The following is a 144,179-nucleotide window of genomic DNA, read 5'->3' as shown; positions in this document are numbered from 1 at the left end:
TGTCGGTTGATGTACGCAACGGTCGCAGTGCTGTCCGTACGGACCAGTACGTGCTTGTCTTTGAGAAGCCCCTTGAGGCGGCACAAAGCCAAGCGTACTGCTTGCAACTCTAGGCAGTTGATATGCCAATGCAGCTGGGGCCCCGTCCACAGACCCGAGACTGCATGCCCTTTGTACGTGGCCCCCCACCCCATGGCAGAGGCATCTGTGAAAACCACAGCATGCCTGGAAACCTGGACTAGGGGCACTCCGGCCCGTAGAAACGCAGGATCCGACCACGGGGAGAAGGTTTGGCGACAGTGCGGGGTTACTTTGACCCGGAACGTGCTGCTCTGCCACGCCCACCTCGGGACTCGATCGTGAAGCCAGTGCTGGAGCGGTCTCATATGTAACAGGCCGAGCATCATTACTGCGGCTGCCATATGCCCCAGGAGCCTCTGAAATTGTTTCAGTGGAACCGCTGTCCTGCCTCGAAAAGACCTGAGGCAGGTGAGCACTGACTGGACGCGCTCCTCCGTGAGGCGCGCAGTCTGGGCGACCGAGTCCAACTCCATACCGAGATAAGAGATCCTCTGCATGAGGCAGAGTTTGCTCTTGTCCCAGTTGACCTGAAGCCCCAACCGGCTGAGGTGCCGTAGCACCATGTCCCTGTGATCGCACAACACATCTCGCGAGAGCCAGAATGAGCCAGTCGTCGAGATAGTTGAGAATGCGAACGCCTTGTTCTCTCATGGGAACAATGGCCGCCTTCGCGACTTTCGTGAAGACACAGGGCGACAGGGCCAGCCCGAAGAGTAGGACCTTGTACTGATACGCTCGAACCTCGAAAGCAAACCGTAAAAACGGTCTGTGACGAGGAAAAATCGGGACGTGAAAGTATGCGTCCTTCAGGTCGATCGCTGCAGACCAATCCTGGGGACGGATGCATTCGAAAATGCGCTTCTGCATGAGCATTTTGAACGGGAGTTTGTGCAGGGCCCGATTCAAAACTCGCAGGTCCAGGATTGGTCGTAACCCACCGCCTTTCTTGGGTACAATGAAGTAGGGGCTGTAAAACCCGGACCTCATCTCGGCAGGAGGGACCGGCTCGATCGCGTCCTTCGCCAGCAGGACATCGATCTCTTTCCGCAGGACAGGGGCATCCACTGACCGCACACGGGTGAAGTGGATGCCCCTGAACCTGGGAGGCCGGCGTGCAAACTGAATTGCATAGCCGAACCGAATGGTGCGGACGAGCCATCGGGACAGACCCGGAAGCGCTAGCCAGGCTTCCAGGTACCGACCCAATAAGCCCACCCGAACCACCGGCGTACCCGCGGAGGGGCAGCGAGGTGGAAGGCCGGGACCTGGCTCCAGTGGCAATGTAGCCACTGGAAGCGGGGTCTGAGCGGTCCACCGTGGGGCAGACGGCAGAGAGAGCTCGTAGGCTTTCTGCTGCGGGCTGCCCTGTGGCGAAGGGAGGGGGAGAGACAAAGAGCGAGGCCCTGACTCCTCGTGTCCTGGTCTCTGCGCCTCCGGGCCCAGCTGCAGACCGGAGCGACGCAGCCGAGGCTGCGTCACTGCTATCTGCAAGCTGGGGAGAGGGGAACGGGAGTGGTGCAGCTCGGGGGCGGCACGCACTGCCATTCTGACCCTCTTTTGGACGGAGGAAACTGGTCTTATTATACTGCCAGTCTCGACCGTGAGGGGAAACGAGGAACGAGGCCCGGGGGCATCGAGTCCTGGTTTCCCCTCACCCAGCGAGAGACGAGAGTGACAAGGCCGCAGCCCTCACTGCCATCTGAGCGCTGGGGCCCGTGAACGACTCAGAGGAAGTGGACTGCTCATGCGTACCGCTGATTACAGGATAACCAGCGGCGGAACAGAAACGAAATTCTCCACCCGGCCCTCCCCCGGGGGAAGGAGTGGTGATGACACGCACTCCCAAAGAGCAGAACATCACATACTCTGGGTCGCTCCTCTCAGGGTTGTTTCCCTTCCCTTTGCTGGGGGAAAACAAACTCCGAGCGGGCTGACTTTGAGGTGCTTCTGGACCACAGTGTGGACATCGTCTAACCGAGGGCCAGCGCTGTGACTAATCACGGTCAATCACTAAGCACAGCTCAACCCCGAGTTAGAACTACGCACGTGCAGTGGTAGTGAAAGAGGAAAAACTTCTGCAGATTTAGGCATGTTTGGCTTGCCATATTGGCACCAAAATGCTTCCATACTGCCAAAATTCTTCACACACATCCAGGCGCTTTAGAACAGCCCAGGAAAGTGTGGCCGTTAAGTCTGAATCTTCAGCATGAGAACACACCATTATGGTAGGAACTCAGCATCATTTTCAGAGTATAACCGCCCTCTCTCCGATGTAGCGATCGACATCTGTCCTCCCTGGGGCCCCGAATGAAATGCCTGGTCCCTCATGAGAAGGACCAGAAACCCATTCGAAAGCCTCGACGGCACACGGCACGCTGAGCTGCTTCAACCTTTACGAGAAAGGGGAGGCGAACAACGTGCCGACGTGGTCATGCACTCCTAAGAGAACATGAACCACCCACGAACGCAGTCTCAACACACTGATTAGGCATGTGAAACCGTGATCGTGGCCGTCAACCAGGCATGCAAGATAGTGAACGTGGCCATCGCTTCGATGACACACGGCACGCTGGACGCTCAAGGCCTCAGGCAGGCGAACAACGTGCCGACGTGGTCATGCTCTCATAAGAAAGCATAAACCACCCACGAACACAATCTCAGCATGTTTGCGATGCGCTAGAGGAGTGAGTGGTTCGTGCTCACTGAAACCCTCAGATCACCAATGTTATTCGCCAAAGCAGCCCTCCTCTGGTGCACCAGAAGAGAAACTGGATCGGGAAATTAGCAAAGGGACTCACCTCATAGAGGCACGCGAGTCTTGATCTTGACCACGCATCTTGAGCGCCGAATGACGCGCGCTGGGTTGCCGTGACAACCCGCGCTGTCAGCCGGCGCTCGACGGCACACGGCACGCTGAGCTGCTCCAACCTTTACGAGAAAGGGGAGGCGAACAACGTGCCGACGTGGTCATGCACTCCTAAGAGAACATGAACCACCCACGAACATAGTCTCACACACTGATTAGGCATGTGAAACAATGAACGTGGCCGTCAAATAAGGACAGGAAACGATCGCATCCAGAAACACACAAGTGAAACGTCATCCTGAAAAGGACGCGATCTTCACTCGTGTTGCTCTTTCAGGAAGAAAGTACTCTCTCTATCGTGCTGAAGCACACAGGGACCCAACGCGGCAACACAGCGGGGAAACTGCAAGCCCCCTGTGCGCACTCAACCGTTTACCAGCTGTGAAAACAGCTTTTTGAATTAACAGCATGTAGACGCAGCCGGCAGACAGGAAACCGCGCGGTCGCTGAAACGCCATCTCACCAACACAGAGAGATCCCCTCCCGAAACAGCAGACTCGTAGTTGTAAGAAAGATACATTTCTTAAAGCTCACTCACTCAGAGAGGACACAATCGGACGGCTCCGAAGCTAAAAGCATTGCGCAATGTTTACTTCCGCCCTTTATACCCACGTTGGTGGGCGGGTCGCGGAATGCAAACCTTGCATGCCAATTTTCATTGGCTCGTTTTAATTCACTCGAAGGCAATTGGTCTCCCTAGCGTGATCCCAATTCGTCAGGGAACTCCCCGACGACACGTTGGAGTTCCCAGGACGAAAGGGAACTTAATTGTATGAACATATGCCATTGTTAGCTTGTACTATTTCATAAATGTTTTTATTTCTTTATTCGTCCATATATCACAGCATCCCTTGTCACTACAACCATTTCTTCAACTACTCCTAAGAGTGAGTATTGTTCATGGACAACACTGTGTAAACTAATAGCTGTATTTTATATTTTTTAAATACTAATGACGTTTCATTATGATAATTGTGTCAAACAACAGAACCTTCATGTAGTCCTGTCAGGATAATTAAATAATTAATGTCTAATTGCGATTAATGATCTAACAACCGTGATTATTGCGACATACATAGTCATGCATAGACCAAAAGAATAGACAAGCACCAGTTAAGCTTTTGTGCACTATATTCAAAGTCATCTAAAGCCATTCCATAGCTTAATGTGAGGGACAGAAGAATATTTACATAATTTAATCAGTTCACGGAAACTTGTCCTTCCTCCGCTGCGGCTGTCAATTATTCTCCGTTCAGCATTCACACAGCGTGTCGCATTCTGTTACGTCTCTCAGCACGGTAAAACTCTCTCCAATATGATATATGGCAGAAATATTTTTTTTTAATAATTATTAAATCAATAGCCTATTTATTTTGATTAGCTCTATAAAATCTACTATGTTCTTATTTTAGATGTACCCTATTGATGGTCATTTGTTTTGTGTGGATGTATTCATACATGCATTACATTCATTAAAATTGTTTTACCATGCTTAATAAGCCGAGGAACAGTAACAGTTGCTTCACTGCCAATTTCAAAGTTCCGTGCGACTGCCGCTAGGAGGCGAAATGCAACAATCGTATGCGAATGTCTTTTGCAGTGGAAAGGCGGCTTAAGCACTTCATTCTGCACCTGCGATGTGCATAATCGGTTTGTGCTGCTCTGTTTTGATCAAGGGGGTAATCCACCAGCCGGAAACGTCTCAGGTTACGTATGTAACCCTGGTTCCCTGATAGGGAACGAGACGCTGCGTTTGAGACGCGGTGGGAATGCTCTGCGTGATTGCGTCATGAAGCACGTGTAAAATCAGTCCAATGGAAGCCCGATACGTCATAGGTGATGTCATAGACCAGGAAACTATAAAGCACCCCTGAAAACAGACCGCGACAGCTTCTGAAAAGCCTGAAGCAAGTCGATCAGGGCATGCAGGAAGTATGGCAGATGAACGCAGCGTCTCGTTCCCTATCAGGGATCCAGGGTTACATACGTAACCTGAGATGTTCCCTTTCAAGGGAACTCGAGCTGCGTTTGAGACGCGGTGGGAACCCCATACCCACTATGCCATAGTGACAAATGCCCATTCTGTGTGAAGTCCTGCACACACTAAGAAGCAAGCAACCTCGTCCCTGGAGTGGAGAGGTCAAGGTCATAAAACCTGACAAATGTATGCGGAGAGGACCATCATGCCGCATTGCAAATATCAAGAAGGGAAACACCCGAAATTAAGGCCTAGAGGCCGCCATACTCCTTGTAGAATGGGCCCGTGCAGCCATAGGTGAAGGCTGACCGGCCGCTTCATAAGCCAATGATATAGCCTCGACTATCCATTTGCTCATCACCTGTTTAGATGCAGGGCACCCTCTCTTGAGTGACCCAAAGCAGACAAATAATTGTTCAGACTTACGCCACAGGGCAGCTCTGTGAACGTAGGCATCTAATGCCCGAACTGGACATAACAGGTTCAGTTGTTCCTGATCTGGGGTATTAAAAGGTGGAGGATAAAAGCCCTGCAGCACTATTGGGCCCCCAACATTAACTGGGACCTTAGGAATATAACCTGGTCTAGGGTAGAGAAACGCCTTCACCATACCAGGTGCAAATTCCAAACATGAAGGAGCAACCGACAGGGCATGCAAATCTCCAATTCTCTTGATAGATGAAATAGCAAGGAGCAACAAAGCTTTCAAGGTGAGGAATTTTTCTGAAACCTCTTCAATAGGCTCGAAGGGAGCCAAAGCCAGACCCTCAAGCACAATGGCCAAATCCCAAGCCGGTGCTCTAGAGTGCAGTGCAGGTCTCAACCTCAATGTACCACGGAGAAAACAAGTAATAAAAGGATCTCTCCCGATAGAAGTACCCCCCAGAGGGGTGTGGTAGGCCGATATAGCTCCCACATAAACTTTTAAGGTGGAAGGAGATAATCCAGCAGAGAAACGGTCTTGCAGGAAATCAAGAACTGAACCAACAGGGCAGTTAACAGGATCTAACTGACGCTCACCACACCAGGTGGAGAATAATTTCCATTTCAGTGTTTTCTCGTGGAAGGAGCTCTGGATTGGAGAATGGTCTCAACGACCTCAGTCGAGAGACCGGATTCTATGAGCCGGGCCCCCTCAGAGTCCAGGCCCACAGTTTCCACAACTCCGGCTGAGGGTGAAATATCGTGCCCCCTGCCTGGGACAGCAGGTCCCTCCTGATTGGAATCTCCATGGGAGAGCCGTTCAGAAGCGACACCAAGTCCGAGAACCAAACTCGGGTCGGCCAGTAAGGGGCTATCAGTAGCAGACGAGCCCCTTCCCGGCGAACCCTCTCCAAAACCCCCGGAAGCATAGATATCGGGGGGAATGCACCATCGCATCCAGTCCAAGAGGAGCTGGGTGCGTGAGGGAGAACCACATGGGACAATGGGTTGTATCTGACGATGCGAAAAGGTCTACTTGAGCTCGACCAAACTTCTCCCACAGGAGCTCCACCACCTCGGGGTGAAGTCTCCACTCCTTTTTGTAAAGGTGCGGGGTGATAAACCTAGGCCAAATGGAAGAACCCGATACTGGTATGCTTCGCCCCCGAAAGCGAACCTCAGGAACTTCCTGTGATGAGGATGGATAGATACATGGAAGTACGCGTCCTTCAAGTCTATTGTGACAAACCAGTCCTCGGACTGAATCTGTGATACAATCTGTTTGAGTGTAAGCATTCTGAACTTAGAATAGGACGCAACCCCCCATCCTTCTTTGGAACAATGAAGTAACAGCTGTAAAACCCTGACTCTCTGCTGGGAGGAGGCACCCCCTCTATAGCTCCTTTTTGAAGAAGTGTCAGTACTTCCTGCTCCATAACCAGAGCCTGCTGTGAGTCCACCACTGTGGGAAGGACCCCTTGAAATCTGGGCGGACGAGAACCGAACTGAATTCTGTAACCCTTTTCTATTATGTGCAGGACCCATATAGAAATATTTGCCAGAAGTTTCCACGCTGCCAGAAATTCCGATAAGGGAACCAGTCTCTCGAGACTGGCCTCTGGATTTGATTGAACAATCATTTCGGCGCCCTGAAGCGGCGAACCGGCAGGGAACAACCGAACTGACCATTCTACAACCCTCCTCAGAGGATTGCACGGGGACTTGGGGTGCACGATATTGACAAAAAGGTGATATTGCGATATCGATAATGAATATTGCGATTTCAATATTAATTTCGATATTTTTAAACGTATGTAAAACTACAAAAGTTATGGGAAAACGCATCAAAAAAGATTAATAAATAAAACAAGTTCTTACAACATAAGGTTTATTTCAACTGACAGTCAAATTGGACAGGTACAACATGAATAAATAAATAATAACCATGTCTACAGAACAGGACATGTTTTACTGGTTGTATGTACACTACAGTGTAAAAAACAATAAATAAAGAGCAAGTCTACAGAACACACCTGGCCACTTTATGCGTTTTCTGTGATCGGATAGCTATCTGATCGTGAAAAGACCAGGTGTAAATGCCATCCGAAACGGATTTGAATCCGATCGCTGAAACCACTTCAGGAGGAGGTCTGAGCCGCATTCCTGACGAAACTGGACAAGTGTAAATGCATCTCGTTGTTGAAACCACATATGTAAAATTTACTCCTCCCAAAAACGCTATAAATGAGAACGTGTTACAGGCTATATGTCATGTTATGGCCAGATATGACGACGCGCGCAACTGCAACACGCATCACCGCAGATGAGCAGCTGAGCATCTCTTCATCAAGCCAACGCGCAAACTATCACAAATCAAAGTGAGAGTAAGTCGCAGACGCTTTACACACAATTATCTTCATTAAAATAACCGAAATGATCTTAACAGGGCTGTTGCCGTTCTCTCTTACTGCGTTATTTGATTTTGACAATTTAGCTGATGATCGTAAAATGCGGATCATAACTGTTGCTTTCGGTGACGTGCACTCCATTAAATCTGCATAGGTTATAGCGCGGGAATTGAAGATCGGATTTATATCCTTTTTGCAAAAACACATTTATGTGACCAGGTGTAAAAGGAATATCGTTTTGATAAATCAGATAGGTATCCGATCAGTGAAAACGCATGAAGTTGCCAGGTGGCCGGCAAGTGTGTGTGTGTGGGGACTGTGTGGTAGTAGAGCAAGGGAGAAGTGAGAGAGTGACGGCGATTAGCTTTGGAGCGAGTAGCGACTCAGTCATATTGAGAAAAACAAAGTGTCTCCCCTGTTCTTTCTGACCACTGTGGGAAATCTGTAGCATGAAAAGTTAACCCTCTTCTTGATTTCATGTTGTTTATGGAGAAGGAGAATCAGGAAATGAGTCGGGGGAAATGCAACGGTGCATGTCGGCCCGGACGCATCATAAACAAAATATCGCATAAATATCGCGAGATTTTCGATATTGATATCGAGCAACGTGATATCGCGATAACGATATTGATTCGATATATCGTCCACCCCTAACGGGGACGCTGACACCTCGGTGCCCTGAAACGGCGAACCGGCAGGGAACAACCGACGTGGCAGCGCTGCGATTCCGGGGACACTGGACCGGCGAGGAAGAAACCTCTTAAACGCAGCCGCTTGTTTTTTGTTTTCTTGAAACCTATCGACAACACAATTTATAGCATCGCCGAACAGACTTGTAGGAGAAAGCGGTGCGTCCAGAAGAACAGACCTATCTTTGTCTTTAATATCTGACAGATTTAACCACAAATGACGTTCCGTGGCCACCATGGCTGCCATAGAACGGCCCACAGATTTGGCCGTCTCCTTGGTGGCCCGGAGAGATAGGTCTGTTGTGCGACGCAATTCTCGAATTGCATCGGCACTAACTTCCTCACAATCGTCCATGTCCCTCAGCAGGTCAGCCTGGTATGCTTGTAAAATGACATGGTATGTAAGCATGCCGCGGCCTGACCTGCTGCTGAATACGCTTTACCCACTAGAAATGATGTATTCTTTAATGGTTTTGTGGGTAACGTCGGGGCTTTCAGTGATGATGATGACTCAGGGGAGAGATAGCTCGCAAGCGTCTCTTCCGCACGAGGCATCGTCAAATAACCATAGTGATCAATCCCTTTAACTTTACTATAGTTACTAGTCTGTGGATTATGTACTCTGAAAGACGCCGGTTTATTCCACGACCTCGACACCTCGGTGTGGAGATCGGGAAAAAACGGGAGTTCCCGACGAGGAGGTCGTGATCTAGATGGTAAATAACATTCCTCTAAAAGACTCTTTCTAGATTCCACATCAATATCATCAGCTGGCCAGTCGATATTTAATTTAGCAACAGCACGAACTAAGACCTCCAAAAGCTCCTCATCAGCAGGGGTATGAGCTGGCGAAGACTCAAATTCCCCCATATCCACGACATCCAGTTCCTCGGAACTGGATAGCCGCAACATTGGTGCCTCAATCTGGGGAGGAGAAACCGCAGCGCTGGCTCCTTCCTGGGCTGAGACACCGGATCCATCAGGCAAGGGCTGAGAAAGGGCGGGGCCCGTCTCAAACCCCGCTACTAAATCCATCTGCGAACCCCAAGATGCACGCCGCCGCTGTGCCTCGGCAGCAGCGGAACCCGCACCTCGGGGAACGCGAACCGAACCGTCCTCCTCAAAGAACGCCCGGCGAGAGCGGAGAGTTCTCATGGACAAACTCATGCAATGCTCGCAATCAGCCCCCACGAGGACTGACTGGGCATGCTCCACTCCCAAACAAGCAACACACATCTGATGTGTGTCCCCACCCGTAATGAAACGAGGGCAGGGAACAACACAACGTTTGTAATCTTGCTTGCTCGCCATAATGAATAAATCAATGAATATAATGCTTTGACAGACAACAATAAATAGACAAGGACAGATTCACAGAGAGCGCTTGCTGAAGGCAACAGAAGCTGTCGCGGTCTGTTTTCAGGGGTGATTTATAGTTTCCTGGTCTATGACGTCACCTATGACGTATCGGGCTTCCATTGGACTGATTTTACACGTGCTTCATGACGCAATCACGCAGAGCGTTCCCACCGCGTCTCAAATGCAGCTCGAGTTCCCTTGAAAGGGAACTGAAGCTACCCTGGGGGCCGCCATTGGCTAGCAAGCCTTAACCTGCTGTTAGCATTCCATTGATTTCCATTCATTTTGGCGTCACTTTGACAGCGAATAACTTTACATCTGAGGCGTTTAAAGACTCCATTTGTCCATTGTTTATTTCTAAAGAAACTCAACCATGTTTAAAAGGCTCCATTACCTTGTATCTTACGTTATGGCCCCGTAGAAGCAGTTTTTGTAAAAATAAGCTAACGATTACGTCATAACACGCGACTCTCTGTCGCAAAGAAGAGAAATTACCGTATTGACAGGAGGAGAAGCTTGCGGGGAATCGGGGGGACGTGGAGGCATAAAGTCAAGGGAATAAAGTAGATCCATGGGAAATCAGGAACTAACAAACTAAGTCATTGAAAAAGTAAACTGTTTTGACAAAATTATTTACTGTTTGTCATGTTCTTTTAGTAATTCTTGTTATACAGAATGTTATTGTATTAATTAAAAATATCCTTGTAAGCATAACAAGTATTGCACATTGAAACTGTATTAATTCTTTCTATATTAAAATATTCCAGCAGCCACTGCCACTACAATCTCTTCTTCAACTACTTCTCTAACATCAGCTCCTACAAGTGAGTATGTTTATTCATGGACATTTGTGTAAACATGATAATAGGAAAATTATACCAGTAGTTTATTCACATGCTCATGTTACACGTAATAGGTACTTCGGTATTTCAAATCACATCCTATTATCAAACATCAGCACCTAAAATAAAAAATGTGTACCGTTTTATGCCTATATTATATATTTGTTTGATAATAATTCTTGAAATGCAGAATTTTATTGTATACAAAAAAAAGGTTTTGTAAACATGTCTACAAATAAAACTTTTTTTTAATAATAATTGTACTTATTTCATGTCACTTCCTGAGTATCAAACATCAGCGCCTACCAGTTAAAATTTTTATAATGTAAAATGGTAAATGGACTGCATTTATATAGCGCTTTCACAGACCCAATGGCCACCAAAGCGCTTTACAATTTGCCTCACATTCACCCATTCACTCACTCATTCATACACCGACGGGCGACGGCAGCCATGCAAGGCGCCATCCAGCTCGTCGGGGTTAGGTGTCTTGCTCATGGACACCTCGATACTTGGTCAGGTGGAACCGAGGATTGAACCACCAACCTTCCGGTTTGTAGACAACCTACATGAACCACTGAGCCACTGCCGCCCGGTCAATAATATAATTTGTAATATAAGTAATATAATATATATAATATACTCTGTAATATAAGTTATTCTTCTAACAATAATACTTAAATTGTAATACAAAAATGAATTGTATGAACAAATGCCATTGTTAGCTTCTAAGCAATATTTTGTATATGTTTGTTTTTATTTCATTATATGTCCATATATCACATCATCCCCTGTCAATAACGACACTAGACTATGAAGTGAACAATACACAAGACTTAAAAAGCACCCAGCTTGACACAGGATAATCAGAAACTAAACAAGACACAGGTGAACACAATCATTAACCAAGGGAACAAACTAACTGAGCTTGGACGTAACATTACCTCCCCCACCCCTGAGGTGGTTGGAAGGGAAGGTATAATCCATTCAGGTGGGAAGGAGGGCCAAGACACCCAGAGTCCATGGAGGGACCGGTGGAGAGAAAATAAACAAGGAGTGGCTGGCGGAGGAAGGAACCACGGAGCAGTAGGAGGAGGAGGCCTCTGCGACACCAGTGAATTCACTTCTCCTGACGATGCTGGATGGCTGAAGGTCCGCAGCGTTACCCTCTGCATTTTTCACCTGGGCGGAGCCATGGGAACTGAAGACCAAAGTGGAGTTAGGTGGGCTTGATACCAAGGTGCAGATGGAGGGATAAAGGACCAAATCGACACCAAGCACAGGGGTCTAAAATGGAACCAGAGGGTCAGAGGAGTGAGGCAGCGATGAAGGCTCAGAAGACAGTGGGAGCGAGTACAAAGGAGTCGTCGGAGGGATGGAGCCAGCTGGAGCCAGAGGAGGGGGTGGAGCCAGATAACCCAATGAAGCCAGCAGAGGAGGCGGAGGCAGAAAACTGAATTGAGGCTGCAGAGGGGGTGGAGCCAGAGAGCTGGGTAGAACAAGCGAAGACGAACGAGCCATAGAGCCATGTAGTACCGGTGGAGACGAAGGAGCCAGGCAGAATCAGCAGAAATGAAGGAGCCAGGGAGCCGGGCGGAACAAGCGGAGACAAAGGAGTTAATGGAGGAGGAAGGGCTTGGAAACAAGTAGGAACCGGCGAGTCCAATATTCCAACTGGACAATACAGTACAGACAATACAGGTCATTGACCTGAACCAATCAGAAGGCTTAAACTTACACAGGATAAAAATAAACTAAACAAGACAGAGGTGAAGACAATCTGTCACCAAGGGATTAAAGTAGACCCATGGGAAATCAGGAACTAACAAACTAAGTCATTGGAAAAGTAAACTGTTTTGACAAAATGATTTACTGTTTGTCATGTTCTTTTAGTAATTCTTGAAATACAGAATGATATTGTATTAATTAAAAATATCCTTGTAAGCATAACAAGTATTGCACATTGAAACTGTATTAATTCTTTCTATATTAAAATATTCCAGCAGCCACTGCCACTACAATCTCTTCTTCAACTACTTCTCTAACATCAGCTCCTACAAGTGAGTATGTTTATTCATGGACATTTGTGTAAACATGATAATAGGAAAATGATACCCGTAGTTTATTCACATGCTCATGTTACACGTAATAGGTACTTCGGTATTTCAAATCACATCCTAGTATCAAACATCAGCACCTAAAATAAAAAATTTGTACCGTTTTATGCCTATATTATATATTTGTGTGATAATAATTCTTGAAATGCAGAATTTCATTGTATACAAAAAAAGGTTTTGTAAACATGTCTACAAATAAAACGTCTCTGGTTACTTGCGTAACCTATGTTCTCTGAATAGGGAACGAGACGCTGCGGAAAGCGCAGTGGGATATTCTCTGAATGTGCCGATTGTCTGAAGCCTTATAGAATCACGGCAATTCATTGGCTGATGGCATCCGCGCGATATGGCTCCGCCCCGACGCTCTTACGTCGCATCATTACATATTCGTGCGCGCCATCTGCTCCTCAGATTTCTCTGCCGAAAAGAAACTGTCAGCAGCGCGAGGAGCTTGGCCGCTAACGCAGCGTCTTGTTCCCTTTTCAGAGAACATAGGTTACGCAAGTAACCAGAGACGTTCTCTTTCATAGGTTCACTCAACGCTGCGGAAAGCGCAGTGGGAACGGACTACCAAACTCGCCAAGCTAGAGCGCTTTTATAACTGGTAGATAAAAGAGACAACGACCGAAATGAGTTCAAACAGAAAGAACCTGGGAACCCGGGGTCGTCAAGATCCAAGCTATAGAACCTCACAAAAGTGTGCGGAGAGGACCAGCCTGCCGCAACACAAATATCCTCCAAAAGTGCTCCTCTGAAAAGAGCTTGAGAAGATGCTACACTTCTGGTGGAATGTGCTTTAATGCTAAGAGGTGAAGGCAAGCCACGCACCCCATAAGCCAACGAGATAGCCTCTGTGACCCAGTGAGAAATCCTCTGCTTTGATGCAGCAAGCCCACGGCGGCTAGCACCGAAGCAAACCAGAAGCTGGTTAGATTTCCTCCAACCGCCTGAGCGGTCTACATATATCTTAAGAGAACGAACTGGGCAGAGCAAGTTAAGCTTCCTATCTTCCTCAGACGAAAATGGAGGAGGGTGGAAAGCGTTAAGGTTAACTACCTGTGAGCGGAAAGTTGAGGAAAGAACCTTGGGGACATACCCTGGTCTCGGCCTCAAGGAAACTTTGACCAGGCCAGGGGCAAAGTCCAAGCAAGACTCGCTAACAGAAAGAGCTTGTAAGTCTCCCACCCGCTTTAATGAGGACAAAGCTAACAAAAGAGAAACCTTGAGAGTCAGAATCCTCTCCGGAGCTGACTCCAAGGGCTCAAAGGGGGCTTTCGTCAAACCTTCTAGGACAACAGAAAGATCCCATGACGTGGCAGCGCTGCGATTCCGGGGACACTGGACCGGCGAGGAAGAAACCTCTTAAACGCAGCCGCTTGTTTTTTGTTTTCTTGAAACCTATCGACAACACAATTTATAGCATCGCCGAACAGACTTGTAGGAGAATGCGGTGCGTCCAGAAGAACAGACCTATCTTTGTCTTTAATATCTGACAGATTTAACCACAAATGACGTTCCGTGGCCACCATGGCTGCCATAGAACGGCCCACAGATTTGGCCGTCTCCTTGGTGGCCCGGAGAGATAGGTCTGTTGTGCGACGCAATTCTCGAATTGCATCGGCACTAACTTCCTCACAATCGTCCATGTCCCTCAGCAGGTCAGCCTGGTATGCTTGTAAAATGACATGCTATGTAAGCATGCCGCGGCCTGACCTGCTGCTGAATACGCTTTACCCACTAGAAATGATGTATTCTTTAATGGTTTTGTGGGTAACGTCGGGGCTTTCAGTGATGATGATGACTCAGGGGAGAGATAGCTCGCAAGCGTCTCTTCCGCACGAGGCATCGTCAAATAACCATAGTGATCAATCCCTTTAACTTTACTATAGTTACTAGTCTGTGGATTATGTACTCTGAAAGACGCCGGTTTATTCCACGACCTCGACACCTCGGTGTGGAGATCGGGAAAAAACGGGAGTTCCCGACGAGGAGGTCGTGATCTAGATGGTAAATAACGTTCCTCTAAAAGACTCTTTCTAGATTCCACATCAATATCATCAGCTGGCCAGTCGATATTTAATTTAGCAACAGCACGAACTAAGACCTCCAAAAGCTCCTCATCAGCAGGGGTATGAGCTGGCGAAGACTCAAATTCCCCCATATCCACGACATCCAGTTCCTCGGAACTGGATAGCCGCAACATTGGTGCCTCAACCTGGGGAGGAGAAACCGCAGCGCTGGCTCCTTCCTGGGCTGAGACACCGGATCCATCAGGCAAGGGCTGAGAAAGGGCGGGGCCCGTCTCAAACCCCGCTACTAAATTCATCTGCGAACCCCAAGATGCACGCCGCCGCTGTGCCTCGGCAGCAGCGGAACCCGCACCTCGGGGAACGCGAACCGAACCGTCCTCCTCAAAGAACGCCCGGCGAGAGCGGAGAGTTCTCATGGACAAACTCATGCAATGCTCGCAATCAGCCCCCACGAGGACTGACTGGGCATGCTCCACTCCCAAACAAGCAACACACATCTGATGTGTGTCCCCACCCGTAATGAAACGAGGGCAGGGAACAACACAACGTTTGTAATCTTGCTTGCTCGCCATAATGAATAAATCAATGAATATAATGCTTTGACAGACAACAATAAATAGACAAGGACAGATTCACAGAGAGCGCTTGCTGAAGGCAACAGAAGCTGTCGCGGTCTGTTTTCAGGGGTGATTTATAGTTTCCTGGTCTATGACGTCACCTATGACGTATCGGGCTTCCATTGGACTGATTTTACACGTGCTTCATGACGCAATCACGCAGAGCGTTCCCACCGCGTCTCAAATGCAGCTCGAGTTCCCTTGAAAGGGAACTGAAGCTACCCTGGGGGCCGCCATTGGCTAGCAAGCCTTAACCTGCTGTTAGCATTCCATTGATTTCCATTCATTTTGGCGTCACTTTGACAGCGAATAACTTTACATCTGAGGCGTTTAAAGACTCCATTTGTCCATTGTTTATTTCTAAAGAAACTCAACCATGTTTAAAAGGCTCCATTACCTTGTATCTTACGTTATGGCCCCGTAGAAGCAGTTTTTGTAAAAATAGGCTAACGATTACGTCATAACACGCGACTCTCTGTCGCAAAGAAGAGAAATTACCGTATTGACAGGAGGAGAAGCTTGCGGGGAATCGGGGGGACGTGGAGGCATAAAGTCAAGGGAATAAAGTAGATCCATGGGAAATCAGGAACTAACAAACTAAGTCATTGGAAAAGTAAACTGTTTTGACAAAATTATTTACTGTTTGTCATGTTCTTTTAGTAATTCTTGTTATACAGAATGTTATTGTATTAATTAAAAATATCCTTGTAAGCATAACAAGTATTGCACATTGAAACTGTATTAATTCTTTCTATTTAAAATATTCCAGCAGCCACTGCCACTACAATCTCTTCTTCAACTACTTCTCTAACATCAGCTCCTACAAGTGAGTATGTTTATTCATGGACATTTGTGTAAACATGATAATAGGAAAATTATACCAGTAGTTTATTCACATGCTCATGTTACACGTAATAGGTACTTCGGTATTTCAAATCACATCCTATTATCAAACATCAGCACCTAAAATAAAAAATGTGTACCGTTTTATGCCTATATTATATATTTGTTTGATAATAATTCTTGAAATGCAGAATTTTATTGTATACAAAAAAAAGGTTTTGTAAACATGTCTACAAATAAAACTTTTTTTTAATAATAATTGTACTTATTTCATGTCACTTCCTGAGTATCAAACATCAGCGCCTACCAGTTAAAATTTTTATAATGTAAAATGGTAAATGGACTGCATTTATATAGCGCTTTCACAGACCCAATGGCCACCAAAGCGCTTTACAATTTGCCTCACATTCACCCATTCACTCACTCATTCATACACCGACGGGCGACGGCAGCCATGCAAGGCGCCATCCAGCTCGTCGGGGTTAGGTGTCTTGCTCATGGACACCTCGACACTTGGTCAGGTGGAACCGAGGATTGAACCACCAACCTTCCGGTTTGTAGACAACCTACATGAACCACTGAGCCACTGCCGCCCGGTCAATAATATAATTTGTAATATAAGTAATATAATATATATAATATACTCTGTAATATAAGTTATTCTTCTAACAATAATACTTAAATTGTAATACAAAAATGAATTGTATGAACAAATGCCATTGTTAGCTTCTAAGCAATATTTTGTATATGTTTGTTTTTATTTCATTATATGTCCATATATCACATCATCCCCTGTCAATAACGACACTAGACTATGAAGTGAACAATACACAAGACTTAAAAAGCACCCAGCTTGACACAGGATAATCAGAAACTAAACAAGACACAGGTGAACACAATCATTAACCAAGGGAACAAACTAACTGAGCTTGGACGTAACATTACCTCCCCCACCCCTGAGGTGGTTGGAAGGGAAGGTATAATCCATTCAGGTGGGAAGGAGGGCCAAGACACCCAGAGTCCATGGAGGGACCGGTGGAGAGAAAATAAACAAGGAGTGGCTGGCGGAGGAAGGAACCACGGAGCAGTAGGAGGAGGAGGCCTCTGCGACACCAGTGAATTCACTTCTCCTGACGATGCTGGATGGCTGAAGGTCCGCAGCGTTACCCTCTGCATTTTTCACCTGGGCGGAGCCATGGGAACTGAAGACCAAAGTGGAGTTAGGTGGGCTTGATACCAAGGTGCAGATGGAGGGATAAAGGACCAAATCGACACCAAGCACAGGGGTCTAAAATGGAACCAGAGGGTCAGAGGAGTGAGGCAGCGATGAAGGCTCAGAAGACAGTGGGAGCGAGTACAAAGGAGTCGTCGGAGGGATGGAGCCAGCTGGAGCCAGAGGAGGGGGTGGAGCCAGAGAACCCAATGAAGCCAGCAGAGGAGGCGGAGGCAGAAAACTGAATTGAGGCTGCAGAGGGGGTGGAGCCAGAGAGCTGGGTAGAACAAGCGAAGACGAACGAGCCATAGAGCCATGTAGTACCGGTGGAGACGAAGGAGCCAGGCAGAATCAGCAGAAATGAAGGAGCCAGGGAGCCGGGCGGAACAAGCGGAGACAAAGGAGTTAATGGAGGAGGAAGGGCTTGGGAACAAGTAGGAACCGGCGAGTCCAATATTCCAACTGGACAATACAGTACAGACAATACAGGTCATTGACCTGAACCAATCAGAAGGCTTAAACTTACACAGGATAAAAATAAACTAAACAAGACAGAGGTGAAGACAATCTGTCACCAAGGGATTAAAGTAGACCCATGGGAAATCAGGAACTAACAAACTAAGTCATTGGAAAAGTAAACTGTTTTGACAAAATGATTTACTGTTTGTCATGTTCTTTTAGTAATTCTTGAAATACAGAATGATATTGTATTAATTAAAAATATCCTTGTAAGCATAACAAGTATTGCACATTGAAACTGTATTAATTCTTTCTATATTAAAATATTCCAGCAGCCACTGCCACTACAATCTCTTCTTCAACTACTTCTCTAACATCAGCTCCTACAAGTGAGTATGTTTATTCATGGACATTTGTGTAAACATGATAATAGGAAAATGATACCAGTAGTTTATTCACATGCTCATGTTACACGTAATAGGTACTTCGGTATTTCAAATCACATCCTAGTATCAAACATCAGCACCTAAAATAAAAAATTTGTACCGTTTTATGCCTATATTATATATTTGTGTGATAATAATTCTTGAAATGCAGAATTTCATTGTATACAAAAAAAGGTTTTGTAAACATGTCTACAAATAAAACGTCTCTGGTTACTTGCGTAACCTATGTTCTCTGAATAGGGAACGAGACGCTGCGGAAAGCGCAGTGGGATATTCTCTGAATGTGCCGATTGTCTGAAGCCTTATAGAATCACGGCAATTCATTGGCTGATGGCATCCGCGCGATATGGCTCCGCCCCGACGCTCTTACGTCGCATCATTACATATTCGTGCGCGCCATCTGCTCCTCAGATTTCTCTGCCGAAAAGAAACTGTCAGCAGCGCGAGGAGCTTGGCCGCTAACGCAGCGTCTTGTTCCCTTTTCAGAGAACATAGGTTACGCAAGTAACCAGAGACGTTCTCTTTCATAGGTTCACTCAACGCTGCGGAAAGCGCAGTGGGAACGGACTACCAAACTCGCCAAGCTAGAGCGCTTTTATAACTGGTAGATAAAAGAGACAACGACCGAAATGAGTTCAAACAGAAAGAACCTGGGAACCCGGGGTCGTCAAGATCCAAGCTATAGAACCTCACAAAAGTGTGCGGAGAGGACCAGCCTGCCGCAACACAAATATCCTCCAAAAGTGCTCCTCTGAAAAGAGCTTGAGAAGATGCTACACTTCTGGTGGAATGTGCTTTAATGCTAAGAGGTGAAGGCAAGCCACGCACCCCATAAGCCAACGAGATAGCCTCTGTGACCCAGTGAGAAATCCTCTGCTTTGATGCAGCAAGCCCACGGCGGCTAGCACCGAAGCAAACCAGAAGCTGGTTAGATTTCCTCCAACCGCCTGAGCGGTCTACATATATCTTAAGAGAACGAACTGGGCGGAGCAAGTTAAGCTTCCTATCTTCCTCAGACGAAAATGGAGGAGGGTGGAAAGCGTTAAGGTTAACTACCTGTGAGCGGAAAGTTGAGGAAAGAACCTTGGGGACATACCCTGGTCTCGGCCTCAAGGAAACTTTGACCAGGCCAGGGGCAAAGTCCAAGCAAGACTCGCTAACAGAAAGAGCTTGTAAGTCTCCCACCCGCTTTAATGAGGACAAAGCTAACAAAAGAGAAACCTTGAGAGTCAGAATCCTCTCCGGAGCTGACTCCAAGGGCTCAAAGGGGGCTTTCGTCAAACCTTCTAGGACAACAGAAAGATCCCATGACGTGGCAGCGCTGCGATTCCGGGGACACTGGACCGGCGAGGAAGAAACCTCTTAAACGCAGCCGCTTGTTTTTTGTTTTCTTGAAACCTATCGACAACACAATTTATAGCATCGCCGAACAGACTTGTAGGAGAATGCGGTGCGTCCAGAAGAACAGACCTATCTTTGTCTTTAATATCTGACAGATTTAACCACAAATGACGTTCCGTGGCCACCATGGCTGCCATAGAACGGCCCACAGATTTGGCCGTCTCCTTGGTGGCCCGGAGAGATAGGTCTGTTGTGCGACGCAATTCTCGAATTGCATCGGCACTAACTTCCTCACAATCGTCCATGTCCCTCAGCAGGTCAGCCTGGTATGCTTGTAAAATGACATGGTATGTAAGCATGCCGCGGCCTGACCTGCTGCTGAATACGCTTTACCCACTAGAAATGATGTATTCTTTAATGGTTTTGTGGGTAACGTCGGGGCTTTCAGTGATGATGATGACTCAGGGGAGAGATGATCCCCAAGATGCACGCCGCCGCTGTGCCTCGGCAGCAGCGGAACCCGCACCTCGGGGAACGCGAACCGAACCGTCCTCCTCAAAGAACGCCCGGCGAGAGCGGAGAGTTCTCATGGACAAACTCATGCAATGCTCGCAATCAGCCCCCACGAGGACTGACTGGGCATGCTCCACTCCCAAACAAGCAACACACATCTGATGTGTGTCCCCACCCGTAATGAAACGAGGGCAGGGAACAACACAACGTTTGTAATCTTGCTTGCTCGCCATAATGAATAAATCAATGAATATAATGCTTTGACAGACAACAATAAATAGACAAGGACAGATTCACAGAGAGCGCTTGCTGAAGGCAACAGAAGCTGTCGCGGTCTGTTTTCAGGGGTGATTTATAGTTTCCTGGTCTATGACGTCACCTATGACGTATCGGGCTTCCATTGGACTGATTTTACACGTGCTTCATGACGCAATCACGCAGAGCGTTCCCACCGCGTCTCAAATGCAGCTCGAGTTCCCTTGAAAGGGAACTGAAGCTACCCTGGGGGCCGCCATTGGCTAGCAAGCCTTAACCTGCTGTTAGCATTCCATTGATTTCCATTCATTTTGGCGTCACTTTGACAGCGAATAACTTTACATCTGAGGCGTTTAAAGACTCCATTTGTCCATTGTTTATTTCTAAAGAAACTCAACCATGTTTAAAAGGCTCCATTACCTTGTATCTTACGTTATGGCCCCGTAGAAGCAGTTTTTGTAAAAATAGGCTAACGATTACGTCATAACACGCGACTCTCTGTCGCAAAGAAGAGAAATTACCGTATTGACAGGAGGAGAAGCTTGCGGGGAATCGGGGGGACGTGGAGGCATAAAGTCAAGGGAATAAAGTAGATCCATGGGAAATCAGGAACTAACAAACTAAGTCATTGGAAAAGTAAACTGTTTTGACAAAATTATTTACTGTTTGTCATGTTCTTTTAGTAATTCTTGTTATACAGAATGTTATTGTATTAATTAAAAATATCCTTGTAAGCATAACAAGTATTGCACATTGAAACTGTATTAATTCTTTCTATTTAAAATATTCCAGCAGCCACTGCCACTACAATCTCTTCTTCAACTACTTCTCTAACATCAGCTCCTACAAGTGAGTATGTTTATTCATGGACATTTGTGTAAACATGATAATAGGAAAATTATACCAGTAGTTTATTCACATGCTCATGTTACAAATAATAGGTACTTCGGTATTTCAAATCACATCCTATTATCAAACATCAGCACCTAAAATAAAAAATGTGTACCGTTTTATGCCTATATTATATATTTGTTTGATAATAATTCTTGAAATGCAGAATTTTATTGTATACAAAAAAAAGGTTTTGTAAACATGTCTACAAATAAAACTTTTTTTTAATAATAATTGTACCTATTTCATGTCACTTCCTGAGTATCAAACATCAGCGCCTACCAGTTAAAATTTGTATAATGTAAAATGGTAAATGGACTGCATTTATATAGCGCTTTCACAGACCCAATGGCCACCAAAGCGCTTTACAATTTGCCTCACATTCACCCATTCACTCACTCATTCATACACCGACGGGCGACGGCAGCCATGCAAGGCGCCATCCAGCTCGTCGGGGTTAGGTGTCTTGCTCATGGACACCTCGACACTTGGTCAGGTGGAACCGAGGATTGAACCACCAACCTTCCGGTTTGTAGACAACCTACATGAACCACTGAGCCACTGCCGCCCGGTCAATAATATAATTTGTAATATAAGTAATATAATATATATAATATACTCTGTAATATAAGTTATTCTTCTAACAATAATACTTAAATTGTAATACAAAAATGAATTGTATGAACAAATGCCATTGTTAGCTTCTAAGCAATATTTTGTATATGTTTGTTTTTATTTCATTATATGTCCATATATCACATCATCCCCTGTCAATAACGACACTAGACTATGAAGTGAACAATACACAAGACTTAAAAAGCACCCAGCTTGACACAGGATAATCAGAAACTAAACAAGACACAGGTGAACACAATCATTAACCAAGGGAACAAACTAACTGAGCTTGGACGTAACATTACCTCCCCCACCCCTGAGGTGGTTGGAAGGGAAGGTATAATCCATTCAGGTGGGAAGGAGGGCCAAGACACCCAGAGTCCATGGAGGGACCGGTGGAGAGAAAATAAACAAGGAGTGGCTGGCGGAGGAAGGAACCACGGAGCAGTAGGAGGAGGAGGCCTCTGCGACACCAGTGAATTCACTTCTCCTGACGATGCTGGATGGCTGAAGGTCCGCAGCGTTACCCTCTGCATTTTTCACCTGGGCGGAGCCATGGGAACTGAAGACCAAAGTGGAGTTAGGTGGGCTTGATACCAAGGTGCAGATGGAGGGATAAAGGACCAAATCGACACCAAGCACAGGGGTCTAAAATGGAACCAGAGGGTCAGAGGAGTGAGGCAGCGATGAAGGCTCAGAAGACAGTGGGAGCGAGTACAAAGGAGTCGTCGGAGGGATGGAGCCAGCTGGAGCCAGAGGAGGGGGTGGAGCCAGAGAACCCAATGAAGCCAGCAGAGGAGGCGGAGGCAGAAAACTGAATTGAGGCTGCAGAGGGGGTGGAGCCAGAGAGCTGGGTAGAACAAGCGAAGACGAACGAGCCATAGAGCCATGTAGTACCGGTGGAGACGAAGGAGCCAGGCAGAATCAGCAGAAATGAAGGAGCCAGGGAGCCGGGTGGAACAAGCGGAGACAAAGGAGTTAATGGAGGAGGAAGGGCTTGGGAACAAGTAGGAACCGGCGAGTCCAATATTCCAACTGGACAATACAGTACAGACAATACAGGTCATTGACCTGAACCAATCAGAAGGCTTAAACTTACACAGGATAAAAATAAACTAAACAAGACAGAGGTGAAGACAATCTGTCACCAAGGGATTAAAGTAGACCCATGGGAAATCAGGAACTAACAAACTAAGTCATTGGAAAAGTAAACTGTTTTGACAAAATGATTTACTGTTTGTCATGTTCTTTTAGTAATTCTTGAAATACAGAATGATATTGTATTAATTAAAAATATCCTTGTAAGCATAACAAGTATTGCACATTGAAACTGTATTAATTCTTTCTATATTAAAATATTCCAGCAGCCACTGCCACTACAATCTCTTCTTCAACTACTTCTCTAACATCAGCTCCTACAAGTGAGTATGTTTATTCATGGACATTTGTGTAAACATGATAATAGGAAAATGATACCAGTAGTTTATTCACATGCTCATGTTACACGTAATAGGTACTTCGGTATTTCAAATCACATCCTAGTATCAAACATCAGCACCTAAAATAAAAAATTTGTACCGTTTTATGCCTATATTATATATTTGTGTGATAATAATTCTTGAAATGCAGAATTTCATTGTATACAAAAAAAGGTTTTGTAAACATGTCTACAAATAAAACGTCTCTGGTTACTTGCGTAACCTATTTTCTCTGAATAGGGAACGAGACGCTGCGGAAAGCGCAGTGGGATATTCTCTGAATGTGCCGATTGTCTGAAGCCTTATAGAATCACGCCAATTCATTGGCTGATGGCATCCGCGCGATATGGCTCCGCCCCGACGCTCTTACGTCGCATCATTACATATTCGTGCGCGCCATCTGCTCCTCAGATTTCTCTGCCGAAAAGAAACTGTCAGCAGCGCGAGGAGCTTGGCCGCTAACGCAGCGTCTTGTTCCCTTTTCAGAGAACATAGGTTACGCAAGTAACCAGAGACGTTCTCTTTCATAGGTTCACTCAACGCTGCGGAAAGCGCAGTGGGAACGGACTACCAAACTCGCCAAGCTAGAGCGCTTTTATAACTGGTAGATAAAAGAGACAACGACCGAAATGAGTTCAAACAGAAAGAACCTGGGAACCCGGGGTCGTCAAGATCCAAGCTATAGAACCTCACAAAAAGTGTGCGGAGAGGACCAGCCTGCCGCAACACAAATATCCTCCAAAAGTGCTCCTCTGAAAAGAGCTTGAGAAGATGCTACACTTCTGGTGGAATGTGCTTTAATGCTTAGAGGTGAAGGCAAGCCACGCACCCCATAAGCCAACGAGATAGCCTCTGTGACCCAGTGAGAAATCCTCTGCTTTGATGCAGCAAGCCCACGGCGGCTAGCACCGAAGCAAACCAGAAGCTGGTTAGATTTCCTCCAACCGCCTGAGCGGTCTACATATATCTTAAGAGAACGAACTGGGCAGAGCAAGTTAAGCTTCCTATCTTCCTCAGACGAAAATGGAGGAGGGTGGAAAGCGTTAAGGTTAACTACCTGTGAGCGGAAAGTTGAGGAAAGAACCTTGGGGACATACCCTGGTCTCGGCCTCAAGGAAACTTTGACCAGGCCAGGGGCAAAGTCCAAGCAAGACTCGCTAACAGAAAGAGCTTGTAAGTCTCCCACCCGCTTTAATGAGGACAAAGCTAACAAAAGAGAAACCTTGAGAGTCAGAATCCTCTCCGGAGGTGACTCCAAGGGCTCAAAGGGGGCTTTCGTCAAACCTTCTAGGACAACAGAAAGATCCCATGACGTGGCAGCGCTGCGATTCCGGGGACACTGGACCGGCGAGGAAGAAACCTCTTAAACGCAGCCGCTTGTTTTTTGTTTTCTTGAAACCTATCGACAACACAATTTATAGCATCGCCGAACAGACTTGTAGGAGAATGCGGTGCGTCCAGAAGAACAGACCTATCTTTGTCTTTAATATCTTACAGATTTAACCACAAATGACGTTCCGTGGCCACCATGGCTGCCATAGAACGGCCCACAGATTTGGCCGTCTCCTTGGTGGCCCGGAGAGATAGGTCTGTTGTGCGACGCAATTCTCGAATTGCATCGGCACTAACTTCCTCACAATCGTCCATGTCCCTCAGCAGGTCAGCCTGGTATGCTTGTAAAATGACATGGTATGTAAGCATGCCGCGGCCTGACCTGCTGCTGAATACGCTTTACCCACTAGAAATGATGTATTCTTTAATGGTTTTGTGGGTAACGTCGGGGCTTTCAGTGATGATGATGACTCAGGGGAGAGATAGCTCGCAAGCGTCTCTTCCGCACGAGGCATCGTCAAATAACCATAGTGATCAATCCCTTTAACTTTACTATAGTTACTAGTCTGTGGATTATGTACTCTGAAAGACGCCGGTTTATTCCACGACCTCGACACCTCGGTGTGGAGATCGGGAAAAAACGGGAGTTCCCGACGAGGAGGTCGTGATCTAGATGGTAAATAACGTTCCTCTAAAACAGCCTTTCTCAAACTTTTTTCAGTCGGGGCACCTTTCAAAAGTGCATAAAATCTCAAGGCACCCCAGTGTAAAATATAAATTACAAACACTGCATAACCCAAATGTAAATGCAAATGTCCTGTTTATTTAGACAGAACAGTAATGAACAGAGCATAATACGAACTGTAAATAACAATAACAATAACAATAATAATAACAACTTTACAGGGCTATCACTTTTGTGAAAAAATCCTGATCGATTTTTGAGACATAAACGTTCATTGAATCGATTGTAAAATCGATTTTCCATGTCTAAAGACGTTTCCATTTTCAGCGCCAAATATAGGCAAATCCACGGACAACTAACAGGCATTAGCACGAGCGTAAAGAGTGCGCTTGAGACGCGCACAAGTCAGCAATATTTCTGATGATTTATTGGCATGAAGTTTCGTGCACAATGACAAACAGGAGTGCAAGATTCTCGAAAAACAATAAGCAGAGTGGACTGCCATAACATCAATGAAAAACATTACTGCAGGCTTTAACATGGCTGTGTTTACGATTAGAAATGTCAAACAAATTTCGCCTACGTAGGCGATTGTAGGCCGGATCTGTATCTGTATGCATGGGACTGTCTGAATACCGGCAGAATTCACATTTTTGTTGTAAAAAGAGACACGTTATGCAGAAGTCTGCAGTTGCTGTGTGACGCGCGGTCGGTGTTGTTGCTATAACGCGGTGCTATGGGTTGCGTCACTTGCGTCAAGTTGTGTGTGTGTCTTGCTTCGGTCTTGTGAGACGGATTTTTATGGTTAATTTTATATATATACATTTATCTAAAATTAATTTACAATTTTATTAATAAGTTCATATGTTTAAAAAGAAGAAGAATGTATTTATGTAAATTCAAATATATATATATATATATTTTTAGCCTACGTAATTTTTTGGCGGCACCCTTGACAAAGTCAGGGGGCACCCCAGTGTGCCGCGGCACCCACTTTGAGAAAGGCTGCTCTAAAAGACTCTTTCTAGATTCCACATCAATATCATCAGCTGGCCAGTCGATATTTAATTTAGCAACAGCACGAACTAAGACCTCCAAAAGCTCCTCATCAGCAGGGGTATGAGCTGGCGAAGACTCAAATTCCCCCATATCCACGACATCCAGTTCCTCGGAACTGGATAGCCGCAACATTGGTGCCTCAACCTGGGGAGGAGAAACCGCAGCGCTGGCTCCTTCCTGGGCTGAGACATCGGATCCATCAGGCAAGGGCTGAGAAAGGGCGGGGCCCGTCTCAAACCCCGCTACTAAATCCATCTGCGAACCCCAAGATGCACGCCGCCGCTGTGCCTCGGCAGCAGCGGAACCCGCACCTCGGGGAACGCGAACCGAACCGTCCTCCTCAAAGAACGCCCGGCGAGAGCGGAGAGTTCTCATGGACAAACTCATGCAATGCTCGCAATCAGCCCCCACGAGGACTGACTGGGCATGCTCCACTCCCAAACAAGCAACACACATCTGATGTGTGTCCCCACCCGTAATGAAACGAGGGCAGGGAACAACACAACGTTTGGAATCTTGCTTGCTCGCCATAATGAATAAATCAATGAATATAATGCTTTGACAGACAACAATAAATAGACAAGGACAGATTCACAGAGAGCGCTTGCTGAAGGCAACAGAAGCTGTCGCGGTCTGTTTTCAGGGGTGATTTATAGTTTCCTGGTCTATGACGTCACCTATGACGTATCGGGCTTCCATTGGACTGATTTTACACGTGCTTCATGACGCAATCACGCAGAGCGTTCCCACCGCGTCTCAAATGCAGCTCGAGTTCCCTTGAAAGGGAACTGAAGCTACCCTGGGGGCCGCCATTGGCTAGCAAGCCTTAACCTGCTGTTAGCATTCCATTGATTTCCATTCATTTTGGCGTCACTTTGACAGCGAATAACTTTACATCTGAGGCGTTTAAAGACTCCATTTGTCCATTGTTTATTTCTAAAGAAACTCAACCATGTTTAAAAGGCTCCATTACCTTGTATATTACGTTATGGCCCCGTAGAAGCAGTTTTTGTAAAAATAGGCTAACGATTACGTCATAACACGCGACTCTCTGTCGCAAAGAAGAGAAATTACCGTATTGACAGGAGGAGAAGCTTGCGGGGAATCGGGGGGACGTGGAGGCATAAAGTCAAGGGAATAAAGTAGATCCATGGGAAATCAGGAACTAACAAACTAAGTCATTGGAAAAGTAAACTGTTTTGACAAAATTATTTACTGTTTGTCATGTTCTTTTAGTAATTCTTGTTATACAGAATGTTATTGTATTAATTAAAAATATCCTTGTAAGCATAACAAGTATTGCACATTGAAACTGTATTAATTCTTTCTATTAAAAATATTCCAGCAGCCACTGCCACTACAATCTCTTCTTCAACTACTTCTCTAACATCAGCTCCTACAAGTGAGTATGTTTATTCATGGACATTTGTGTAAACATGATAATAGGAAAATTATACCAGTAGTTTATTCACATGCTCATGTTACACGTAATAGGTACTTCGGTATTTCAAATCACATCCTATTATCAAACATCAGCACCTAAAATAAAAAATGTGTACCGTTTTATGCCTATATTATATATTTGTTTGATAATAATTCTTGAAATGCAGAATTTTATTGTATACAAAAAAAGGTTTTGTAAACATGTCTACAAATAAAACTTTTTTTAATAATAATTGTACTTATTTCATGTCACTTCCTGAGTATCAAACATCAGCGCCTACCAGTTAAAATTTTTATAATGTAAAATGGACTGCATTTATATAGCGCTTTCACAGACCCAATGGCCACCAAAGCGCTTTACAATTTGCCTCACATTCACCCATTCACTCACTCATTCATACACCGACGGGCGACGGCAGCCATGCAAGGCGCCATCCAGCTCGTCGGGGTTAGGTGTCTTGCTCATGGACACCTCGACACTTGGTCAGGTGGAACCGAGGATTGAACCACCAACCTTCCGGTTTGTAGACAACCTACATCAGTGTTTCTCAACCTCTCCTGCAGGGACCCCCTGACAGGCCATGTTTCTGTTTTAACCCTGAAATGGCACACCTGATTCAAGTCATTAAAGGCTTAATGAGTAGTTGACTAATTGATTAATTGAACTATTCCTACTCTAATTACTCATTAAGCCTTTAATTACTTGAATCAGGTGTGCCATTTCAGAGTTAAAACAAAAACATGGCCTGTCAGGGGGTCCCTGCAGGAGAGGTTGAGAACCACTGACCTACATGAACCACTGAGCCACTGCCGCCCGGTCAATAATATAATTTGTAATATAAGTAATATAATATACATAATATACTCTGTAATATAAGTTATTCTTCTAACAATAATACTTAAATTGTAATACAAAAATGAATTGTATGAACAAATGCCATTGTTAGCTTTTAAGCAATATTTTGTATATGTTTGTTTTTATTTCATTATATGTCCATATATCACATCATCCCCTGTCAATAACGACACTAGACTATGAAGTGAACAATACACAAGACTTAAAAAGCACCCAGCTTGACACAGGATAATCAGAAACTAAACAAGACACAGGTGAACACAATCATTAACCAAGGGAACAAACTAACTGAGCTTGGACGTAACATTACCTCCCCCACCCCTGAGGTGGTTGGAAGGGAAGGTATAATCCATTCAGGTGGGAAGGAGGGCCAAGACACCCAGAGTCCATGGAGGGACCGGTGGAGAGAAAATAAACAAGGAGTGGCTGGCGGAGGAAGGAACCACAGAGCAGTAGGAGGAGGAGGCCTCTGCGACACCAGTGAATTCACTTCTCCTGACGATGCTGGATGGCTGAAGGTCCGCAGCGTTACCCTCTGCATTTTTCACCTGGGCGGAGCCATGGGAACTGAAGACCAAAGTGGAGTTAGGTGGGCTTGATACCAAGGTGCAGATGGAGGGATAAAGGACCAAATCGACACCAAGCACAGGGGTCTAAAATGGAACCAGAGGGTCAGAGGAGTGAGGCAGCGATGAAGGCTCAGAAGACAGTGGGAGCGAGTACAAAGGAGTCGTCGGAGGGATGGAGCCAGCTGGAGCCAGAGGAGGGGGTGGAGCCAGAGAACCCAATGAAGCCAGCAGAGGAGGCGGAGGCAGAAAACTGAATTGAGGCTGCAGAGGGGGTGGAGCCAGAGAGCTGGGTAGAACAAGCGAAGACGAACGAGCCATAGAGCCATGTAGTACCGGTGGAGACGAAGGAGCCAGGCAGAATCAGCAGAAATGAAGGAGCCAGGGAGCCGGGCGGAACAAGCGGAGACAAAGGAGTTAATGGAGGAGGAAGGGCTTGGGAACAAGTAGGAACCGGCGAGTCCAATATTCCAACTGGACAATACAGTACAGACAATACAGGTCATTGACCTGAACCAATCAGAAGGCTTAAACTTACACAGGATAAAAATAAACTAAACAAGACAGAGGTGAAGACAATCTGTCACCAAGGGATTAAAGTAGACCCATGGGAAATCAGGAACTAACAAACTAAGTCATTGGAAAAGTAAACTGTTTTGACAAAATGATTTACTGTTTGTCATGTTCTTTTAGTAATTCTTGAAATACAGAATGATATTGTATTAATTAAAAATATCCTTGTAAGCATAACAAGTATTGCACATTGAAACTGTATTAATTCTTTCTATATTAAAATATTCCAGCAGCCACTGCCACTACAATCTCTTCTTCAACTACTTCTCTAACATCAGCTCCTACAAGTGAGTATGTTTATTCATGGACATTTGTGTAAACATGATAATAGGAAAATGATACCAGTAGTTTATTCACATGCTCATGTTACACGTAATAGGTACTTCGGTATTTCAAATCACATCCTAGTATCAAACATCAGCACCTAAAATAAAAAATTTGTACCGTTTTATGCCTATATTATATATTTGTGTGATAATAATTCTTGAAATGCAGAATTTCATTGTATACAAAAAAAGGTTTTGTAAACATGTCTACAAATAAAACGTCTCTGGTTACTTGCGTAACCTATGTTCTCTGAATAGGGAACGAGACGCTGCGGAAAGCGCAGTGGGATATTCTCTGAATGTGCCGATTGTCTGAAGCCTTATAGAATCACGCCAATTCATTGGCTGATGGCATCCGCGCGATATGGCTCCGCCCCGACGCTCTTACGTCGCATCATTACATATTCGTGCGCGCCATCTGCTCCTCAGATTTCTCTGCCGAAAAGAAACTGTCAGCAGCGCGAGGAGCTTGGCCGCTAACGCAGCGTCTTGTTCCCTTTTCAGAGAACATAGGTTACGCAAGTAACCAGAGGCGTTCTCTTTCATAGGTTCACTCAACGCTGCGGAAAGCGCAGTGGGAACGGACTACCAAACTCGCCAAGCTAGAGCGCTTTTATAACTGGTAGATAAAAGAGACAACGACCGAAATGAGTTCAAACAGAAAGAACCTGGGAACCCCGGGTCGTCAAGATCCAAGCTATAGAACCTCACAAAAGTGTGCGGAGAGGACCAGCCTGCCGCAACACAAATATCCTCCAAAAGTGCTCCTCTGAAAAGAGCTTGAGAAGATGCTACACTTCTGGTGGAATGTGCTTTAATGCTAAGAGGTGAAGGCAAGCCACGCACCCCATAAGCCAACGAGATAGCCTCTGTGACCCAGTGAGAAATCCTCTGCTTTGATGCAGCAAGCCCACGGCGGCTAGCACCGAAGCAAACCAGAAGCTGGTTAGATTTCCTCCAACCGCCTGAGCGGTCTACATATATCTTAAGAGAACGAACTGGGCAGAGCAAGTTAAGCTTCCTATCTTCCTCAGACGAAAATGGAGGAGGGTGGAAAGCGTTAAGGTTAACTACCTGTGAGCGGAAAGTTGAGGAAAGAACCTTGGGGACATACCCTGGTCTCGGCCTCAAGGAAACTTTGACCAGGCCAGGGGCAAAGTCCAAGCAAGACTCGCTAACAGAAAGAGCTTGTAAGTCTCCCACCCGCTTTAATGAGGACAAAGCTAACAAAAGAGAAACCTTGAGAGTCAGAATCCTCTCCGGAGCTGACTCCAAGGGCTCAAAGGGGGCTTTCGTCAAACCTTCTAGGACAACAGAAAGATCCCATGACGTGGCAGCGCTGCGATTCCGGGGACACTGGACCGGCGAGGAAGAAACCTCTTAAACGCAGCCGCTTGTTTTTTGTTTTCTTGAAACCTATCGACAACACAATTTATAGCATCGCCGAACAGACTTGTAGGAGAATGCGGTGCGTCCAGAAGAACAGACCTATCTTTGTCTTTAATATCTTACAGATTTAACCACAAATGACGTTCCGTGGCCACCATGGCTGCCATAGAACGGCCCACAGATTTGGCCGTCTCCTTGGTGGCCCGGAGAGATAGGTCTGTTGTGCGACGCAATTCTCGAATTGCATCGGCACTAACTTCCTCACAATCGTCCATGTCCCTCAGCAGGTCAGCCTGGTATGCTTGTAAAATGACATGGTATGTAAGCATGCCGCGGCCTGACCTGCTGCTGAATACGCTTTACCCACTAGAAATGATGTATTCTTTAATGGTTTTGTGGGTAACGTCGGGGCTTTCAGTGATGATGATGACTCAGGGGAGAGATAGCTCGCAAGCGTCTCTTCCGCACGAGGCATCGTCAAATAACCATAGTGATCAATCCCTTTAACTTTACTATAGTTACTAGTCTGTGGATTATGTACTCTGAAAGACGCCGGTTTATTCCACGACCTCGACACCTCGGTGTGGAGATCGGGAAAAAACGGGAGTTCCCGACGAGGAGGTCGTGATCTAGATGGTAAATAACGTTCCTCTAAAAGACTCTTTCTAGATTCCACATCAATATCATCAGCTGGCCAGTCGATATTTAATTTAGCAACAGCACGAACTAAGACCTCCAAAAGCTCCTCATCAGCAGGGGTATGAGCTGGCGAAGACTCAAATTCCCCCATATCCACGACATCCAGTTCCTCGGAACTGGATAGCCGCAACATTGGTGCCTCAACCTGGGGAGGAGAAACCGCAGCGCTGGCTCCTTCCTGGGCTGAGACACCGGATCCATCAGGCAAGGGCTGAGAAAGGGCGGGGCCCGTCTCAAACCCCGCTACTAAATCCATCTGCGAACCCCAAGATGCACGCCGCCGCTGTGCCTCGGCAGCAGCGGAACCCGCACCTCGGGGAACGCGAACCGAACCGTCCTCCTCAAAGAACGCCCGGCGAGAGCGGAGAGTTCTCATGGACAAACTCATGCAATGCTCGCAATCAGCCCCCACGAGGACTGACTGGGCATGCTCCACTCCCAAACAAGCAACACACATCTGATGTGTGTCCCCACCCGTAATGAAACGAGGGCAGGGAACAACACAACGTTTGTAATCTTGCTTGCTCGCCATAATGAATAAATCAATGAATATAATGCTTTGACAGACAACAATAAATAGACAAGGACAGATTCACAGAGAGCGCTTGCTGAAGGCAACAGAAGCTGTCGCGGTCTGTTTTCAGGGGTGATTTATAGTTTCCTGGTCTATGACGTCACCTATGACGTATCGGGCTTCCATTGGACTGATTTTACACGTGCTTCATGACGCAATCACGCAGAGCGTTCCCACCGCGTCTCAAATGCAGCTCGAGTTCCCTTGAAAGGGAACTGAAGCTACCCTGGGGGCCGCCATTGGCTAGCAAGCCTTAACCTGCTGTTAGCATTCCATTGATTTCCATTCATTTTGGCGTCACTTTGACAGCGAATAACTTTACATCTGAGGCGTTTAAAGACTCCATTTGTCCATTGTTTATTTCTAAAGAAACTCAACCATGTTTAAAAGGCTCCATTACCTTGTATCTTACGTTATGGCCCCGTAGAAGCAGTTTTTGTAAAAATAGGCTAACGATTACGTCATAACACGCGACTCTCTGTCGCAAAGAAGAGAAATTACCGTATTGACAGGAGGAGAAGCTTGCGGGGAATCGGGGGGACGTGGAGGCATAAAGTCAAGGGAATAAAGTAGATACATGGGAAATCAGGAACTAACAAACTAAGTCATTGGAAAAGTAAACTGTTTTGACAAAATTATTTACTGTTTGTCATGTTCTTTTAGTAATTCTTGTTATACAGAATGTTATTGTATTAATTAAAAATATCCTTGTAAGCATAACAAGTATTGCACATTGAAACTGTATTAATTCTTTCTATTTAAAATATTCCAGCAGCCACTGCCACTACAATCTCTTCTTCAACTACTTCTCTAACATCAGCTCCTACAAGTGAGTATGTTTATTCATGGACATTTGTGTAAACATGATAATAGGAAAATTATACCAGTAGTTTATTCACATGCTCATGTTACACGTAATAGGTACTTCGGTATTTCAAATCACATCCTATTATCAAACATCAGCACCTAAAATAAAAAATGTGTACCGTTTTATGCCTATATTATATATTTGTTTGATAATAATTCTTGAAATGCAGAATTTTATTGTATACAAAAAAAGGTTTTGTAAACATGTCTACAAATAAAACTTTTTTTAATAATAATTGTACTTATTTCATGTCACTTCCTGAGTATCAAACATCAGCGCCTACCAGTTAAAATTTTTATAATGTAAAATGGACTGCATTTATATAGCGCTTTCACAGACCCAATGGCCACCAAAGCGCTTTACAATTTGCCTCACATTCACCCATTCTCTCACTCATTCATACACCGACGGGCGACGGCAGCCATGCAAGGCGCCATCCAGCTCGTCGGGGTTAGGTGTCTTGCTCATGGACACCTCGACACTTGGTCAGGTGGAACCGAGGATTGAACCACCAACCTTCCGGTTTGTAGACAACCTACATGAACCACTGAGCCACTGCCGCCCGGTCAATAATATAATTTGTAATATAAGTAATATAATATACATAATATACTCTGTAATATAAGTTATTCTTCTAACAATAATACTTAAATTGTAATACAAAAATGAATTGTATGAACAAATGCCATTGTTAGCTTTTAAGCAATATTTTGTATATGTTTGTTTTTATTTCATTATATGTCCATATATCACATCATCCCCTGTCAATAACGACACTAGACTATGAAGTGAACAATACACAAGACTTAAAAAGCACCCAGCTTGACACAGGATAATCAGAAACTAAACAAGACACAGGTGAACACAATCATTAACCAAGGGAACAAACTAACTGAGCTTGGACGTAACATTACCTCCCCCACCCCTGAGGTGGTTGGAAGGGAAGGTATAATCCATTCAGGTGGGAAGGAGGGCCAAGACACCCAGAGTCCATGGAGGGACCGGTGGAGAGAAAATAAACAAGGAGTGGCTGGCGGAGGAAGGAACCACAGAGCAGTAGGAGGAGGAGGCCTCTGCGACACCAGTGAATTCACTTCTCCTGACGATGCTGGATGGCTGAAGGTCCGCAGCGTTACCCTCTGCATTTTTCACCTGGGCGGAGCCATGGGAACTGAAGACCAAAGTGGAGTTAGGTGGGCTTGATACCAAGGTGCAGATGGAGGGATAAAGGACCAAATCGACACCAAGCACAGGGGTCTAAAATGGAACCAGAGGGTCAGAGGAGTGAGGCAGCGATGAAGGCTCAGAAGACAGTGGGAGCGAGTACAAAGGAGTCGTCGGAGGGATGGAGCCAGCTGGAGCCAGAGGAGGGGGTGGAGCCAGAGAACCCAATGAAGCCAGCAGAGGAGGCGGAGGCAGAAAACTGAATTGAGGCTGCAGAGGGGGTGGAGCCAGAGAGCTGGGTAGAACAAGCGAAGACGAACGAGCCATAGAGCCATGTAGTACCGGTGGAGACGAAGGAGCCAGGCAGAATCAGCAGAAATGAAGGAGCCAGGGAGCCGGGCGGAACAAGCGGAGACAAAGGAGTTAATGGAGGAGGAAGGGCTTGGGAACAAGTAGGAACCGGCGAGTCCAATATTCCAACTGGACAATACAGTACAGACAATACAGGTCATTGACCTGAACCAATCAGAAGGCTTAAACTTACACAGGATAAAAATAAACTAAACAAGACAGAGGTGAAGACAATCTGTCACCAAGGGATTAAAGTAGACCCATGGGAAATCAGGAACTAACAAACTAAGTCATTGGAAAAGTAAACTGTTTTGACAAAATGATTTACTGTTTGTCATGTTCTTTTAGTAATTCTTGAAATACAGAATGATATTGTATTAATTAAAAATATCCTTGTAAGCATAACAAGTATTGCACATTGAAACTGTATTAATTCTTTCTATATTAAAATATTCCAGCAGCCACTGCCACTACAATCTCTTCTTCAACTACTTCTCTAACATCAGCTCCTACAAGTGAGTATGTTTATTCATGGACATTTGTGTAAACATGATAATAGGAAAATGATACCAGTAGTTTATTCACATGCTCATGTTACACGTAATAGGTACTTCGGTATTTCAAATCACATCCTAGTATCAAACATCAGCACCTAAAATAAAAAATTTGTACCGTTTTATGCCTATATTATATATTTGTGTGATAATAATTCTTGAAATGCAGAATTTCATTGTATACAAAAAAAGGTTTTGTAAACATGTCTACAAATAAAACGTCTCTGGTTACTTGCGTAACCTTTGTTCTCTGAATAGGGAACGAGACGCTACGGAAAGCGCAGTGGGATATTCTCTGAATGTGCCGATTGTCTGAAGCCTTATAGAATCACGCCAATTCATTGGCTGATGGCATCCGCGCGATATGGCTCCGCCCCGACGCTCTTACGTCGCATCATTACATATTCGTGCGCGCCATCTGCTCCTCAGATTTCTCTGCCGAAAAGAAACTGTCAGCAGCGCGAGGAGCTTGGCCGCTAACGCAGCGTCTTGTTCCCTTTTCAGAGAACATAGGTTACGCAAGTAACCAGAGGCGTTCTCTTTCATAGGTTCACTCAACGCTGCGGAAAGCGCAGTGGGAACGGACTACCAAACTCGCCAAGCTAGAGCGCTTTTATAACTGGTAGATAAAAGAGACAACGACCGAAATGAGTTCAAACAGAAAGAACCTGGGAACCCCGGGTCGTCAAGATCCAAGCTATAGAACCTCACAAAAGTGTGCGGAGAGGACCAGCCTGCCGCAACACAAATATCCTCCAAAAGTGCTCCTCTGAAAAGAGCTTGAGAAGATGCTACACTTCTGGTGGAATGTGCTTTAATGCTAAGAGGTGAAGGCAAGCCACGCACCCCATAAGCCAACGAGATAGCCTCTGTGACCCAGTGAGAAATCCTCTGCTTTGATGCAGCAAGCCCACGGCGGCTAGCACCGAAGCAAACCAGAAGCTGGTTAGATTTCCTCCAACCGCCTGAGCGGTCTACATATATCTTAAGAGAACGAACTGGGCAGAGCAAGTTAAGCTTCCTATCTTCCTCAGACGAAAATGGAGGAGGGTGGAAAGCGTTAAGGTTAACTACCTGTGAGCGGAAAGTTGAGGAAAGAACCTTGGGGACATACCCTGGTCTCGGCCTCAAGGAAACTTTGACCAGGCCAGGGGCAAAGTCCAAGCAAGACTCGCTAACAGAAAGAGCTTGTAAGTCTCCCACCCGCTTTAATGAGGACAAAGCTAACAAAAGAGAAACCTTGAGAGTCAGAATCCTCTCCGGAGCTGACTCCAAGGGCTCAAAGGGGGCTTTCGTCAAACCTTCTAGGACAACAGAAAGATCCCATGACGTGGCAGCGCTGCGATTCCGGGGACACTGGACCGGCGAGGAAGAAACCTCTTAAACGCAGCCGCTTGTTTTTTGTTTTCTTGAAACCTATCGACAACACAATTTATAGCATCGCCGAACAGACTTGTAGGAGAATGCGGTGCGTCCAGAAGAACAGACCTATCTTTGTCTTTAATATCTGACAGATTTAACCACAAATGACGTTCCGTGGCCACCATGGCTGCCATAGAACGGCCCACAGATTTGGCCGTCTCCTTGGTGGCCCGGAGAGATAGGTCTGTTGTGCGACGCAATTCTCGAATTGCATCGGCACTAACTTCCTCACAATCGTCCATGTCCCTCAGCAGGTCAGCCTGGTATGCTTGTAAAATGACATGGTATGTAAGCATGCCGCGGCCTGACCTGCTGCTGAATACGCTTTACCCACTAGAAATGATGTATTCTTTAATGGTTTTGTGGGTAACGTCGGGGCTTTCAGTGATGATGATGACTCAGGGGAGAGATAGCTCGCAAGCGTCTCTTCCGCACGAGGCATCGTCAAATAACCATAGTGATCAATCCCTTTAACTTTACTATAGTTACTAGTCTGTGGATTATGTACTCTGAAAGACGCCGGTTTATTCCACGACCTCGACACCTCGGTGTGGAGATCGGGAAAAAACGGGAGTTCCCGACGAGGAGGTCGTGATCTAGATGGTAAATAACGTTCCTCTAAAAGACTCTTTCTAGATTCCACATCAATATCATCAGCTGGCCAGTCGATATTTAATTTAGCAACAGCACGAACTAAGACCTCCAAAAGCTCCTCATCAGCAGGGGTATGAGCTGGCGAAGACTCAAATTCCCCCATATCCACGACATCCAGTTCCTCGGAACTGGATAGCCGCAACATTGGTGCCTCAACCTGGGGAGGAGAAACCGCAGCGCTGGCTCCTTCCTGGGCTGAGACACCGGATCCATCAGGCAAGGGCTGAGAAAGGGCGGGGCCCGTCTCAAACCCCGCTACTAAATCCATCTGCGAACCCCAAGATGCACGCCGCCGCTGTGCCTCGGCAGCAGCGGAACCCGCACCTCGGGGAACGCGAACCGAACCGTCCTCCTCAAAGAACGCCCGGCGAGAGCGGAGAGTTCTCATGGACAAACTCATGCAATGCTCGCAATCAGCCCCCACGAGGACTGACTGGGCATGCTCCACTCCCAAACAAGCAACACACATCTGATGTGTGTCCCCACCCGTAATGAAACGAGGGCAGGGAACAACACAACGTTTGTAATCTTGCTTGCTCGCCATAATGAATAAATCAATGAATATAATGCTTTGACAGACAACAATAAATAGACAAGGACAGATTCACAGAGAGCGCTTGCTGAAGGCAACAGAAGCTGTCGCGGTCTGTTTTCAGGGGTGATTTATAGTTTCCTGGTCTATGACGTCACCTATGACGTATCGGGCTTCCATTGGACTGATTTTACACGTGCTTCATGACGCCTTGAGAAACAAACCTCAACGCAGAGCGTTCCCACCGCGTCTCAAATGCAGCTTGAGTTCCCTTGAAAGGGAACTGAAGCTACCCTGGGGGCCACCATTGGCTAGCAAGCCTTAACCTGCTGTTAGCATTCCATTGATTTCCATTCATTTTGGCGTCACTTTGACAGCGAATAACTTTACATCTGAGGCGTTTAAAGACTCCATTTGTCCATTGTTTATTTCTAAAGAAACTCAACCATGTTTAAAAGGCTCCATTACCTTGTATCTTACGTTATGGCCCCGTAGAAGCAGTTTTTGTAAAAATAGGCTAACGATTACGTCATAACACGCGACTCTCTGTCGCAAAGAAGAGAAATTACCGTATTGACAGGAGGAGAAGCTTGCGGGGAATCGGGGGGACGTGGAGGCATAAAGTCAAGGGAATAAAGTAGATACATGGGAAATCAGGAACTAACAAACTAAGTCATTGGAAAAGTAAACTGTTTTGACAAAGTTATTTACTGTTTGTCATGTTCTTTTAGTAATTCTTGTTATACAGAATGTTATTGTATTATTTAAAAATATCCTTGTAAGCATAACAAGTATTGCACATTGAAACTGTATTAATTCTTTCTATTTAAAATATTCCAGCAGCCACTGCCACTACAATCTCTTCTTCAACTACTTCTCTAACATCAGCTCCTACAAGTGAGTATGTTTATTCATGGACATTTGTGTAAACATGATAATAGGAAAATTATACCAGTAGTTTATTCACATGCTCATGTTACACGTAATAGGTACTTCGGTATTTCAAATCACATCCTATTATCAAACATCAGCACCTAAAATAAAAAATGTGTACCGTTTTATGCCTATATTATATATTTGTTTGATAATAATTCTTGAAATGCAGAATTTTATTGTATACAAAAAAAAGGTTTTGTAAACATGTCTACAAATAAAACTTTTTTTAATAATAATTGTACTTATTTCATGTCACTTCCTGAGTATCAAACATCAGCGCCTACCAGTTAAAATTTTTATAATGTAAAATGGACTGCATTTATATAGCGCTTTCACAGACCCAATGGCCACCAAAGCGCTTTACAATTTGCCTCACATTCACCCATTCACTCACTCATTCATACACCGACGGGCGACGGCAGCCATGCAAGGCGCCATCCAGCTCGTCGGGGTTAGGTGTCTTGCTCATGGACACTTCGACACTTGGTCAGGTGGAACCGAGGATTGAACCACCAACCTTCCGGTTTGTAGACAACCTACATGAACCACTGAGCCACTGCCGCCCGGTCAATAATATAATTTGTAATATAAGTAATATAATATATATAATATACTCTGTAATATAAGTTATTCTTCTAACAATAATACTTAAATTGTAATACAAAAATGAATTTTATGAACAAATGCCATTGTTAGCTTCTAAGCAATATTTTGTATATGTTTGTTTTTATTTCATTATATGTCCATATATCACATCATCCCCTGTCAATAACGACACTAGACTATGAAGTGAACAATACACAAGACTTAAAGAGCACCCAGCTTGACACAGGATAATCAGAAACTAAACAAGACACAGGTGAACACAATCATTAACCAAGGGAACAAACTAACTGAGCTTAGACGTAACATTACCTCCCCCACCCCTGAGGTGGTTGGAAGGGAAGGTATAATTCATTCAGGTGGGAAAGAGGGAAAAGACACCCAGAGTCCATGGAGGGACCGGTGGAGAGAAAAAAAACAAGGAGTGGCTGGCGGAGGAAGGAACCACGGAGCAGTAGGAGGAGGAGGCCTCTGCGACACCAGTGAATCCATTTCTCCTGATGATGCTGGATGGCTGAAGGTCCGCAGCGTTGCCCTCTGCATTTTTCACCTGGGCGGAGCCATGGGAACTGAAAACCAAAGTAGAGTTAGGTGGGCTTGATACCAAGGTGCAGATGGAGGGATAACGGACCAAATCGACACCAAGCACAGGGGTCTAAAGTGGAACCAGAGGGTCAGAGGAGTAAGGTGGCGATGAAGGCTCGGAAGACAGAGCCAGTGGGAGTGAGGACAAAGGAGTCGTCGGAGGGATGGAGCCAGCCGGAGCCAGAGGAGGGGGTGGAGCCAGAGAACCCAATGAAGCCAGCAGAGGAGGCGGAGCCAGAAAACTGAATTGAGGCTGCAGAGAGGGTGGAGCCAGAGAGCTGGGTAGAACAAGCGAAAAGAAAACCAAGGAGGGGCTGGTGGCGGAAGGAACCACAGAGGAGTAGATGGGGAAGGCTTCTTGCGACACCAGTGAATCCACTTCTGCTGATGATTCTGGAGGGCTGAAGGTCCACGGCGGTGCTGAAGACCAAAGTGGAGTAAGGTGTGCTGGATACCAAGGGGCAGATGGAGGGATGAAGGACCAAATTGACACCCCAGGCATGGGGGTCCAAGGCAGAACCGAAGGGTCAGAGGACTGAGGTGGAGAAGAGGGCTCGGAAGACCTAGCTGGAGGCAGTTGGAGTGAGGACAAAGGAGAAGCCGGAGGGACGGAGTAGCCAGTGGAGCCAAAAGGGTGGAGGGATGAGGCATAGCCAGAGGCAGAGCCGGTGTTTAAGGAAGATGAGGCAAGCCGGGAAAATGAGCGGAGCCAGTGAAGGGTGTGGATCCACGGACCCAGCTGGAGCCAGCAGAGGGGGTAAAGCCAGAGATCCCAATGAAGTCAACAGAGGAGACGGAGCCAGTCAACTGGATGGAGTCTGCAGAGGGGGTGGAGCCAGGAAGCTGTGCAGAACAAGTCAAGACGAAGGAGCCAGGGAGCTGGGAGGAACCGGTGGAGATGAAGGAGCCGGGCAGAACCAGCGGAAATGAAGGAACCAGGGACCTGGACGGAACCAGCTTGGACATAGGAGTTAATGGTGGAGGAAGGACTTGGAAACAAGTAGGAACTGTAGGAAGTAGGAAGCGTGTCCAATATTCAAAATGTAATAGAAGGGGATACATTCTACCTCGTTATGGGGACATGGGTGGGACTCTGCTCCAGGATGTTCAGAGGAATTAGTGCTCCTACTGGGACGGACATGGCAGCTGGCTGTAGCTCCAGGATAGATTTGTATGCTTAGTCTCAGGGTCTGTAGCAGGCGTGTTCTCAGGCTATGGGTCCGTGGCAGGCAGGTGATAATCATAGTCTTCCTCCACCTCACCTACGGTGAAAAAGGAACCACTCTTTGCAAGCACTAACTCTACAAAATCCATAAAACCTCCCTAAAGGACCAAAACTGGGCAGGAGAAATAGATTTTTTAACATGTCATTAATTCCAGTCCTAAAAAAAAGTTATCGGTGAGCTGTCGGGTAATGGGTCTGATACACCCACCAGGGGTGCTTCTCAATATCCCTCCTCATTTCCATGGCCTCCTTCCTTCATCCTATGACCTGGAAACCAAATGAGCTCAGCCATCTTGAAGGACATCTCAATTCTCTAATTGCACCGCGAGGAACGAGGAGTGAGGAAGCTTCCTGAGAAGCTATGAGCGAGGACGCACAAGTCTTTCTTGTCGAGAAACCTGATGCACGTATAAATTCTCCTCCCCCTTTACATCTTTCACAATAATTTACATTTTTTCTTTACCTTTTTAGTTTAAATAAATCATATGACACATATATCAACATGGCATCTTGCTTTATCTTTATTAATTTCGTAAATAACCAAACTTTAACAACATAAGGGCAGATCCTTTGAGCGCAGCTGATGACACAGTGAAGTGAGGGCTACTTCAGTATTTCAAATCACATCCTGAGTGTCAAACATCAGCATTTTAAGTAAAAAAAATGTGCACTTTTTATGTCTATATTATATATTTGTGTAATAATAATTCTTGAAATGCAGAATTCCTTTGCATGCAAAAAATAGTCTTTGTAGACAAGTCAATAAATATTAAGAAAATTGTAATACTAATTGTACTTATTTCATGTCACTTCCTGAGTATCAAACATCAGCACCTACCAGTTAAAACGTTTACATTGATTGATGTTAATACATTGATTGTAATACAAAACTTAATTGTATGAACATATGCCATTGTTAGCTTGTACTATTTCATAAATGTTTTTATTTCTTTATTCGTCCATATATCACAGCATCCCTTGTCACTACAACCATTTCTTCAACTACTCCTAAGAGTGAGTATTGTTCATGGACAACACTGTGTAAACTAATAGCTGTATTTTATATTTTTTAAATACTAATGACGTTTCATTATGATAATTGTGTCAAACAACAGAACCTTCATGTAGTCCTGTCAGGATAATTAAATAATTAATGTCTAATTGCGATTAATGATCTAACAACCGTGATTATTGCGACATACATAGTCATGCATAGACCAAAAGAATAGACAAGCATCAGTTAAGCTTTTGTGCACTATATTCAAAGTCATCTAAAGCCATTCCATAGCTTAATGTGAGGGACAGAAGAATATTTACATAATTAAATCAGTTCACGGAAACTTGTCCTTCCTCCGCTGCGGCTGTCAATTATTCTCCGTTCAGCATTCACACAGCGTGTCGCATTCTGTTACGTCTCTCAGCACGGTAAAACTCTCTCCAATATGATATATGGCAGAAATATTTTTTTTTATAATTATTAAATCAATAGCCTATTTATTTTGATTAGCTCTATAAAATCTACTATGTTCTTATTTTAGATGTACCCTATTGATGGTCATTTGTTTTGTGTGGATGTATTCATACATGCATTACATTCATTAAAATTGTTTTACCATGCTTAATAAGCCGAGGAACAGTAACAGTTGCTTCACTGCCAATTTCAAAGTTCCGTGTGACTGCCGCTAGGAGGCGAAATGCAACAATCGTATGCGAATGTCTTTTGCAGTGGAAAGGCGGCTTCAGCACTTCATTCTGCCCCTGCGATGTGCATAATCGGTTTGTGCTGCTCTGTTTTGATCAAGGGGGTAATCCACCAGCCGGAAACTGAAGCTACCCTGGGGGCCGCCATTGGCTAGCAAGCCTTAACCTGCTGTTAGCATTCCATTGATTTCCATTCATTTTGGCGTCACTTTGACAGCGAATAACTTTACATCTGAGGCGTTTAAAGACTCCATTTGTCCATTGTTTATTTCTAAAGAAACTCGACAATGTATAAAAGGCTCCATTACCTTGTATCTTACGTTATGGCCCCGTAGAAGCAGTTTTTGTAAAAATAGGCTAACGATTGCGTCATAAAACGCGACTCTCTGTCGCACAGTAGAGAAATTACTGTATAGACAGGAGGAGAAGCTTGCGGGCAATCGGGGACGTGGAGGCATAAAGTCATACAGAGTCATAAAGTTGCTCCTGCTGCTAGCTCATGGACAGCTCCTACTTACGCTCTCCATCTCTGCAAGATTCAGAAGGGAATGATTCAGATTCCTCTTGGCACAGCTACTAGAAGACTTACAACTGTCAGACAGGTTGCTCATGTCACATCTCCGTCGTCAAGCTCAGTTTGAGCCTGCGCATTTCGCTCAGCCATCAGGAAGTGCTTCTAATTGACTTCACTTTTCTCCGTTGAAGTCTATGGGGTCGCTGTGTCCATTTCTTTTACTGTCTATGGGTTTGACCATGGTATTATCATGGTTTTGCGTTACAAATATTCAAATTATCACAGAAATACTGGGATAAAAGTTTACAGTTTGCATACAAACACTGATGTCAATGATCAAAATAGGGCAAACACCTGTTGAAAGTTTACTTGACAAAAATTATTGGAGCGATTACCTTGTTTCGCCAGCAGGTGGCAACAAGTGACTATTAAAAAATGTGTTGATTCATCCAGTATGAAACAATTGGAGTATTTATGTGCGAGTCAGTGAATCAGTCAAACTTAATAATTCATTCAAATCAGTTAAACAGTTTTAAACAGAGTGCAGCAAATATTATTTTGTCAGAACCACTAGTAAATTACATGTTATTTTGTTTAGTTGGCCTTCAGAATTGTGGAAGAATTTAATTTTATTGTGGGGGTGGTTAGGAAGGAGTGTTAGGAAGATTTTTATGGCTGTCCTTTTTGTCAATTCAGTTGTTTAATTTCTATAGGTTTTGTAACATTCTAAAAGTTCTTACTACGCATAAAGTAACCCACAAGTTTTCAAACCCCATTTAAAAAAAATGGGTCGCCAAGATGATTTAAGGAAAATGGAGTTACATCACACACACAAAAAAAATATTGTTTTAATAAAAACAGAGTCTATAGGCCTATATAAAAGGAATACACAAAATATATTTGACTTAAATAATTAACAGATTAACAAAACAAAAGAAAAAACTGTGCGACATCTGAGTTTGATTCATTTTTGTGAGTCGCGGCGCTCCACAAACAAGTTGATGGAAAGGAAACCGAGACGACAGAAAGCACATCCTTTTTGTTTTCTTTATTTTACAAAAGCAGAATGTTCTGTTTTATTGTGAGTGTACACAAAAAAAGTTTCGCCGTTTTTTTTCGCAGTTTGCAGTTTCGATGATGTCCTACTCTTATCTGAATGACCAAAATGATGGAGTATGTTATAACATATTTGCATTGCAAACTTTACATCGCAGCCTGTTCATTATCAAAATAAAATAGTCATTTAAATACCAGTAGTAGTACAATTCGTGCAATTTAGAGGGAGCACTGCTCCACTGTGGGGTTTCCAAGCACATTTTTGTGCATGTAAAGAGGATTGTTTTTCTGTCGATATTGGAACGCGGCGGGTGAAGTGAAGTACAAAGCCTATGATAAATAATAGTTTAGCATCCAAATACATCGCGAATATGGAAACATTTGGATTTGAATGAGAGAGTTAGGCTACGTGAGCCCAACGCCGGTTGCTTTCAGTTTCGCTTTAAATGATTTAGTTTTGGCTTGTTTATTACTTATATTTTTCCATTCTTGTTCTGTCCTTAATACTGTTAAATTTAAAGGATTCGTTGTGGAGTGAGGGGAACTAAAATAGCCTATAGCTATGTTTGTAGTAGGCCTACATTATAGCATTTATTCACCGGTGTAATTTCTGAATGATATTGAATGCCACTTATAAGTTACATTCAATTTCCTTCAGAAATTATACCTGTTCCCTTTCGGGAACTCGAGCTGCATCGAGATGTTGTGTGTGATTGCGTCATGAGGCACGTATAGAATCAGTCCAATGGTGTGACGAGACGTCATTGACGGGTGACTTCACAGACCAGGAAACTGTAAAGCATACCTAACCTAGCCTAAGGCACACCTGTGCAATAATCATGCTGTCTAATCAGCATCTTGATATGCCACACCTGTGAGGTGGATGGATTATCTCGGCAAAGGAGAAGTGCTCACTAACACAGATTTAGACAGATTTGTGAACAATATTTGAGAGAAATAGGCCTTTTGTGTACATAGAACAAGTCTTAGATCTTTGAGTTCAGCTCATGAAAAATGGGGGCTTTATATATATATATATATATAAATTCATAATTGTATTATTTTTACATCTGTTTTAATTCCCCCTTTCACCAGTACATATTATTTGTTTTTCTCTCCGCACACAGAGCCAGAAATGATCAGAAATCTCACAGTGACTGATTTCACATCATCATCTGTGTCTTTGAAATGGGATGAACCAATTGGAAATATATCTAACTTTACTGTTAAATGGACAGAGAACAGGGCATCTCCAATATATACTAATAACACTTCCTATCGCATCACTGGTCTGAAACCGGGAGTCAATTACACATTTTGTGTCTCTGCTGTTACTGAAGATCCACAAAGACAAAGCGACCCTTTCTGCATCTCACAACTTACCAGTATGTAGAATTTTAAAATATCTCTCCTCTTCCTCTTTGAACACATCTGATCATCATCCAAAGCTCCTTCACAGACTAAACATTAAAATAATGGTTTGACTATCAATGTAATATTCTTCAAAATAAATAAAATAGATCATGTTTTTTAAGGATGAACTATTTGCATCTTAGTATATACTAGCGTCACCTAGTATCATTAAATGCTCTGATAAGGTTAATATAATCAATAATGGCATTCTTCTTTAACATTTTTAAACACATTACAAAGTGAACTCCTCTCTGACCCAGTAATGATATGGAACCAGTTACAATAATATAAGTGGCATTTGAACTGCAGTTTCTTTATTGGGAACATATTTAATTTTTTTTTAGAGTCAGAGTCAGAGGTAGAAGAACGCCCTCAGAGTGATAAAACTGGTCTGATTGTTGGCTTAGTTCTTGGAATGATCTGTATTCTCTTGATTATCACTCTCCTTGTCTTCTTCTATTCAAGAAGGTGAGTTACCAGTATCATCAGAGAAATGAAGATTGGACAGAGCTCCAGTAGTCATCCAGATTCATTTTATTAACATTTCTCTATTACTCTCTATTCCAGACAAACCAAAAAACAATGTCCTGACATCCCTGTACACAACATTAGGTAACTTTGTTTGATATATTTTATAGATTCATATTTATTTGACAAAACTTAAAAGTGTAAATTAATTCTTTTTTACTTTCTATTTGCAGAGATAAAATATAAGTAACTTTTTATTATTAACCCACATACTTGTAATTATTTTGAAAGTAAAAAAAAAAAGTTCTTTGAATTTTTGTAGGTTTTCATCCTCAATGATTTCTTTGTTTTATCATACACAGTAATAGTGGTTTAAGAGTAGAAGATTATGAAGAGTATTTTAAGCGGAAACATGCGGATTCCAACTGTGGTTTTGCTGAAGAGTATGAGGTACACATGGGAAACGCATATAAACATATATATACTTACATATATATATATATATATATATATATATATATATATATATATATATATTAGCAAACATTTGTGCTCATGACTTGTCATTTAGATTTATTTATTAATTATAATAGAGTTTTCAAAGTCTAGGTCTAAAGAATTGCTGTGTTGTTGCAGGATTTGAAATCTGTTGGAACTGCGCAGCCAATGAACGCCGCCCTGTCTTTTGAAAACAAGGCAAAGAATCGTTACACAAATGTTTTACCTTGTGAGTAGACTGACTGACTGTTCCATATTGTATTAAAAGGTGGTGAAATTTTGTGGAATGTACAATGAAAATACCATCAGAAAGCAAGTCTCTCTGTTTTTTGTGCAGATTTCCATTTTTGCAAATAATTCCATTAGTGCAGAATTATGAGAAATTTTGAGTTGACATAAAACAAAATTCTGATGAATAAATTACATGAATTGCACCTGGACTATTCACACTGAAGTCACATTGCAGAAAAGCAGAGACATTTTCAGTTAATTTCCATGTATGGACGTGGCTCAGATTTCAATTGAAAATTGACCGTTCAGTGTTTTGTTTTAGTCATTTCAATTTCATTCAAAAATATTTGGCCCACATTCAACTGCAGTGCAAATGTAGCTTTATTTTAGCATCATAAATTTCAAATTTTCCCACTCCTAAAAGTCTCAGAAAGAAGTGAACAGTTGATGTTTGCTACTGTTAAAGATTCTTGATAGACTAGTTTATGTGTGGATCTAATTGTATGCAAGGAACACAAAAGAAGAACACAAAACAAGATATTTTGTAAACCCGAATAAGTTGGCACAACTCAAAAAATTTAAGGCAATCAGTACTAAGGCAACTTAATTTTTTAAGTTAAGAAATTCAAAGTTTAAGTAAGCAGAACTGACATATTTTTATTTTGTATTTGTACATTTGAATTGTTCTTAACTTGAAATGTTTGAGTACACTAATTCATACATTTAACTTAAAATTAGCTAGCTTTAACAAGCTAGTTTGCTAACATACTATTTTGTTAACATCTTAACAATAGTATGCTATATACAGTAACAATTGCAGCAATGTAAAGGTTTTATTTGCTCTCAAATCAAGCTCATGCACCACTTGTCACCATGATGGTAACTATCCTAAAACCAACATTAACAGAAATTCTTCTATATTAGCATAACGAAACATTAATCATTACTAAATCACCCGCTTAACATTAATCTTGCACAAAAAAACATTGTATTACACTTAATTTTAGCATTTACTCTCCCTTTCGAGTGCCATCGAAAAAGCATGCTGGGAAATATACATCCCAGCCGTTTCAGTTAAACTTAAGTTCGTCTAAATTAAAAGAAATAATTTCATAAAACTCAAAACAATGAAACAGTTCAGTTTACTTAAAATATATCCATTCTGTGAACTTGAAAGAAAAAGAAAGTGCTAAATACTCATAAAAGTTAATTTGACTGAACTAATTAGTTTAATTTAAGTTTTTCCTACTCAAACCAATTAAGTATTTTGAGCGTTAGGGTTTACAGTTGATGGACCCCATTGACTCCCATAGTACTTTTTTCCTACTATGGAAGTCCATCAACTGTCGACCCAACCATCGACATTCTTCAAAATATCGTGTTTTGTGTTCAGCAGAAGAAAGAAATTCATACAGGTTTGAAACAACTTGAGGGTGAGTAAATGATGACAGAATTTTCATTTTTAACTAAACTAGACACAGGTGATGAAAATCAGAAACCGCAGGAATTTTCAAGAAAAACGGAAAATCACGTGGGAAAAATGATATCAAAATAAGAGCCCTTGGAATATAACAGAACATGACAGATATACAGATACTGTGTGAATTTATACTAAATCAGAAGCATCATTTTTAGTTCCTAATGAATAAATACTGACTGAAACTAATTGGATCATGTTTTCCTTCTTCAGATGATTCTTCAAGGGTGAGATTATCAATGTGTGGCAACCCCTTTGATGACTACATCAATGCCAACTACATTCCAGTGAGTGCATATACAAAAGGGAATTTTCAGCAGGTCACATGACTTCTCGATATGTTGTATACATTTTTTTCACTAATCATATTTATTGATTTATTTTTGGTCAGGGCTACAATTCAAGAAAAGAGTTTATAGCTGCTCAGGGTCCGTTGCCCGTCACAGTGAATGAATTCTGGAGAATGATCTGGGAGAAGAACGTCTACAGCATAGTGATGCTGACCAGATGCAACGAGCAGGGACGGGTGAGTTCAAAATTGAATATCGAAATATTATTAGTCACACTGAAAAGTGGTGAAAATGTATATGCAGAGTAAAGCAAACCAGCAATCCGTGTCATTTTTCTCCAGGTGAAATGTGAGAAGTACTGGCCATCTGAGACGAATCATTATCATAACATCTCAGTGACGACCACCTCAGATATATCACTGGACAGCTGGACCATAAGAGACTTCAGAATCAAAAATGTGAAGAAATCTGATACCTCCATTTCCACTTTCAGTAGCATACAGGAGTGAATTGTGTTGTTGTTTTGAAATCCGTAATATTTTACAATAATATGATTGATCACTGTAGGTGAAAACAGCAGAAACTCGCTACGTCCGCCAGTTCCACTTCACAGCGTGGCCGGATCACGGAGTTCCAGAGACCACTGAAGTCCTCATTGATTTCAGACACCTGGTGAGGGAACACATGGACCAGTACTCGCGCCACTCTCCAACTGTGGTGCATTGCAGGTAAATGAGATTCCTATAAACAAAACATCCATGAATTTATATTGCAATGCAAACATCAAATATTAAATCTGCCATTCGTTTGATTAAACCTTCATCTCGTTATATGACCTCCTGAATTTTCCAGTGCTGGTGTGGGAAGAACAGGGACCTTCATTGCCATTGACCAACTGATTTTCCAGATTGAAAGAGAAAGCATGGTGGACATCTTCGGAGTTGTTAATGACATGCGCATGCACAGGGCTCTTATGGTCCAGACTGAGGTAAAGGAACGTTGAGGAACATTCAAAGTTAAGCTCCGTCAACAACATTTGTGGCATAATGTTTATCAAAACCAAACCAACTTTAACCTCAACCTTCTTTCCTTTAAAAAAATATAAAAAATGGATGCAACAGTAAGGCACTTACAATGCAGCCAGTTTTTAGAGGATTTGAAAGCAGAAATGCGAAGCTTATAATTTTATAAAAGTGACACAGATGTAGATGACAATGGTAATGCAGGTAAATCGATGGTAAATGGGTAAGGATATGTCTCCAGTAATGAACATTTTGCAACAAATGTTGTTGATTGACCTTAAATGAACCCAGAAAACATTAGTATAGAAATTGGAGCTGATAGAATGTGACTTCCACAAAGAAACCGTCGATTATAGTGAAGTAGACTTTTACTTTGACACCGTTTTCTTTTTCTTTCTGTTCTTCTACAACAGGAGCAGTATGTCTACCTCCACCAGTGTGCGCATGACATCATTCGATCAAGAACCGGAACCAACGTGGACTTAATTTACCAGAACAACGAAGCACTAAATATCTATCAGAATGTAAAATATTTAAAGCTGTAACTGTATACGGCCTGAAGATTGCCCTCAGAGCATATTTAAAAGAGCATTTTTAAATTTGCTTAAAAAAATAATGAAATTCACACTTTACATTTACAGTAGTTCAACTGTAATTTATTTTCTTGCACAATACCCAATTTTAAAGAAATATATTTAGGATATTACACTGGAAAGAATGCAACATGTTCTATGTTAATTTTGAAGTAAACAGCAAATAATGTGCAAGTAATTGTATTTATATTTCAATCAAGAGATCTTTATTTTTTTACTGTGAAATGTCCAAAAGGATTATTTGAATAATTTTACATGATATATTTTCTGATTGTATCTGCTCATAGAGGCATCCGTGAGATCCCATGTTTTATAAAATATGTATGTAAAGGAATGTTATTTAAAGGAATATACAGTATCTTACATTATAAAACCATTTAGAACAGTAACAAAATGATTTTTCTTTTTCCCCACTAGATGCACTCCCAACCTGTCAATGCACTTGAAAATGTGAATGTGTTTGTGCTGTTATAGACATATTTAGAAAGTAAGAAAATATGACATTTTTGTTGTTATTATTATTATTATATTGTTATTGTTTTTTAAGGGTGTAGCTGTGTGCCCAAAGTTCAACCTGCTGTGCTGGATATGAGCATTTGCTTGAGATTTGTCATTTACATTGTGTTTTGTTTTTATACAGTTACTGTAGTTTCAGACTTCTAATTTGATTAGACAAGCAGCTTTCCTAGAGCGCTACTATTTAGTATACAAGTACACAACCCATTACAGCTATACAAACTATGCAAATTATGTCTGAAATGTAAGTAACTCTATATTATATTATGCTCTATTTACTGCACTTTGTTGAAAAGTGATTACACCCGCAACTGTAATGTTATTAAGCTTAGCAGCTGTGATTACCCACACTCTTACTTGAGTGATATTGCTTAAATATATTTTATAAAGCATTGTTTAAGCCATTTTTACTGTTTCTATGATCAACACTTGTAATATTTTTATTTAACATTTTTATTTGTTTTTGAACAATTGTTGCACTAGAATCTCTTGCCCACTTACATTTCCCACTGGTCCCTTGAAGAAAAACTATTTCATTTGTGTCTTGCTTTTATATCCTTTGTGAACATATTTGTGTGTATGGACGTTATTTATGAAGCCTTGCATATAGTGTCTTTACCTAATTTTGGTTTTAACTAATGATGATAGATAATGATTCTGATACATGCTGAAAACAATGACCACAAAATAAATAACAAATAAATACATTTTTAAAAATATCAAAAGTACTGTGATTATTGAATGGAATTGATTCGGTGTTATTTAAAGTGCTCTGGGCATTTTTCTTGCATTTATATATATATATATATTTTTTTTTTTTAAATAACGGCAGAACACTTTTCTCCTTATTCCATTAAAGGGCACCCAAGCACTCTTCCTGCCATTTCACATAAGGTATATAGTATATTGTAATACATTTGTGGAACGTAAGTGATATGATATGGGCTTGAGGTTTTTGTTTACTCCATGTAGTTCTGAGAGCTGAGGTGCATATTTAGATTTTCTCAGACGCATCAAGGTGATCTCTCTCTCTCTCTCTCTCTCTCTCTCTCTCTCTCTCTCTCTCTCTCTCTCTCTCTCTCTCTCTCTCTCTCTCTCTCTCTCTCTCTCTCTCTCTCTCTCTCTCTCTCTCTGCGCATGTGCGGAGTGAGTGTGGAAGGAGCCGGTTGTTGGGAGTGAAAGTGTCTCCTTGTTTGAGTGAGATTTCTTTACTTTATTTATTTATTTAAACTTATTTATAGTTAATAGGTTTTAGGTTTTTTTCCCCTGACTTCGGTCAGAGAGTGAGGATTTTGGGGTTGGATATGGCGGATCTCTCACGGTTAACCATCAAGCATGGTTGTAAGTGTATGCCTGAGGCCGCGGTGTCAGTGGAGGATTGCCTGATAGCCGTGAGTGCGGCGATCGGTGGTGGAAATATAAAATCTGCCTCCCGTATGAACAAAGCCATTGTGTTTTTTCTTAGTGAAAGCCAAATGGTGGACGATTTAATTGAAACCGGGTTGATAATCAAAAACATTTTTGTGCCTGTTTTGCCTTTGTCAAGCCCAGCCAAGAAAGTTATTTTATCAAACATACCGCCGTTTGTTCAAAATGAAAAATTAGAGCAAATACTCCAGAGGTATGGTAAAATAGTAAGTCCTATTAGAATGATTCCTCTTGGATGTAAAAATCCCGAGATTAGACACGTGATGTCTTTTCGGCGTCAGGCTTTAATGATTCTGAACTCTCAGTGATCCATTAAATCTGTCAGTGAAGTTGAGTATTGAGGGAAAGGATTACACTGTTTTTATAAGTTCAGAGTCAATGAAATGCTTTGTGTGTGGTGAGTTTGGACATGTCAGACAAACTTGCCCGAGGCGTGACAGGCCAGCTCCGGCTGCAGGTGCGGAGAACAGCGAGAGGGCGGCCGGCGCGGATGTTGTTGCGACCGCTGTGGCGTCAGAACCGCAGCCGGGCGGAGCGCTTTCTGCGCCTGGTGTTTTGCCCGAGGGGAGACCGGTGCTGGAGGCCTCTGGAGACGGCCTGGCGGGGGCTGTTGAGGAGGAAGCCGGCCCGAGTAATGTCCCCGCTGTAACGCAGCCGGAGACGAGCCCGGGACAGGTGTGTTTGCAGCCCATGCCTGAAACTGAGTTGATTTGCGATGGAGGACAGGCGCAGCCTGATAAAATTGTGAGTGATACTACTACTGAGGAAGCGTCTAAACACAGTAAAGATGACATTTTATCTCAGGACCCTGTGGATTTAGTGGATGACTCTGACAATGAACATGATGACACGGAGTTAATGAGAGATTACGCAGCGGATTCGGAGCTCATCTCTGGAGGTAAGACCAAACTCTACTCGCTTCAGCAGATCAATCACTTTTTGGATACCACTAAAGGACTTCGTAAACCGAAAATTGAGTCATATTTTCCAGATGTAAAATTGTTTTTATTGTCCGGCACCATGGTTATGAGAAAAGCTTCCTTTGATGAGCTTGATAAACCTAAACGGTACCGTCTCAAGAAACTTCTGAGTAACGTTAGAAGTTCGTTGAATTTGCAAAGTAAAAAATGAGTATAGTTTGTTTGTCAAATAACCCTTGTGGAGTTTTTTTATTGTTTTGTTATCTTTTACTTTTTTTCATGGCACCTTTGAGATTTAGTTCTTTAAATATTAATGGGTGTCGTGAGGCTTTGAAAAGGACTAGTCTTTTTGATTATATTTTTATGAAAAAAAGTAGTGTTGTTTTTCTACAGGAAACTCACACAGATGTTATAAATCAAATCCAGTGGCAGAGTGAATGGGATGGACAGGTGGTTTTGAGTCATGGTTCAAGTAACAGTGCAGGAGTGGCTATTCTTCTTGGAGTTGAGTTTAAGGAACAGAATGTGAGCGTTTTTGATGTTCTTCCAGGTAGAATGCATAGAGTAGATGTTGCTTTACATGGGCTCAATTTTTCACTCTTCAATGTATATGCCCCTAATATTGGGACTGAACGTACACTTTTCTTCGGAAAACTTCATACAGCATTAAGCAGTGTCCCACTGGGTAGGATTATTGTTTTGGCTGGAGATTTTAATTGCACTTTAGATCACACAGTGGACAGGAATCATGAAGAACCTCATAGTCCGTCAGCAGATGTTTTTAGAAATTTAATAGTTTATCATGACCTTGTGGATGTTTGGAGGGAAGCTTTCCCTGATGTAAAACAATATACGTGGATAAGAGTAAGTTCGAATAGGGTTTCGGCAGCAAGACTCGACAGAATTTATGTACAAAGAAGTGTTTGTGATAAGTTTTTTGATAGTTGTATTATTCCTACTCCTTTCTCAGATCACCATTATATGTCTGTCAATGTCACATCTGCACAGAGCACATTTAAATGTCCCTATTGGCGCTTTAGCAATAAGCTTTTGCAGGATCACAACTTTGTGCACTCTTTTACACTTTTCTGGGAGGTGTGGAGAGAGAGTAAATCTCAGTACAAGTCCCTGAGTCAGTGGTGGGACATTAGTAAAGTTCAAGTCAAGATGTTTTGTCAGAAGTATACTGCCCACAACAAGAATACTCTTGAAAACAAAATGAGACAACTTGAACAAGATATTCTGCAGCTGAACATCGAACAATATGATGGAAGTACTGTTGAAGCGTTGGAAACAAGGAAAATTCTTCTCCACAATCTCTTGGAAGAGAAAGCCAAAGAGACTCTGATTCGTGCAAGGTTTACATCTTTTAATTGCATGGATGCTCCAACATCTTTTTTTTTCAATTTGGAGAAGAAAGTTGTTGACAGGAAAATTTTAAGTCGTCTGAAACTTCCAGGAGGAGGTGAAACAACTGATGAGCATGAAATAATTACTCAAGCACTGCTTTTTTATGAAGATCTTTATAGTGCAGAACCATGTGATGGAGAGGTAACAGAAACACTTCTCCAGGATCTTCCTCAGCTGATGGAGAGTGATAAGGCCAAGCTGGATCAGCCATTGCACATGAACGAGTTGACTGCTGCTATTAATGATTTATCCTCAGGCAAGGCTCCGGGTTTGGATGGCTTAACGGCAGAATTTTATAAACAGTTTTGGTCAGTGATTGGAGAAGACTTGTTCTCAGTTTTTTTAGAGTGCTTTGAAAGAGGCACCTTACCGCTGAGTCTACGAAGAGCACTTATCACTTTGCTACCCAAGAATGGGGACCTTGCGGATATAAGAAACTGGCGTCCAGTGTCTTTGCTTGGAGTGGATTATAAGATACTGTCTAAAGCGTTAACTAATAGATTAAAACTCTACATATCAACAATAATTCACGCAGACCAGTCATACTGTATTCCAAAACGTACAATATTTGATAATTTGTTTCTGCTTCGGGATTTGATTTCATTTGCCAGAGACAATAATGTTAATGTGGGGTTTTTATCGTTGGATCAGGAAAAGGCTTTTGATCGTGTGGACCATGAGTTTCTTTTTAAATGTTTTGAAGCATTTGGATTTGGTTCTTCGTTTATTTTTTATGTTAAACTGTTGTATACTGATATTTATAGTTTCTTAAAAATAAGTGGTTCACTCACAAGACCTTTTTGTGTAGGCAGAGGCATACGGCAAGGATGTAGTATGTCAGGCATTTTATATGCCATGGCCATTGAACCATTGCTAACTGCTCTGAGGCGTCAACTTTGTGGAATTTCAACTGTGGGCCATTTTACATCGGAGATGGTAACTGTTAAACTCAGCGCTTATGCTGACGATGTCACTGTAATAATAAGATCAAATGAAGATGTGTGCAATCTGGAAGCGGCTCTTGAGATTTATCAAAGAGCCTCCTCAGCTCGAGTCAACTGGAAAAAAAGCACATCTTTGTTATTAGGCCAATGGGAGGAAGAAGGTAGGCCTATTTCCAAACTTCCTCAGCGCTGCCCCTGGAGTTCAGAGGGGTTTAAAGTGCTGGGGGTTTTCCTTGGAACAGAGCAATACATGCAGAAAAATTGGGAAGGCTTTTACGAAAAGGTGGCTGGTCGCTTACAGAAGTGGAGATGGATTCTCCCCCGGGTGTCATATAGAGGGAGGGTTCTTGTTGTAAATAATCTAGCAGCATCTATGCTGTGGCATCGTTTGACGGTTATTGACCCCCCGAAGGAACTACTACAAAAACTACAGAAGGATTTTGTTGATTTTTTTTGGGATGGTTTCCACTGGCTTCCTTCTGGAATCTTATACTTGCCAGTAAATGAAGGAGGACAAGGACTGATTGAACTATCAGCTAAAGTCAGAGCCATGAGACTAAAATCTGCCCAGAGACTGCTTTTTTCTACAGATTTTATCCCTTGGGTGTCATTTGGACTAACTTTACTAAGATCCCTTTGTGGTAATGCCCTAGATAAGCAACTGTTTTTGATGTCACCTTTTATTGAAAATGTTACATTTGGTGCAAATTTCTATACATCGGTTTTGAAATCTTGGGAAGTGTTTAGGTTGAATCGGTCTGATAATGATCATTATGGCTTGAATGAACCACTGTTTTTTAATCCTTTTTTAGGAAATGTTTGCGTGTCTAATAGTTTGGTTAGGTTATGTATGAAGAAAGGGTTTACTAAAGTGGGACATTTGATTAATTTGGACTCAAAAGAGTGGAGATCAGCAGAAGATGTTGCCGGTCAGGTGGATGTGAGGTCGGTGAGGGTGGTGGAGCGGTTGATTTCAGGCTTGAAAGCTGCTCTTCCTTCTCCTCTTTTGCGTTTTGTAGAGATTTCTCTAGAGGGTGGGCCTACACATCTCGCTTTTCCTGATTTAGGTGTGTGCCCTGAGTTTTGCCCTGAAACCAGTCAGGTTGGGAAGTTGCTAAAGTTCGAGAGATTAAAAGGGCTACTTTTTCATACTGTGGGAAAAAAAGATATGTATCAGGTCTGTGTAAAAACTGCTTATTTTAAGGATCTTCATGACAGATATGATACAAAATGGAGAGAAAAGCTCACAGTGGCAGATGATATCAATCCTTCTTGGAAGCTTTTTTATAAAAGTCCCCTTCCAAAACGCTCAGGTGATCTACAGTGGAGAGTATTACATTGTGTGCTAGCCACTAATGTTTTTGTGTCCAAATTCAACTTGAATGTTCTGCCCTTATGTCATGCCTGTAATAGTCATGAAACGGTTTTTCATGTTTTCATTGAATGCCCAAGGTTGGTGCCACTTTTTGCATTGCTGGGAAGAATTATTGATGGGTTGGGTTTTGATTTTAACAAAGTACTTTTTATTTATGGCTGTAGGTATTCTAAAGTGAACAAGGATCGCTGTACTGTTGCTAATTTTATACTTGGGCAAGCGAAACTAGCTATTTGGAAGACTTGTAGACTTGCTCTTGAAGGACGAATTGTTAAAGTTTTAAGTCTGTTTACAGCACTTGTTGAATCAAGAATAAGGGCAGAATATATTTTCTTTAAAACTACAGGGAATATGGTTGACTTTATGTACAAATGGTGTATAAATAGTGGTTTGTTTGTGGTGTGTGAAGATGATTCTTTATCCTTTGTGTGGTGAATATTTTTGAATAATTTTTTTGTATTACTGTTAAGTGTGTAATGTAATTTCTTGTTTGAGTAAAGAATTTTAAACGTCTCTCTCTCTCTCTCTCTCTCTCTCTCTCTCTCTCTCTCTCTCTCTCTTCCGGTGTGGGTGTTGAGTGCGTGAGTGGTGTAGTGCGAGTGCGGTGAGTGAAGTTGTTTTCTGTGTCTAAATACCTTTGTATTTTCCGCCTTTTTTTCCTGTTTGTTTGTGTTTAGTTAGTGGTAGTTTTTGGTGTGGTTTGGGCCGCGTGCTACCGGTCTTTACCGGGAGAAGCATGACGACCCCGGCTACACAGGGTTTGTCTGCACTCACGCGACGCCATGCAGTGAAAGTGGCGTTTGCGGCGAGTGTAGAAGAGATTTGTTTAGCGGTTGGCGAAGTTGTTGGACACGGATGTATTTTATCCGCATCGAGGATGAATAACGCTACTGTGGTTTTTTTTAGTAACATTGAAAAGGTAAATGAAGTAGTTGAGCGTGGGATTGTGATTGGTGGCGAGTTTGTTCCTGTTCTTCCCCTCTCACTACCTTCTAAGAGGGACACCTTGTCTAACGTCCCCCCCTTTCTCAGTGACGAAATAATAACTGAAGCTTTATCACGCTATGGTAAATTGGTATCCCCAATAAAAAAAATCCCGATTAGCACGGGTTCTCCCCTCTTGAAACATATTGTGTCTTTTAGAAGGTTTGCATACATGATAATTCAGGATGATGAGGAATTGGATCTTGCACTTAGCTTCAGGGCTGATGATTTTGATTACATCATTTTTGTAACAACTGCTAAAACAAAGTGCTTTGGTTGTGGAAAAACAGGGCATCTGATTCGTAATTGCCCAGAAAAGAAAGTCATTGAGAAAGGGGACATGTCCAATCCAAGCACGAGTAGAGAAGCTGGTATAGTTTCACTGAGCTCAGAGGTGCAGGGTGACCATCACAGTGGGACTAAAGTGGTTAATTGCAAGGAGATATCTGCAATAAAATCTGTTGGTGTGACGGGTGTAGATTTAGAAAAGAAAGATAAAGTTGATATGGTATCTGATGTAAAAAACTCAAAACTCCCTGAAAAGGAAAGAGAAGGTGGTACTACTGGAATTGTTGTGACACAGGCTGTGCAGGAAAAGAGTGGAGTTGATTTGGTGGAATTGGAAATGGAGACAGGAACAGAAATGTTCAAAACACCTCAAAAAAGAAAAATGAGTGATAAGTCTCAAAATAAAAAAGCTGTGAAGAAAGCTGACTTATATGGGAGTGATAATAATGAAACCGAAAGTGAAAGTGAATCATCAGATTCCAGTGTGGCGTTGTCTTTGAGTGACTTCTCTGTTCGTAACTATGATGCTGAAGAGATAAAGTTATTCCTTAAGTCAACGAAGAACAAGAGAGGGGTGTGTGTTCAAGAGTATTTCCCTAATGTAACACAGTTTGTTGAGAAAACAAGGAATTTAATGGCTGAAGGATGCTTTACCAATAAGGAAGTTTATCGTTTAAAAAAATTAGTGAGGAATGTAGAGAAACTTAAGAATGATGTTGAATAAGTTGAGCTCTTTTTCCACATTAATGAGTGTGGTTGTTTTTTGGCTGTTTTTTCTCCTCTTTATCATGAGTGAAGTTCGTCTAGCAACCCTGAATGTAAATGGTGCTAGAGACATTAAGAAAAGAGGAATGATAAATGAATTAATGAAACAGAAGAATCTTGATATTTTTTTGAAACACATAGTGACGGGGGGAATGCAGCAGACTGGGAAGGAGAATTTGAGGGGCTAACTGTGCTAAGCCATAACACTTCAATAAGTGCAGGAGTTGGAGTATTATTTTCTAAGAGTTTTAGTCCAATTTCTTACGTTGTTGATGAAATTGTGAAAGGAAGATTACTAAAAATTAGAGCTGTCTATGAAAGCTATATTTTGGTTTTTATCTGTATTTATGCTCCAACACGTCCTGTGGAAAGATTGTTTTTCTTAGATTTATTGTGTACTACTTTACAAAATTGCTCAGAAGAGGAATATTTGTTTTTGGGGGGAGATTTTAATTGCACAGAGAATATGATTGATAGAAACCACGTTGAACCCCATTTGTCTTCTCAGAAACGTCTCATTCATTTCATAAAGAAGTTTGAATTATGTGACATTTGGAGACAATTGAATGGAAATACGAGGCAGTATACATGGGCTTGTATGAGGGAAAACAGGGTATCCCTTGCCAGATTAGATAGATTGTATGGTTTTACACATCATCTTAATATTGTTAAAAGTTGCTCCATAATCCCAATAGGTTTTTCTGATCATAGTATGGTACAATGTAATTTTATTTTAAATTCTATTAAATATACCAGTGCCTATTGGCATTTCAATATTTCTTTATTGAGTGATAGTTTTTTTAGAGACTCTTTTAAGTATTTTTGGCAGAATTATAGAAAATCAAAGACTAATTTTAGTTCAATACAGCAGTGGTGGGACATTGGTAAAGTTAAAATTAGACAGTTTTGTCAGCAATATACTCGCAATGTCACTATAGAGTTTAAAAAATCTCTGGAAACTTTGGAGAAAGAATTAAGTGAGTGTCAAAGAATAGCTGAATCAACTGGGACAAATAATCATTTTGAACTATTTTTCAAAAAGAAAGCTCAGTTAGCGGATCTGCTCGAATACAGAACACTGCATTGGTCAGATCAAGATTCCAAAATATAAATCATATGGATGCACCGTCAAAGTTTTTTTTCTGTTTAGAGAAAAAAAATGGGCAGAAGAGATTGATTAAAGCCTTGCGGTCGGAAGAGGGTCAGGTTTTGCTGAACCCCAGTGATATTCGGAAGAGAGCAGTTGGTTTTTACACAAATCTGTATAGAAGTGAGTATGTATTGGAGGGTGATGAGGACAATGTTTTTTTGAACTCCCTACCAAAGATGTCAGAAGAAGGTAATGTGGCTCTTTCAGGCGGGCTAAGTCTGGGAGAGTTGTATAAGGCCCTTCATGACATGGAATCGGGAAAAGCTCCTGGAATTGATGGCCTCCCAATTGACTTTTACAAGTCTTTTTGGGTAGAGTTGGGAGTGGACTTGTTACAAGTGCTGAGCGATAGTCTGTCAAAAGGTATGTTGCCGTTGAGCTGCAGGAGGGCAGTGATAACGCTAATACCAAAGAAAGGAGATTTGACAGACATAAAGAATTGGCGCCCTGTATCACTTCTTTGTTGTGATTACAAACTGCTCTCTAAGGTTTTGGCAAACAGATTGGCTGAAGTAATAAGGCAAGTAATACATCCAGACCAGTCCTACTGTATTCCTCGCAGATCCATTGTTGACAACATCTCTTTAGTCCGGGATGCTTTAGAGGTGTCAAAATTGCTTGATTTGGACTTTGGATTGATTTCACTGGACCAGGAGAAAGCTTTTGATAGGGTTGAGCACCCCTATTTGTGGAAAACTTTAGCAGCATTTGGTTTTAAAAAGGATTTTATTATGATGGTCCAGGTACTCTATAGTGATATTGAAAGTGTATTAAAAATTAATGGCGGTTTATGTGCTCCATTTCAGGTTGAAAGAGGTGTAAGACAAGGGTGCTCTCTATCTGGAATGTTGTACGCCTTGGCCATTGAGCCTTTATTACAAAAAATAAGGGAAAGAATTCATGGATTACATTTGCCTAACTGTACAAAAAATATATGTTTATCTGCTTATGCTGATGATGTAGTGGTGTTTGTAAGTGGACAAAAAGATGTGCAAATTTTATTTAATTTAATTAATGATTTTACTCTTGTATCTTCGGCAAAAGTGAATTGGAAGAAATGTGAAACACTTTTGGTGGGTAAATGGAAAAATGGCAAACCAAAAATTCCTGAAGGTTTAATCTGGGGGAAAGGTGGTTTAAAATATTTGGGAGTTTTTTTAGGTGATGACACGACTCAACAAAAGAATTGGGAAGGAGTTGTTGAAAAAATTAAAGGACGTTTGGAGAAATGGAAGTGGCTGCTCCCTAAAATGTCGTATAGAGGACGGACTCTTGTTATCAACAACCTGGTCGCGTCTTCACTGTGGCATAAGTTGGCGTGTATTGATCCTCCTCCTCAACTACTGATGAAAATACAAGCGATTCTTGTAGACTTTTTTTGGGATAAACTACACTGGATTCGGCAGAGTGTTCTTTATCTACCGAAAGAAGAAGGGGGACAAGGACTGATTCATTTACAGAGTAGAACTGCCGCTTTCCGTCTGCAGTTTCTGCAGAGACTTTTAGACGGTGCATCGGACGTCAGCTGGAGGGCAATGGCCCATATTGTTTTACAAAATTTTGGAGGTTTCGGACTAAACAAACATCTGTTTCTACTAAACCCTTTAAAAATGAACTTGTCTGTTTTTCCACCTTTCTATGAGAGTCTTTTTAAAGTTTGGAGTCTGTTTTATATTCAGAAATCTGAAAACCCGTACTCACTTTACTGGCTTCTGGAGGAACCTTTAATTCTTGGTGCCCGGTTGGATGTAAATGAGAATAACAGTTTTTTTAATTGTGGTTTTAAGCTTAAAGAATCAAAAGTGTTTGTTTTAAGACAATTGCTGGACATAGCTGGAGAGAAATTAGACAATACTGTAAAAGTAGCTGAATTTTTAGGCACTAGATCTATTCGATTAGTTGCTCTTTTTTTAGCTAAGTTAAAGTCTACCCTCACAACAGAGGAGAGGCTAATGTTAAAAGATTATTTTTCTGGAGTATCTATTCCTGATGACAACGATTTTTTCCCTTGTTTGATGATTTCACCAAAGTTGGATGGTTTTAAAGGTTTTCCATTTAAAACTTGGGACTCACAGTGTTTAGATTTATTATCTACTAAAGGAAAGATATTGTATGGAGCCTGTGTAATGGGTTTTAATAAGAATCATCTGGCAAGAAAATCTGATACACCGTGGAGGAATTTTTTTTGGCTTAAAGGACAGTGTAAAACCTGAATGGAGAGTTCTATATAAACCGCCATTATCAAAAAAGGTTGGTGATTTGCAATGGACAATTCTTCATGGTATTTTAGCTGTTAATTCTTTTGTTTCTCTTTTAAATGTGGAAGTTAATGATGCTTGTCCCTTTTGTTTGCAAAAAGAAACAATTTTTCATGCTTTTGTACAATGTGTTAGATTGATATCTTTGTTTGAGTTTTTATAAAAATGTTTTTGTGGTTTTAATGAATCGTTTACGGAAACTGTATTTATTTTGGGTTTTAAATATAGTCAAAAAAAGAAATACATTTGTCAGTTACTGAATTTTATAATTGGTGAAGCAAAAATGGCTATATATATTAGCAGAAGGGATAAACTTGAACAGAAACCTGGTCAAAACATCATTGAGACTTTTTTAACATTGTTGAAATCAAGAGTATTGATTGATTACAAATTTTATAAAACTATGAATGATTTGTTTACTTTTGAGAAGATTTGGTGTTGTAAGGGAGTTTTTTGTACCATTTTTGAAGATGATTTAATTTTTTTCCCGTAATTTTGTTTTCTGTTGTTAGCTGTTTAAATTGTGTGTATTAAGATGATTGTGAAATAAAGTAATTTTTCAATTCTCTCTCTCTCTCTCTCTCTCTCTCTCTCTCTCTCTCTCCTCTCTCTCTCTCTCTCTCTCTCTCTCTCTCTCTCTCTCTCTCTCTCTCTCTCTCTCTCTCTCTCTCTCTCTCTCTCTCTCTCTCTCTCTCTCTCTCTCTCTCTCTCTCTCTCTCTCTCTCTCTCTCTCTCTCTCTCTCTCTCTCTCTCTCTCTCTCTCTCTCTCTCTCTCTCTCAAGGTGTGAGAATAAATACGAAACCCACGTGATCGTTGTCATGCAGTGAATACGGCCAATTGTGAAACAGCTGTGTCGTCATCAGAGCTCGTGAGCCGCTCTGATATATATATAACTCCATGTAAATGCCAGAAACTAAGCTTTTTTTTTTGCATAGGCTTATCTAAAGGGTTAATGGTGCCACCTGGTTATCAACAGTAAAAATTACAAATTTTACCTCTTCCCAACAGGGAAAACCACCAACAATCAAAAATGCATGATTATATGGTGTCATGGCTTTGCAATCAAAAAATGTGGTTATAATGGAAGTCAATGGGGCAAAAACAGCCACGAACAGTAAATGAGGGAGAAAAAGTTCAAATCTGATGCTGCACAAATCATTCTGCCTGCACCTTCAGCTCCGTGTTTCCTCCCGGCTCCACATGCGTCCTCATTCCCTCCGCCTCAGTCTTCAGGCTTCCTGGTTCCACCTCGAATGCTCGTCGCTGCAGCTCCACGTTGGTCTCCAGTGCCAGCAGTTTGCGTGGGCTCTTCGGCTTATCAGCTCTACATGGTTCTCCATCTCCAGTGGCTACAGGCTTGTTCGACTTCATGCAGCTCTGCACAGACCGATCGGCGGCTGACTTGAAGCAGTGGATGCCGGTTAGAAATTGTGTCCGACTTGAGACAGCGCCAACGCCACATGACTAAGATGTATGCCATCAAAGTACGCCGAGAGCGAATCGAGATCAGCCAGAGGACTCAGCCAGCGAAGCTTCTCCAGAGCGGCTCACGAGCTCTGATGACGACACAGCTGTTTCACAATTGGCCGTATTCACTGCATGACAACGATCACGTGGGTTTCGTATTTATTCTCACACCTTCAGTTCCACTAATGCTTACAATCACAGTTCGTTTTGTTCCGCTGCATGTTTAGGGGCGTGGAAATCTAATGTTGATGTCCCTACAATAACAGACCGGCGTGCATCTTCTAAATTATTCATTCAAGAACGTGCAAGTTTACCGCAACAATGGAGCCGCAAACTTCACATACTTTTGAATATCCAGCGTTTAGTTGATCCTGGTAAGCGTTCAGTGTCACAGTTGTAAACACGACGGCGTTCTTTTTCCATGAGGGGTTTTGGCTTCGCGGCATTTGTTTCCAGACGGACAGTTAAAGAATATGCATCAAACGTTCAGCCAACAAGGTCTGAGGCTGAGACTACAGTACATGCTATATAGTATGAATGTGTGTAGTTTTTATGTAACCTGGACGTACTCCACCATGTTGTCATTGTCAGACCAACCAGCATCAGTTGCGTCGCTTCACCTCCATGGCCTCATGGGATAGTAAATTGTCCATCGTATGCACCAAGGGGGTAATCCATCAGCCGGAAACTGAAGCTTCCCTTGGGGGCCGCCATTGTAGCAGACCATCACCTGCTGTTAGCATTCCATTGACTCCCATTCATTTTGGCGTCACTTTGACAGCGAATAACTTTACATCTGAGGCGTCCAAATACTCCATTTGCCCATAATTTATTTCTAAAGAAACACGACAATATATAAAAGGCTTCATTACTTTGTATCTTAAGTGAAGCGGTGAAGACCCTTCGGGAAGATTCCCCCCCCCCCCCCCCCCCCCCCCCCCCCCCCCAAAAAAAAAATGTTCTTGGGGGCAGCCACGAGGACACAGGCTGGAACAGACACCGGCTCAGGAACAGGAACAGACACCGACTCAGGAACAGTCTCTGGCTCGGCGTGGCTGACGTGAAGCACAGGGTCGGCGGGCGTGACGTGAACAGTCTCTGGCTGGGCAGACGGGACGTGAACAGTCTCTGGATCGGCAGACGTGCCAGGTCGCTGGGGTGGCGCCAGTAGGGCGAGCAGCTTAAGCGGGGTCGGCAGAGCAGGGCGCCTGGGCGGCGCGGACAGAGCAAGGCGCCTGGGCAGCGCGGGCAGAGCAAGGCACCTGGGCGGTGCGGGCAGAGCAAGACGCCTGGGTGGCACGTCAGGGATGGCAGTCACCTCCGCGATGGTCTCTGGGTTAGGAGCCACCGGACAAGTCGTTGAGGAGGCCTTTATCCTCCTCCTCCTCCGTCTCGGGACAACCGGACTCAGGACCACCGGACTCAGGACCACCGGACGCGGGACCACCGGACTCAGCGGTGAAGGCCCTGGGGGACGAGACCCAGGCAGGACAGTCTCGGCGGGAAAAAGCTCTCTGTCGCACAGTAGAGAAATTACCGTATAGACAGGAGGAGAAGCTCGCAGGCAATCGGGGGACGTGGAGGCATAAAGTCAAGGGAGAAGCTCATATAGAGTCATAAAGTTGCTCCTGCTGCGAGATCATGGACAGCTCCTACTCATGCTCTCAGTCTCTGCAAGATTCGGAAGGGAATGATTCAGATTCCTCTTGGCACAGCTACTAGAAGACTTACAACTGTCAGACAGTTTGCTCACGTCACATCTCCGTCGTCCAGCTCAGTTTGAGCCTGCGCAGTTCACTCGGCCATCAGGAAGTGCTTCTAATTGACTTCACTTTTCTCCATTGAAATCTATGGGGTCGCTGTGTCCATTTCTTTTACTGTCTATGGTATGCACATTTCAGAATCTCGGCGGAAGTAGTAGGTCATTCTGGGACTTTTCATCCGGGGAATAATACTATGTATTCGGTCATACATCTCTGTTGGCATAATGTTTTTCACTTACCATAGTGATGTATTCGATTTCGAACGCAGAGTCGATCTTCCGCGTTGTGTTCTCCATCGGCCGGCAAAACTCGAGCGCCACGCAGTGACAAGTCTATTGTTTGTCTTATAAGTGGATGTCAGAAATTTTAAGTTATTGTTCTGTTTATTTTTTACTATTTTTGTATATTTATATTTATGTTATAGTGCATATATATATATACATATATATATATATATATATGGTGTGGATGTTGTTATATGTATATATTTATGCCTTATTGTAAATAATGTACATACCAGCTGAAGATGGTTTAGTCAAAGGGGAGGAGCTTGGGCTTTAAATGGGAGCCCCAAACCAATGTGGTTGTCAGTTGACCTGGCAAGCGAGCGTGCAGTTGTGGTGCCGTGAGAAATTCTTTACTAACTTCTTTAGCCTACTTCTTTTTCTTATTATTGAAGTTTGCGTGTATATATTTATAACTTTATTTCGTATCCTTATTGGTTTTGTACAGTTTTTGTTTGGCATTTTTTTCTTTGTTACTTTTGTATAGATTTGGATGTTTTTTTTTTTTTTTTTTACTGTCTGAGACTGTTATCACCTCACATTAAATAAACATCTCTTTACACATAGACATGATTTAACATTGACATCATTAACATCTCTGGTCCTTTAACAAAGTGCTCCGTGCATGTTTCTTGCACATTCATTGCACGTCGCTAGAGGGCAGCCAAGCACTTTTCCTGTCATTACACATATGAGTAAGGTAATCAGAAATATCAAACAGACATTTTTACACACTGGGTTTTACAGTCACCAGGAAACTCAGCTTGACCATTTCCTGTTGACTTCCTGAATTATGCATTATTATGCTACAAATATTGATACCTTTTCAGTTTGATTTTGAGTGATTATTAATGCTGATAAATCAACCACTACTTTAGTTCCAGAAAAAAAAATCAAAATCCATCCATCCATCCTAAACTGTATTCATAATAACAGTTGTTCAGTTTATCAGATTATGTAAAATTGTCCATACTCCATTTTTACTTTACTATTTAAATAAAAAACAATGGGGAAAATGAATGAATACAATTTTAATGAAACCTCATAAATATTGTATTGTGTTATACATAAATATTGTCCGTGAAGCTTCTTGCAATTGCAAATATTTCTCTATACATAATAAACACAATACCATATTCATTCAGAATAAAGTTGTCTGAATATCAAAAGCATGCAATAATTTATTAAAGTAATAAAACATGCATCCTTTTACATCCCATCTTTACTGTTTTGTAAAACATGTATTTTCATGCCCATTTTGAATTTTTTTGTTGATGTCATGTTAATTTTATGCATTTTTATAAAAGAGCCATGATAAAATATTGAATAGCTTCAACCTCAATAGAAAAGTTGTATGGACAGATCTGAATATGCTTTTCTTAAAAACTTAAATACTGAAGTGAAGCAGAACACGAATGTGAAAGGTTCTGCTGTGCAGAATGACGTCAGGCTTCATGAGGGTTAGATCCAGCACTCTGGCTGGTTAAGCGCCTCCTTTCCTCCAAAGGCATTTCCTTCCGTCCGCGCTCCCAGAATACAGCTGTACGCCAGCGGTTATGGCACACTATGGACCGCTATTTTATCTCTCCACCATCTTCTATCTCTTGAGGATGCAGGTGTGCGCGGTTAACTTTCAACTTCCAACTGTATCTCGTTTGGAAATCAGCGTTTCCAGCGGCCTTTCCACATTTTGAGACGGCATAAGGCGCGAGTGTTACTTTGTTTCGGGACAAACGCGAGCGTCTCACAGTTCCATTCCATGTAATAGCCTACATAATTGACGGTTGTTGAAGTGTTAGGAACCCAATCAAACCCAACCCGAGCCGTTCTCGATCCGAGATGAAGTCATTCGGATACGACTAGATCTCCTGCCACGTTTCTATCTTCGAGGGGTGAAGTTGCGACTGCAACAGAGGTAAGAGAAATCTGCGATAATATGATAGCCTAATATGACTTTATTACAGCTGGTGCTTTGAATCAGGACGGAATGATGGGCTGTTTAGCATAAATAACCACAAACGAGCATCACTTATTATTTGCATTTGGATGTGACTATGATTATTGATTTCCTCTCCGGCATCCATCCATCCATCCATCCCTAACCAGCACGAATCCTTTTAAAAACGTTACAGCGCTGAATTATTCCGTTATATTTTTCTTCTCTGCGGTTGATGTGTTATTGAAAGTCGCCTATTGTCCATCCGTCCCCTCCCTTATTGAGCCATTATTGAACAGAATCCTTTTGGCAAAAAACCCACACAGCTGTCAGACATCCAAAGTATGGAATTAATTTTGTATTACATTAAATATTCATATTTTAATATCAATATTGTTTAACAATCTTAAAATTGATAATACAATTAGAAGAAAATATTTTCATATATTACCTTAAAAATAACAACAACAGTAATAATATTAAAAGTTGTTTATATTGCGCCTTTTTTGAACGCAGGTCGCTTTAGAGGAGATAGTTTCATATATAATTACATTTAATATTTGGGCAATATATACATATTTAATATAGTTTTATATTATATAATACAATGATAATTAATAGATTTTTTCAATAAAAAAATAATAATTAAGCAAGAAAGTATAATATTGTGAATATAGTCACTACTGAAGGGTGAATGCTTTACTGACCACCTAGCATATATCAGTTTAATAATAATAAATAAAGAATAATGGGAAAAATAATAAATTATGAAACAATACTATTATATTATGGTGTATTGATAATGTATTCTTAATATTATTGTTATGTATTATATTAACTTTATTTTTGATTAGCATCACTCTTTCTGCAACCTTAGAAATGTGTTTTTAATACATAATTTTGCCATGACCCTGCTGACATCAGCCAGAATAATTCCATCCCCACCAGCAGTGGGGTGTAAATATTGTGGTGACCTAATATGAGTTTGCTGATATTTCTTAGATAAATATATCTGGATATAGGATATAGCACCCTGCTCACTCAAACGGCCGTCCACTAGTTGACATTCAGTAGCAGATTGCTCAAGCTGCCCTAACAGCCCAGTGTTTGTTCTTTTTTAATTTATTCGTACCCTCCCGTTCCAACTGTGTCGATTTTCTCGCTGATCGCTCTTTGTGAGAATCCCAGACAGCTGAGTTCTGTTTTAGGGGTCATTGACTGGTCAGCCTGCACTTCCTGTATTTTCAGCTGAGCTATTTACAGTGGTTTCTGATAACTAATGCTATAGAGCTGTTGTTGTATTTTAACAGAAAAAAAACCCCACAACTTAATATGTAAAGACTAAAGACAGACTAAAACTTTAAGTCGATTCTCCTGAAAAGAGTAAACACTGTGGCTTTGTAGGACTATCACATTTCTTTGTGTTTTGGACTGCAACATTGGCTGAGGCAAAAGCGTCAGTTTGGGTTGGGGCTATTTGTTTTTTCGACCAATGGCAGTTGAATTGAATTCTCCGTGAACACTTCAACTCCTGGTGGATAAAATAAACAAAACCAAATTTAAATAATAAATAAAAAGTCCCAACCTACATGGTTTCTTTGTTGAATATATCCTGTTTCCCTTGGAAATATGTCATGTTGTGAAGATAAAAAGGTTTGGAAATGCTGTTTCAGATTGACTTCAAGGTTACAAGATTGTCGCTTTATTTGTTTTAGCATCATTATGAAGATTTTAACAGAGCTCTATGTTAATTAGCTTGGAGCTGCAACATTCATGTAGTGCTAAACTCTTCATTTTTAGCCTCTCGTCCACAAGTACCACACGGTCCAATAGGAACTGCTGATTACTCATGCTTGGCTCATGCTTGAAACCTTGAAATATGGCCAAGTTGTTTCTAGAAGTGCATTTACATGTGAGTGGGCTATACCTATGATTTAAAAAAAAAAAATTGTTAACTGTTCAGTGTTTATAAACCGTTGCTGTTGCACTTAGGGATGCACTGATGTAGAAATTATGGCTGATAATAATTACTAGATGCTTATTTTTATTTCTCAGGTTACAAAATGTGTGTTATTATGTTTTAACATCAAGTGCAAAGAAAACTTTGCATTATCCACTTATTAATTGGCATGTAAACCCTTAAAGTCGGCATGAAACGGAAGTTGCTATCATCTTTTCATCCTTATTGTGATGTTGCATATCCAAGTGTAACTGCTTCTCGAATGAGAACATTTTTTTAGGGCGGGACTTGATTTTGTCCATTAGGAATTGATTGGATGGTTGTGGTTTGCTATTGGTAGATCTCATGTGAGTGACAGGTTGTCCCGCCCTCGCGCCAGTAAACGCGTCATCAGAGAAGAGAAGAGATGTTGCTTTGATTAAAAATTACAAGGGCACATTAATTAAAATACACAAAGACGTTTCAAATCATTTATAAAAAAAAAACTGCAATATTTATTTATTTATTTTATTGTCCAATTTGATTTCGTGGTGACTTTGAAAGCTAGTTTTTCTGCTGAACTGGGCTGAGTTCCCTAAAAGCATCATAAGCCATTTGCACCAATGGTGTCTTCGATCTACTTGGGCGTAGAATGTTTTTGAGAGACGTAGCCCTGATCGGACCCATCAGGGTTGTTGTATATGTAAATTGATGGGCGAAAATCTAGGTGTGCCAATCAGGTATTGACAGCTGGCGCATGTGAACACATTTATTGACCAATATAGTGACCGATGCACTGTATGTATATTTCGTATTATCGGGTGAGACTTTTGGTACTGCGGTGCACCAAAATTTGCCATTTCTATGTCAGGTGGTGTAAAGGTAAGGAACAATTTCATTCTGGAGAGCATGTGATTGGACAAAAATTTGGACACACACATGAGTACAGGATGAGTCATCAGTAATTTGATCTGTTTTTTCCAAAAGACTGTAAATTTTAAATGTGTATTTTAGTCCAAGTTTTGCTCATTTTAAGCAATACACTATCCACCTTATTCCTACGCCCCATGACGCTTTGCGCGAATTATGGGTGTAACTTCCGTTAAGCTGTAAACAATAATAGTAAACAATCAGTGAAAGGCTCGCTCTATGAACGCAATACGATAAAAAAGTGTCACAATGAGATGACATTAATCGACTCACCCTTCAACCATCGAATATTAAAATGAAATTGAAAAGTTTAAAAGAATCAACAAGGTACTTTCAACAGACCAAAAATAGCCCCAAAAGCGCGAGTCTTTGGTTAAATATCACTGTAGTAGGCAAAAATATATCTGTATTGTATAACAAGCCTTGTACAAAGTAACACCAAGTAACTTTTCCTCTGCGGTCGCCCTACAGGTTGGAAGCAGAATTGTCCATTACCGCTGTCGTAAATAATTTAGCCTACCGCAGCCTACTGTCGCACGCGCACGCTCGCTGTTTATCCAGCACCGGCTTTGGAATCAACAATGGCAGACATCCCAACCTGCAAGAAGTCATTTCAGGGAGGTATATCTTGGTGACTGGATTGTTGACGGGGGGTGGCGGGTTGACTAGCTTTCACGAGGCACACTCGCAAGGTCTCTCGCTCTCTCCCTCTCTGCCGTGCTCGCGCTATGTGTGTTATGCGCGCAGTATGTTCTGTCTCGCATGCGCGCTCTAGATTCCGGCAGATTTGAACTAATTTTCGGGCATCAGGGAGATGCTATCAATATGCGGGAGACTCCTGGGAGACTTGGGATGTCTGCAATGGCCACAGACAATTTGAGGAAGTGGTGGGGGAAGTGACGTATGCTTTAAAGCAGTCGAATTTTGTAGTTCTTTTTGTGCTTGGGTTCCTACCCGAAACCCGAAGTTACATAGTGCGAGTAAAAGCGATACAGACCACGTCAGGCTATGGCAGACGTGTCATTTAACTTATTTTAAGTCGATGTACCATCACAAGGGTCTTGGAAATATATTATGAAGGTTGAAAAACTACATAGTGTTACTTTAATCAAAAATGTTCATTAACTTCAGCATTACGCAACACTATATCAAAGGGATGTCCGTCATTTTGACAGATTATAAATTGCATTTACCTGTGAAAACAAACCTAAAAAGAGATGTGAGGATTTGAGGAGAATAACAAGAGATTCTTCGTGCATTCCAGTGAATTATTAATGGAATATCGTAAATTAAATTCGGGAGAACAGACCACAAATGTGCCGTATATGTTGTCCTTTTTCATACTTTTACAGCGGATTGCAAAGAAAAAAAAAAAATCATCATGAGGAAAAGAAAGCAGCGACTGAAAAGAGCTCTTGCCATAGATATTCTTGTTATAAAATGGCACGTTAAAATACCAAGTATAACGTTATTCTCATGATGTCTGAAAATAAATCATGAAGGAAAATTGATAGCTCATCCAGTCAAACTGACGGATCAGCTTTATTTGTAGGGAAACCTTATGATTTGAAATGATTCGTTTTAGCTTTTTTGAATGGAAGTTCCCCAAACCGGAAGTGCCACCCATAATTCAAAACGCAGTAAGGTCGTCAGGAATAAGGTGGATAGGGATGCACCGACATTTCAGATACTGAAAATTTCCGGACGAAAGAGCTTTTTTCGGTTTCGATCCGAAGTGGTTTTAGAGGGCCGAAATCAGTGGGTGTAACAGACGTTTAATTAGCGGTTCTCCAATGGTGTGTTCAGCGTCTATTCCATGCACACAACGTGGATAAGCTACAAAATTTAAACATGTCAGCTGTGTGGATACTAGCTCTGGTTTGACAATATTAATTTCTCAATTTTAATCGTAATGATATGGATTTTTAAATCTAAAATCTTTTAGTCTGTGCTATTGTTGATGCATGAACAAAACCTCGCTAAACATTTGTAGTGCGCCTGTTATCCTGTAGTCGCGAAAAGCTTGTCTGTCAATTTTTATTGTGAAATTCAAACAATGTTGTTTTGGCACTCTTTAAAGGTGCAGTATGTTATTTATTAAAGTCGTTTCTGAACATTGTTGATATTTGAAATCAACCCAAACAAACACAGGCCTCTCTTCATTGCTCCGCCTCCAAAGCTCACCCACCAATCCTAACCACCCTGCTCCGAGTCGGTCTCGAACCCCGATCGCTGGCATGCGAGGCGAGTGCACTAACAAGGACGCTAAACAGTAAACACTGCATTCTCCATCAGTCATCAGCCTGCACAACTCTCGCTAGCTGGCCTCCGTTACACACTCTTGCATTAAGAGTGGATGTCTATTTATCGTAGCAGAAGCGCAACAAAATAATGCTTCACGAAAAATAAAGCGAAGATGATGAACGAACAACAAGGAACCAGAAAAAAATTAACATACAAACACAAGAGTAAAAACAAACAAGAGTTTGCTCCAGACAAACAATGACACTCACTCAAACCCAGTGTTACTCAGGTGTGGAGCATTGTCGCACACTCACACTCCTTGCGCACATGTGAGATATCGCAGACGCATCGCCAGGTTAGCTTTTTGACAAGGCAACAAGTGCTGATGTTGTGCATCCCTACTTCAAAGTTTTTAAATGTTAGCAAAATGCTAATGCTAAATGATTATCTCAAGGTTTAGCTTTGTTTGGACTGTTGTGTTGTTATTGTAGCGTAATAGAATGCCATTTAGTTTTCTGTTTGACAACATCTAAGAGGTGTTTGAAGATCTGCGAAGATGTTTGTTGTGGAACTGCTGGCATTATTTCCTTAAAAGCATCCTGCTTAATACCTTCCACCTAATCCAAACTGTGAAGATCTCACTGTCAGCTTTGTTAGGCAAATACAAAGAGTATTGCTTGGCAATGGAAAATGAGGAATGTTTTTGTTTAAATATATGTCAGTCTCTTATACCAATAGTTTACAAAGTATATCAGTGATCCAATATTTACAGGCCACGGGAAGTACACTACTTGAGGCTATATAGTCATCTACTGTCTAGCATCCAAACATATGGTCACAACAAGCCTGTTTTATATTCATATTGAATGTGCATTACTCTAGATGTTGCATTACTCTGGAAAGTTTTTGAAGAAGCAAAAGGTCACCCTACTGTGTAATGCATTGTAAGTGGGCAGATGTGAATTTCGACTTTCTCCCACACTTAGAATCCAAACATAATAGTTTTCTGCCTCTGTCATCCTTCATTCATCTCTTACTAAATCCGTTGATATGGCGCAGTTTTTCCAGCTTCCTTTCAGAAAAAATTCAGCTCAATACCAGCATGAAATATTATAAAAAAGAAAGTGCAGCAGCTGTTTTCATCTGTCCGGGGGCGGATGGCTGATTTTTGTAATGTTTTATATATATATGTGCTTTTCAGAAAGGCATTTGTTACAGAAACGCAATGTAATAAACACATCTATGTTGTGAGCTTTAGTTGCTAATCTCTAGCTTCAGGAGTTTAATATCAGTCATGCTGTATTTGTCTTCCATTGAGTAAAGTAGCTCATGGCATGTTTGCACAGCTAAAAGTGTATGTGCGTACACACAAAACCAAACTTCCTTCTTTTCCTTCCTTTACGAACCATGATTTGATTTGACTTTTACAATGCAATTTAAGCCCCAGAATTACGAGATTTGAACCTGCCATCTTTGCTCATGGGACCACGGAAATGATTGTCAAAGGAGAAATATACTTTTGGGACCTAGAATGGTGCTAGCAGGTGCTAACTGCTAATGCTAACTAGTCAAACATTGGCCCCTTGGTGCATGATTATCGTAAATACTATGGATACACGATGTGTTGTGTACCCCATTGTAAATGTTTATGTCTGTCAAAATTTTATAAATCTGCCCATAATAGGTTCTTGTTCATGCTACATTTGTCATCATCTAGCAGTCACTTAAATCATTTAGCACAGTGTTGCAATTGCCAATAACAATGGTCTGGCCTGAGGGTTTCTTTTCTCTTGCCTGTATATTTTCATTCTCATTTATCCATTTTACCTGATTTATAAAGCCATGCATGATTACAGAGGAAGCGTCTAGATTATCTCTCTCTTCCTCCCTCATAAAGTGTATATGGCATCAGATGCTCCAGGCTGCTGTTCAAGTTCTCCCAGCCCTGACGTTCAGTGTTTGGAGCAGTGGAAGACATCCTGCCCCACTTTTCCTCCTCTGAGACTGGAGTGTGACTATGTTAAAAGAGTGTGTGCTATTCTGCACACACTCACGGGAGGCTTAGAATGACACAGCAAAGTGCAGAGAAAGATGGGGAAACTATGTAGGACATTTTAGATCTAGTGGAAAGAGAGCAGGTAATGATGGAACTGGAAAATATCATACATTACCACCCATGAGCTCCGCAACTCAACATTTCAGAGTGTGTGTGCTACCTACTAGTCCATTACAGTAATGTCCACAACATAATGTATCTGGCATTATGTAAACAAATGTTTCAATGCTAGTGTTTCATGCTAGTTTTAGCTTCTGTATCAGCATGCACAACCTAGACATAATAACTACAAAGACTAGAAGTTAATTTAAGTGAAATTGCTAAATTAGACCCAATAAATTATTATTACAATAATAACATTTAACATGTGCATTAACCGCTAGTCCATTATCCATTAAGGTAACTCTTAATGTACGCCCACGCTTCATGCTAGCTAGCCATTTAGGCTCTATATCTGCACAAATAACCAAGTCACAAAGATCACAATGTGTAGGTAGGTGTTAATTTAGCTTGTGAAATGGCTAAATTAGACCCAATAAATTCTACAGGTACTTTTGTAGCATTCTTTCACATTATGTAGTCGTGCGAGTAGTGTGTTCACACTGAAAGTTCCAGAAAGAAAAAGTGCACTTCAAATACCTGGATGATGCACTTAATTAAGTGGGGAAAAAAACATGTGTGGAATGTTAGACTCTTAATGCACTTAACAGTCGCAGCTTTCCATACGTAGCAGAGGGGGCGGGGCTATCAGAAGCCGATGTTGGATGACATATTAACCTTAGAAAATTCATGCACTAGACCAGTGGTTCTCAGTTCCCCCACTCTGCATATCTCTCTTTTTTAATGTCTCTCTGTAACACACCGGAGTCATTTATGCCCATAACATGTTTTACGCAAGTAGTCAACACAAACGCTTCATGCTAGTGTTTCATGCTAGCTAGCAGTATTAAAGTCCACTTGAAATCCAAATTTAAGTATTATGGCTGTGATAAAAACAAAACTCTATTGACAATTTAAAAAGGGGTAGGAGTTGCTTGATATGTCCCACCCTATCATCCTGTTTCAGTGGACCTTACATCAACACACTGAATAATGCTGCGTGTTTCAAGGCACTTCAGTTGGCCTTTAAGCTTTAATTGTCTATAAATACGACCTAGTCAAAAATATTTCAAAGAAGTGAACATTGAGCCTGAGCGTGATCCAGAATTGGTCACAGATTCGAAGAAACTAAATGGATCCTAGTGTTCCCTTCATGTTATGCCATCTGGAAACGGAGATCTTTGTGCAGTGGCGGAGAACGCTTCCTCAGAGATTGGGCCGTCCTGAGCTGTAATTGGCCCCACTAGATGTTCCATCCAAGGTACATAAACACTCCAATCAAGTCTGTACTTAACGCCTGACTGTGCTTCATGAAGAGTAAACAAGTCTGTTCTACTTCTTATGTCGGAAGAACGCTTAGGGAACAAAGACAATATAAACATACAAGAGGTGAATTGTGAGGAGGAAGAAATCCAGGCAGGGATGGGATGTGCCAAGTATTGCCCAGCTCATATCTTAAAAATCCTGTAGATAAGTTATCAAATGGTTACAACAGTGTCAAGTGGTACGATTAAAGACTATCAGATGAGGAAATAGATCAGCTGAAAATGCCAATTTTGTGATTATTTACTCGCCCTCACATTGTTCCAAACTGTTATCTTTTTTCTGTGGAACCCAGTATAAATATATAACAGCAGATGGGCTTGGAATGAAATGAGGGTTCATTTTTGAAGCATTATAATTTTCATTTTATTTTAGTATTATAGTATTTTGGTATCACCATCTGATACCATCAGTGTACCATGTACTTTTTTGCCACTGGCTCTCTTTAAGGTTTGAAAAAGGGCTCATAGCCAAAGTCTTTTCTTTGAAAGTAACGGTACTCCATACAGTGATCTCATATGGCATTGAACACATGCAGGGGGGCGAGGGACGGATTTCACACACTCCTGTGCTCACCAGCCCTCCCCGCTTATGTTTACCTTGGCAACCAACGCAGAGTGTAAACAAACAGGCCAGGGGCGCACCTCTGCAGCGCCGGTGTGTGTGTGTGTGTGTGGTTGGCAGGGGCTGAGTATAGTAACGGCCCATGGGGAGTTGATGTACAGAGAGAGGTCAGCTGTGCTTTCCCACAAACCATCATTTCAGCAGAGAACGCTTATTGCGGTTATGGGCATCCTGGCTTAAACTATAGTCTACAAAGTTTCAGTTTTATCTACTTTGTTGTTGTAGTAAAATCAAACTTATTACATACATTTTATATTATTTATTATATAAGAATATTTTTTGTCTCTCTATTAAAAATAAAAGCAAAGAACCCTAATGAACTATGATTGATTATATTGAGTTGTTATATGATTCCAGATAAAAAGTTACAATGTAAAAAGGATGTTACATTGTATGTTCTTTAGATCAATTTGATACAATTTTATATTTTGCATGAGAAAATTAAACTAGTTTTATGACTTAAGATTGACAATTAAGAACATTTGCAGTGAATTTTAATTACTCCAATGCAAAAATGTCATTAACATTTATTATAATGTAAATCAAATTTAATTCAATCCTCTTTTTTGTAATTGAGTAAGGAAAATCATCCACTCTCTGTGAGTTTTTTCTTAATTAAAGTCAGCATAAATTATAGCATTCAAATTTGAAATTTATTAATTGAGAATCGGGTCAATAAAATAATGTCAGAACTTGGAAAACAGAAAAAAAATGGAAATCATTAAAATATAATGAAAAAATTAAATACTGTATACAAAATAATAAACTTATTTTATTAATTCTGAAACTTGTATTTTTACCTATATTATCTATCGCAACAGTACGCTGCTCTGGCGATTTCCATTGTGGTCAGTTTTGATAAAACATGACAAGTAGTGTCATTTATTAATAACTATTATAGATTTAGATGTTGCAAAAATATGTAGTGATTTCTTTTAAAACAATTTTAGACAACTAACATTTAGCCAAATGTGGCATAAAATTACCATTTGAATTGTTACATAAACAATTATTTTTAAGTTTTCAGTAAAAAATTTTTTACAGTGTTTAAAATTCCTTTTAAAATAGCCGGAAATATTTTTAACTCCCATGAAAGTCGTTGTAGAAGTCACACACTGCAGTAGAGTAATTTACTTTTGTGTAACTTTAAAACATTGTTCTGCGAGATCAATCTGTAAACCTTTTAAGTCTCTATTGGAACGATGTAGTAATGTGACGGTGAGGATTTTCCCGCCGGTTAATCGACGTGTTACCTCCGGATGCTGTCACCTTCATCAGGCAAAGTTTACAGATTGCCCCATTAATGTTTAGAGGCTCCCTATTAGCATTAGTTTTAAATCCAAATATTGCCAAATAGGAACTTTTACATTTAGCTTTGAAACCAAATCTTCCGCCATCGTCTTGTCAGTCAGCTCGTCTCAATCTCGTCACGTGATAAATTAAATCTGTAACCGTCCTGCTGCTGAACACCGTGTAACACCGACTATTGCAGCAAGCCTAGTATGGGGATATTTAGTTGAGTTCATGGTGAAATAACTACTTCAACAAGAGTAAGTAAGAAACGCCCCTCTCCCCAAGAGAATAATATGAATTCTGTTCTTAAGTCAGTTGCACTCAAGTTTCACGCTTGCATTTATGCAGAAGGGAACTGTTTTTTTTAAAGGTGCAGAGAGACATGAGGTCAATTCTGCTTTCGAGCTCGCTGAGTGAGAGAATATCACCAGACGCCATTTCAGCCTATCAGAGGAATAAGAGGGTGCCGGCAGCTGCATTTCCCCTCAGTGTTTTTGTATAAGGCTCACAGGAATGAGAAATGCTTCTGATTTTCTCTACAGATTATTTTATCTAGACACAATTCAAAATGAAGCTTACCGCACCGATCGTTTTTTTGCTGCTATTGTTTGCTCATGAGCACATTTTTAAGGAATTCAGAAGGGGAAACAATGTCAGGAACAATGAATAAGCTGAATCAATCCAAGCATAGTTAAAACTTTAACACATTTTGAATCCAGGTTCCACCAAAGCGATTCCTCCAGGATTTACTGTCAACCGAGACAGTTTTGGTTGTTTGGTTTGGTTTGTAAATGGGGCATCTATAATCATTGACCGAGCAAGCGTGATTTGTGTTATGTTTACAAAGTTTTATAGTACGTGGTCAAGGTTTCATGGAGTTGACTTTAAAAGACTTGGAAGAATAACTGTGTGATAGGTTAGTAGACAGGGCTGTTGCCTTGTGATTTTTAGCGGTGATCATTTACTCACCCTCATGTCGTTCCAATCCAAACCTGTTTGACTTTCCTCTGTGGAACAACACACACAAAAAAAGATATTTTGAAAAATGTCCACGCAATAAAAGTCAGTGGGGTCCAAAACACAGATTGGACCCCATTTATTTTTATTGTATGGACATTTTCTGTGAACATTGGTCAAAATATTTTCTTCTGTCTTCTGCAGATGTAACCAGTCAGGTTTGGATTGGATTAACACGAGTATTGTGGATGTGATGTAAGGACATTTTCCCACTGGTTAATCCACGAAATGGCAGCAATTTGGGGCGGCAATGGTGGGTTCGTTATTGTTCTTAAGGAAAAACACAACAACAAAATAGTAAATCGCACCTCTTATTGATAAGACTCATTAATATTTGCAGGTTTCTTATTAGCATTGGGTTTAGATCCAAAATGTTGCCAAATAGGCGCTTTTATATTTCGCTTTGAAACCGAATCTTCTGCCATCGTCTTGTCAGTCAGCTCGCCTCACTCTTGTGATTAATGAAATCTGACTCCTGCTGCTGATCTGTGCGGCAACTCTCGTTCGGCTCACCCTGAATTGAGCAGATGCATTCATTTTTTAATTGTAGTGTCTGTTCTCTAACAGAACTAAATTATTTTTATTACTATAAAAAATCTAAATGAAGGTGCCGCAAGTGATGTAACAGACCATCACAGCAATTCTAATGAGCATTTTTTGGTACTTTAATTAATAGGAGGTCTGTAGGTCTCTTTTAATGTCCCAGATTTCCAAACTGATATTCTTAGATCATTTTTTAAGCAAACTTTGCATTGTAAGAAACTCGAATTGAATCATTATAACTAGCAGCTCACCAAAAAGGCCTCTACTGGGTTGACTTGGTTAATCATGGCCTTTACCGAGTTGACTCGGTTAATGGTATAGCGTAGGGATGCACGATGATATCGGCACAACATCGGTATCGGCCGATAAAAGCTTAAAATGACCATCATCGGCATCGGCCGATATGAATATTTCTGCCGATGAGTCTTGCCGATAGGGTGGCGTGTTTCCTATGCGCACGTGACGATCGTGAACGAAGCATGAGCGCCAGCAACTTAAACTTCCAACTAGGGGTGTGCCGTGCGTCTCACGGTTTTTGATCGTGGACGATTAAAATATCTCCACTATCTGCATTTGAAGAAAAATCATAGTATCGTGCATTCTATCAGTTCAATTCTGGCGCCTTCATCTCAACATACTGTACAACGCGACGTACATTCACATCACATCACATGTAAACGCAGAGGTAGAGTTACACTCACGGGACACCGCAATTCACAAAAGTTCATTATTTGCATGTGCGTCAAAGTCTAGCTAGGTAAACATGTCATTCACGTGCTGATGCGCTGTTCTAACATCCGCTTTTCTGAGCGCGTACACCCGACGCTCACAGGGACTAAAGCCTGTCACAGCGCCTGCATACTGGACTAATCTTTCGAGTCTTATTGCGCTGATACTGTCAAATACACACAAGGTTTACATAAACAAAGTTGGTTATGTCTAAAGTGAAAGCAAACAGAGAAAATCTGCTTGTCAAATGAGTGTATATTAGACGCGTCGCATTACTCGCGTGCAGTTCTTAAAGAGACAGTAATAATATTCTGCCGCTTGTCTTTAAAGAGATACTGCACCCAGAAATAAAAATTCTGTCTATCTAATGTTGTTTCAAACCTGGATTCATTTCTTTCTTGTGCTTAAATATACTATGGAAGTCACTGGAGTACAGCAACTGTTTGGTTAGCCACATTCTTCCAAATAACTTTTATAATTTCAACAGAAGAAAGAAACTTGAGAGAGTAAATGATGACAATTTAAATTTTTGGGAGAACTATCTCGTTAATGTTAATAAAACAACAAAACACAGAGGAAATCACTCACTGCTCTTGACTGAGAACATTAATAGAAGCTTTAATAAGCTTTTTTTTGCACTTAAAAAAAATACAAATATATCGGTATCGGTATCGGGCAAAATTAGTTTGAAAATATCGGCATATCGAATATCGGCCAAAATCCTATATCGTGCATCCCTAGTATAGCGAGCTATTATTTGAGCAAACTATCACTTTGTAATACTTTAATGACAGTACTTTGGTGATGTGTTGTTATAGTAGGAAATGGGGGGAAAACATCCCCATGTCATTATCAGCATTGTTGCTATCAAGCGGTGCTGGCTTCTAACTTCCTTCTGAGTTTTCAAGCCAACAATGACTGATGCAACTCATTGGTTAGATCATTAAACCCCTGACTGCGACTATCCGTTTGACCTTAAAAGAGTTTGGATCAGGTTCAAACAATGCCAAACCACGCAATGATGACCAGAGCAGATTATTAAATGCGTACAGTTTATAATTCTACCTCCTTTCCTATTTTAATTGAGTGTTCGCCCACAATACATGCATTTGGTTCTATCCACACTTCAAGCTACATTAGCATTCTCTGAAACGAAATGACCATGTGTTAATTATTGCAGTCCAGAGCTGGTTTCTATTGACCATCATTCAGTCAATAACCTCAGAGGACATCAGGACAGAAATAGACATGCCTCTCTGGGAAAAGGGCGCTAAAGGTCAAAATCTTGATGTTTTTTTCCATCATGTTAAAGATAGCCATCAGTGATCACATCCATTAGCATTTGTCCTCTTTCAGGTCAGATTATAAATCATCACATTTTTGGTAATCCAAACTCTGCTTTAACAGTTAAGCTGGTATTTGCTGTATTATTCTATCAGCACTTTAACATGTGAAAAAAACAACAACATATTAATCTAATGCAGCAAAAGACTGTTCTTTTTCTCTAGGAAAATCTGGAATTTGGTGTCAGTACTGAGTGTGCAAGTGCGTATCCAGGCCATATTTCATCCCAAAACCAAAAGTAAGAAATAGGATTTTATTTTATTTTATTATTGACATTGTTTGAGGCATCATTTCATTACTTTAATTGATCACAATTAGGCACAATTCTCATTACTGTAATATGAAAAACGTCATATTAATGTGAAAGAGTCATATGTTATTTAAATGTAAAGTGTTTATAAGTATTTATAAAACATGCAAGTATTAGTTGTACCTTTTATTTATGCTGTTATAAATGTTTAAATATGCAGCGTGTGTTACACAACAACTGAGTTTTGGGGGCCTGAAAACGCAAACTTTTGAAAACTGGTTTCAAAGTGCATGCATATTACATGTTCAGTCTATAGGCACGAAGAGTTTATTTACAAAGTGGCATTGCCATCTACTGGCCTGGCATTAATAATAGAGTGTTTTTAGTTGTTTTCACCAATTCATGTGAACGGTAATCATTTTGACAATGTTGTCATCTGTACGGGAAAAACGCAAAGGAACAACTCTTCTGTATTCAGTACATTGTTGGCGTGTAAACGTATCCTAAAACACTCTGAATTGGACTGGATATTTTAAGGGTTTATAATCCTGAAGTTTGTGATAAGATGTTAATTATGTTTAGCACTGTCCTTGATTGCAATTAGTGCTGATTGGAATGTAAACGGGGAGGATCAGAAACAAGGTTTAATTTCGGAAACCTCAAAAAACTGCAGAAATTAGGCTATGTGGGGTGGTAGGAGAGGGAGATCTTTTACTGAAGTCTTTGAATTCTCTTTCATTTGCCTTGACCTACATAAGACACATTAAAGTCTGTGTTAAATGGAGTGTGTGATGTGATAGGGTTATGATGGAAAGACACAACCTGCTCAAAATAGTGCTGAGGTTCATGCATGGCACCATTAGCTGGGCTCTAATGCATCACACGCCAATGAATAAATAAAACTCATAGACTAAAGCTCTACCTCACTAGTGGACACATTAGGCCTAGTTTCATAAGAGCCCGCATTCAATATAGACTGTAGAGCTTGTGTTGTTTGGTTTCTCAATATCTCAAAAGAATAGTTCACCCAAAAATTGCCATTATTTACTCCCCCTCATATCAATCCCAAACTGTTTCCCTAAACTTCATTCTGGAGATCACAAAAAGAGAAATGTTGAGGAATGTACTGGTCCATGCAGTTACAATGAATCGGGACTGGAGCTTTCAAGCTTCAAAAAAGTATCATAAAAGTAGTTCATAGGACTATATTTCTAGTCTTCTGAAGCTGTGTGATAAGTTTGTGTGAGAAAAGACAGAAATGTAAGTTGTTATTCACTGAAAATCTTGAGTAGTTGTGATGTCTCATTCTTTTGAGTCAGTTCTGTTCAATGAATTGTTTGATCTGGTTTACAGAAACAGCCTGAATGATTCATTCAGTATTTAGACTAACAAAGTCAAATCGGAGGGGTTAACAAAAAAAAGAATCAAACTGATTTGAAACAACATGAAGGCGAGTAATTAATGACAGGCTCTGAGAATCAGACATTAAAGGGTAACTAAACCCCATGGTCAGAGCCTGACTCCACCCACTGGCAATATTTCACGAGTTCACACTTACATCAATTAAACAGAGTAAAGATTATGCGTATTTGGCGTGCTGTCCGGGGGGAGGGCTCCGAGCTCGGAATTTTGCCCGAACCCAGAGTACTCCCCCCGTTGTTGTAAGAGTATTAGGACTATAAGTGAGGAGATGGGGTGGTGGAGGGATGCTGTTAAACTGTCAAGGAACGGAGGTTAGTTTGCTGTATATATACACAGCGCTTAACTCGTTGATTAAGCACCACTCTTGTCTAATTAGGTTTGATTATCTGAATGTGCTCCACGTGTGTTTAATTAGGTTTAATTATCTGAACGTGCTCCTCCCGAACTTTGTTAATAAAACATCATTTGAAAAATGCTGAAAAAAATGGCCTGACCCCAGCGGAGATAGAGGTGACGAACTGAGGGCGGGACTGAGCGGGGGGCGTGCACCTGAGACCCGCAGTGACGGCTGCTGTCAGACTCTAAAATGGAGAGTGACTGGAGTGACACAAGTAGCTTTGCAACAGAGCGGTCATTTGAAGTCGAGGGTGAATTGTCTGTGGACACAGGGCCATATCAATTCAAGTCGTTGGCTCAAACTGCGATCTTAACTCCCGCATCGCGATCGGCATCTGATGAGTTTTGTCGAGTTGATGTCAATCGCGCGCGCTCTCTGTAGGCATATATTCATATTGATATTTTGCCGCTATGTGAAAAAATCCAGCAAAATGCGCCGGCGCGTTTGTCGACCCCAGAGGATTAACTTTAGCCCAACCATAAATAGTGATTAAAATATACATGATCACTCACATCAAGACGCCTCTGCGGTGGTGGAGTCCATGCAGGAGGAGCAGTGTTTGGCACTGCGTTGCTTTTCAGCGCGAGCTGTGTGGAGAAGCCCATTTCCACCTCTATTCAGTTACCATCCTGACCGCACTGGACTAAATACAGATAAATCTACGCTAACTTGAAGCTATCCTAACTGATGCCGTTCTATGCTACTAACTAACTAAGCAACACAAAATAATCGAAATAACTATATAAATGCTATGCTAAATAGATGCTAAAATACTCTATCCTGATCGTTTTCAATACTCGTAATTCCAACTCTTGACGAAACAAGATGGTTTTTATACTGCCAAGGGCGTGGTGAGCTGGAACCTGCTTACATCACCTACAACCGCTTACGTCAAGTACCACCGCAAACATCCAATAGGATTCAATTGCAGGAAAAATGGGGTTTTAATAAGTATAAAAAATAAAACAAATACAAACAAAAACTACCCCGAGTAGGAAAACAAGACAGACTTGACTTAAAAAACAAAAGACTTGTTTTGACTTGACTGGACTTGGCACCAGCATCTTGGCAGGGCACAAGAGGTACAATCGACGATGAAACAGCACAGGACTGCAAACACAGGGAGAATAAATAGGGAGACCAAACAAAGGAGGTTACGAGGGAGGACAGGTGGGGCAAACTAATCAATAATCAGGTAACAAGATGGGAGGGGCTAGACAATCAACAGGAGAGTACATGGCACAAGGAAACATGCATGACAAGCCATGTGCTCACACCAAACATGACTTGAACACAAGCACATGGCCAGTAAAACCAATCACCAGCCATGTGCTCACACAAAACGAGACATGAACACGCAGCTAATGAAAACACTCATAAGCCACGTGTTCACACAAAACATGACAACATGAAAGCACACAGCTAGTGTACAACACAAGGTGTGTGCTACACAGCACAAGACACGAAAGCACATGAAACAAGGCACACAGACAAGACAAAACAGGAGTGTCAGGGCTCTGTCACAAAACCAAGAAATAGACTAGACAGAAGTGACAGAACCCTGACAGTAATAATTTTAAAACCTGGCTTTGTTTCCAGGCCTCTTAAAGGCATAGTTCACCCAGAAATGAAAATGCTGTCATCATTTACTCATCCTCAAGTTGTTTCAAACCTGTATGAATTTCTTTCTTATGCTTTCTTATTGACAAACCCCATTGACTTCCATAGTATGGAGAAAAAAAATACTGTTGAAGCCAATGGGCCTCATCAACTGTTTGGTTACACCCATTCTTCAAAATATCTTGTTTTGTGTTTAGCAGAAGAAAGATTTGAAAGATCCCTACAGGTTTGGAACAACTTGAGTGTGAGTAAATTATGACAAAACTTTCATTTACGGGGAAACTATCCCTTTAAGAATATATTTCTGTGGCATTCAGGGGTTACCCTGGCCTTCAAGAACAACATTTGCTCAGTTCCTTTAGCGACTCTGTCCCAGAATAGCACCTAATCAAGCCTCTCAAGGAACGTAATTGCTGCTTCTCAGACAAGAAAGTCAGAGTGAGCACTGTCAGCCCCCAGGATGAAGGTACAAGCTAGTTCTGAGTGACCTTGTTATTGGTCATGCCCGCCCGCGAGGCAGAACACATCATTAATGGAGCTGAGAGTGCAGGGGCCATGCTGTCAGTCTATTTAAAGAGACTCAGTGGGAAGCCAATGTTTTTAGACTTTTCCCATGTGAGGGCCCAAAAATACCACCCTGATCTCCATTTAGCACACTTGAGAACCTTTAGGTTCAAACTTCAGTCTGACTTAACAACGCTAATATGAAGGTATCGCCTTCAGGTGTATGTCTTAAGCCGGTTTAACCAGTTTAAAATCATGATAGGTTTGGATTTTTTACATTTCTTTAAGGCAGCAGCTATTTGCACTAATAGCAAAAAAGAGTGTTTTTTTAACTAAATGCAAATAGCAGTATTTTCTTTGCACTAAGTGTAAATAGTTGTTAGATCCTATTTATACTTTATACAGATACCCTACCCCTGCACCAACTATAACCCTACCTGTTAAACACTATTCCCACTATTAAATACCCATTAGGCACTTTATTTCCACTTTTCGAATATTTCAGAATTTTTATTTAAAGTAAACTCCTCTCCAAGCTGATATGCAATGGGAAAAGGGAAAAGAATGAGTTTGGAAAAAGACGGATTCGAACTCAGGTCAGTCGAGTCAACAGCTGACATCACCAGCCTTACTCTCCACACTATTGATCCTGTTATCAACGTTTTTTTTTGTCATTTTGTCTGGCTCAGACAGTGGTGGGCGGGGTTAATGTAAATAGCCTCTGCCAACAAGGCGGCATATTTGCATTAAGTGTAAATAGACACTCCGTTTTCTTAACTTGTTGTAAGAAACCCAACACCTTGCCCTGGTTCTTTGGAATAGTTTACGCTCATGCTAACCAAACAAAAAGGCAATGTTATTTTTGTAAGTCAATGGTAATTTGAGGGACAGGATTTTGAAAATTGGATGTTACATTAGTTAGTAAATTGATGCTATTTTTGATCTATCAAGTTATTTAAAAAAAAAAAAAACATCAAAAATGGTACAAATGTCCTAAATCATAATGAAGGAAAAAAGGCTCATTAAAAGAATGAAATTCTTGAAAATGAAATGCCATATTATTATTTATTATAAAAAGAGATTATATATATATATATATATATATATATATACACACACAAACACACACACACAAGCTGAAAAAAGCAGGAAAGAATATCATCAGTTTTGTCGTCAATGTATCTCCATTTCAGTTGTATGCAAAGAGACCGAGTGTGCATTTCTGTTTGAGGTTCATTCCTTATTTGAGATCTTCTACTTTTATCCCTGCTTTTGAAGAAATATGATGCTTGCCAGTGACTACTTGCCTGTCATGAGTATTGGTTTGTCTTCACCCACTGGTTCCTGAAATGACCTTGACGGGTATTATGGATGAATGCTGAGTTGACATTTTGAGAATCTCCTTTGGATATGCCTATGTTAAACTTATGAGCTATTCTAAAGACTGTATCCTGTTTGCCCAGTTGTCCTGCACTCTTTAAATAAAGCTCCCGCACCTATAGGTTTATACCTAATCTCCTCTCTATAGTATTGTTACAATTGTAGGATGAAGTATATAAAATTGATAAATAAAATAATGTTTTCAGTGCATTCAGTACTTCTTACTCAAGTCTACAAATCAAGTCTACTTTTCTAAATCTAGTAAAATTGAAAAGGAGTATTTATAGTGTATTTTATTTGTATTTTATATGTGTATATTAGGGTATCTGTACTTTTAGTCAAGTTCTTTATTTGTGTACTTCATCCACCACTGGATATCATAAAGAGGACCACTGTAGACACACATGACTGTGTGTCAAGGTCAAAAAAAGTCTCTCAAAATATCAGATATTTTTCATGACAAGTCAAGTTAGATAAGGTTGTTAAATTTAATTTGGTGTGACTCCTCAAAAGCATAATAATTCATGATATTGGGAAAGAAAAATAGGTAGAAAAAGACATCTGAAAAGGAAAGTCATTTAAGATGTAGAACAGCTATTACATTTTGATAAATGATCATCAAGGCGTTTTTTTTTTTTTATTATGTGCATCGATTAATCATGCACAATCAGACCAGGAACGTGTATTGAGGAAATGAATTGAATCAGTTTGATTACATGTTGACTTTGTCAGTCCATTCGACATTTAACTAAATCCGTTTGTACATATCAAAGTCTCCCTTCTTTGTTTCATTCAGTCAGTTTCTTTCCGCTTCAGTGGAAGCTTCGGTTTGTGAAAATGAGGTCACCACACGATATATGTCAGAGACCTTGTGTCGTGAGATATGTCATGCTCTGTCTGCTGCTGTGGTGCCAACAGTAGTAAATAGGTCATTTGGCCAGGCCTTAAATCCAGTGCTAGAGTTGGATTAAAACCCCAGTAAGGGTGGAGATTATCTGAACCCAGCAGGCGTGAAGTCCTTCTGTACACTGTGCGGTCCAGGGATCCACAGACAGACGTTCACTCAGTTGTCAAACAGGATCACGTCTCCAAAGCTAATGGATATTGGATGGGTGAAAGCATGGGGTTAAAATGAGTTTGCTTAACCCCTAACACCCTGAAGGCAAAAAAAAGTTATCATCAAGTTAAGTACATGGTCTCAAATTACGAAGAAAATAGATTTTGATTATGTGTGAAGGTAACAACACTGCTGAGAAAACTCCAGAAAAGGTGATGCAATTTATTCATTTATTTTGTTAATATCCATGCTTGACATGATGACTGTTAGAAAGTGTATATGACAGGTCATAAAACCAAGTTTGGGCTTGTTCACAAGCATGTCAACTGCATCTGGACCAAATTGTGCATTGATATCTCAAAGAAATCAAAAGTTACGGCATTTGAAACCATGGTAGCCTTTTTTTCTCAAAATTAAAAAAAACCTCCAAACAAGGAGGTTTTGTCCTTGTTTGGACTAATGTTTTCATATTCTATAGACAATTTTATAGATTATTCTATGGCGCACGGTAAATCAAGACTTGTCAATCTTAGCGATCGATCCAATCCAAGCACCCTCCAGCTTTAGCTTTGGTCTTGACACATCATCCCTAGTACCTACCATACCCGGGAATGTGCCACACCCAGTTTCCATTGGTTGAGCTTTCATTGGAAAACACTGCATCATGATCTCAACCACGTGACCCACCGCGTGACCCACCCCCCAAACCAGTTCAGCGGAAATTCCGCCCTTCAGCTAATTTAATTGGTTAAGGTTACAGTGACGGGTTGGTTTAGGGATCAGTGTTTGGTGTAGGCAATTAGTACAGTGATTGACATGACCAATGCAATCTTTAGAATCGCCTGCAGGGTGGGAATTGACCTTTTGCCGGCCCCTCCCCCAAAACGCCCATTGTCCAATCACACATCATAGCAACTGTTACTATATGAGCAGTAGGGCTGCAACAAACGATTATTTTGATAATCGATTAATGTAACGATTATTAGAACGATTAATCGACTAATCGTCGATTATTTCGCAGACTAATCAGTAAGTTTGGAACGATTATTCAGCTTTTCCAATTAGTTAAAACATTGAGTTATACATATCTAACATATTCTATACATATTATCTAACTATAATATAAAAAAAGAAAATCACTTCAGCTTTTGAAATAGTTGTTTTAATGAACTTTGAGCCAACTAAACAGGTCATTCTCTTTAAGTTTTCAGATTTCGGTCCAACTCAAATCACACTCAAATGCTCTCTAAGCATTGTTTAATAGGCCCACTGCTTTTCTTAGAACTGAAACAGAAAAAGGGACATTAACTTCAGGTCACAAAGAATGGTAAAATATTAATCTGCAAACAATTATTATAAGTATAAAATTACAATCTTTTTTTACATGACAATTGAGCTGACAGAGACGTTCTCATTCACCTTTTAATTTATAGTATGATAAAGTAACTGCCATGATATTCTTCCTATATCATAGGAAGGATATAACATCTCGTTTTGTAAGTCTTCATGTTTATTGAACAAAATACAGGCAAGTGATAAGACTATAATAATACCTAATATACTAATAGTGTTACAATAATAAAAACAGCCCTGACTCCTAAGCTCGATCAAGCTTTATTCTATGCAAAATAAGTCATCACATTACTGTAATTATATTACTATTGATAATATTATTACTATTATTAGTAGTATTGCATTCTCTAATAAAGAGAGATTTGCCGCTGGTTAGTAAGCTCCAGCTGGAGAACACTCACTTCTCACCGGCTCCTCTTTTGCCGGGATGTTTCCTCTTGCACTCCAACATGCATGTTGTGCTTTTTCACGGGAGAAAAGCAAGTTGCGCCTTGCAATTATTGCACACGACAGCATTCTTGATTTGAAGTTTTGTGAAACTTTCCCAAACCTAAACCTTGCTAGTTCGGATTCGTTTGCACTGTCATAATTCGCGCTGTGTTTTCTTCTACCGCAATAGCATTTGTTGGGCTGCACTACACTCTAGCGCTACAGCGCCGTAGCGGTCAAATCGCGATATTGCAGGCCCTTACATTAGGTCACGTGAGATCAAACGACTACTCGACAACAAAGATATTTGTCGACAAATTTTTATTGTCGACGTTGTCGACAACGTCGACTAATCGTTGCAGCCCTAATGAGCAGGTCCGTCAAACATTGACTCCAAGCAAGATGGTGAAGCGGTGCGCCCACGGCGTTTGTAAATCGGACACTAGGTACCCCGAGAGATTGTCTGGAGGAGTTGTGTTCTTTCCGTTTCCAAAGCCGAAAACACAACGTGAGCGGTGCCTACAATGGATAAAACAGTGTGGACGGCCCCACTCCCAGTTAAATGTGTCGAACATGGTTAACTCGCGTGCAGCGTGCGTGAGACTGAGACACTGAGATTAGTCAAAGAAACATGGAGAAAGCAGATCAAGAGGATCCACAAAGGAATTACGTTTTCTAAAGGGTTGTTGTTAAAGGGTTAGTTCACCCAAAAATGAAAATTCTGTCAGTAAATACTCACCATCATGTTGTTCCAACCCCGTAAGACTTTCGTTCATCTTCGGAACACAAATTAAGATATTTTTAATGAAATCTGAGAGCTGGATCACTCCTCCATAGGCTTCTTAAGGGATCGAAACTGGCCGGCCCAAAAGTTATGAAAGACATCGTTAAAATAGTCAGAGTGACTACAGTGGCTCAACCTTAAGTTTATCAAGCGACGAGAATACTTTTTGTGCGCAAAAAACAAACAAAAAGAACGACTTTATTCAACTAATAATTTCCTTCTCTGTAAGGCCGTGATATTTCACGTAGTGAAACTACGCAAAGCTTCTAGGTTGCACGTCACACGTAGGCTCACTATTGGCCGACGCTGGTCATGTGTGTGATGCGTGACGTACAACCTAGTAGCTTTGCGTAGTTTCACTACGTGAAATATCACCGCCTAACAGAGTAGTTGAATAAAGTCGTTCTTTTTGTTTGTTTTTTGCGCACAAAAAGTATTCTCGTCGCTTGATAAACTTAAGATTGAGCCACTGTAGTCACTCGGACTATTTTAACGATGTCTTTCATAACTTTTGGGCCGGCCAGTTTCGATCCCTTTAAGAAGCCTATGGAGGAGTGATCCAGCTCTCAGATTTCATTAAAAATATCTTAATTTGTGTTCCGAAGATGAACGAAAGTCTTACGGGGTTGGAACAACATGAGGGTGAGTAATTACTGACAGAATTTTCATTTTTGGGTGAACTAACCCTTTAACATGATATTCTCGGGGGAAAATGAGCAGCAGTCAACTAGCAGTGCAGCACCTGTAGCTACAGTTTAGAGGAGTGCACGCTCGCAACGGGGAAAGCATGAAGCTTACTTGACAACATCAGTTCATATATCAATATCGTAACGAATAGAAATAACCTTAAATAATGTATGCTTATCTGCATCGTTCCGTCTCTTATGTAAAGTTACTTTTTAAACACGAAAATCGCATTCAGCATGACACGCAAGCGGTTGCCGTGGTAATGAACAACCTGCGTGTTAAAGCGAATGTATAATCCTGTATCTGAGGCAAAATTGCTAAATTTGCAGTGCGAGTTATATATTTCTAACTCCAAACAATTAGCCACTGAACCAGCTTATAAAATTTTCTTCAAGGCTGTGCTGGTTGCATTTGAGGTACAGGTCATGGGGTTTCTCAGATTTCGCTTGAGTAAGCATTAGCCTCGATAGTAGTCGTGTCAACTTCATTGCGTATTTTTATATTTTGAATATATCCCTCTACTGCATACTGTAACCTCGATCTGGAGGATATCGCTGAGGTATTGCTCCAAAAAAAGGTCACTAACACGCACAGGTATACCTCTTCCCGTCATGACCATTTGTTTGACGGGCGTAGTAACAATAACTAGAGGGCGTGGCTTTTGCGAACGGTGAATTCTGCTGAACTGGTTTGGGGGGGGAAATCACGCATCTCAACACGATTGGATCCCGGAAGTCCTATAGCTTTAGCCAAGCAGCATGTCATGTAACTCCATCATGATTTTTTTTCAAGAATTCTCAAGAATCATTTTATGTTGTGTGTGGGCTCATTTGAATCGAGACAACCTGCTCTAAATAAAGATTTACTATGGTTTACTAATCTGTATACTGTTTACATGCTCGTCGGTATATGACACGTTGGTAGCGACTTTTTGCGGTTTTACGTCGCGCGATTTTTTCCTCCCAAACCAGTTCAGCGGAATTCCCACCCTGCAGCCAATTCTAAAGATTTCATTGGTCATGTCAATCACTGTACTGATTGCCTACACCAAACACTGGTCCCTAAACCAACCCGTCACTGTAACCTTAACCAATTAAATTAGCTGCAGGGCGGAATTTCCGCCGAACTGGTTTTGGGGAAAAAAAGGCGTGGATAGGGGATTTACTACGGTTTGCGCTAGTCAATTTACTGGTATTTGCGGCATTATTTAATGCACCAAAAAAGCGTGTCTTAAACCAGACGCTAATTTGCGCTGCTCTTGGTAGATTGCGTTGGTCATTATGGAAATGATCTGACTGCGTCTGTGTTCTTTAATTTGCGCGTCGTCAGTAGCTTTCCTCTCCCATCTGAGCTTTTTTGGAATTGCGCTCTCAAGCTTATTTGCCCTAGTAAATCTGGCCCTAAATATTTTATTTTCATTTAGTGAAACTGTGTTAAACACATGCTTTGATTATATTTGCCTAGATTTTTCATCATACACTAATAATTGTGCGGCTTATTAGTCTTTACACACACAGGAGAACCCCTCATGAAAAATGTCCGCCTGCTGGAGTTCACAACAAATGCGTACGCACATGAATTTGTTCTCAAACTCGTTCTAATGTTAATGAATTTGGAGTATTATAAATGAGCCACAATAAAACAAATGACTAAATGACCAAATGACCAAACCATCTCTATATAAGGGCCTTTACACACAACCGTTCATTAACGGCAAGCATATGATGCTCTCTAAAGACGAGTTCTCAGCAAGATTATCATCCTCAAAACCAGTTCAAACTGAACAAACACTTTTTATACAGGCCAAGACATAGATACTACATTTGCGTTTTTATGCAAAGGAACATTGCAATAAGAATCTTCACTCTGATACTTTTACACTGAGATCCATTGAGTTGTCATAGCCGCGCTAGCTGTGTCAACCTCTCTCGGGATTTAGTCTCTTTGCTGGCTTTGTTCAGAAGCGATTAAAGATGTCAGCTGCCAGGATAAAGGGTTGTTTTCTTCTGAAGTCTCAGTAGGGAGTGTTTTGAAGCTGCTGTGGAGTGCCAGACCTTAAATCAAGAGTTGCTGGGTCACAGGAGGACGGACGCTCGGTAGGCTGGGCCGACTGGTGGCTTGGCATCGCTCTTGTTGTTCTGTTCAGATTTTTACCATTCATTTACTCATCTCAGTTTAAAGATTACTAGAGTGGATCATAGTGCAGGCATGCAGGGTCAAAACCCTCATCAAATTATGATGACTGCCATCTATGATGGAAACCTTTAAACAATGGCTGTTTGCACGAATCAGGCGCGCACACACAATGAGCCTTTTTACAGTTTCTCTCTGTAAATATAGAGTGACTCTAAGAGTGTCACAAGAAATGAATGGCTCGTCTGTAAAACTTTAGGCTGTTTTTGTATGAATAATGGCAGCGTATTATTTTCCTGGCACTTTTATTGCAAACCACCACTAGATCTGTGCTTGTTCGCCTAAATCTAAAATTGAACGTGGCAGTTTGTAAAATTTAGAATTACAATCATTATCAGCCGTGCCCGTTTCGGTGTAGGAATTGTCATATCAATAAATGAGCTTTTGAAACATTTTCATTTAACATTACAAACATGTCCTTTTTGTGGGCAAGTTGGTTTAAACTGTTATACCATTTTCAAGAAAAGTCTACATTGAATGTCTGAATGTAAAATGTGGTGTAACCATCAAATGAAAAGTCTTAAAGGCACAATATGTAAGATATTTGGATTCAAATATCCAAAACGTAGAATAGTTCTGTATTTTGTTGACTTGTGTACTTACATTATCCTAGATGTTTCCAAAAATGTTTAAATCCAGAGAAATAAGCAATTTTAACAAGGACACGGACCTTTTAAAAAAGGTCAAACAAATACAAATACCATAAAAAAACAAATACAAATACCATAAATTAATTCATAAATATCATTAGATATCTGGGGAGTCTCACCACATGACATTTAACAGCCTTAACTGTCCTAAAAGGTGAAAACTGTTCCTTTAACATTGAAAATAAATTGCACACCACACCTTTAAAGAGATCTCTTTTGTCATTTTCATGTATATAAAAGGGCTTTTTTTTACATTCTTTTTGCAGGTGTTCTATTTTTTATTTTTTGTCTATTCAGGATGTGTTTTCGTCTCTCTGCCGCTCATAGTCTTATAAACAGAGTAAAACTGAACAGCAGCCAGATGCCACGGCCAATTGAATCCATCCTGCCCTGCCCTGAGCTGTGATTGGTTCTTCTGGCTGGCTGGCCACATGCACCCCCCCCCCCCCCCCCGTCAGACCCACACTGCAGCAGAAAGACTATTTTTAGCTCCTTTACATGAGAAGGAGTGATGCTGGGAACTTGATTCAGATGCTCTGCAACTAAAAGCTCATGCTGTTTAGACATGCTACTTTGATTAGTGTCATCTTATGTAACCTTAAACCTTTCATTTCGCAGCCCTAGATTTCAAACCTAATTATCTAAAGAATGCATGTAGGTAATGGAGTGATTTAGTGAATATTTAAAGGTAAGTTATGTAAGTTTCTAGGACTTATAGGGCCCTATTTTAATAACCTAAGCACATATTCTAAAGCGCAGGACGCAAGTGCACTTAGGGCGTGTCCGAATGCACTTTTGCTAGTTTAATGACCGGGAAAATCACCCGGCGCATGGTCTAAAAGGGTTGTCCCTATTCTCTTAATGAGTAATGGGTGTGTTTTGGGCGTAACGTGCAATAAACCAATCAGAGTCTCATCTCCCATTCCCTTTAAAAGCCAGTTGCGCTCGCGCCATGGCGGATTCGCTATTTACATGGCGGAATTAGCAAGCGGAAAGACTGAACGCTTCTCTAGCGAGGAAACGGAATTCTGCTCGCGCGCGAGGTTAAAGCGTGACATGAAACATTACATAATTTCCCTACAATTTGATTGGTTCAATTTGTAAAAGCAACCCGCCTATAGGTGCATATTACTAATGTGGCCTTTAAATAACAAAAAAAAATACTGCGCCATTGGTTGTGGTTGATTTTGAAATCTGTATACACTCATGGATGGATGGGGTTAGGTTTATGAGAAACAGTATGGATTCAGTACGTTTTTGTTTTGTTTTTTGAAGGACTGATTCATTTTTTTAATGATTCTTTACATGAATAAACTTAGAAGAGTAATTTGCTTGGACAAAACATTAGAAAGTTATATTATTTTCTTGTAGATGGCATTCTCCTCACTAGAATCAGTTCGTCTTAAAGTATTTAGATTCTGTCTGCTGCTCTTCTCATTTAGCATTCATTTTTGTGTTGCATAAGCTTTCTGGAACAGTTTCATCCGGACACATACATTTGCTCACACACTCCCACTTTGCTTTGCTTTGCTGATTATCTATTACCTCTGTTAAGGAAAAGGGCTGTATAACACTGCAGCATTAACATTAATTTGCGTGTGTATGTGTGTGATGATCCATTAGTATTTCGGTGCATTATGCTGCTAGCTACACACTATAATGATATTCCTCCTTTCTCCTGCAGGTGGACAGACTGGCTGACACAATGAAGGAGGAGAACTTGTTCCGCAGACGGTTCTCTCTCTGTCCCACAGCCACGTCACCTCCCCAGATCGACCCGCGTGTACTGACCCGCAACCTGTCCTATGGAGGAGACCATGAACTGTACCCACTCAGCCCAGGTATCCATTCTATTCTTAAATGTGTGGAAGCATTACATCCTTTGAGCACAAGAGACATGGAGGAGCTCACTGCTTCTACGTAATACGGTTATGGTAGACAGATGTGTTAAAGAATTCAAGAGCAGAACAGTTTTTCGTCACAAAACCTCATTCATAGTGCATTTAGCTTCATTAATATTCCACAATGCAATGCCCTGGCAACCACTGTAGGAAAACACTGTAGGAACCGCATGAAACGCTACAAATTAGGGATGCAACGGTTAAAAATGACTCTCGGTTCGGTTTGTATCACCGTTTTAGGGTCACGGTTTTGGTACGGTTCGGTATTTGACTAACTGTCAAATTAAAGTAAAGGACATAACAAATCAAACTACAAGGAATAGCACAAACAAATACAATAGAGCAAAGATATAAATAGAATAAACAGTGCTTTTCAGGTACAGAAATGTATTAAAGTGATCACATGTAAAATAATACTGCATATAATCTTCACTGTATAAAATAAACAAAGATTAATCCTTTAAAAAGCTACAAAATGTATTCAGTCGAGCAGTGAGTGCTTTCTTTGTCTTTTGTTGTCTGATTAACATTAAAAACGCAGACAGCAGCAGGAATGTTAGGTTGCTGTCACTTTAAAGGGATAGTTCACCCAAAAATGAAAATTAGCCCATGAGTTACTCACTCCGGAGCCATCCTAGGTGTATATGACATTCTTCTTTCAGACGAATACAATCGGAGTTACTGTATATATATATATAAAAAAAAAAATCCTGGCTCTTCCAAGCTTTATAATGGCGGTGAATGGGTACCATTTTTTTTGAAGTCCATACAAGTGCATCTATCCATCATAAAAGTGTCCAAAACGGCTCCGAGGGGTTAATAAAGGCCTTCTGAAGCGAAGCGTTCTTGTAAGAAAAATGTCTATATTTAAAACTTTATTGACTAAAATAACTATCTTCCGGCAGACGGCCTACGCAAGGCCTACGCAAGTCAACTTGCGCCAAAAGAGTAACACATGATGTAGGAGTAGCGTAAGCTTTGACGTCTCTCGTGGTTCAAACAAACAGGGCTGGGCAACCCCGTTCGTCATTACGTTGTGCGTCAAGCTTAAGGGTCACTCTTTCCCTGTGGATCGATGCGTATGCTCGGAGCCGTTTGGGACACTTTTATGATGGATAGATGCACTTGTATGGACTTCAAAAAATGGTGCCCATTCACTTCCATTATAAAGCTTGGAAGAGCCAGGACATTTTTTAATATAACTCCAATTGTATTCGTCTGAAAGAAGAATGTCATAAATACCTAGGATGGCTTCAGGGTGAGTAAATCATGGGATCATTTTCATTTTTGGGTGAACTATCCCTTTAAGGCATAAGGCATGGATCCAATATACTGATACTGTACTCATGCGTTGTCTTTCTCGACTGTTTACATTCACTTAAGACTAACCGACTATGTCGGCTAAGATACTCACCAAGGGCAATGCCACTGCCACGTTGACATCATTTTTGTGCGAATTTGTCTGTTCAAGCCAGTGCCGGTCCTCCCTATACGCAAAGTACTCAAGTTGCGTAGGGACCCCGAACTACCAGGGATGAACCCATCCAAATCAGTCAAATCATGTAACATGACTGTCGTAATACAGTCTCCTGTCGGACATGCTCAATACTAAAAAGAAGAGTTAAAAGCGTATTGAGCTGAGAAAGAGCTGCTATTCTCCAGGCGGCTTTCTGTGCGATCGATCTTAGATGGAACGAAATAGCCTATAGGCTACGTTGGGCTTCGGGCATGCGCTTAAACGGACAAATACACACAGAAATATGTCAAAATGCCAGTCTTGGCAAGTTTTCACTTAAACGTAGTCGGTTATGTCTTAAGTGAACATAAACAGTTGGGAAAGTAATCGAATGCTTGTCAGTATATTAGATCTGTGCATTTGGTCTTAAAGTGACAGCAGCCTTATAAACCTGCTACTATCTGTCATATAGGGTCCTATCCTACACCCGGCTCAGCGTCAGGCATTTGCAAAACATCGCAAGGGTTTTTTGCTAGTTTCAGCCCGATGCAGTTATCATTTTCACGTCCTGCCACATTGTTTAAAGCAAATGCATTTGCGCCCATTTATGCACCCATGGGCTGCTGTTCTGAAAACGAGGTGTGTTCAGGCGCATTGGCGATTTGCTATTTTGAGGAAACTGAAATAGACTACGCGAATGACCAACAAAAACCTGGTCTAAATTCAATGGTGCAGTATTTTTTTATTTAAAGGGGCGCATTAGTACTGTGCGCCTATAGGCGGGTTCACAACGTGGGTACACTCTGCTTATTACACACACAGGGATACGCAGCAGCACACAAACACGCCAAATATTAAAAATAAAAGGATTACAATATAAAAGATTAATATTGTGTGCATAAAGAAAATATGGTGGAGTCCGGCTTGTCCCGTAGATGGTCTGTTTGCACTTTAACCTCGCGCGCGAGCAGATCCGTTTCATCTCTGGAGAAGCGTTCAGTCTTTCCGCTTGCTAATTCCGCCATGTAAATAGCGAATCCGCCATGGCGCGAGCGCAAACTGGCTTTTAAAGGGAATCGGAGATGAGACTCTGATTGGTTTATTGCAGGTTACGCCCAAAACACACCCATTACTCATTAAGAGAATAGGAACAACCCTTTTAGACCATGCGCCGGGTGCGCAGAACATTTTTCCGTCGATAAACTAGCAAAAGTGGATTCGGACACGCCCTAAGTGCACTTGCGTCCTGCGCTTTAGACCATGTGCTTAGATCGTTAAAACAGGGCCCTTGATGTTGTAAACGTCCTAATGTTATTTTATGATACTCATAAGCATTCACGACGGGTGAATATAAATGAATGATGCTAACAAACTGAATTTAACCCAAGAAATAAGTTCTAAATATTGTTTAAAAAAACAAGGCATTCAACTCTATTATATATCCAGGCGCTATACGTTATTCCTTGAATGGGCTCCATAGAAACTCCTTCGACCTCCTACTTGGAGATAAAGATCTCAGAGAGACTAAAAACTGTTAAAATATGACAGATAGCATCTGGTTAGTAGCTGTTGCAGTGCTGCTCATGTTATCTAACTCGCTTCAACTAATTAATCAATGAATGTGATAAAATCTCAAAATATACAGTAATTTCATCAACTTTCCAGCGAGTGTGCTTGAGACACACTGACATGAATGGGGTTCAATGCTGGAACTATTGGTTGTTTGGAACTATTGGTCGCTCCATGACACGCTTTACTTCCGCATTCCTCAATTCCTATGGAAGCCTATGGGAGTGTCAGAACTCTGTTTTTAACGGCTACAAACCATCCCTGTCAACCACTAGCAATGCCCGCCTGACAACCACTTAGAATATCATAGAAACCACACAGCTACTACAAACAACTGCACAATAAGGGACATGTACTACAAAAAGAAAGTGTAAAAAATTTATTTCATTTAATCTTTAACTGAGCTGATTATGTTTTGAAATCCCCTGCTAAAATGTTATTTACTGTAGCGTTGTATGTGTATTCATAGTCCTGGTGATTATAATTTTTTACCCTTGATATATTAATGTGGTGTTCGTTTGCTGGTGTGGGTGTGTGTGTGCGTGTGTGTGCATGCGTGTGTTCTTCAGGTAATGAAACGGAGCGGAACGGTTTGCCCTTACCGAGGGACGAGGTCAGCCCGGCCCGGTCGCCCAGCAGCGTGGTGCGTTAATCTTTTTGTTGACTGCCCGTATGGAATATGACAACAAAATAATGCAGATGGGAAAGAAAATTCACCGTACTTGCTGCTGGTTGAAGAGCATTTCCATAACACATCTGTTATTTCAACCCGCTTACTAGTTAACATTTTAACTAGAGTTTATTTCTGAATGCTGCTAAATGAAAGATAAGAGGATTCACTCCCTAGACCTCTGCTAATGCGAAGCGAAATGACCTGCAATTAGTGCTTGTCAAAACTTAACCAATCACAGTCTTCCTTATTCATTTCTCTCAAACCGTTTTACATGCGGTAAAAGCTTTTAGTAAATCAGAACTAAAACAGGCACATATAAAACGCATTTGTCTGCATCATGTGTTTTTAATGGGCGAATCTAGAGTAAAAGCCTGTCATTCATTCACCCATGTGAGACATTGAACTGTAACATTAATGCATCGCATTTGTATAAGCCTGAAAAAAAAGCATTTAGCATCGCACCTGCAACTACTGTATTAGTTGGATATTCTGATAATATTATGATTACTTACTATTTATAGATAATGGCTCAATGGCTTTTTTATGTATATAAATCAAATGTCCCAGTTACACTTTATGTTGTCACATTTTCCCGGTAAAATAAACATTACGTTACATCAAAAGAAGAAGAAAAGAAACTAAATACACCTCTATTTTGTATTTTTACAGTAACAATGTTATTAATCTTCTGTTTATTATAACCAAGTTTAAATCTCATCAAGTTAGTGTTTTAAGCATTTTTACATTTATTAAAAAAATAACTAAAGACAGTAATAATTTAAACAATATATTTTATTTGTGAACTGATCTTCAGATATTTTTTTAATAGTCAACTTTTATTCTGGATCATCAGTTATCAAACTCTGTAAACACTGGTTACAGGCATAAACCAAGACCAAGCTGATTGCTCACTAAAAAATCTGCCTCAAATCATGTTTTAAGGGCATTTTAAGTTTGATTTTGACGTGTCATAAAGCGGTGATATCTAAGTGGGTGAGTTGTTTACTTACTTTTTAAATATTCTTCCCATTAACGCCATCATTTTGTTCATTCAGACGACTCACAAACGCACACAAAAACAAGAGACAGGATTATTCGCACAAGCCTGATGGAGGCATTAGTTGTGTACGAAATCACCCCCTATTCCCTCATTCACTTTTCCCCACATTACTCCACTAATATAGTCCACTTGAAGAAGTGAATGAAAACAAGTGAGTGAACTCAGACACTGAGTTCCCTAGAAGGGCTGCCGCTTAGTTGGCATATTTTGAGCTTGCTGTTTAAAAATGATTTGAATGATTAGCAAACTGGCAGCTCGAGGTAGTAATTAAAATATTTATCTTGAACTCTGTCATGGAAACTATGTATAAACCTTAATTAAACAAGACATCACACGTCATCAGTTCGTTCTGTAAGGCTATGTAGAGTTGTAGACAGACGTCAGTCACCGAGCGCCACACACAAACAGCAGCCATCTTTTATAGCCGTAATTACGAGATGGAAACCCGTGACTTTCTATCCGGAGCTGTTTACGTCCTCAGACTCGGATTTGCGTTCCTATGTCAACACTATCAATGCCGAAATAAATCTGCAGCAGTCAGGTGGGACAAGTAAGAGCTCTGTAAGTTGATCACGTTCATTATTATTGTAATGTTATGTGGTCTCTCGTGATGCTTTTCAGACTCTGCCCTGGAGTCGCTCTGAAGGAAGGGTGGGATCTCATGCTTTGAAAGCTAACTTGCTATTGCTAGCCTCTCCGAAGAGCTAGCCTTGCCTACCGTACACTTAAGGGTATAGGGGGCGATTTCGGGCACAGCCATTGCCTGCTCTAATGTGACTTTCCCCTATTCATTCTCAGTTACCTCCCACCAAACCCACTGCACGCTTTAGGGGGTCTGTTAAAACTCAATAGGCTCAGGAGAGGCAAGAGAGACAAGGACTCCCGCTACAACTTTACCTGCTCGTGTCGCTGTTGGGACGGTGTTATTTTAGAAAAAAGTAGTGATTTATATACTTTTTCATGTCACATTTTGTAATATTTGCATTGTTTTATAACATCCCTGAATATAAAACTGTGAAATAACATTACTGGTGTTATTTTGGACTCCACACTCAATCATACAGGCTAATTTGAGCCTAAGAGGGAAGCTGTCTTCTCCATATTTTGGTTCAACTGACACCCACAGCTGACCAAACAAACCTGCTGCATTTAGCCTGGCTCCTTTTGCAGTTAGTGTGAAAGAGTTGTAGCTGGAAGTTGCTTCATTTGCATTACAATTTCTAAATTAATATACTTACTTAATATGATTATTATGGTGGGAACGTGAGCATGAAACGGCATTCGCAACCCGTTTTGTTTCCGTAATGTAAGGATATTCAGTGATGTCAAATGTTATCAAGTCACTTTATAGGTGGAGCAAAATGACTACAAATCTTTTTTTTTTCTTCTTTGGAATAATGTGCAGTGGTGAATTGTCCATGTTAAGCTCAGGAACATAAATAAATAAATAAGGTCAATTTTGATCTCATGTGGACTTTACATGAATTTTAAATGAATTTTTATGGGATTTTCTGTTTTGCAATCTCTTCTTTTCCTCAGTCGGAATCCAGAATGTTTATTGGTTTGGAGAAGGAGTCTTCCTCGCCCACGGAGAAGCTGGCAAGGAAAGAATCGCTTAAGGTATGATGTGCTTCCCACTCAAGGCTGAGTTCCTGACCCAGTTTCTCAAAACAGCAGCTTGGTTGCGGTGTCAACAGGTGGACGGCACAGAACCTGCACACAGGCACTTTCTCTAAGCAGAGGAAATACTAAAATATTTATTAAAATATTGAATCCAGCTTTTCATCTGGCCTGTTTTTCATCTTTTTACTTTGAAGTTTGAACAGCTACAAATGTTATCCCACCAAACTTTGCATGTGGCTAGGGACTGGTTAGGGCTTTTTTGTCAGTTTGGGACGGATGTATGGAAACCTCTCACTAGGAACACATTTGCCTCAATTAAGGACCTTTCTGAACGTTCTGTTATGAAAATGTTTTTGGTATTTGATATTTTCTGTGAATCCTTTAAAAATCTTTATCTAATGAACCACTCGCTCAGTGTTGTTATTGTTATAAATATTAAACCCATTTTTGTTACTTGAAATACAATAAATTATAAGTATTTGATGAAAAGATTCAATTTAAAAAATGTAAACAAAAATTTGAAATGTTACATGGCAACTAAATTGAAGTACTAAAATTACTGAAGCTAAAACTGAAATTGAAATAAAAATAAATTAAAGCTAGATAAAAAAACTAATAAAAAGAGCACATACAATGTATTACTAAAAAAATAAAATAAAATAAAAACTGAACTGAAAGTATAAATAAAGCCAGAATAAAGCCAATTCAAAACATTAAGAACTACTTTATATAAAATAAACTTGTCTTGTCAGTGTTATTTCTAAAATTCTCAGTGGCACTCTATTTATTTTTCATCCTCTCATTATAAATTTAAATGTTCCTAACTCTAAAATTTACATAGATTTTTGTTGAGTTTTCGTGAATTTAGACATTAAAATGTAAGGCCGTCAGTGCAACTCATAGACTCTAATATTAATTTTGGGTTATCCTTTTACGAAAACAAAAATGACTAGGTTCGAGATAAGTGATGTTTGCATTGACTGGCAGAGTTCTTCTCCTCCATCTAAAATAAAAGCATTAAAAGATTTAAAAATTAAAAGAGGTATATAATTTAAGTTTTGTACATGCAATCATCAATATGATGTGTTATCTGTAATGCTATAAAAATCTAAATACCCAAGCTCTATCAGGTATATAAGAATCTTCAGATAAATTGTTCAACAGAGAATTCATAGAAAACAAAGCAAAACTTTTTTTTAAATGACTAAAAAACACATATTTAGATTCCACTAATTTCTGCTTGCAGCTACTGTATATCTTTAGTTGGTTTGTTGCCCTTTAGTATTGTAAATGCTGCACTCTAGTGTTCAACAAGGTTTTCAGACATTTTACATGTCTTGCCGCCCACTTACGCCCCCTAGCTGATGTTTGAGCAATGCATTAAACCTTAACCTTTTATATTGCAGGTTCAGAAAAAGAACTATCGCCAGGAAAAGAAGAGGGTCGCCAATGAACTGTTCAGTGCACTAAAGGATCCAAGTGTGGTTATTATGTCCAACTGGCTAAAGGTTAGTAAACCTCATTGGTTTTCATTCTAGCAATGAATCATTTCGCAACAGCTTTAAGATGTGGTTCTTGGATGTATCAGATTCGGGGAACATTGAAGAGCTGGACTAAATTATGGTGCATCCTGAAGCCTGGCATTCTCCTGATATTCAAGACGCCCGGTTCGGATCACTGGGTGGGAACGATTCTTCTCAACGCCTGCAAACTCATCGAAAGACCCTCAAAGAAGGACGGATTCTGCTTCAAACTCTACCATCCGCTGGATAAGTCCATATGGGCCATGAAGGTTAGACAAGAACATCTTCAAGAACATGTTTTCTTGACCTTATTGTTGGGACTGATTAGTGTCTGTGTTTTTTTCAGGGTCCTAAAGGAGAAAACGTTGGTTCCATCACACAACCCTTGCCTAGTAATTACCTGATCTTCAGGGCAGCATCTGAATCTGATGGTGAGCATAGGCATTTATCTTCTGTAAAACTGCCTTCTCAATAGTGAGTCCACCTGAGGGCTACAGCCTAATGTCGTGTGCTCCAGGACGCTGTTGGATGGACGCTCTGGAACTGGCTCTCTGCTGCTCCAGCTTGTCGAAGATGACGGCGAAGAGCTGCAGGGATGGAGATCTGAGCAGCTCCTCGGAGTCCTCACACATATTGCAGCTGCTGCAGTGCTCGCCTCTCACAGACCAGGACCTCCTGCAGTAAGTGTTACCCAGCTGTCACAACTCTCTACATCACCATACTGTTTTCACCAGGTCACTTGACAAGTGACATAAAATCATTTAATATTCAAAGATCATTTTTGGCTCCAAAACTATTCATATTAGATACAGTGTAAGTAAATTACACTTTTTTGGCACCAAAGCTAATTGCATCAACTATGAAATCAATGAATGGATTATTTGCAATAAATTTCTGCCACCTAAACTATTTGCTTTAATTTCTATAGGACTCAATTGAAACAAGTTGTATAATATGTACAGGTTTTTAATTTTTTTTATTTGTCGTCGTGTCATAGCCAGTACTGTTTTAAATAGCCTGTGCGTAGCACTTCATCTTTTATAACATGAGATGTTGGTCAAAATACAGAAAAAACTTAGCGCTCACATAGTTACAATAAACTTTATAACCTGTAAGTTGATGAAAATGTATGCGATACACTTACTGCCTCAGATGCGGCCGTTCTTATGACGATGCTAATGATGAAAATTCGCACTTTTGGCACCAAAACTGTTTGCATCAGGTATGATGTGACTCTATGACTTAAAGGTATGAATTATTTGCGAACAGTTTAAGGCAACAAAACTATTTGCATTCACTTTTTAATGAAAAAAAAAGAAGTTTGTTTTCATACAGTTTTCATAAAATGTTGCATTGTTTTCATACAGTGCAACTAAATTACATGAAAGTTTAAATTGTTCAGATTTTTGGAGAATAGTTATTAGTACCACAAATATTTGCCTATGACTTCTCAAACAATTTTTGGGCAAATTTTTGTTATTCTATAAAATAAATAAATAAATATATATATATAATGTACCCTCCAAATACAATGACCAATTATTGCTAAACGATACAAAATATGAAATACACCAAAACTATTTTCATTAACTACAACTACTTGTATGATATGACTACATTGACACAAAAAATTCTCAAAAAATTTGGTGTGAAGGAGTTTATACATCTTCTCTTGTATCTTGGGCTCATTTCTTAGTGGTTAGTTCATGGCATCCCCATTTTTATAACTTTGGTGCTCATGTGGGAAAATTAGGTTTGAGTCTGCTACACATCGTATCTAGATCCTTCCCAGTCTTGTCTCCCCGTCATTTTTTTCTATCAATAAAATGTCAAAAAGTGTTGAATAGCTATTAAACATTTTAAACCTACGTTATTATCAGCCACCTTCAGAGTTTGTTACTGCAACAGTTATCTATTTATGCTCTTACAAAACCTTTAAATGAATAGTGGATACCACTTAATGGATACCACCATTAAACACAAGATCAATATTTATTGTTATATGCACAGTAAAACTCCACGGTTTTGACCACAATGAGATTCTTACTTTGCAAGTCTACCTTACACAAAATATGCCATATAAATACAGACAGAATATACACAAAAGAAGTGCAAATATGCTTTGTGCAACAATCAAGATAACAGTGAGTAAGATAATGGGGAGATAGTGTTCCATGTGTTGTTCAGGAGTCTAATGGCTTGTGGATAATAACTGTTTGAGACTCTTGTTCTTGATTTCACACTCATGCACCGTCTCCCAGACGGCAGCAGTGTGAAGAGATTGTGTTGTGGATAGGGTTGGGAACCGAGAACCGGTTCTTATGCAGAACCGGTAGTGTTTTTTCAAAAATACCGGAACCGTGCGAAATTCCTGAGTTTCGGTTCCGAAAACGGTTCTGATGCGATGTGTGGACGAAGTGCTGGGAGCTTATCCTTTAATAGCGACGTCTCACCACATGAATATTAAAATTGTAATGAATGCACTGTCCCTCGCACTATTCGTATTAAAGTTACTTTTTTTTTTTGCGTCAGATATCAACGCAGAGAGAGAGAATAAAGACAGTAGAGCTGCACCGCCATTAATCTTTAAACGATCTCGATTCAAACACCCACGCGATCTTATTCCTAAATGACAAAAACTTCACACCGGGACATTCAAATCTGTTTGCGCTGTCGCTGACCCAGAGAGAGCAGTTCTACATGAAACAGCTAGCTTTACTTTCAGTCTTTTCATTTTCAACAACACAGTATCGATATTTCTGTGTTAAAAATATTCAAATGATCACAGAAGTACTGAGATAAAAGTTTATAGTTCGAGAATTATAAACACTGATGTCTACTGTAGCAACCAAAACAGTTAATCACCTTTTGAAAGTCGCTTCAAATAACGAAAATTCGCTTCAGAATTTACAAAATGTATATAATGAGCGATTACATCATGAATGCCTTTTTTCAAAAAGTGTTTTTGTCTTATCCTGAATCACTACGGTAAGGCTGTAAGCGTTTAGACTCGGACTACTTTACACTGGTCGGTTCGGCACTGCTGCGGAGTAGCCCAGTGCCTGCGTGACTCACCATCATAGACATAAACATAGAGAAGTAGCTCCGGCTACAATGTTCTTCCGCAAGACGCATGCTTTCTGTTTATTAACTGCTAGAGCACTTTAATCCAGTAAGGAAACAAGTGAAGTTTTTATGAATCAATCATTCAAACCGATTTTAAAAATATTATGTTTCACCTGTCTGGATCTTACATGTGTGTTCAAGCATATTCTACCCCTTCTGAGAGGGTATTCCACTGCTGGAGATACAATAAGATATAGGAGAGGTCCCAAATTATCCTTGAGAATGCAACATTTTTTATTTTCCTTCAGAAAAAATTATTGCTAAATAATATGTTGCATTTGTTGACATTGCCAGTCTGTTAAACTCATTTGACAAGTATCAGAAATAAAGCACAAAAAGGATTGTGTATTTTCCCCGTACTACTATTTGTATTAGTTGTTTTAATAATTTTTATTGAATGGGAACCGGAACCGGAATCGTTTGGCGGAACCGGAATCGGAACCGGAACCGAAAAATTTCTTACGATTCCCAACCCTAGTTGGGGATGTGTGGATGTGGATGTCCCTGATGGTGTTGTGGCCCCTCCTGAGTATCCTGAAGTTATGGGAAGGCTAATCCACATATGAACTGTGCTGGTATTATCACATGCTGGAGTGCTTTCCTATCCTGAAAAGTGCAGCTTCCATACCACACTGTGATTTGAACTGGTGATCACACTTTCAACTGAACATCTGCAGTGTTTTTCTTGAGCGAATTAAACACGTCAGCCATGGATGGCGCCATGATACAAATAATAAAAAAAGACGAGGAAGCCCTCATCCCTCCCATGTAGCTGTAAGGACAACGATTCCAGCTGGAGCCAAGGGAGTGAGGAGTTCAGGGGGAGCCCACTACTGGAGCTAGTGGAGATAGGACTGAGGAACTGGATAGCATGGGCAGAGGGTTATGAGAAGACCTCCTCTGCTGATACAGGATAGACAGAGAGTTCAAAAAACGGTGTCCCTGGTCGATGCAAGACAGGCTGAGAGTTCAAAAATGGCCTCCTTGGATGAAACAGGACAGGCAGAGAGTTAAAAAAACGGTGTCCTTGGCCAATGCATGACAGGCTGAGAGTTCAAAAACAGCCTTCTTGGCCGAAAAGAGAGGAATTGAGCTTACATGATGGTCATGGTGGATGGCTGGATGGGCTCAGGTGATTCAACATCCTCTTCAACATCCTCTTCAGTCTCCCAGATGGTGTAGGGGGATCCGCATTGGAAAACTTCCCAGTCCAAATAATCCTAGAAGTTCCCTTGAGGGCATCTCTGAGCAGGCTTTCGTCTGTTGATTTAGACCTGCCCAGAAAAACATGCAGAGGCTGGCGTCATCATAATGAACCAGATCTAAAAACAGCCTCACTGAATGCCGGTGGGGACAGATCTCCCTGGGAGAGAAGGAACTGCTGCAAGACCCATTTTTTTTTCTGGTCAGTTCTTCTCTCAGCCAAGGGTGGCAAAAAATAAAAGTGCAGGATCTATTAAGCAGTGGATCTCATTCACTAAACATGTGTACGCACAAATTTGTGCGTGAAATCTGTGTACAAACGTTTTCATGAACAAATCATGATTCATCAAAACTTGATACTTCATTATTTTAAAATCTATTCTAAATTTACACCAAAAAAAATCAGGAACAACTGAAACCACTCATACGCAAAAATCATACACTCTTGGTGGCCTGTTAAGATGACATTTTAAACACACACACATACAGTAAAAGTTTGTTTTAGAAGTCTCCTACAACAGGTTTACATGCATCTAAGGTCAAAAAACGTTTCATTTTCTCATAATATACATTGCGCATCACCAAATTTTTTAGTGATTCTCAAACGACTCAACAGATGAATTAGTCTCTCTTAATCCCTCCTTTCCTCGAGCCTATCCTGCTCTGATTGGCCAGATGGCCCAGTCTGTTGTGATTGGTCTACCGCATACAGCTCGTGTTTCGGAAGCTAAACTTCCTTTATCATAACTGAACTTCAGCTCAGGAGACTTCCTAAAGTTCAGCGATTGTACACACTGTAAAGACAGTAATGATGACGTTGATTTTATCATATCAATTTGAGCGCGAATCCGATGATGAAACATTGGAAGAACTAGGTATTGAACCTGAACCTCCATAACAAGGACGACTTAGCAAGACGTTTCTCAGTAATAGACTACTCATTTTGTGGTACATTATGAGATGTTGCAATTGTAATTCCTCACCATCAGCAGTATCAAGTGTATGTCCATCAACAAACAGATGCATATTTCTAATTGAATATCAATATCTAATGGGAACTGTATCAATAATAGTGCTTAGGTTAGCCCAGCACTAACTTGAATGACCGATGTAACAAACATTTGTAAAACAAATCTTGCTCCATCGTTTATCTTTACACAAAGTAGTAAGAACGACAGACAATCTGCATTAATAGACCGTTTTAGGTAATAGTGGCCAACAGCACAGTATTAACGTGAGTTAGGCGGTTAGTTATGCAGATAATTATTCATGCTTACAGGTTGTGATTCTGAGGAGCAAGCTGGTCCAAATAAACTGGGTACTGACCCATCTTCCAAGAGCAAACATTTTGTGAATCCCGCGTTGATTTCCGAGATTTAAGAAGCAGTCAATCAATCAATCAAAGTTTTATTTGCCATTTGTAAGGCACAAAAGAATTTGTACACATACATAGGAATTGTACTGCATCACCCTTAGAGTCAAGAAAGAAAGTGCACCAGTGCTTACTAGCCATTTATACTAAATATCCCCTATTTATGTGAATTTGCCATTAGTCTCACTGCTGCTGGATAAAAGCTGTTATAAAAACGTGTTCTGTGTGTGATGATACTGTCCGCTCTTGTATGTCTCAGGCTATAGGATTTGTATCTGGGCCTCAATAGTGAATGCGCTGGATGATGAATGTCACTAAGTATAGACTGAGCTTTCTTCTTACAGCGCTCTATATGCAGTGTTGTTATGGGTGGGAGGTTAGTCACAATGATTCTCTCTGCAGTCTTTATAATTCTTTGGAGAGACTTCTTCTCTGCCTGTGTAGCATTTCCAAACCACACGATGATGCCATATGTCAAGACACTCTCTATGAGTCCTCTATAGGCATGAGTAAGAGAGCACACCCCAAGCCCAGCCTTCTTTAAAAGCCTGATAAAATAAAGGCGTTTTTGAGCTTTCTTCACTGTGGTAACAGTGTTTGTAGTCCAGCTCAAGTTAGATGTCAAATGCAGGCCAAGGAATTTATGGCTATCGGCCCTCTCCACCACAGTACCCTTGATGGTGAGAGGCTGCAGAGGAGGGGTTTTCTTCCTAAAATCTATGACAAGCTCCCTGGTCTTGTCTATGTTGAGGAACAGGTCATTTTCCTCTCCATGGTCAATTATGTCATTGACCAGCTCCCTGTACCCTGTCTCGTCCCCACTCTTAATAAGGCCCAAAATGGTTGTGTCATCTGCATATTTGATGACGAGTGAGCTGTCCTGAGTGGAGACGCAGTCATGTGTGTACAGTGTATAGAGCTTTGGGCTGAGGCAACAGCCTTGGGGGGTGCCTCTGCTAATTGTCATATTTCCTGATGTTAACCCTCCCATCTTTACCACCTGCGGTCTGTTCAAAAGAAAGTCCAAAATCCAATTACAAATAGAGGCCGGCAGTCCGAGGTCTGTTAACTTCACAATGAGTTTTGCAGGGCGGATGGTGTTAAAGGCGGAGCTATAGTCTAGGAATAGCATCCTGACATATGTTTTATTGCAGTCCAGATGTTGAAGTATGTGGTGTAAAACAAAGGCCACTGCATCGTCCACTGATCTATTCGGGCGATAGGCAAACTGTACTGGATCTAAAGTGTCTGGGATGTAGAAATTTATATGAGTTAATATCAGCTTTTCAAGGCACTTCATGGCAACTGGTGTTAGGGCTACAGGCCTGAAGTCATTCAGGGTGGCAGTGTCAGGTTTCTTCGGAACTGGTATCACAATGCTGGACTTGAACAGATGTGGAACTACCTCTTGTAACAGGGACTGGTTAAAAATGTCTGTGTACACACCTGCTAGTTGCTCAGCACAGGCCTTCAGGACTCTGGGTGACACTCGGTCAGGTCCCACAGCCTTGCGGGGGTTGACCTGCTTCAGAGCCTTTAGCACCTGTGTGTGTGTCACCTGTAAAGCGGTGTCCTCAGCATTATGGGGGAGTTTGGAGGGTCGTCAGTAAAATGACGTCAGTAAAATGACGTTTGAGGGCTGGTCAAGTTGTTCGCGGGCGGACAACGTACAACATAGGTGGGTATTATGCAAATGTATTTTCTATTGATGTAGAACCATTACGCAGTAGGATTCGAAATACAAACAACTCGTAAAGGCGGATCAGAGTCGATTCTTTCTTTTGGGAGACAATAAATTTAACTTTATTTATCGTGCAATTTTCGATTTTGCAACTTTGCAGAAGGTTTACATTCACAAATAGCTATATTACACACAGGTTCTGTTCCAGGGTTAGTTTATTTGGTGTTTAGCGCATACGTGGCCTATTGATGATGCTTCAGTATGCGCGACAGATAACGCACAATATAATGTATAGTTATATCGATATTGGCCACACATTACAGTGTGTGTATATATATATATATATATATATATATTAAGTGCAAAAGAAAAAACTCGATGAGCGCCTTCACGTCAGAGTCTAACTTTCTTTTCCGATTGTCGAGATGTGTCGAGGTGTCGAGACTGTGAAAGAAGCCGTTCTCATCCAGATTATCGAGCCCTACTGTGTATAATTTTTCCTCTATCTTGGGCTCGAAAGAGAAAGGCTATGGGATGATGCCGCGGGTTGAAGAGACATTAGCAGCATATCTCTTACCCTATGCTGCGTCATCCCTTAAGACTCCGACGCTGCCCACCAAACCCTGTCGTACAACATCTGTATTGGTGGGCAAGGCATATATGGCGGCGGGTAGGGCTGAACGATTTTGGAAAATATTCTGGGAGTCACGATCCAAATCCAAAACGATTATTGACTATTGTCAACCCCGAGCAAGGTCGGGTGAGGGAGGTCTTTTAGCAAAGGAGGCCATAGATTGTGTTCCTCCTCGCAAAAGGGAAGCCGGGGTTCTATAGCCGGTACTTTATAGTTCCCAAAAAGGGTGGGGGGTTGCGACCCATTATAGATCTCAGGTTATTGAATCATTCTCTAAGGAGATTCAGGCTTCTGGCGGCAGCATCTAACATAATACCTTTTGGCCTGCTGTACATGAGACCCCCACAGTGGGAGCGCCGTGTCAGTGGAAAATCATGACTATGGACGCATCCTTCACCGGCTGGGGAGCGGTCATGGAGAGCCGCTTCACCAGAGGTCTATTGAGGGACCATCATCTTTCATGGCACATCAATTGCCTGAATATTTTGTCTGTGTTTCTGGCTCTGAGACATTTCCTGCCGGACCTCAGAGGCCATCACGTTCTAGTTTGAAAGACTATACGTTGGTGGTCTCTTATATAAATCAGCAGGGGGGCCTGAGGTCCGCCCTCTGTACAGACTGGCATATCTGGTTCTCCTGTGGTCCCATGGCAAACTACTCTCAATGTTCATTCCCGGGGACGGAAATGTGGGGGCAGACATCCTGTCGAGGCAGGGTTTGCTTCTGGCAAGCCCTCCATGGCAGATTTCAATAAGGAGGGTCCTTCTATCTCAAGCTGAGGGCTCAATACACCACCCCTCGGCCGGAGCTGTGGAAGCTATGGGTCTGGCCCCTGAGGGGGACCAATTCGTAAGTGCTGGTCTCTCAAGCGAGACCATCTTAAACTCTAGAGCTCCCTCCACGAGGAAACTTTATGCCTTAAAGTGGAATATCTTCGTTTTATGGTGCAGAGAACACCAGCTTGACCCAATTAACTGCCCAGTGGCTTCAGTGATGAAGTTCCTCCAAAGTCATTACTCTGATGGGCTTTCCTCGTCCACACTGAAGGTCTATGTGGCGGCCATAGCTGCCTTCCACACGCCTTTAAGCGATGGTCCTGTGGGGAGGCACCAACTAATTGTTTGTTTCCTTCGTGGTGCTCGGAGGATGAGGCATGTCGTCCATGCCAGGGTTCCTGTTTTGGACCTGGCAGTGGTCCTTGAAGGGTTATCCCTGGCACCCTTCGAATCCACTGATGAGGTGTCGGAAAAGTTTCTCTCTTTCAAAGTGGGCTTCCTGCTAGCTATTATGTTCCTCAAGAGAGTTGGGGACCTGCAGGCACTATATTTTGCTCCCTTTAGCCTCGAGTTCGCTCCAGGAAGACTAAAGGCCATTCTTCACCCTAGGCCAGGTTACGTGCCCAAGGTTCCATCTAATGTGGCACGGTCTGTTATCTTGCGGCTGATGTGGCGGCTGATCAGGAAAAGCTACATCTAATATGCCCTGTCTGGATTTTGGAGACCTATGTGCTTAGGTCCTTGTGCTGGAGGAAGTCGGACCAGCTACTTGTTTGTTTTGGGTCACTTAAGAAGGGTTCCCCTGCCTCTAAGCATACAATTAGCTGGTGGATTGTGGAGACTATTTATTCAGCATATGAGGCGTAAACTCTGCCTTCGTCTCTCCTCATAAGAGTCCACTCGACTAGAGAACTGGCATCATCCAAAGCCCTGCTATCGGGGGTTTCCCTTCAAGAGGTCTGTAATGCTGCTGGCTGGGCTTTCCCACACACTTTCATAAGTATTACAGCCTGGATCTGCCCTCCACGGTGCCAGACAAGCTTCACATCAGGACAGGCACTAGTCATTGTGGCGCAGTGGGTATTTTTTTTTCCCCAAAGTGCCGTTATCGACGCAGCGCGAGTTCCCTTGAAAGGGAACTTCTCTGGTTACGATGGTAACAGTACGACGGTGATGAGACACACCTCCTGAGTGCCTGAGAACAACTTGTTTCGACCTATTAGATGCTAACACTGTTATGTGCCGGCTTCCCTTTGTAGCTTCTGTGTACTCCGTCAACTGATGTCATGATGCATCACCACACTAGTTCCACACGTGCTTCAGACGCTATCCCGGCGTTCCCCAAAGCGTCGTCCCTTCTCAGGGAACAAGGTTTACAGTCGTAACCCAAGATGTTTTTTGTGTGTTGGTTTTCTGATCTGGTTTTGATTTGGTTTTTAGTGTGTTGCTATACAGTTGGTAAGTCTGTCTGGTTTAGCAAACATAATTAGTAATGATGTGATCATATGAAAAATGTTATGTGTTATAAATTAGATTGACTGATTTCCACTACACACAATTTTATTATTCATTATATTAATTTTATACCTTTATTCATTCAATTTAAATACAAATATTTTAAATCCTATAATGCTATCATTTAAAATAAGTAGCTGAAACACATGCTTATATAACCATGACATGAGATATCACCAAACATTAATAATTCTTTTACATTCTCCACAAAAAAATCAAATAAGATTCAAAGTGTGTTTAAATTACATAGTGTTTGCATACCTGAGAGGAAGAGAAATAGTAGACGTTGTTTGCCAGTGACATGCTTGAGCTGGCAATCATTTATTCCAAACCCTGCCTCTTTCTGGCCACTTTGAAGCTCTCGTCCAATCAACTCTGCCCTAAAGGTTTACGTGAAAGGCAGAGGAGCAGGAAGAGATGAGGAGAATGTAAAATCAACACCACCATCAGCACAAACAAACACACTCGTACAAGCGCGTACATGCATCAGAGAAGCTGTGGGGCTGGAAAAACAGCTTTGGAAAACACGTTACTGCGGAGCTTTCCTATGCAAACACCAGTCGAAACAGGAACTATAGTGGGAAATCTTTTGACTGTAAACTGAGACCGTGTCTGTGTTTGGTATTTTTGACTTACCAATCTTTGGAGTTTCAGGAATAAAATATCCTTAGCAAGGTAAGGACACATTTCTTGTTTGGCTTGCTAGCCTGCTGACAGCCAGTGACGCAGAACATATGCTGGTTTTCCTCTTATCTCTGTGTGTGGTGGACACAAAGAGATTGTTTTATGTCATGCGTTTTGCTAATGGTCAGATTACTAATCTAAGACCTTTTTACTAGTCAGATGCCTCATATTTCTCTTTAGAGATGTTTTGCCTGAAGCATTAAATAGGACAAAACAGGAATTTTGAATTCATGCTCATATAATGAACCTCTTGTGACCATGGTGACTGCCCTGTCCTTCAAATTCCTCATGAAGATGATCGTCGTGTGATTTGTTGCTTTGGCAACTGATCTCGACAGGCTTTGAACGTGCGTGAACATAACACATCAATTTCAAAGGCAGAAGCAGAATAAACAATTAATATTAAAAGAACAAATGAAAGAGTGTATGAAGTAATAAATAATTAAGCACGTTTAAAAATAAATATAAAATGAAAATGTACAAATTGTACCCGGAACAAATCTCACATGGTCATTTGTTTGTGTTTTTTAAAGGTTGAATGACTCCATGTTGGAAAACCACATGGAGAACGACGCCAACTCTGACAAATCGGAGAGGGAGACGCATGAAGACTCAGACAATGCAGCCAATGAGAATGGAGGCAGATTGACTGAGGAAAGTGATATGGACCAATCAGATGACGTGTGCCTCCAGGCAACAGCATTCGTCGAAGAAGCCCATGAAGAGATGGGAGAGGTGATAACTTAATATGGCTTTATCACAGTCTCTGTTTGGCCTGAATGAACTGCTTTGTCTAAGCAGCACAAAGTTAATTGTGTTTCGGTTATATGCAGTGATTGTGTTTTTTGAAAATTGTGTTTTCCTGTAAATGAAAACTAGCTAAAACAAAGAGAATTTTTCAGCTTAAAAATACCTTTAAAGTCCCTGTAAAGGCAATTTCAAAAAAAAATTCTAAACACATTATAAATGTTAGAAATGTATTGCTAAAACATATTACAAAGACTGTGAACTGTGAAGTACTGAATTGTGGAGTTAGACCGTTAAACAGTTTTTCACCATTGCTATTTTCCGGATTTTCTGGGCGGGGCTAAAACAGGGCTCGATGACGCACTGGAGCCCTTGAGCTCCTGGACACGCCCCTACTTGATGACGCACTGAGGCCACTGAGGCTGGCCGCTCCTAACAATATTATAGAGCACATTCACATCAGTTTGCCGCTCAATCGCGAGTTACTGTCAGTACTATTATTAGTAACACAGCCTACAGATTGCTAGCTACTAGCTATGCCTTCGTCACGGAAATGCGTACTACCTGGAAGCGATCACCGGATCACTTACAAAACAGATCGGTGTCCTTGTTTAAATTTCCGAAAAACGATTACATCAAGAAGAAGTGGATTAATTTTGTGAAGAGCCAACCTTGATGGAGAGCTGAGGATCACCGCCAAAACCCGCCTCTGTAAGTGATCATTTTACACGGGATAGTTTTATAAACTTTCGTCGGAGATAACTGTCTGGGATTCACTGATAATCCGCTGTTACTGGTGAATGGGGCCGAACCGACTCCTGTAGAGTTGGGTGTGGCGAGTCGACGGCAGCTTTCCCGCGAGTGGGCGTGGTTTCAGCGCAGCCAGTGGACACGCCCCCAGCGTTTGAGAGCAGTTATTACTGCTCATTTTTTCAAGATTTTGATAGCTTATTTTATGTACTTGCTGGCTTTTTTTATCATTCAAATTTGGCTGGGTGACTAAGAACACATTTTTCTGTGGTGTGACAAACTCAAAACACATACTTAATTTTGACTTTACAGGGACTTTAAATAGGGCATTATTAGAGGGAACAACCATTTGTAGTGGTGTCTGAAACCATAGTGGACGTTATTGCGTGCACTCATTCAATCCCACAATGCACCGCAATAATGAGCATACAACCGATCTACGCTCAACAGCTAGAGAATACCCATAAAGCACTGTGAGAGTCGTGCGCCAAATAAATTCCCAAATTCTGACCAGAAGATGGCTCCTGCAGCTGAATCATCCATCTATTCATTTTCCAAACCGCTGGTCCAAGGTGGCTACAGCGTAATGTCGAATACCTTTTTAATTGGTTAATTGGCCACCTAGTATTAATTAACCTCTTGTTTATTAACTGTTGAAACCAAATCAATATCGTGTTTGCAGTCATGCTTATAATCGGGAAAACAGCACTCTTCCTTGTATGGTAGCCTATTGCTTATAAATATAAAAATCAAGAACTCATACAGGGAAATTTTTTGTCCCATACCTTGAATTTTGAGGTCTTTTTTATCAAATTTGGTGGCATTTGTGCCCTAAGCCCCCGTTAATTTCCCGTGTTTCTGGTGTGTGAAGGCGCCTTTTGTTGCGAAGCCCATTTTAAGTGAAACTGCTGAAATATAGCAAAGACTATTAAAGACAATGGGTATCTTTTTTTAACAGTTGAATTAACATTTTACATTTTTGCATTTAGCAGATGCTTTTATCCAAAACGACTTAGTGGCATTCAGTGTAAATATATATATTTTCTGTTGTCATCACAGGCTGGTGAGGCGTCCCAGGTCGAGACAGTCTCAGATGAGAATAAGGGTTTAATTTGGACTCTCCTGAAGCAGCTGAGGCCAGGGATGGACCTGTCTAAAGTGGTTTTGCCAACGTTTATCCTGGAGCCGCGTTCATTTCTGGACAAGCTGTCAGATTATTATTACCATGCTGACCTGCTGTCCCAGTAAGCACCTCATTAGCATCACTACTGCAGCCAGCCGCATTTTACTAAAACTAGCATTGTTAAGGTTCACGGGGTTTGTTGGAGAAGAGATAATCATCATATATAATTTGGTTTTAGGGCTGTGACGGAAGAGAGCCCATACTGCAGGATGAAGCAGGTCTTGCGCTGGTATCTGTCAGGCTTCTACAAGAAACCAAAGGCAAGTTGGGTGAAGTGCAAATTTTTGGATTGAGATTTGAGAATCATAAACCAGTTCACAGTTTCCATACATGGAATTGTATGCTCATTTTTGGGATATCTCATAAAGAAACTGGATGAAAACACCAAAATATCGTTCAAAAGTTTGGGGTCGGTAATATTTTAAATATGTTTTTGAAAAAAGTGCCTTATGCTCACTAAGGCTGCATTAATTTGATGAAAAATATAGTAACTAAAAACAGTAACATTTTGTGAAATATTATTACAATTTAAAATAACTGTCCTATTTTAATATATTTTAATGTAATTTATTCCTGTGATGGTAAAGCTGAATTTTCAGCATCATTACTCCAGTCTTCAGTGTCACATGATCCTTCAGAAATCATTCTAATATGCTGATTTGCTGCTCAAGAAACATTTGTATTATTATCAATGCTAAAAAGTTGCTTAGTGTGGAAACCTTGATGCTTTTTTTATAAATAGAAAACATTTGTTAAATTATAATTGTCCCTACTGTCTCTTTTGGTCAATTTAATGCACCCTTGCTAACTAAAAAATTGTTTGTTTTTGTTTGTTTTTTTAAGTCTTACGGGTGTTCATTTGTATGTCTTTCAGGGTCTGAAAAAACCATACAACCCTATTCTAGGAGAAATGTTTCGATGCTGTTGGCTGCATCCACAAACAGACAGCTGTACATTTTACATAGCAGAACAGGTGAGACTCTAGAATCATGTGGCTTTAAAAAGTGTTTGGACTGTCACACTCACACTCAATGACATTGCATTAAAGGGTTATTTCACCCAAAATTGTCATCAATCATGTTGTCTCACCCTTATGTTGTTCCAAACACGTAAGACTTTTGTTCATCTTCAGAAAACAAATGAAGAGATTTTTAATGAAATCTGGGAGCTTACGGTCCCTCCATTGACAGCTAAGCAACTTTGACGCTTCAAAAAATTCATAAAGAGATAGTAAAACTAATCCATATGAATCAAGCAGTTTAGTCCAAATTTTCTGAAGAGACTCCAGCGCTTTATATGATAAAAAAATTGAATTATTCACATATTAACATTGATCAGAGAACATAAACAGTGCTCAAATGTACTTGTTTAACGTGCGAGAACAAACCCCATTGGTTCTCACTGAAGCTCAAACGTGCTGCGTAACACGAGAATGAACCTCATTGGTTCTCGCTGAAGCTCAAACGTGCTGCGTAACACGAGAATGAACCTCATTGGTTCTTGCTGAAGCTCAAACGTGCTGCGTAACACGAGAATGAACCTCATTGGTTCTTGCTGAAGCTCAAACGTGCTGCGTAACGAGAATGAACCTCATTGGTTCTCGCTGAAGCTCAAACGTGCTGCGTAACACGAGAACAAACCTCATTGGTTCTCGCTGAAGCTCAAACGTGCTGCGTAACGAGAATGAACCTCATTGGTTCTCGCTGAAGCTCAAACGTGCTGCGTAACACGAGAATGAACCTCATTGGTTCTCGCTGAAGCTCAAACGTGCTGCGTAACACGAGAATGAACCTCATTGGTTCTCGCTGAAGCTCAAACGTGTTGCGTAACACGAGAATGAACCTCATTGGTTCTCGCTGAAGCTCAAACGTGCTGCGTAACACGAGAATGAACCCCATTGGTTCTCGCTGAAGCTCAAACGTGTTGCGTAACACGAGAATGAACCTCATTGGTTCTCGCTGAAGCTCAAACGTGTTGCGTAACACGAGAATGAACCTCATTGGTTCTCGCTGAAGCTCAAACGTGTTGCGTAACACGAGAATGAACCTCATTGGTTCTCGCTGAAGCTCAAACGTGTTGCGTAACACGAGAATGAACCTCATTGGTTCTCGCTGAAGCTCAAACGTGTTGCGTAACACGAGAATGAACCTCATTGGTTCTCGCTGAAGCTCAAACGTGTTGCGTAACACTAGAATGAACCTCATTGGTTCTCGCTGAAGCTCAAACGTGCTGCGTAACACGAGAATGAACCTCATTGGTTCTCGCTGAAGCTCAAACGTGCTGCGTAACACGAGAATGAACCCCATTGGTTCTCGCTGAAGCTCAAACGTGCTGCGTAACACGAGAATGAACCTTATTGGTTCTCGCTGAAGCTCAAACGTGCTGCGTAACACGAGAATGAACCTCATTGGTTCTTACAAAAGCTAAAACGTGCTGCGTAACACGAGAATGAACCTCATTGGTTCTCGCTGAAGCTCAAACGTACTGCGTAACACGAGAATGAACCTCATTGGTTCTCGCTGAAGCTCAAACGTGCTGCGTAACACGAGAATGAACCTCATTGGTTCTTACAAAAGCTAAAACGTGCTGCGTAACACGAGAATGGACCTCATTGGTTATCTCACGTCAAGCAAGCATTATTGAGCTTCCATTTGTTCATCATATAAAACGATCAAGTCTCTTCAGAAAATAAACTGCTCAATTCATATGGATTCGTTTTATGATCTTTATATGAACTTTTTAAAGCGTCAAAATTGTAGATGCCTGAACTGTCAATGGAGGGACAGAAATCGCTCAGATTTCATTAAAAAGTATTCACTTGTGTTCTGAAGATGAACGGAAGTCTTACAGGTTTGGAATGACGTGAGGGCGAGTAATTAATGACAGAATTTTCATATTTGGGTGAACTATCCCTTTAAATACAAAGTATCAATCCAAGTGGCATTTTAAAACTATATACTGATATTAAAACGAGTATTTGGACACTATCTAGTGAATCTTAATGTAGTGAACGGTATTGCTAGGACATTTGTCTTGCTGTGCAAATATTGTAAACATGACTACAATCTCTGTTGGCAATGGAAACCGATAAGCTCGTCTGATAAGCAGTTCACTTTTGAACTTTCAGGTTTCTCATCACCCTCCTGTTTCAGCCTTCTATATCAGCAATAAGAAAGATGGATTCTGCATTAGTGGAAGCATTCTGGCCAAATCCAAATTTTATGGTATGTAAATTTCATGCTGAAGTTCAAATACAGGCATACAGAGATTTCAACACACAACCTTTGTGCTTCTCTTGTTTGATACTGGTTATAACCTCAGTGTCATTTCTTAAAGGGAACTCGCTGTCTGCGATACTAGATGGAAAGGCCAGGCTCTTGTTTTTGCCCCGAGATGAAGAGTACATCATCACAATGCCATACGCTCACTGTAAAGGTGATGGACTTCAATCTGAATCTAAATTTCATAATTAAACCATGCTGAATTTTGAACTATGGCTTAAAGGAATATATTTTTTTGTAATCGTAACTAAAAAATAAATAAATAATTGTATCATTATTTACTCACCATCATTTTATTCCAAAACCATATTATAATATTTTAGTTCTTTTTTGGAATGATTTTAAGGTGAGTGAATAATGAGAAAACTTTTAATGTTTTCATGAAACATTAATAAACAGAAACTGTGAATTTCTTACAGGTATTCTGTATGGTACAATGACTTTGGAGCTTGGTGGGAAAATCACAATTGAGTGTGAAAAAACACAATGTTATACAGAACTTGAATTCAAATTGAAGGTATTCTGGAGTTCCAAACCTCACCAATGACACTTCATTTATTTTCTTTCATCATAATCTTACAACTGTTGTCTTTCTCTCTGTCCCAGCCTTTTCTTGGCAGCTCGTGCAACGTTAACCAGATTTCTGGAAAGATACGCATGGGGGAAGACGTTCTGGCTACAGTAGATGGCCACTGGGTAGGAGAATTTTCGGATACATAAAAGAAAAGTCCACATCACCAACATTTCCTCAATTCTTTTAAAATATTTGAAATAATACATTTTAAAGGGGTCATGGCATGGATTTTTTTTATTATTTTAATGTTCCTTGAGGTTCACTTAAAATGTTAAGACTAAGCATTATCAAATCACTTACGGTTTTGCCGCTGCTGTCAGATCCAATACAGTTGGATCTTCATCTTTAAAAAAAAAAGCTTCTTTGCAAACTCTCCATTAAACTGTTTACAAAGCATATAATCCTCCGACACGATCCAGGACACCGTTAAAATAAACTATCCGCTTGTTTCCGACGCTGGGATCCTTCTAAAGTCTGTATGAGCTGTTGAAACTGGACGTGCGGAAAAAAAACAAAAATAACGACTTTATTCGACTATTCCATTGCTTCCTTGTGGGCCTGAGACGAGAGTTCAAGAGATTTCCAGGACGCATGCGCGAGAACTGACCTTCTTCTTCTACTACTATGTACAGCGCGCGTCTTCCTCTGCTTGTAAGACGAGCGCTGTGTAGTAGAAGAAGAAGGTCAGTTCTCGCGCATGCGTCCTGGAAATCTCTTGAACTCTCGTCTCAGGCCCACAAGGAAGCAATGGAATAGTCGAATAAAGTCGTTATTTTTAAGTTAAGTTGAACAATCAGCTGGCAAAATTGCCTTTGTATGTTGTTAACAGTGATGCACCACCATTATTTGGGAGAGAATGGCTGAGAGCTATAAAACTAAATTGGCAAGACATAAAAACAGTCAAGCATGGAGCCACAGACACTATGGAGACTGTGTTAAAACGACACTCCCAAGTTTTTGGAAAAGACCTAGGCACCATGAAAGGAATTGAGGCAAAAATTACACTCAAGCCTGACCATACTCCAAAATTCTTCCAGCCACGGGTAGTACCTTATGCAATTCGACCAAAAGTGGAGGCTGAATTGACACGTCTAACAGAGAGTGATTTCACCAATGCAGTACAGTGAGTGGGCCACACCAGTGGTACCAGTTATAAAAAAAGATGGCTCAGTGAGACTGTGTGGTGATTTTAAAGTTACACTCAACCCAGCCATTTGTGTGGATCACTACCCAATCCCACGCATAGAAGATCTTTTTGCATCTCTGGCTGGTGGTCAATTATTCAGTAAGTTGGACTTGTCAAGCGCTTACTTGCAGATGCCAGTGGCACATGAGTCAAGAAAACTACTCACCATATCCACTCAAAAAGGGCTATTCTGCTATAACCGCTTACCCTTCGGGATTGCCCCAGCTCCGGCATTATTTCAGAAAGCAATGGATCAAATTCTATTGGGAATTCCAAACACTCACTGCTATCTTGATGACATACTGATAACAGGACGAAATAATGTGGAACACCTCAAGACATTAGACCAAGTACTCACCAGATTGGAGGAATATGGTCTGAGATTGCAGCGTGAAAAATGTGAATTTTTCAGACAGTCACTGGAGTATCTGGGTCACTACATCGACGCAGCTGGATTACACAAATCGCCAGAAAAGATCAAAGCCATAATGGAAGCACCTGCGCCGACCAATGTAAGTCAATTACGCTCTTTTCTTGGGATGATCAACTACTATGGCCGTTTCATTCCAAATCTGACATCTGTTTTGAACCCCCTCAATGCTCTTTTATGTAAGGAAAAGAAATGGTGCTGGAGCGTGGCATGTGAACAATCATTTCAGAAAGTGAAGGATCTCCTTACTTCACCAGCTGTACTCACACACTATGACCCAGAATTACCCATTCGTCTCGCCTGTGATGCTTCCCCATATGGGGTGGGGGCAGTCATATCACATGTGTGCCCCGATGGGGAGGAAAAGCCAATTGCTTTTGCATCCAGGACACTCAGTAAAGCGGAGCAAAATTATGCTCAGATGGAGCGTGAGGCCCTGAGTATAATTTTTGGAATTCGCAAATTCCATCAGTACTTATACGGAAGAAGGTTTACCCTCTTTACGGATCATCAACCTCTAACGGCTATTCTCAGTCCCAACAAGAGCATTCCACCCATGGCAGCAGCTAGAATGCAACGATGGGCTCTGATATTAGCCGCCCATGACTATGTCCTTGAGTATAAGAAAGCAGCCTTACATGCCAATGCAGACGGACTGTCGTGGCTGCCATTACCGGTGACACACGCCGAGAAAACGGACACGGTGGATGTGTTCTATGCTGCCCAGATAGCCACCCTGCCTGTCAGTAGTGCTGAAATTAGACGGGACACCCTAAAGGATCCCATTTTGTCACCTGTGCTGGGCATGGTTTCAACTGGACGGTTCCCAAAATTTAAAGAGGTACCTCAAGGCTTGCTACCTTTGGTGACACGTCGCAATGAGCTCACAGTTGTTCAAGGATGTTTAATGTGGGGAAGTCGTGTCGTGGTACCAATCAAGCTTCGCAACCGGGTGTTAGCTGATCTGCATTTGGGCCATCCTGGGGTGGTAAGGATGAAACTTCTGGCCCGTAGCTATGTTTGGTGGCCGGGTATTGATGGACAGATAGAATCTCAGTCCAAAGCATGCCAGTCGTGTCAGCGTATCCAAAATGCCCCCTGTCCTGCGCCACTTCACCCATGGGTTTGGCCAGCTCATCCGTGGGAGAGGATACATGTGGATTTTGCCGGTCCTTTTGAAGGCCATATGTACTTCATTGTAGTGGATGCGCACTCCAAATGGCCGGAAGTGTCGATTATGGATAGTACTACCACCAGCAAAACCATTCAGGTCTTACGAGGACTTTTCAGTCATTATGGCGTTCCTAATGTCATTGTCAGTGACAACGGTCCCCAGTTTTGTGCTGAGGAGTTTTCACTTTTCCTGAAGGCAAATGGGGTGCAACATATTCGATCTGCCCCAAATCACCCCTCGAGCAATGGGCAAGCTGAACGTTTTGTCCAAACATTCAAACATGCTCTAAAAGCTTCAAAAGGGTCAGCTTCAATCCAACAGAGACTTGATGGATTCATGTTAACATACAGAAACACTCCGCATGCTACCACAAAGGAGTCACCTGCGATGCTTTTCCTCAATCGCAAACTAAGAACCCGGCTGGATCTTCTAAAGCCTAGTCTCGCCAAAACAGTGAGTCAGTCCCAGGATGCCCAGCAGTTCCGACGCCAAAAACACTCTAAGTTCAGAGAATTTCGTGCTGGAGAGTCCGTTGTTGCTCGTGACTATAGAAAGGGGGGAAAATGGATACCTGGAGTGGTGATGTCCAAAACGTGACCTGTCTCCTACGTTGTCAACGTGGGTGCTTCTGGAATCTGGAAACGTCATGTAGATCAATTACTGAAACAAGGGACTGAATCCTCTGAAACCCAGATGGAACCAGAAGTTCCTGCTGGTCCTGATAATTGGCAGGCATCTCCGCTTCAGGAGAACATCGGGGAAAAGACTGACAATCTTGTGGAGGTGATGATTGACACACCAGGGTCAGGCAACATTGACCAATCACCCCCAGGGACTGTACAAACTGGAGAGACTATTAAGCGTTATCCTACCCGTCTCACTAGACCACCTGACCGTTATCAAGCATTCTAATATATATAAAAGGGGATAGATGCATGAAGAGTAAGATGTGTTCACTAAGGAGTGGTCAAAGTTGAATTCAAGAAAACAAATATTCCCTTTGTTGTGTTTGACAACCCTTGATTTAAGTTGGGAGGAAATGTTATGTATTTAGTGTTGGTAACTGGGTTATTGTGCAGTTGTTTTCTTATGCTGCAGATGGCGCTGTGTAGCCATGTGTCCCTTGAACATTGAAACAGTAAAAGAAGTCAGTTCGAAGCATACTCGGTCTCAGTGTGTTATTGTTCGTGATAGCTCCTCAGGATATAATGATATTCTGATAAATGCAACAATAGGCTTACAGGAAGATGGATGGATGGATGGATGGATGGATATAGGCTTACAGGAAGATGGATGGATGGATGGATGGATGGATATAGGCTTACAGGAAGATGGATGGATGGATGGATGGATGGATGGATGGATGGATGGATGGATATAGGCTTACAGGAAGATGGATGGATGGATGGATGGATGGATATAGGCTTACAGGAAGATGGATGGATGGATGGATGGATGGATGGATATAGGCTTACAGGAAGATGGATGGATGGATGGATGGATATAGGCTTACAGGAAGATGGATGGAGATAGGCTTACAGGAAGATGGATAAATAGATGGATGGATGGATATAGGCTTACGGGAAGATGGATGGAGATAGGCTTACAGGAAGATGGATGGATGGATGGATGGATGGATGGATGGATGGATATAGGCTTACAGGAAGATGGATGGATGGATGGATGGATGGATGGATGGATATAGGCTTACGGGAAGATGGATGGTTTGAGATAGGCTTACGGGAAGATGGATGGATGGATGGAGATAGGCTTACAGGAAGATGGATGGCTGGATGGATGGATGGAGATAGGCTTACGGGAAGATGGATGGATGGATAGATAGATAGATAGATAGATAGATAGATAGATAGATAGATAGATAGATAGATAGATAGATAGATAGATAGATAGATAGATAGATAGATAGATAGATAGAACAAAATTGTACAATAATAAACACACAGATCCTCTATGTGCATTGAAAGGATTGTGGCTTAAACTTAATCCTCCAGGTGTCTCTTCAAATATAAGAGAAGATAAGACAGAACTTTATTGATCCCTAGGGTGAAAATTAGGTAAAAATGTACAGGCTACAACATTGCTTATCACAATGTCTGACAGCACATGATCTCACAGGCGTGTTTGAATCCACATCTTCCCCCAGGATGGTAAAGTGCATCTGATGGAGAAGAAGACGGGCCAGCAGGAGGTGCTGTGGAACCCCGGGCCAGACATCCGCAGACAGAGGCTGAAGAGACAGGTGGTGCAGATGGACCAGCAGGAGGCGTTCGAGTCTCAGAGGTACACAAACACTCGTTCAGAAACAGACAACAGGGAAAGAAAGGGCTGCAAAATGGATTGTCTATATGCTATTTTATTTGTTATTTACTAGATATTTCTCCATTGTTTAAGCTGATTTATTTGTTTTTATTTTTTGTATGTATATAAGTTTATATTAATAATTATCATTTGTATACAAATATATTTTATTATTATTATAAATAATTATTATATTATATATATATATATATATATATATATATAAATAATTATTATAAATAATATATATATATACTGTATATATATTATAGAATATAATATATTACTATATAAAATTAAATATTTTTATTTGTTTATTTTATTTTAATTAATATTTATATATATATATATATATATATATATATATATATATATAAATATGAATTAAAATACAATAAACAAATAAAAATATTTAATTACACTGTAACATGGATAGCTTAAAATAAAGTTTCACCAAAACAATATATATATATATATATACACAAAAAATGTACACTACATATATATAAACTTTATTTTAAGGTATCCTTGTTACAGTGTAATTATGCATTTAAGTACTGTGTAATAATAATTAACTACATGTTAGTTAATTAGCATGTAATTATGCATAATTTATAGTTAGTACTACAGTAACTACATGTGACGTGTAACAAGGACTAAAATAAAGCTTTACCATTGTTTTTTTATAGATGTATTTGTTTTATTATTTGCTTTATTGTTTTTGTTCACTTTAATGTATACAAATATATGATGATTTATAAATTTATAACAAAAATATATAGGCATTTTATATTTTTATTTTATTTTTATATTTCTTTGCGATTTTTGTTAAGAAATAAAAGCAATGAATCTATTTCACTTCAAGAGCCTTCAACAAACTCAAGCTCAGCTAAAACATGTACAGTAATGAAATGAAATATTAGCCATTTATATTTTGCTTGCAAGAATGTAGTCATTTCCATGGCTGCCAATGGAGAAAAATGCTTTTTTGTTGTTTTTACCCAGATGGTGTAGTTACTGCATCCACCAGCAGAAGCTAACAGTTCATGCTAACCAGCCAAACCTTGACCCGTTGATAAAATCTACAAAATCACTTCCTAGATCTTCTGAATCTTGACCTCTAAATCACCAAAGAATGTGTCAATCAAAGAATGTGTCAATCAAAGAATGTGTCAATCAAAATGACCTAAACGTTCTGGTTATGTTACTGCCACATCAAAGCGCTGTGAAAAATGTGTTGTGACTAACCAATAATGGCTTTTATTAGACGTCGAGCTTCTAGTGTAAGATGTTTGGTGTATTTCCCTGCAGGCTGTGGCAGCACGTGACCCGAGCGATCACCGATAAAGACCAGAACAGCGCCACCCAGGAGAAGTTTGTTCTGGAAGAGGCTCAGCGACAGGAAGCCCGAGAGAGGAGCGAGAAACCCTGGAACCCACGGCTCTTCACTCTCAATACTGACACTAATGAGTGGCACTACAAATATGCCGAGTATGTTCACGATGAGCCACTTATTAATGTGAACGCTACAGAAAAATAATGTGATTTAAAGCTACATTAACTGATACCCTAATTTCCATTGGTTACAAATGGTCCCCAAATTTGGCAGCATTTCCATAATTGATAATCTCCTCATTACGATTGCTTTCTCAGCACTAAGCCGTGGGATCCGGAGCTCTGCCTGGTACAGTTTGAGAAAGAAGGCATCATCCAGACGAAAGAGAAATCCCAGCGTCAACGCAACAGTTTCTCCTACAGCCAGAACTGGGCTGGACAGAAGAAGGTGAGTCACACGGGAAAGCTAGTGTTTTCTGAAGAGGGATTCTTCCTGGGCTCCTTTAGGTGAGCCGATGGCCCTTCAGGGTGTGTTTGACTCGACAGGTGTGTGTGTGTGTGTGTGTTTCTCAGCTGCGGGTGAATGGCAAACACAGGAAGTCTAGCAGCCAGCCGTCCAGCTGCAGTCAGAACACAGAGAGCAGCAGCACCACACCAGAGCCCAACCACGAGTCATCCGACAACGAAGGCAAGTCATCGTCCCGGCAGACTCACACACACCATAAGCAAACAGAGGTGTTTGTACTCTGATAGTTAAGAGGTGAATAAACTGTGCTTGCGGCAATTCAAATAGTTTGTGAGTCTGACTATTGACTATTACAAAGACGTCCGATTTGGAAGTCGTTTCTCAGATCCACTAGGATATATAAAGGACTAATGATTGACTTCTTTTGCTGTATATTAGAGTAAACTAGTTGCACTTACAAATATAATTTGGACGCAACTTTTAAACGCCTGTATAAAATACGTATACACTATTTGACCATTTAAGAAAACAAACAAATAACAACAACAAGATAAAAAGAACATGAAGTAAAACAGAAAACTGATTAAATCCAAAAAGCTTGAGAACGCTTTTATATTTAAGTGATTATACAAGATAAACATGTAAATAAAATGGAAAAAGAATCGATTTAAATATAATATTTATATAAATATATTTATTTTTATTACGAAATAAAATTAACAAAATTAATATAAAAAAAAAAAAAAAATTATAAAATATCCCAAATATAAATACATGTGTATTATAAAATTATAACTTTTTTTATTATGAAATGAAAAAGTATTATAAAAATAAAGAATATATTATAAAATAAAATGTGTACATATATATAATATGTAATTATTAATATAAAATTATACTGAACAAAAATAAATACTACAAAACAAAAAACTAAATAAACAAATCAATTATTATTATTATTAGATCAATTATATACAAAAAAATAGGAATAAAAAATATTTAATTTTGAATATGTAATTAAACAAAAATAAATATAAAACAAAAATATATAAAACAAATAATTGATTATTTAAAATTAAGATTTATTATTTATTAATAAAAAACTAAATTAAATATTTATTATAAAACAAAGAAAATATGTATTGTGAAATAATATAAATATATATATATAAAAAATATTTAATTATGAATATATAATTATAGTAAACAAAAATTTATACTATAAACCAAAAATATATATAAATAAATAATTTATTCTAAAACAAAGACATTATTAAAGAACAAAAAAATATGTATTATTAAAAAATATATATATATATAGATGTATATATATGGGGGAAAATAATATCTAATTATATGAAACAAATTACACAAAAATATATTAAACAAATAATTTATCAAAAAAAGAATTATAATTAAAAAAATATATATTTATTTAAAAATGTCTATTTATTATCAAATACAATTCAATGCTTGAAAAAAGAACTGAAGACTTCAGATTGCTTTATGTGTCTCGTCTTGACTTCATCAGGCTTTCTGAGCCAGTGTGGAAGATGTACTAAAGAAGTGAAGGACATCGCTCTCATAGAGGCCTCAGTAGCAGCTATACAGAAAACACAGCAAGACATACAGAGGCAAGTACACCCTTTGAAATACTGTAGTCAGTGCTATACTGTATATTTCTAACACTGATCCCTGTTTCTTCAGAAACCTGAGTGCATTGGGTCGTCAGATAGCGCGACACAAGACGGAGGAGGAGAGCAAGTCCTTGAGCGGCCGCCACTGTCTCATCCTCTGCATGCTGTTGCTCTTTCAGCTACTCATCAACTACGTCTTCACTTGAGATGCCGTCACCTAGCGACCATCGCCTAGCAATCGTTGCCTAGCAATAAACACAGCCAAACTATCACCATCACACAGCCCCTTGAATGCCCCACCGTGATGTTGCTACCAACCGTAGCCCACCATCAAGCACTAAGCACTTCAATTAGAGAGAAAGAGACTCTTGTTTTAATTCATATGACAGATAATCATTTAACAGTGGATGTAAGATACTGTACTGCCATTCTTGTTTATTGATGAGTTCCCTCTTCCCTACGCACTGTTTCTTGGCAATATTGGTCATCCATTTGTGTCACATTTGAATGCAGTTGAATGGGTTTTTGTCTGTGTGTGCGTTACCGGCAAACTCCTCTTCCATTTATACACCGGGCCTTAATACCGATGCCAAAAAGGGGGAAAAAACAAACAAAAGAAAAGTCAGTGAAGGCCGCCAGTGCGATTTCTCTATGCTTTCAACCACACAAATTTGCTCATTTTATTATTTTACCAAAACAGTGTTTCTGTATAGAACAATACAAAGAAGAGTACATGTTTACAAACTTGATTGTACACTACACAATGGAAAACAATGCTCCGACACCAAATGCGTAGTGTAGATTTAGATGAAGAATTGACGCTAGCACTATGATAACAGAACGAACAATCAGCCGTAAGACTGAGGGTGGGTTCACACTTGTAGTTCGGTTCGCTTGGTCCGGACTAGCGTTCAGATTGGCATTTTGACACCGAACCTAAAGGCATAGGGATACAACCTGATTGGTTGGCATATGCTTGAGCTTTCTGTCCTTTTTAGGGTCTCATCTTCCTGTTTTTGGTTCGTTTACATGTCTTTGAAATATGAACGCAATACAGACTGGTCGAACCACAACAAAGTTTGTTTGGAAGTGAACCAAGACCCATCTTTTCAGTGGTTTGGTACACCAGGGTTCGGATGGCAGCGTTCACACTTATTCAAATGAACCGCACTAACAGAGCAATCGCACCAGGGTTCGTTTTATTCGAGCCAAACACGTGAACACACACCCTAAGACATTCATATGCATGACTGTTTGTTAGGCATTGGCTTGGTCAGTCCCAATAGAGACACGCGAGGCCTTCTGGGAAGTGCCGGTTCATTGATGTTGCTCCGATGAAGTGTGATACGTTCGATAGCGAAGGCGTGACTGGGGAATCGAAAGTGTATATATTTGTTTGAAACATTTGAAATTGAGAATGTATTTATTTGATCATTTCACTTGATTTGTTTTGTATGTCATCATACTGTTTTTAAGAACACGTTCATTCAGGTTTTCTGGGAGCAAGTCCAGTAGAGCATCATATTGCTTTCTCTACTCGAGGTTTTTATTGTGTTGTGAATTGACCCCTTAGTGGGGAACTGTTAAGGTCAAAGTACAAAGCTTCCAATGCAGGATTCATATAGGAAATTTGTGCTTGAATGATGCTTGTGCTCTTGAGCCATAGTTCAACCCATTGAAATTTAGAAATCATTTTTCATTTGCCTTTTCCTTTTTTTTACAGAGCACTCAGTACAGTTATCTTGCCTGAATGAAACGAATGGCTCACTGTTTGTTAATGATTGTTGCAATTACAGCACCACAGTAAAGTTTTACATTTCGACATGTTGCTTTGTCTTCTTTGAAACATTCACATACACAATAAGGATAGCATTTAGATTAGTTTTACAAAGATTGTTCAAATGTTTTGGGACTGTCAAGGTCGGTCCGCCTACAGCAAGTTGACTGTGCGTCTGCTACCTAATTACTGTATAGCCTATGCGACTTCAGCAGATGATTTAGCTAAACTAACACATTTTCACCTGTCCCACTTCAAGAATCTGAAATATGTGTTTTTTACAACCAGAGACTCCTTAATGTTGTGCCATCTTGGAAAACTCATTTATTTTTAATGTGAGTTTAGCCTGGTTAAAACCAGACCATTCTCAGTTGTAACTGAGTTATGGTCTGGCAAAGCGTCATAGACAAATCATTTCCAGAGGGGCGTCACCAACGGACGTCGCGGATAGACCTAAACCCAATCAGAGCGATGAAGGAGATGACGTATGCAGAGCGGCGGAGAATCTCCGAGTGTTGTTCTTTGCTCGGTTTTTAACAAAAAGGAAACGTTCAAATCGCTTAAAACAGACGCGATAGCTGATTCGAACGAGTGATTATCGACGGCGGCATCCATCTTTGTAATGTAGGCTACAAAATCTGCTTCAAAATCCCAGCGCTGTCGTCATCGTGTAAAGCCCGCCCCAACGTTTCTGATTGGTGCCTCGATTTCGACGGATTGGAAATGGGCTTGAATGAGCTCTTTGCCAGACTAACTTTCAGAGCAAATCTAAATTTGCCGGAAATTGTCTGGGTTTTCCCAGGCTAATGTGAGTTACAACAGCATCTGAAATGTTGACCGTTCTAAGATGGCAGATGTGTCGACGTGTCTGGACACTCAAAACACATTAGCAACATGCTAACAACCACTCAAATACACATTAGCAATATGCTAGCAGTAGCAATCACTTAAAGTGCCCCCAAAATCACATATTCTTTGACTAGATACTTCATTCGATGAGGAATAAACTTCTTATTCATTGAAAAGCATATTCTATCTAATAAGAATGTGTGTATTATAAATGACATCTGGACGTCCTACATTTGTCATGTTGTCATTATCTTATGACCTATACCAGCAGCAGTTGTGTCACTTCACTGCCATTCAGCTTCTCTCCCATGGCCTCATGGTTAGTCAATTTTTCCATTGGACGTGCACGTCAAAATCTCACCGGAAGTAATGAGTCATCTGGGTAGTTTTCGTCAACTGTTTAATATAAACCATAAATTCGGACATGCTACTTGTCTCACATATCATTTTTCACCTACAACTAGTACAAAACTCAGAACATCTTAGTAACATGCTAATAACACACAGAATCTTAGTAACATGCTAATAACACACATAACACCTTAGCAGCTGCCCACCAAAACACCCTAGCAATCACTTGTCAACTACCCACAAACCCTTGCTTTGGGATGGTGAGTTTTGTGCATAAGATTTGGGCAAAAAGTTCAAGTTCATTTTCTGGTTCAAAGGTCTTTGCGGTTGGAGTTTTCTTTTTGTTGTCACAGCAAGCAGTGCTAGGGCTTGTTGTGACATGGTAAAAAGTGTGTAATGTCTGAAAACCCCCTTCCTTCCTTCACTTCCCTGAGTGAATGCAGGCATGTGGAATAAAAGTGCATTATTTGCGGTCTGCTGTGTTATCTGGTTAAAGAAAAAAAAAGAGAACTACTTACTCAACCTACCAATGTAGGTAAAATGTTCATGGAAACTGAATGTAGAAAAAGCCTCCAGGCTGAAGTTGGGTGTGGTTATTTGGGAGCATATGAGTCAGTGATATGCTTCAGTGATTGTTACTTTTAAGCAATACACCGTCAAATAAAGCTGTAGGTTAGGAAACAAGTTCTATTTTAGTACATCTCAATCATGATTGCTTGGTTTTAGGTTATTGCAAAATCAATGTGGCAAGCAGGGCGGGGCAGAGAGCCGTGGGAACGGAGCAGTGCCACAAGTGCTAATGAGCGTCACCTGTACGCCACACCAAGGTCAAGTTTATTTCTAGAGCACATTTAAAAAAACAGAAGTTGACCAAAGTGCTATACAATCCAAAATCATAAAATAAACAGCACAAATAAAATGACAATGAGAAGACAAAACACACAGCTCTCAGACTGAAGTAAAAGCCAAGGAAAATAAATATGTTTTAAGACTAGATTTAAAAGCGGAGAGTGTTGGGGCCAGCCTCACAGACAATGGTAAATTATTCCATAATTTAGGGGCCGCAACTGAAAAGGCTCGATCTCCCCTATTTTTAAGCCTTACTCTAGGGACAGCCAAGAGCATGCAATCTGCCGACCTAATGGAACATGTTTTTGTATAAGGTCAGAGAGGTAGGTCGGAGCTAGACCATTTAAGGATTTATAAGCAAACACTAAAATTTTAAACTCAATCCTAAAATGTACTGGAAGTACACCAGTCTCGAGTCTCACGGAGGAGCTCCAGACGGATAAAAGGAGGAGAAGAGGACCAGGACTAAGCCTGGGCTTTACGTTGTTTTTGTTTATGTTTGTGCGGGAGTCGTCCATGATGGGCTGCTGCTTTACTTTCATTTTGTTGTTTGTTTATTTTATAAATAAAACTTTACATTGGACGTTCGCCGGTTCCTTCCTCCTCCTTCCCTGAGCCTTTAACCTTGTTAAAATCAAGTTTATGCTGTATCCAATACAGAAACTCATAAAGATCATTTACTGTTAACCAGCACTTTGTAAGCATTGAGTCATTTGATAAATGTTTACATGGTAACTGTTTGTTTATTGTCTACATGGTGATCATTCAGTTCATCGAGCCATATGTCAACCCATCACACTGATGGACAAGTTCAGGAGGGACAACAGTAGTTGCAACAGTGCCAAGGCCTACAGGCTACATATCTGCGAGTGGGCGCATACACTGGACCTTTGTGCTTGGATACATGCGGGGGAAGACGGAAGCGCTCTGTAAAGGCAGGGCCTAATTAGGTCACATGTGTGTTGGACTCTGCACAAAAGAATTCCATCCTCCTACAGCTGTGTAATGTGTTTTCTGGGACTACAAAACATGAACATAAGATTTGATGCCTGAGGACAATATGTCTATCAAATGGTCAGACCTCAATAGATGCTTTTAGGTGAATGCAAACCAAACATGATTGACAGTGGGTGTTCAGACAGTACTTACAGTATGTAAGTCTAGACCCTCTGAGGGATGGTGGTCCTCTTGGGTTATTACTGTCACACCTTTCTTTGTTAGCGGTTTCTGAATGCTCGCCTGCAAAGCGTCTTTGTTCAGCTGTAATGTGCCCAGTGTTGTCATACATTTGGAGATTTGCTTCTTTGGAATGTGACTTTCCACAAGGTGGTCTGTGTTGTCTTCTTCATTTTGCTATGCATGTACACATTAGGTACACAGTGTCCCATTCAAAGATAGTTGGTGAAGGGATTTGCTTGTGACAGTCAGTAAGACAATGTTTAGTGTTGCTAGCTTTGGTAAATGCCATGAAAAGGTAGTATAGCATAGTGTCATGTAAGTCGAAGGCTCTTGTCTGATTTTCCACATGGTTTGAGTCATTTGTGTCTTTGAAATGTATTTACAAACTACATCATTTCAAAAATAACTTTTCAGTTTTCTGGGCAACTAGTCAGTTGTAAGAAACTCACAAAGCCAAGGCATTGTAGTGTGCATATATCCTGGATAAAGTTACAGTTAACTAGATCTCTTAGTCCTGCTCAGTGGTTTAATGCACGCTGCCTTACAGCAAGAATGTCCCCAGTTTGAGTCCTGGCTGATGCAGGAGGCCTTTCTGTGTGAAGTTTGTATGTTCTCCCCATGTTGCAGTGGGTTTCCTCTGGGTGCTCTGGTTTGCTCTCAATCCAAATACATGCAAGACGGGTGAATTGAGTCAAATTACCCTTCCAGGTCCTTAGAAGAAGAACTCACTTTGTTGACCATTCTGATGGACTACTTAATTGTTGGACAAATAACTACTGAATCACTAGACTGAACTTTTAATAATCACACTGTTAGTTGCTCTGGATAAAAGAATCCACTTCATTGTTGGAGTAGTGACCTATACTGTAGCAGTTAGTGCACGTTTTGACACGTTGAGCCATGGTGCTTATGCAAGTGATGTGAGTTTAAAGCTGATTTTGTCATTTCCAAATTACACCCCCTCCCTTTTCTCGCCAGTATTTGTCTTCCGCTTTATAGAGTGTTACAATAACTACAAAACTTTACAACTATTTTATTATGTACCACAACCATGGCTAATAAGGTGAGAGGGCAGGCTACTAATGGTAGACTTAGGTGTGTTGGGAGGACAAAGTTTGGGTTGTTCTTGCGGATGTTTGCCCAGTAATTACCACTCCTGTGCTTCCCCTGAGCCATCTCAGATTACAGAGTCATGCCTTGACATGTTCACTATAGGTCAAAGTAGAGATCGTTTGCAGACAGACATGCTCAGCTCTGCTATGAATCACAATTTCAGACACATTCATTACAGTCTACAGGAGCAATGCTGTATTTTCCGTGTAGTATAATTAAGCATAAGAAAAACATTATTATTACTATTTTTCATATTTAGGATTGCTACCTAAGTATTAAATTTTGCTGTTTGTGCAATGTCACACAGGTATTATATGTTTTATTATCTGTGCTTATGCTCAGGGAAACACTGAATCACCATTAAACCAACACTATAAATACTGAATCAAAGCTTCAATGATAAGTCAACAGTGAAACAATGCCGATTCAATGAATCACGCATTAAACACTGAATCAATCCAAATCAACATTAAACCAACACAGAATCGAGTGTGTACAATGCTGGATTAATACTAAATCAACACTGAGATAATAAACAACCAACACTAGGACATTCAATTTATTTGCATATTAAACAGAAGTGTATTCTTTTGTGTTTGTCAAAATGAGCTTGAAAATCTGGAATCAAACAGGCCTAACCATTATATTAAAAGTCATGGAATGTCCCTTAACCAATCAAATTCAAGGACCTGAACTAACTGTTGTATAATAAAGAATGCAAGGCAGAGTTCATAATTTACATTAGATGATCCATTCTGATTATTTTTGAAGAGTGTACCTTAAATAAAACTTTCATTTTACGACAAAAGTTGAGTATATTCTAAGTAGGTATTGTCATTAATAAATACTACCTGTCAAATAGTTCCAACTTATAATACAAGAGGTTTTTTTCCCCTTGTAAACTCTAAATACATTTTTCTACAAATAAATATGTCATGGCAAACATGATGAAGATGGCGGATCGTTTTATTAATCAGTATTTCTCAATCAATATTTTTTGTCTTTTTTTTTAGTTCAAAAATCGAAACACTTTTAAAACAATACGAATTTACTTAAGAAACAAGAAGATTTCCACTGCATATATCTTGAATTCAATTTATTTTCTTATCAAACTGATCAGAAACTTGTCTGCTTTGCTCAGCTGGGATTCGAACTGGGGACCAGAGTTAGCCTTGTTAAATTTTGGTATACCCAAAAACATACATGCATACATACATTCATATTTATTTATATATTATATATTATATTTATGTATCAGCGTTCCTCAAAATCAAATTCATTGCAATATGTTGGAAACCAATTTGTCAGCTGCCCATATTTCAAAGTACCGGAAGATGAGATAAAGCGGTTTTGGTAAACAGAGCCCCATTTGTTTTCTTCTGCCATGACGCCACGGGTAGGGCGTCATGGCAGATTGCTGTGTCCTGTTTTGAAAGAGAAATTGATCCTCCATTAGAAGGGTGGGTCGTGACTGACTGAATTGAGCTTGTCAGGTCTTGTTGCAGAACAAATGACTTGCAAAGCGACTTGCTGTGATGCCTGCAAGGAAAAATACATGCTCGTGCTAAGATACACAGTCATGCTAGCTCACCCACAACGAATAAGGACAGTTTGTTTTGACAAGTACTTGAAAAGGATTTTTAAAGAAAATATGCTGTAGTTTCATTATAAATAAACTAAGGGTGCATTTACACGACAACGATGTACTAAAAACATGGCATTTTTCCCGTACAGACGACCATTGTAAAAAAAAAAACGATCCCGTTCACACGGATCCACGAAAATGATGCTGTATTATTCATGCCAGGCCAGTAGATGGCGATCTCACTTTGAAAAGAAAACACTAATACGGGCCTGTAGACACTGAACACGTAATACGCATGTATGATTTTCGGAAATGTGCGTTTTTGCAGTTTACATGGAGACGATAACTGTATCGTTTTCAAAAACTTGTACTTTGAAAACGTTGAAGTGTAAATGAACGCTAAAAAAAAATCTGTTACTTAAATGAAAATAAACATTAACTGAAATAAAATAAGGCTAATAACTTATTATTTTTTAACTAGTTTCCAAGGAAACATTTCTCATTTTCATTCAGTTTAACTCGATGTACTAAACTAAAACTGAAATTAGAATTATTTAATTAAATATTTTATTTAATTATGTTAAAAAATGAGAAAAATTGTGCAACAATTCAAATGAAAACAAGCTATAAAAATTAAAACTAATTCAAACTACTAATAAAATCTATTATACTATCTCATTTATACTAAAATAAACAGTGGTCTGTCATATATAGAATAAAAGCATGCAATTAAATTACCTATTTTCGAAATAGATGCCTATTCAGGTGCAATGTGCCATACTGAAAGAGATATCAAAGGACCTCAGAAGAAGCCGTGGAGGACTTGAAAGGGTTTCTTAGCACTTGGTCCTTGATAAGTGGACAGGATTATTTACAAATGGACGAAATTCAATACTGTTACTACTCTCGTAGGTATTCTACATAGGGCAAGGACATGCCACCGAGTCATCAAAGAAGTGACCGTCGAAAGAGCAGATCTGAAGGTCTGCTGGCATCTCTTTCACTTGGTAATGTTCAGATTCTTGAATCTACCTCAAAAAGGAGTTTGCCGCAAGCTTCTGTAATTATACCACCTCCATATGTCAGGACTGCTAAAAAGTTCCTGGCTGGAACCCATTCAGCATGTTTCTCAAACAGTGGCATGTGGTGCTAGCAACACTAAGTTTGTGGGTTCGATTCCCAGGGAAAGCATGAGATAATAAAATGTATACATTTAAAAGTTGTGTTTGGATAAAATTGTCTGTGAAATGTACAAACTTCACTTTGCATACCTAGAGAAAAAACACATCTTATAATGGAGGAAGTTATCATCTAGACACTTTTACTCAAAGCAACTTACAACACACTTATTTAGGGACAATCCAACTGTAACCTGAGTGCCTTATTCAAGGGCACAGTGCTGAGAGCTCAAGGATTGCATCTTGCAAGAACCTTCAACCCTTTGTTGACAGCCTAGCATAAACCAACTGCACCAGGAAATATAATGTTGTGGGACAGAGGTATGATTGCATGAGTGTATCCAAAGCTGCAGCATGTCAGGACAGGCCTGTGAACTCAACATTCAAGTGAAATTAGGTTATACAACATAATACAGAAATATAATAACGTGATGAGCTGAGCAAGAAATGGCATTATAGTTGATCCAGCTCAGGATAGTAGTTCTTGTTTTTGTTGGGCCATTAGGCCATCAAGCCAGTTGTCATGATGTAATTTTCCTGAAGTGCCAGAGTGATTAGTCACATGATATTTATGGCTCATGTAATGCAAATATCGGCATGTCTCTGAATCTGATTAAAAATGCACTAAGAAATCTAAAAAATTATTAGGACTTTCTTAAATGAATACAAATTAAATTATGTAAATCACTTTTGATTTTTAGGAGGCTACAAGCTGTTCCATGTAAGGATGGTCCACCCTCATGGTGGCGGCCATGTTGGGATCACATGACCAGCTGAATACTATTTTTTTTTTTTCTCTTTAAAACTCTTATTTTCAATAAACTTTTGATAGGTGTCAGTAAGTCTAAGACCACATCATACCACTGAAATAGACAACAAAAATGTCGTATTGCACTTTTATGGGGGTAATGATAATTGCGGTGTGGAGAAATATTTTGTGATTTTTGATGCATATGAATTACGAAATTATTTTATGGATTGTGTGGGCTTAAAGGTGCAGTGTGTAGTTTTTAGCAGCATCTAGCGGTTCGGCTGCGAGTTGCACTAATGGCTCAGCCCACTGCTCACCCCTCTCTTTCGAAGAAGCTACGGTGGCTAAAACGGGACAAACGTCATCTGAGACAGAAGAGAATAGCCAGAGTAAGCCAAGAGTGTGTAACATTGTCCCTGTTTCTGTACCACAGTCCATTATAAACCACATCATGGATAAAGTTTACAAAGCCATAGTCAGGTGAGGATCAAGGGTCTTAATATATAATATAATAATAGTAATCAGCTGATTGTCTCACAAACATAACCAGCACATTTCTCCCCACATAGCAAACCAAACCCATAATAGCTACAGCGAGGGAGAAGAACCACATGAAACTATCCAACTACATATTTTTTCTAACAGGGTAGTAAAAGTTTGTACATTGTTTATACTCGACGCGTCCACATGAGTGGCGTGTCCAGGATTTTATATTTGGGGGGGCAAGAGCAGAATGAGGGGTGGCAACTAGGCTTCCCATGATATATGTAAAAAAAAAAAAAAAAAAAGATAAAAAGTGTTATACTGGTTATGAGGGACATATGCTTATTTTCATGAATTTCTGATGTTCAGAGAGGGCTAACAGTAAATTCTGAACATCAGCCATTTCAACTGAAAGATGAAGGCTGTAATACTACTAACGTTGGATAAGAAATCTTTAAAGTACAATCATTTTCAATCTGTTTCTAACAGTGAGAGAGAGAGATAATGTGTGTGGATGAAAATGTGTGTGTACGCATATTAATGGGGTAATCATGGGAAAAAAAATGCCCTTGCTTTAGTGGAGATTACTGGTAGAAACAAACACTTGTAAATAAAATAAATTGATCCCTTAATTTGTACTCAAAGTGCATGTATTTATTCATATTGATAAAAAAGATAAGGAATCCAGAATATTTTGATTACCAAACAATAAAACTTGCATTAAATTAAATTAAATTATGCATATTCTGCAAGATGCAGTATAATACTGTAACTGATTATGAGAGTTCACTTCATTTATATAGCACTTTTACAACAGACACTAGGCATAGGCTGTCGTTGCGGACAATGTCGTCGTAGGCCTGAGCTAACGATAACTTTCCATTGATTGAAGATATTTATTGAAAATATCATAATAAGTCATTATAAGAACCACCACTCAGGTAACTTTTTAGATTAACGAGTAAGATAGACACATGATTGACTTTACCTGTTTCTGTGGATTAAAAAGTAGCGGTGGAATGTAACGAAGTACAAATACTTTTGGTAAATACATTTTTCACGTACCTGTACTTGTTAAGTAGAATCAATAAGTGCATGCTTTTTACTTTTACTTCGTTACATTTTGCAGCAATTATTATACTTTCTACTCCACTACATTTCTACAACGTTCTGTTACATTTTCATTACATTTTCTTATCAGTTTTTTCCCCTGCCAAAACGTAATCCTGACCGTCTGTTCGTCGCACGTTTGTCTCAACGTTTGGTTGCCATAGATATATCAACCCGGTAACACTATATGCGTCTCTATAGCACGCAGTGTGTTTATCGTGCAATTTATACGCGAAAATTATTTTTTACGTGCATAGGAAACGCATAGGTAGGTTTAGTAGTGGTGTGGGGTGGATGTGTAAAACACGTTTGGTTAGGATTATGGCAAGACAAGAGGTTCAGTTTTACGCATAATTTATAGAAATAAATATTTATGAGTGAAGTACAATTTCCAGAAAAACTGAATCTTTAAGTATACATAGCAAAAGCAAATCTAGTGAAACATGCACCAAATATGCACCAGAAGCTTCCTAAAATATCTGATTTTTTTTGTATACAAAAGTTCCACTGATAAAAGTAAAGTATAGTAAAAGACTTTGGACTTAAATCTGTCATAAAAATAAATCAAACCTTTATCTGATGATGTCAGGCTATTGTTGCAAGAAAATGTATACTGAAATAGTGAATCAGTAATATTACATAGCCATTGTCTTTAGCCATAAATTGTGATAAATATGATTTATATATGTTGTTACAATGTTATTCTTTGGCTTAGTGTGTGAATTTAATCAGCCCAGTGACAGCAGATGAAAATGATCTGTTTAATTAACACTAATTAATGTGTTGTCATTGACAAATAAATAAATACACAGTATGTATATATATATATATATTTTTTTTTTATTATACATGCATTCATATAAGACATACTCATTTAAGATATACAATTAGTACATACGTACAATTAGTTAAATGTTAAATATTCAGGGATCCTGAGTTTTCCTCTTTGTTGGGACCCTATGGGGGCAGGTGCTTCCTTTGGGGACCCAGCAGGCACAGATGTTATCTTTTTCTGCCTCCACATTCTCCACTGGTCCTTGGCCATTGTTGTAACAGAGAAATTTGAGTGTTGAGCTTTCTCCGGTGCATCGCTAAAGACCAGGGATGAGGTGAGGTCCACCTTCTCAAAACTGTCGGGCACAGGTGCTCCCTGTGTGTATCTGTCGGGCACAGGTGCTCCCAGTGTGGATCTGTCGGGCACAGGTGCTCCCTGTGTGGATCTGGCGGGCAAAGGTGCTCCCTGTGTGGATCTGTCGGGCACAGGTGCTCCCTGTGTGGATCTGTCGGGCACAGGTGCTCCCTGTGTGTATCTGTCGGGCACAGGTGCTCCCAGTGTGGATCTGTCGGGCACAGGTGCTCCCTGTGTGGATCTGGCGGGCACAGGTGCTCCCTGTGTGGATCTGTCGGGCACAGGTGCTCCCTGTGTGGATCTGGCGGGCACAGGTACTCCCTGTGAGGATCTGTCGGGCACAGGTGCTCCCAGTGTGGATCTGTCGGGCACAGGTGCTCCCTGTGTGGATCTGGCGGGCACAGGTGCTCCCTGTGTAGATCTGGCGGGCACAGGTGCTCCCTGTGTGGATCTGGCGGGCACAGGTGC

General features: G+C 40.9%; 2 protein-coding genes across 2 annotated transcripts; both read left to right on the top strand.

Annotated features, from left to right (window-relative positions):
* The first annotated feature begins 46,919 nt into the window (after positions 1–46,919).
* Positions 46,920–51,348, top strand: ptprjb.2 (protein tyrosine phosphatase receptor type Jb, tandem duplicate 2). Its single transcript, XM_056252048.1, has 10 exons — positions 46,920–47,012; positions 47,112–47,156; positions 47,375–47,462; positions 47,649–47,739; positions 49,432–49,505; positions 49,610–49,744; positions 49,850–49,966; positions 50,076–50,236; positions 50,361–50,496; positions 50,944–51,348. The coding sequence occupies exons 1-10, from the start codon at positions 46,960–46,962 to the stop codon at positions 51,073–51,075; spliced, it is 1,032 nt and encodes a 343-aa protein (XP_056108023.1). The 5' UTR covers positions 46,920–46,959; the 3' UTR covers positions 51,076–51,348.
* Positions 51,349–68,166: 16,818 nt separating this feature from the next.
* osbpl5 (oxysterol binding protein-like 5) lies at positions 68,167–131,866 on the top strand. The gene is made up of 22 exons (XM_056252122.1): positions 68,167–68,591; positions 97,164–97,320; positions 100,975–101,048; positions 103,678–103,758; positions 105,168–105,269; positions 105,350–105,553; positions 105,631–105,715; positions 105,802–105,964; positions 116,809–117,010; positions 118,832–119,016; positions 119,134–119,215; positions 119,830–119,928; positions 122,083–122,179; positions 122,292–122,390; positions 122,656–122,753; positions 122,843–122,932; positions 127,765–127,901; positions 129,231–129,410; positions 129,573–129,702; positions 129,828–129,942; positions 131,252–131,354; positions 131,428–131,866. Exons 2-22 carry the CDS (start codon positions 97,185–97,187, stop codon positions 131,561–131,563), a joined length of 2,598 nt encoding a protein of 865 aa, XP_056108097.1. The 5' UTR covers positions 68,167–68,591; positions 97,164–97,184; the 3' UTR covers positions 131,564–131,866.
* Positions 131,867–144,179: the final 12,313 nt, after the last annotated feature.

The sequence above is a fragment of the Rhinichthys klamathensis genome, unplaced genomic scaffold (assembly GCF_029890125.1).
Source record: "Rhinichthys klamathensis goyatoka isolate OS25496 unplaced genomic scaffold, OSU_Roscu_1.1 h1tg000092l_1, whole genome shotgun sequence".
In the NCBI taxonomy this organism is placed as follows: domain Eukaryota; kingdom Metazoa; phylum Chordata; class Actinopteri; order Cypriniformes; family Leuciscidae; genus Rhinichthys; species Rhinichthys klamathensis.
The sequence above is the reverse complement of the archived record's forward strand: the minus strand, read 5'-3'. Positions and strand labels throughout refer to the sequence as shown.

What these genes read in the sequence shown, in the direction of transcription:
- osbpl5 (XM_056252122.1), top strand. Translation starts at nt 97,185, where the DNA reads ATGAAGGAGGAGAACTTGTTCCGCAGACGGTTCTCTCTCTGTCCCACA. An exon ending in GGCCAAATCCAAATTTTATG is followed by an intron (nt 122,180 to 122,291) that starts GTATGTAAATTT and finishes CATTTCTTAAAG; the next exon opens with GGAACTCGCTGTCTGCGATA. An exon ending in GAGGCGTTCGAGTCTCAGAG is followed by an intron (nt 127,902 to 129,230) that starts GTACACAAACAC and finishes ATTTCCCTGCAG; the next exon opens with GCTGTGGCAGCACGTGACCC.
- ptprjb.2 (XM_056252048.1), top strand. Translation starts at nt 46,960, where the DNA reads ATGATCTGTATTCTCTTGATTATCACTCTCCTTGTCTTCTTCTATTCA. An exon ending in GTCTTCTTCTATTCAAGAAG is followed by an intron (nt 47,013 to 47,111) that starts GTGAGTTACCAG and finishes TCTCTATTCCAG; the next exon opens with ACAAACCAAAAAACAATGTC. An exon ending in TCAATGCCAACTACATTCCA is followed by an intron (nt 49,506 to 49,609) that starts GTGAGTGCATAT and finishes ATTTTTGGTCAG; the next exon opens with GGCTACAATTCAAGAAAAGA.